The 135,154-nt window shown below is 63.5% G+C and overlaps 4 protein-coding genes and 1 long non-coding RNA gene across 15 annotated transcripts in view; 3 read left to right on the top strand and 2 right to left on the bottom strand.

Moving 5' to 3' along the window:
• Positions 1 to 15,636, top strand: part of NTRK1 (neurotrophic receptor tyrosine kinase 1) — a 17,359-nt gene extending 1,723 nt beyond the window's left edge. Inside the window, exons 2-17 of the mRNA XM_059146377.1 lie at positions 1,473 to 1,547; positions 1,789 to 1,860; positions 3,198 to 3,266; positions 3,826 to 3,971; positions 4,213 to 4,355; positions 6,447 to 6,579; positions 8,479 to 8,805; positions 9,235 to 9,252; positions 9,424 to 9,479; positions 9,707 to 9,809; positions 10,301 to 10,447; positions 10,706 to 10,836; positions 11,015 to 11,187; positions 13,368 to 13,608; positions 13,936 to 14,094; positions 15,252 to 15,636. Coding sequence (XP_059002360.1) covers positions 1,473 to 1,547; positions 1,789 to 1,860; positions 3,198 to 3,266; positions 3,826 to 3,971; positions 4,213 to 4,355; positions 6,447 to 6,579; positions 8,479 to 8,805; positions 9,235 to 9,252; positions 9,424 to 9,479; positions 9,707 to 9,809; positions 10,301 to 10,447; positions 10,706 to 10,836; positions 11,015 to 11,187; positions 13,368 to 13,608; positions 13,936 to 14,094; positions 15,252 to 15,437 — 2,179 coding nt within the window. The 3' untranslated portion in view covers positions 15,438 to 15,636. The remainder of the gene's footprint in view (positions 1 to 1,472; positions 1,548 to 1,788; positions 1,861 to 3,197; positions 3,267 to 3,825; positions 3,972 to 4,212; positions 4,356 to 6,446; positions 6,580 to 8,478; positions 8,806 to 9,234; positions 9,253 to 9,423; positions 9,480 to 9,706; positions 9,810 to 10,300; positions 10,448 to 10,705; positions 10,837 to 11,014; positions 11,188 to 13,367; positions 13,609 to 13,935; positions 14,095 to 15,251) is intronic.
• Positions 15,637 to 26,367: 10,731 nt separating this feature from the next.
• PEAR1 (platelet endothelial aggregation receptor 1) lies at positions 26,368 to 45,339 on the top strand. Of its 4 annotated transcripts, none has more exons than XM_059146085.1 (23): positions 26,368 to 26,472; positions 33,533 to 33,637; positions 34,973 to 35,116; positions 35,770 to 35,874; positions 36,200 to 36,300; positions 36,979 to 37,071; positions 37,300 to 37,543; positions 38,207 to 38,324; positions 38,484 to 38,620; positions 38,692 to 38,904; positions 39,171 to 39,345; positions 39,434 to 39,554; positions 40,231 to 40,394; positions 40,488 to 40,590; positions 40,726 to 40,872; positions 41,056 to 41,181; positions 42,006 to 42,134; positions 42,225 to 42,353; positions 42,508 to 42,720; positions 42,944 to 43,032; positions 43,178 to 43,253; positions 43,542 to 43,790; positions 44,169 to 45,339. In XM_059146085.1, exons 3-23 carry the CDS (start codon positions 35,016 to 35,018, stop codon positions 44,318 to 44,320), a joined length of 2,985 nt encoding a protein of 994 aa, XP_059002068.1. In that variant the 5' UTR covers positions 26,368 to 26,472; positions 33,533 to 33,637; positions 34,973 to 35,015; the 3' UTR covers positions 44,321 to 45,339. The 4 variants fall into 4 exon arrangements, with proteins under 4 accessions (XP_059002068.1, XP_059002066.1, XP_059002067.1 ...); XM_059146083.1 differs by having other exon boundaries at positions 43,145 to 43,253; XM_059146084.1 differs by lacking the exon at positions 26,368 to 26,472 and adding an exon at positions 26,938 to 26,959 and having other exon boundaries at positions 43,145 to 43,253.
• A 707-nt stretch (positions 45,340 to 46,046) lies between these two features.
• Positions 46,047 to 57,663, top strand: LRRC71 (leucine rich repeat containing 71). 8 transcript variants are annotated; one of them, XM_059146761.1, is made up of 15 exons: positions 46,047 to 46,428; positions 49,553 to 49,702; positions 50,018 to 50,143; positions 50,312 to 50,387; positions 50,564 to 50,641; positions 52,314 to 52,382; positions 52,578 to 52,737; positions 52,833 to 52,916; positions 53,006 to 53,095; positions 53,524 to 53,667; positions 53,790 to 53,880; positions 54,188 to 54,276; positions 55,495 to 55,609; positions 55,861 to 55,982; positions 56,314 to 57,663. In XM_059146761.1, exons 1-15 carry the CDS (start codon positions 46,269 to 46,271, stop codon positions 56,380 to 56,382), a joined length of 1,623 nt encoding a protein of 540 aa, XP_059002744.1. In that variant the 5' UTR covers positions 46,047 to 46,268; the 3' UTR covers positions 56,383 to 57,663. The 8 variants fall into 8 exon arrangements, with proteins under 8 accessions (XP_059002744.1, XP_059002746.1, XP_059002749.1 ...); XM_059146760.1 differs by lacking the exon at positions 56,314 to 57,663 and adding an exon at positions 56,076 to 56,301 and having other exon boundaries at positions 46,053 to 46,428; positions 55,498 to 55,609; XM_059146759.1 differs by lacking the exon at positions 56,314 to 57,663 and adding an exon at positions 56,076 to 56,301 and having other exon boundaries at positions 46,053 to 46,428.
• On the bottom strand, positions 46,902 to 50,113 carry LOC131815115 (uncharacterized). The gene is made up of 3 exons (XR_009347566.1): positions 49,991 to 50,113; positions 48,888 to 49,323; positions 46,902 to 48,297 (listed from the first exon to the last, which is right to left on the bottom strand). It is a non-coding gene; the product is annotated as an uncharacterized LOC131815115 (long non-coding RNA).
• A 547-nt stretch (positions 57,664 to 58,210) lies between the features above and the next one.
• ARHGEF11 (Rho guanine nucleotide exchange factor 11) lies at positions 58,211 to 132,223 on the bottom strand. The gene is made up of 42 exons (XM_059146768.1): positions 132,104 to 132,223; positions 97,187 to 97,201; positions 96,808 to 96,896; positions 95,712 to 95,810; positions 90,468 to 90,517; positions 89,830 to 89,887; positions 88,922 to 89,100; positions 88,139 to 88,210; positions 83,789 to 83,911; positions 82,261 to 82,306; positions 81,695 to 81,771; positions 81,074 to 81,211; positions 79,004 to 79,078; positions 78,701 to 78,802; positions 77,761 to 77,859; positions 76,757 to 76,799; positions 75,711 to 75,807; positions 75,463 to 75,585; positions 73,970 to 73,993; positions 73,681 to 73,825; positions 73,330 to 73,426; positions 72,624 to 72,653; positions 70,383 to 70,509; positions 67,906 to 68,085; positions 67,764 to 67,811; positions 67,429 to 67,616; positions 67,073 to 67,219; positions 66,727 to 66,806; positions 66,498 to 66,623; positions 65,986 to 66,103; positions 65,156 to 65,334; positions 64,756 to 64,831; positions 64,501 to 64,668; positions 64,017 to 64,107; positions 63,408 to 63,533; positions 63,013 to 63,068; positions 61,768 to 61,986; positions 61,262 to 61,588; positions 60,275 to 60,364; positions 59,404 to 59,612; positions 59,001 to 59,187; positions 58,211 to 58,638 (listed from the first exon to the last, which is right to left on the bottom strand). Exons 1-42 carry the CDS (start codon positions 132,133 to 132,135, stop codon positions 58,580 to 58,582), a joined length of 4,614 nt encoding a protein of 1,537 aa, XP_059002751.1. The 5' UTR covers positions 132,136 to 132,223; the 3' UTR covers positions 58,211 to 58,579.
• Between the last annotated feature and the right edge of the window lie 2,931 nt (positions 132,224 to 135,154).

Below are 135,154 nucleotides of genomic sequence, written 5' to 3'. Positions count from 1 at the left end.
CGGCTGCCGCCACCCCTCCCTGGTCCCTCCAGCTCTAGACTCGGTGAGCCGAGTTACAGGAGAGTGCTCCCTAGGACTGGGGGAAGGCTGCCTGGCTGGTGCAGCTGGGGTCCCCCCGCTGGGAAGTAGGGGGAGGGGGAGAGGTCACGCAGCTTGCATCCCCCCCCTTCCTCTGGTTCAGCCAGGGAAGGGGAGAAGCGTGAGGGGAGAGTTCTGAGAAGATACAGTGAGTCAAAGGCCCCTGGCAAGTGTGCGTGTGTACATGTCTGTGTGTGCAAGGGGTGGGGGGGTTCGCTGACGTGCCACAGCAGGGCACCCCAGTTCTCAGGAACTCCATGGCATGCCAGATCCCGAAGCTGGGCAGGCCCCAGGGTGGCGGCAGCCTCCGTCCCTGCACACCTGTCCTTCTGTCCCAGCCCCGGCCTGGCTTTCTGTGGTGCTCTGTCCTGATCTCTTTGTGTCTCTCTGTCTCCCTGTCCTTATCTGTCTGTCCCCTGGCCTGTCTCTCTCTCTCTCTGCTAGTCTCTTCCTGCTCGTTGTCTCTTTCTCCGCGTCTCTGGTTCACCACCTGTGTTTTCATGCCCCCCTCGAGCCTTCCCATCATTGTCTTGCCCTGTGAGCCGCCTGTCTGTGCCTCTTCACCACCCCTGTCCCTTCTCCAGCCGCCCAATGCCCTTGTCCCCCTTCTCAGGTCCCTCTTGGGGCAGGGAGGGGCTCAAGGGGTCCTCTGACAGCCTCCGTGCCTCTTGTTTGCTCTGCTGAAGGGTGGGGGCAGTCGGAGCTGCTGCCTGAGCGTGGGGAGGGACTGTGGCTTTGAGGGAGGGGTGTGTGCGCGCGCATGCACGCGGGCACGTGGGTTAACGAGGGAGCAAGGGTGCAGCGGTGTGGTCAGCCCAGATGGGGAGTGTGTGTTTGGGAACACACAGATTCACATGCCCACGGGGTTCCCTCTGTGCTGCGGGGCCATAGTGAGCCTCGGTCTCTGTGAAGCGGGAGTCCCAGCGTGACCCCCATTTCTGAGCACGAACAGGAGAGGCCTTGGGCAGGAAAGCAGACCCCTAAGCTGAGAATGGGGTTCTGTGTGTTTGTGAACGTGGGGCCACTGCTGTACACGAGAGACCGACGCATACCTGTGTCGGGCATGACAGTGGGAGCGTGCCGACAGGCCTGCCTCTGTGTCCATGCATGTACCAGGGCTCCTGTGGACACGCGCGAGGTGGTATGTGTGTGTGTGTGTGCCCGTGTGTGCACACACGAGGGGTGGAGTGTGTCTGCATGCTGGTGAGGACACATACACATGTGTGTCCATGTATCTGTATGTGCACGGGTCGCGTGTGACCGGTGCGTGTGTGCAGCTGTGCGTGTCTGAGTGCACGCACCTGCGTTTGCGGTGCCGAGGGAGGCAGGCAGGTGGGCGTGGGAACTTGAGGGTGGACCTGGGCCCCTGTGACCCCCACCCCCTCTCCCCACAGCCACATCGAGAACCAAGTGCATCTGCAGCGTCTGGAGGCCGTTCACCTGCGGGGCCTGGGGGAGCTTCGAGACCTGTGAGGGGCTGTTGGTGTGGGGTCCGCGTAGGGCCGGGGGACCAGTGACTCGGAGGCCGAGAGCGGAGGGACTGGAGGAGACCAGAAAGCTCAGGGGTCTCTGGGGTCCAAGGCAGCCGGGGAGCCTGTAGGGGGATGGGAGGTCCAGGGCTCACACTGGGGGTTGGGGGCTGGTGTGGGCGGAGGGGGGGGGCCCCGAGGAGCAAAGGGCCTGTGGGCTGACCCTGCTGCGTCATCTCAGCACCATCGTGAAGAGTGGACTCCGCTCCGTGGCACCCGACGCCTTCCGTTTCACTCCTCGGCTCAGTCGCCTGTGAGTGGCCAGCCCTGGGCGGTGGGGGGGACCCCAGATGGGTGACTGCTGGGATTGTGCCCCACCCCCCAGCTGCTGTGAAGTAGGCCCCGACCTGGTCAGGGACATGGCCTCACCCATTCCCCTGGGGCTTCTCCACAGCTTCAGGGATGCTGGTGATCTGGGACCCCACCCCTCTACCCTACCACCCCCCTAAACCCCAAGCCCCACTCCCACCCCCATCAGCCGCGGCGTCCGTGTCCCTTGCTCCCACACTTCATGCCACAGGGATGCGTCTCAGGGGCGTCTGCCCCGTTTTTCTTCCCGGAGTTCAGACACACCTGTCCAAAGGGCGTCAGGGGCAGGAGCGTGCCCCAAGTTCTGGCTGGGGACGCCACCTCCCACCCCCTCCTGGCCCCCGGGGGGAGCCTGGGAGCTGGGCCATCAGATCGGCCGCCAGTCACCCTACCCACCCCCGGGAGTCACAGCTGCCCCTCTCTAGGCGGCGGGCGGGGGCGGCAGCGGGCAGGGGACGGAGACTCTTGGAGTCCCTCGCAGCCCCTCTCTGGCCTCTGGGGCCAGCAGTTCAGTTCCTCCTTCTTACCATGGCAGACAGACAGACAGACAGACAGACAGCAGGGTCCTGGGGTCCTCTAAAGTCTCGGCTGTGTCTGGTGATGTTGCAACAGAGAAAAGGTGACGTTAGGCGCCTCCCTCATGACAAAGTGGGGCTTCGGTTAGGAATGTGAACCCGTGAGATGTCGCATACTCACGTCCCTGAGTCTTGGCAGCCAGCGCGGCGAGAGGGAGCAGCAGCCCATTTTACAGATGAGGGCTCTGAGACTCCCGGAGGGGACGCTGTACCGCCACACCGAGCTGTGTCTGGTGCTGGCCTGGGCATTCTGTCCGATCCCTGGGGGCCCCGGGGTCTCTGAGGCGAGGGCAGCTGCGGAAGTCCTCTGAGATCCGCGCCACCATCCCCTATTCCTCTGGCCCGTCTAGGCTCTGTGGGGAGGGGAGCACAGATGGAGGCCCTTCCCCCAGCTGGGGTCTCAGCACTTTGCCAGCTGGGGCCAGGGTAGGGGGGAGAGGAGAGCAGGCTGTTCCCTGAGACCCCCTCCCTGGGTTCTGGGGGGGTTAAGTGGAGTTAACTCTCGCGGTCCCAGCAAGAAGAAAGGGACTCCAAGAGCCTAACGTGTCCCCACCCCAGTGCCTCCTTGGCTGGTCCTAGTTGCCAGGGTTGGGGGGACTGGGGGGGTTGAGATGTCAGCTTCCCGTGGCTCCTCCCTCCCTCCCTCTCCCTGGGTCAGAGCAAGGTCGGTGGCTCAAGGCGGCCGTCTCTATCTCAACTCCCGCAGGAATCTCTCCTTCAACGCTTTGGAGTCTCTCTCCTGGAAAGCCGTGCAGGGCCTCCCCCTGCAGGAGCTGTGAGTGTGGGCCTTCTTGGGGGGCCAGAGCTGTGTGTGCGTCGTGCGCGGGCGTGCGGATCTCTGCTTGTAGGGGCGGCGGTGGGTGGGGTTGCTCTTTGGGGACTCTGTCCACGCCCGTGACCCCATCCGAGACTGTTAGGCCCACTGGAGGGGCGTCCCGCCCTGGGGGCGGCCAGGTTGTGGGGGGAGAGCTGGGTGGCCAAGGCTGAATGCGCTGGGCGAGGGGGCCGCACCATTCCCTATGCCGGGGTGTGCGGCTGCCCGTGTCGCCCGGACCCCACGCACACACCTGTCTTCCTGAGGAGCCTGCTGGGGTAAAGGAATCCATGTAGCCCCCAGCCAGCTCCTGGGCTTTCTGGATTCTATTTCTTGTAATAACGTCTTGTTCCTGGGGTGCTCGAGAGGCCCCTTGCCCCTGTCGCCCGTCCTTCACCTCCGGATCTGCCAGCCTGGGGTCTGCCCACACTCCCTCGTACCTGCTACTTCGTTCTCTGGGGCTCCATAAGCCTGACCCTGGCCCGGTCCCTGACTCTCTTGGTGTCCCCTGTACCCACAGGGTCCTGTTGGGGAACCCTCTGCACTGCACATGTGCCGTGCACTGGCTGCTGCGCTGGGAGGAGGAGGGGCTGGGTGGCGTGCGCGGACAGAAGCTGCAGTGCCCCGGGCAGGGGCCGCTGGCCCTCTTGTCCAATGCCAGCTGCGGTAGGTGCTGAGGCTGCATAAGGGGTGGGGAGGAGCCACAGGCCTGCGGAGGGAGCCCTGCACAGGAGCCTGGGGAACAGACACGGGCGAGAGCTGGGGGTGCTGAAGGTTGGGGGGCTCTGGGTGTCACCAGGAGGGGCTCAGGGCCACTGAGGCGGGTGGGGGAGGAGGCACCACCCTGGGGGAGGGCTCAGAGACCACTCCCTGATCTAACGTCCCTTGGCCATCCCCGGGCTGCCAGGCGTGCCCGTGCTGAAGGTCCAGATGCCCAACACCTCCGTGGACGTGGGGGATGATGTGTCGCTGCAGTGCCTGGTGGAGGGGCGGGACCTGGAGGGGGCCGGCTGGGTCCTGACTGAGCTGGAGGAGCTGGCCACGGTGACGGTGAGAAGCCCTTCGCTGCCCTGTCCCTCCACTCCCCCTCTCCCTGGGAGACGCTTGGACAGGACGCAGGGGACAAAGACAGGGAAAGAGAGACAGTGAGGAAGAAGCACGTAAGGGAGGGACAGATGCGCTTCGACCCACGGGGCTCAGGCTTGTTCTGTGGGGCCGGCAAACACCTGCCCTCACGATGGGCACTGGCCCAGCGGGGACCCTAGGAACATGGTGTCTGCTGCCGGAGAGACAGTCCCTGGACCCCCAGACCATCCCTCCCAATCACTGGTTTTCTAGGCAAGGGAACAGGCCTGGGGGTCTGAACGGCGCTTGTGGTCCTGCATCCAGGCCGTCCCCAGGGGTCTTCCCATCATCGTCTGGAGATGCTGGAAGCAGATCCTCTTGTGTGTGTGATGAGCTCGTTAGTAAAGAAAGTCCCGGTCCAGGTCCAGCTTTCTCACTAATGAGTTTTTGGACTGACTTTCGGAAAATCTGTCTACACTTTGGTTTTCTTACCTGTCAGCTGAGGAGGTGGACGTGATGACCTTTGATGTCTCCACTGCCTCTGGCCACGGCTGCTATCTTGGTCTTGCAGACGTGTCTTTGGCTCTTTGTGCTCAAGCGGGCGGTGGCAGCCCCGAGTAGCCCCAGCTGTCTCCGGCCTCGTTGACAAGGTCACCAGAGGCCAACAGAAGGTGACGCCCACCCAACGACCTGGCCCCCAGTGGGTGGACACACAGGGTCCGGCCCCTTGGAGGAGCCAGGCCAGGGGTTCACTTTGGGAGGGGCTGTACCCCCAGGATGGCTGGAGGCCCTCGGGACAGTATTGAAGGAAGAGGAGCCACTGGGGCCAGGGAAGCAGGCGCAGTGGTGGTGGTGGTGGGGGCAGAGCCACCGAGCAGAGCCACAAGAGTGAGTGACGGAAAGGTGACAAGGTAGAGGCAAGAGGTCGGCCGTGACCACCAGTGGGGAGACCTTAGCTCAGCTGTTTTGGGAAATTCCGGGGTTTTGCTTTTCTCTTTGGGAGTTTTCCATGTTTGCTATTACTTCTGTTTTCTAGCAACTTCCTATAGAAAAGTCACACCCAACTGGGTTGAGGGGGGGGGAGGGGCACCCGCAGGAGGCCGGAGGGTGGTGGAGCAGCTCATAGGGCTGATTCCATGGTCTGCCCAGCACCCACAGGGATTTGGGGGAGGGGGGCCCTCAGACAGAAGCTTGGAGCAGGGCCCGGCTTCCCCCTGGAGGAGGCTGGAACCGAGAGCCTGGTCAGGGTGAGGGAGCTGTTCCCCATCTTCAGCCTTCCACTCCAGGGGAGGTCCAGGGGAAACGTCTCCTCCCCCGGCACTGAGTCGAAGGGATTCCGCATTTCTGAAATTTCCAGACAAATGAGGCTGGTCCACCGCTCCATGGCCTTCCATCATTGTGATGGAAGTAGCTTTCTAACACGTGAAAGGATCATTTTGTCTACCTGCGTGGCTTATAAGGCAAGAAAGCCATGGTTCAGCAAGATTAGGAATTGTCCCGAGGTCACGTAGCTGGCACGCGTTCCCCGTTTCCTAGGAAGACAACCTGAACCTGATCCAGTGTTCCCACGGTGATTCAGAGTCCCGTCACTGCCCAGTCACTGCCTCTAGCTTCAGGCTCTGCGTTTATCTGCCAGAGAGGGTCGGGGCGCTGTGGCCACTTCTGCCTGCTGCCCTGGTCTCTCTGGGCCTGAAACTGCCAGCACCACACGCAGAGCAAGAATGACTCGTGCCTGTTGGGTCCTTGGCCTTCTGGACATCGGCCGAGCTGCTGGGACGGTGGTCCCCGTTCAGGGTAGTCCGCTCCTGTTTTGAGGCTACGGGTCATGTTCTTGATTTTTTCGGATCATTAAATCAATGTTCCAGGAGATAGTCTGCGCACGCGCTCTAAAGAAGGGCCCTTTCTCGGCTGTGTTCTGTCTTCTCCGTCCTCCCTTCCCCGTTGCCTCCACCCCTCCTCTCTTCTCCATCGGAGCCGGAGCCGCAGGGATGCCCCCAGGACAGCGGCTCTAGCCCCTGCCTCCATACCCAAGCCTGCGCCGCCCTTCCTCATTTACTCTTCTCTTTCCCGACCCAGCAATCTGGGGGCCCGCCATCCCTGGGGCTGACCCTGGCCAACGTCACCAGCGACCTCAATAGGAAGAATGTGACGTGCTGGGCAGAGAATGACATGGGCCGGGCCGAAGTCTCCGTGCAGGTCAACGTCTCCTGTGAGTCCCAGTGACCGCCCCCCCCACCCCCCCACCCCGTCTTCCCTGGAAAGAGGCTCTGAGGGTCGGGGCTGGAGGATGGGGCTGGGATAGGTATCTATCTCCCGAGCGGCTCCCGCCCAGCTGTTTCCAGATTCCCATGAAAACCCGATCCTGTGGGGGAAGTCCCGAGGACTCGTCAAGGCCAGAGGGATGGGGATAGATTTCTTTCTGGCCCCCTGCCCAAGTCCTGCTACCTGAGGCCCTCGGCTCTGGCTGCCCAGCTGTTCTCACTGCGTTGCTCCCTGCCCGACCCGTCGGAGCCATTTTGCTGTCCCTCCGAGCTTTACAAGAGCAAATTCCCCTCCTGAGCGCTCCTCTAGGCTCACTGCCTAATTTCCCTAGTCTGCCAACAAATTATTTTTTTTGAAGAGTTTATGTATTTATTTGACAGACAGAGAACACAAGTAGGCAGAGAGGCAGGCAGGGGAGGGGAGGGGGAAGCAGGCTCCCTGCTGAGCAGAGTCCGATGGGGGGCTCCATCCCAGGACCCTGGGATCATGACCTGAGCTGAAGGCAGAGGCTTAACCCACTGAGCCACCCAGATGCGCCTCAACAAATTACTTTAGATCATGTACGTTACACAACTTTTCTTCTTTAGTTGTAAAATCTAGCATAGATGTGTGAACACTGACACTTTAAACAATCATTGTTCTTTGGCTCTTTCAAACACACGCACTCCCTTTCCCCACCCTTTTTCTCTGTACCGACCTGACTTCCGGGATAGCTGTTTCCTTGCTTTTAAAAAATAATTGTACGCACGTGTGCTTCCCTGTCAGTATGGCTTAGTTTTCCCTGTTCTTATACATTATAGAGACGGACCCTCCAGCAAGTTCTGTTCTGGGCTTAGTTTCTTCTATGCAACATTGTATTTGTAAGAGTCACCCCCCCACTCCCCCCATGCTGGGAGCATCTCTTGCTCATTGGGTCCTTCCCTGCTGAGTAGGGCCCCCAGGGCAACATCTGTGTATCTATTATCAAGAAGCTTTTGCTGGGGCGCCTGGGTGGCTCAGTGGGTTAAAGCATCTGCCTTTAGCTCAGGTCATGATCCCAGGGTCCTGGGATTGAGCCCTGCATTGGGCTCTCTGCTCAGCGGGGAGCCTGCTCCCCCCCCCCCTCTCTGCCTCTCTGCCTGCTTGTGATCTCTGTCAAACAAATAAATAAAATCTTAAAAAAAAAAGAAGAAGAAGAAGCTTTTGCTTTCCCCAGGTTGGGTCTATTTCAAACCCATATTTTTTTTCCAAAAGCATTTTTTTTTCTTCAAGATTTTATTTATTTGTCAGAAAGCGAGAGAGAATGAGCAGCGGGGAGAGGCAGAGGGAGAGGGAGAAGCAGGTTTCCCACTGAGCGGGGAGCCTGATGTTTGATGCGGGGCTCGATCCCAAGACCCGGGGACCGTGACCTGAGCCGAAGGCAGGCGCTTAATGGACAGAGCCACTCAGGCGCCCCTTTTTGAAAGCGTTTTAACTACGTGTTTTTTGCTTGTTTGATGTTTCGGCCCTCTCCCCACTACTTAAGCTTAACTGCCCTTCATTTTTCTGGACCCTTATCCAAAAGACCACATGTTTCGTTTCCGTGGCCGCGACCCCGCTTGCTGGGGGCTGTCACTCCCGGCCACCTAAAAGCTCTCCAAGCCTGTGAGCTGTGTGCACCCGCTGCTCGGTTTATTTGCGATTTCCTGGCAGCTTTCCTCAGGAGCTCCCTCCCTGTGCACTTCGTCAGGCCGGTGGCCAGTTTCCCTTCGGCCGCCGCCTGATTTCTGGCTGTGCCCCGCCCCCCAACCCCCTGACTTGTCAGGTCGGCGCCAGGTCCCCTCCGGCTGCTCCCTGACCTCCGGCTGTCCCTCTCTCTGGTCCGTAGTCCCCGCCAGCGTGCAGCTGCACAGGCCGGTGGAGCTCCACCACTGGTGCATCCCCTTCTCGGTGGACGGGCAGCCGGCGCCCGCCCTGCGCTGGCTCTTCAATGGCTCCGTGCTCAACGAGACCAGCTTCATCTTCACCGAGTTCCTGGAGCCCGCGGCCAACGAGACCATGCGGCACGGGTGCCTGCGCCTCAACCAGCCCACCCACGTCAACAACGGCAACTACACGCTGCTGGCCACCAACCCGTCCGGCCAGGCGGCCGCCTCCGTCCTGGCCGCCTTCATGGACAACCCTTTCGAGTTCAACCCTGAGGACCCCATTCCCGGTGCAAGGGCCACCCCAAGCCCGGCACACGACCCTCCTCCCCGGGGCCCCTCGCTGCTGTGGTCCTGACCGCAGCTGGAGTGCCTGGTCCTGGGCGGAAAAGAGCCTGGGGTTCTGGAGTCCTGCTCTGCGCTGACCTCCCTGCCCTGCCTCCGCCGAGCCCTGGGAGCCCTGAAGCCCCGGGCTGCCCCCCCCCCCCCCCCCCCCCCCCCCGTCCCTGGGCTGGCCGAGGACAGGGCGGTGCACCAGCGCGCAGGTGCCGCGGGAGAAGGGCCCGGGGCCTCTCCTCCTTGAGGCCCGGCCGCCCCACCCCCTCCACCGCACGCCCCGTCCCAGGAAGGGATGAGTCCGGGGCGGGGGCAGTGGGAGAGGGAAGCCTCACGGCTCTCCGGCCGCCATCTGACCGCTTTCTCTCCTCCCCCTACCGCAGTCTCCTTCTCGCCAGTGGGTGAGTAGCCCGGGCAAGAGGGCAGGCAGGTTCTGTCCGGTCCCTGAAGCCGAGGCCCGGGCAGGGGGCACGGCGGACCTGAGGCCCGAGGGCTCAGCGGGGGTGGGGGTGGGAGCTGCTGCAGGAGACACCATGTGTGTTGAGCCCACTCTCCGCCCTGTGTCCCCACAGACACTAACAGCACCTCCGGAGACCCCGTGGAGAAGAAGGATGAAACCCCTTTCGGGGTAAGCGTGAGACGGGGGAGCTTGCCTCCGCCCGGGGATCGGGAGGCCGGGCTGGCGGCTCGGTGACAGTCATTTCTGGTCAGAGTCTGGCGGTCTGACCCCGAGGCCCGGGGCCCCAGGGGGGGAGGAGGCCGTTCGGGGGGCTCGGACACGGGACGGGGAGCTGTTTGCTCTGGGGGCCCTCTGAGGGAGCGGGCGGAGCTCGGCTCTGACCGCCCCGCCCGCAGGTCTCCGTGGCGGTGGGCCTGGCCGTCTTTGCCTGCCTCTTCCTCTCCACGCTCCTCCTGGTGCTCAACAGATGTGCACAGAGGAACAAGTTCGGGCTTGGCCGTGAGTAGGGGTGCGGCAGCGGGCTGTGTGCACGTCCGTCCTGCTGGCTTTGTTTGCCCCTGGCTCTCCCTGACCCCGGCCTCCGTGGGGGGGGGGGCTCGGACACGGTGGAGAGTTAGGGGGTGTGTGTCAGGGTGGACGAGGGCCGGGCCGCAGCATGTGTGGGGGTGCGCGGGCCTGTCGGGCCGCGGTGGGGAGAGCGTCAGGAGGCGGCTGCTAATTGGCGGCTGGACTGTAGTCAAACACTAAGTGGGTCTGGGAGGTCTGAGCTCGGCGGGGGTGGGGGGGAGTTCTTTGGTGGCCCCACAGGGCCTGGGGTTGGACAGGAGCCAAACAGAGAGAGTGCCTCCCCTTCCCCTGCTGGCTTCCTCTCTCCCCTGCCTCACCCCTGCAGGGTCTGGGCTGGGGTTGCCTGGTGCCCTGCACCCCGACAGCGGCCAGCGTGTGCACCTGGGGTGTGACCCCTCCATAAGGCTGTGTCGTTCCCCCAGGCGCCGCCGTTCTGGCTCCAGAGGACGGATTGGCCATGTCTCTGCACTTTATGACTTTAGGGGGCAGCTCCTTGTCCCCCACTGAGGGCAAAGGTTCAGGGCTCCAAGGACACATCATCGAGAACCCACAGTACTTCAGTGATGCCTGTGAGGAGCTCTCCTGGGTCAAGGGGGGGGGGCTGGGTGTGCGTGTGCGTATGCGTGTGCGTGTGCATGTGTGTAGAAGCCCCGTACCCTCTCCTTTGGCTGCCCCGGGCCCGAAGCAGCATCTCTCCCATCCCCCATCCCCATGTACACCACAGCACGGGACTTTGGGGAATGTACGAAGCCTTATGGTCAGCCCCTGCTGGCCCGTCCTTCTGGACGCGGCGGGGCTCCGGTCTGACCCCACACACCCCCCCGCAGGTGTTCATCACATCAAACGCCAGGACATCGTGCTCAAGTGGGAGCTGGGCGAGGGCGCCTTCGGGAAGGTCTTCCTTGCCGAGTGCCACAACCTGCTGCCAGAGCAGGACAAGATGCTGGTGGCTGTCAAGGTAAGACCCTGTCCCCGAGTTCCCACAGGCCTGAACCCCACGTCCCGGAGCATCATCGTTCCAGGGCCGGGAGCTCAGGCTGGGGCGTGGGCTGCGGGCTGCGGCCCTCGGGTGTACGCAGGGGAGGGGCACCCCCCTCCTCCGCTCCCCACACTCAGTCCTGCGGGCCGGTGTCCAGGCGCTGAAGGAGGTGTCCGAGAGCGCGAGGCAGGACTTCCAGCGGGAGGCGCAGCTGCTGACCGTGCTGCAGCACCGGCACATCGTGCGCTTCTTCGGGGTCTGCACCGAGGGCCGCCCGCTGCTCATGGTCTTTGAGTACATGCGCCACGGCGACCTCAACCGCTTCCTCCGGTAGGAGCGCCCGTCCCGAGCCCCTTCCCTACAAGGGCACCCCGGTTGTCTGTCAGGCCGAGGGGCGACCCTCGACAGAGCAGGAAAGCCCACCCCTGTCCCCGAGGAGCTCCGAGGTAGACATGTGAATGCGGGGCTGTCTGCGCACGGGATGGGGCGGTGTGGGGGTGGCACAAGCAGAAGTCAGGGCACGACAGGCCGGCAGCTTGCAGGGGTGTGTTTGCATGCACAGGGGCGGGGGGGGGGGTGCGCGGAAGCCAGGCCTGTGGGGGTGACAGCATAGAGAGCTACAGCGACAGCAACAGCCGGTCCCAGGGCTCCTGCCGCCTTCCAGGCACTCTGCTCCCACCCGGAACCGTGGCTGCGCGCACACAAGTGTATCTGGACGAGAGCGTAGATAGAGGCCTTCTTCAGAGTCTCCAAGCGTACGTGGGACTTTATACCTGCAGAAAGTCACTAAAAATTCATTTCTTTGGCTTTGGACAGAACTACTCTGATATGTTTACTCATGTGTGCCATGGTTTTAATAGCTTCAAGAAATGTGCCCATTTCACAGATGAGGTGTAAGCGGCTTGCCCAGGGCACCCAGTGGGGAGTATGGCCCCAGGTGGAGCCCTGCTCTCAGTCCCTGACTGTGATGGTCACATGTGCCCTCTGTTGAGTCCTTGGATAAACACGCTCCCTTCCCCAGGATGGCGTGCGGTGACCTGTGAGGCGGGGAGGGGGAGGGCCGGGCTTACACTCAGCTGTGACGTCCTAGCTGAGCCAAGAGCTTTCCTCCCTGGCCTCAGTTTCCCTGCCAGTCAGAGGGACAGTGGAGGGCTGTGGTTCTGGGTGAGAAAGCACTGTGTGTCTGTTCAGCTGATGGTCGTGATTTGGTTTCCAAACGCCCCCTTGGGAGTGAAGGGTCTTCCACTCCATCAGGCTTGGGGGAGACTCCAGAGCAGAAGCTTACCCTGTGGGCGAGGAGGGTGGGGAGCAGGAGGGAGGTGATGAGTGTGGAGGTGGATGGGCTCAGGAGACTGGAGTCAACGGGAGGCCGGCTAGGAGCGCCGGCTCACCAGACACCGTGTGGGCTCCGTGCAGAGTGCTGGGGACGCAGGCCAGGGACGGGCCACCATCTGGGGTCCTGGCTGTGGGAATAGTGGCTCTCAGTGCTGGGGGGAGCACAGGGAACCAAAGGAGAGAACCGTGAAGACTCCTAGATGAGTCTGGAAAACATTCCCTAGGAAGCCCGTCTGTTCTGCCTCTGGGCCTTTGTTCTTAGAGTTCGCGCTGCATGGTAAGCCAGGTCCCCCCTCCTCACTTCATCCTCCTGTGTCTCTGACCCTTTTCAATGGCTTACTCCCCTCTTTTCTTCAGGGTTTGAGTCTCAGTTTAAATGTCTCTTCCTCCAAGAAGTCTCCCCTGATTTCTTCCATCCCTGGCCTGAGTGATCAGGTGCCCCTGTTGATCTCTATCCTACTCTCCACGGTAGCTGTGGTGACGGGCACACTGGGGTGTTTAGTAAGCCCCTGCCAGACAGAAGGAAGAAACAGATGAGGAGTAAGTTGGCCTGTGGGAAGGGGCAGTCCCGACAAAGCCATTGGCTCGGGCTGGGGTCAGAAGAAGGACTATCTGGGGAATGGAGCTGAGTGACCAGGGACTGATCCTGAGTGGCGGCTGTGGGAGGTGGAAGGCGTCCTGGAGACCTTCGGCAGGAAGAAGAACCCCACAGGAGGCTGAATATTGACAGCAAAGTTGAGAGAGACTAGAGGACCCCCAGGTTTCAGGCTCGGAGCCTGAGGGGGGAAGCGTCCCTTCACAGAAGCAGGGGCAGACCTGGGGGTAGAGGGTGAGCATCTGTAGGGCCCTGTGCGAGGCGTCTGTGGGCAACAGATGCAGGCCCGTGGGCGGCTGGCTGCTGGGCTCCGAGTTCACAAGGGCTGCCTTGTGGGGGGGGGGGGGGGTGGCGTCCTGAACGTGGGAAGTGTGGGCCATGGTGGAGGCTCCGGAGGTGGGCACACCTGGTGGCCCCCCTCCCAAGCCCTCCAGACACCTGCCTCTCTGTTCCTTCTTCCATTCTCGGAGTCCTCCCCACCACCCCCCGCCCACCCCAGCTCCCCGGTTCCGGGTCCTCAGCTTCCTGAGGGCTCTCCCCGCCTCCCAGCCCGCTCCCTCTCCCTCACTCTTCTCGGCAGGTCCCACGGGCCGGACGCCAAGTTGCTGGCTGGCGGGGAGGACGTGGCTCCGGGGCCCCTGGGCCTGGGGCAGCTGCTGGCCGTGGCGAGCCAGGTCGCGGCGGGGATGGTGTACCTGGCCAGTCTGCACTTCGTGCATCGGGACCTGGCCACGCGCAACTGTCTGGTGGGCCAAGGCCTTGTGGTCAAGATCGGGGACTTCGGCATGAGCAGGGACATCTACAGCACGGACTATTACCGCGTAAGGGTCTCTGGTGTCCCCCGCCTTGGGCGCCGGCGCACCCTTCTCTTCCTGGGCGCGTGGGGGCCCAGGCTGCCTGTCTCTGGACTCAAACCCCGTCTTACCGCCTGGGCCACACAGGAGGGTGTCTCCGCGCTCCGGGGAGGCACAGAGAGGACTCCCTCGCTTAGCCTCCGACCCCCAGAGCCCCTTCCATTCATCTTTAAGGACCCACGGGCTGGGGTGGGTGGGTAGCTACCGGGGCGCTGCGCCTCGCGGGGCTGGGGAGCGGGTGCGGGGCACAGCGGGGCGCACCCAGCCCCCGTGGTGACGCAGCGCCCTCCGCAGGTGGGGGGCCGCACCATGCTGCCCATCCGCTGGATGCCGCCGGAGAGCCTGCTCTACCGCAAGTTCACCACCGAGAGTGATGTGTGGAGCTTCGGCGTGGTGCTCTGGGAGATCTTCACCTACGGCAAGCAGCCCTGGTACCAGCTCTCCAATACCGAGGTCAGCGCCGCCGCCGCCCCCGGCCCTGCCTGCCTGGTCCCCGTGCCCCCACCCTGCGGCCGCCCGCAAGCCTGGGGCCTCCTCCACACACACACACACACCCCCCCCCCGGTCCCTCTTCCCGCTCCCTAGGATTCCTGCCTCCTAGCCCGGGCCCAGCTGGCTCCTGGGGGAGCCTCAGAGCACTTTACAGATGGAGCCCAGACCCCCGTCCTCAGCTGTGTTTTATGGACGCAGCAGGCATCATCAGGGAGGAAGGGAGAGGCGTGGACGAGGGGCAGGCGCTGGAGGGCCTGACACTGCAGCAGGAAGGCTGGAGGTCAGACCGCAGGAAGGACAGGCCGCCCCCCTCCGCCCTCCGGCTGGCTGGGCCAGAGCAGGCCCCAGGTGTTCTGCCTCCCAGAGCAGCCTCCCGCCCCCCTCCTTGGCCCGCAGCTGTCAGTCTCCATTTCTCCTAATGCAGTCCGCTCCCTGGAGGCTGTTGGGGCGGGGGAGAGGGTTATAGATTTTAATTTTCTCAAGCACGGAGAGAGGGAATGGAATTAGTGCTGCCCATAACCCAAGTCCTTTAATGGGGAGGGAGGGAGGCGGGGAGAGACTCCAGGCTGCGCCACCCACCCCCCAGCCGCCATCGCTCCTTCTGTGGCGCGCTTAGCTGCTCTAACAGTCCTTCCTGGAGTCTGACTCGGGTCTTTCCTGCTGCAGTTTCTGTTCAGAAGTGCTAGGTCCCCCCCGAAGGGTACCTATAGAAGCCAAAAGGAACTGGGGTTGCCCTCTACCTTAAATGGCCCGCCAGCCAGTCCCCAGGGCCTTTGCCTGCAGGCCCGCACTCCTTACCTCTGGCTCTCGGAACTGGGAGCTCGAGCCCCTGCCCCTTCCTCACATCACCTGTCAGGTCTCCTGAGGGCCTGATTCCGGCCCGGCCTTCCCAGCCTACAAAGCCTTAACCCTTCCCGCTGCCCAGCGTCCGGGTGGAAAGGAATCTTGGGGCTCCCTGCCTCCTTTTAGATTATTCGTAGCCAGGAGTCCCAGCCGTCTGTGGGACCCTCCTGGAGAGCCTCCGGGAGGCCAGGGCCAGGGTGGGGGGCGGCTGCGCTGGCCTCTGGCCCCTGCTCCAGCGCCCGGTGCCCTGTTCTCTCTCCCTCCGGTGGCCCCAGGCAATTGAGTGCATCACGCAGGGGAGGGAGCTGGAGCGGCCCCGGGCCTGCCCCCCAGAGGTCTACGCCATTATGCGGGGCTGCTGGCAGCGGGAGCCCCAGCAGCGCCACAGCATCAAGGACGTGCACGCCCGGCTCCAAGCCTTGGCCCAGGCGCCTCCAGTCTACTTGGACGTCCTGGGCTAGGTGGCCAGCCCGGGGCCTGTGCAGCCCGAAGCCTGGGGTCTGCCCCCCGCATGACCCCTGCCACTGCCAGCAGCCCCAGGGTGACCTCGAAACTTCTAACTCACCCTCAGCATGCCAGAGGGGACAAGTGGGGTCTGGGGCGGCTGCTCCTGCTCCTCTGGGCAGGGTCTGTCATAGCAATTATATTTATTATCCCTTGGCCGCGTGTCTCTTGCCAGTTCTTGTGATGACGTCACTCTGGGGGTGGATTGAGCCTCAGGTGGGGACACTCCTCCTGCCGCTCGTTCCCCGCTGCGGTGGTCCTACTCCCGGTAGCTGTCGCCGCCAGCGGTGGCAAACCCTCCTGGGCCTGGGGCCACTGTGTCCGGGAGGTGGTGGAGTGGCCTCGGGGCGGGCTCCCCAAGCCCCCGGCCCGAATCGGCCGTGCTCAGGAAGGCTCTTGCTGGAGCGGGAGGGACAGAAGCTCGCCGTTGTGTGGACAGGAGGGAGGCATCGCTGGGGAGGGTCTTCCTCGTGTTTGTCCCCACGGAGCAGAGCAGGCGCGTGTAGACCATGATGGGAGAGAGGGAGATGGGCGTGCGCGTGTGTGACACGTGTGTGCGGGTGTGTGTGCAGGAGTGCGGCGGGGTGGGAAAGGAGCAGGGTGAAGCAACACTGAGGGAGGCAGGACACGTGTTGCTTCCCCTCGTCCCTCTTCCTGGCTCTGAGGGCTCTGAGCCCAGCACCTGGGGGCCGGCGCCTGGGCAAAGCGGCTGTTTCCTGAGGACACAGGCCTCTCCCTGTCCCATTCTGCCCAAGGAGGAGGAGGGCTCTCCCTTCCTCTCTGCCCGTTGGAACACCACTGGCCTTACCGCGTGGCCCCAGGCTTCTGTAGGCTCCGAGGCTGGCTGAGGTCCTCCCCGCCCCGCCCCCGTCTTCCTCACCAGGAGCCCGGGAGGAGCGGCCCCCCCAACTCTGGGCCCAATCATCCGCTCAGCTCCCGCAATAACCCGCGCTCCCCATGGCTCCTCGGGGCTGATGTCGCGGTGTCTCATGTCCCTGGGCGCCCAGCTCCCCGCCCCAGTGATTCAATCTGGGTCTTATCACCCCGAGGCCTAGCCCGATGGTGTCTGCCTCTTGTCCAGGCTGGTTAGTGCTAATGGAGGTCTGACCCAGGGCTGCAGGCTGATTGATGGGGTGGGGGGTCTGGTCCCTGAGGGCCAAGTTCACAGGCCCTCCGTCCTCTTCTGACCTGGGAGGGGTGAGGCGGTGCGGCCTCTCCCGGTGACGGGGGCTTGCTGCAGGTGGAGGAAGGGGGAGGGGGACAAAGCGGCGGGAGAGACAGGGTCAGGACCAGAGCCGACAGGTGGGGCCGCAAAGCCGCGGAGAGAGACGATGCAGAGACACGGGCCGGACCCACAGACGTGGAGACACGCAGAGAGACTGTGCGGGGGCTGTGGGGACAGAGGAGAGAGCATGACGGACACCGACGGACAGACGGGGGGGATGAGTGGTGGACACAGACACGGGCCTGCCGGGCAGCTGAGTCCGAGCGCGTCCCGGAGAGCCGCGCCGGAGTCCTCACCCGAGCTCCGTCTGTGGGCTCCGTCCTCCAGCCGCTCCTCAGGGCTGAGGAGGGGGCGGCAGACTGGGAGGCTCCGTGGGTGGAGGCTGGGGGGCCCCTCCCTGAGCAGGATTTGGGCCATCCCTGAAGCAGAGGGGACGCAGGTCAGGCAGTAGAAGGGAGCCGCCAGGGCAAGTGGATCCTGTCCAAGGTGGAGAGCGTCAGGGCATGAGAAGACCTCAAGCCCTCAGCCGGCGCTGTTGCTGGAGAAGCGGGGCAGGTAAGGTGAGGGCTTCTGGGAACCAAGTCCAGCCGGCGAGGGGAATGGTCTGCGACAGCGTGGGAGAGGGGACAGGAACAGGAGCTGCAGCCGGTCACTCAGACCCTTCAGGTGACCTGAGCCCAGGGCCTCGTCTCACTTGGTGAGGAGGGGGCTGGCTTGCCCCCACACGGCCAGTTTCATGGCATAAGAGCCCCCCTTCACTGGCGTGCAGGCGACCAGGTCTCACGGGCAGGCGCACGCGCTCACGTGACACGGCCCCGACCCCTCGCTGTAGCTGTCGGGCTCCGCCGCGGTTATGGTGCCCCGCTCCACCCCACCCTCCCTGCTAATTACCGCGTGGCTGTGCCAAGTCCATTAGCTGCCCCCCGCCCCACGCACACCAGGGCTCAGCCCCAGCTGACAGGGGACCCTGAGGACCCTACAGGGAGCTCGGACAGGGACAACAGCCTGAGGCTGTGGGGAGCAGACATCTGGGTCCCCTAGACCCACTGTAAGCCCCACCCTGAGAAAAACCTGCGTGGACTGGAAGACGGGCTCAGAACTGGCGGCGGGCTCTGCACACATGCTCAGTGTGGAGGGGAGCGCCCAGAACTCTCTTCTTAAGGAGGGTGTTGCCAGCTTCTCCCAGCTCCGGAGAGAGAAGCCAGTGGGACTCCCGCAGGGCCACCCCAGTGCGGAGATGGGCTCACTGAAGGACCCAGGGGTCCGAGCCCGCTGGACCCCCTCAGCCTTCGCAAGCAACCTCTGCCTCCTTCCTGCCGTGCTCCCGCAGGGGCTGGGTTCCTGACAGGAGACAGAGGAGCCGGGACTCTGTTCTGGTTTCCAGGAACAGTGTGGGCAGACGGCTGGGCAGCCTTGGCGGGGGGTGTCCTGACCTGCATTGCTATGAACCCCCAAGTTAAGGGAGACCCCAGAGAGTAGCCCAGACTCCGGAGGCCCTGGGTTGTCCGAGTCTCAGCTGGAGAGATCCTGTCTTGCCCAAGTCCTACAGGGGCCTTGGACAGGCTGCCCAGCGAAGGAGGGGACGGTGGTCCTTGGAGGAGGAAGACCCAGGAATCCTGACCTCTCAGCTGACCATCCCGGCCATGCAGCCCCCACTCCCAGAGGCTGCGAGCCTCAGCTCTGATCGAGTGTTTGGCTGCTCCAGCCCCGGGGCGGTGGGGAAAGAGCGACCTGGAGCCAGGAGGGACAGAGGCAGGAGGAGCCCATGGAGAGGCCGAGAGGGAGAGAGGGATGCGGAGTCCAGAGTCACGAAGAGAAATGCTGTGCCCCATCTGCATCGCGGGGAAGAAAAGGGACGGGGCCTGCGAGCTGGGAGCAGAGCCCAGGCGGGGTTGTGCTGGAGCCCTGTCCCCCGTCAAGCCCGTCCCCTGCGACATGGGGGCCCTTCCTCTTCCTCCAGGACCAGGCTCCCTGGAGATGAAGCTTCTAGACTCTGGAGCCAGAGTGACAGGTTCCGTGCTTGGCAGCTGTGTGATGGTGGACAAGGCCCTCAGCCTCTCTGTCGCGCCTTGTCCTTGGCTCCAGAATGGGGGGTGGGGGGGAGGAGTGGGGAGCAGTGACAGCCACTCACAGGGCCATTCGGAGGCTTCAGCAAGTCCTGTGTGTGTGTCCCTTGCAGCGGGGACTGGACGTTCCAGGCACAAGGCGGCCTCATTGCTCTGTCTCCTCCTTTGCGTGCCCTCCGTCCCGGCCTGGCCCTGGTCTTTGGGGGTGGGGCAGGACAGGCTGGCAGGAGCGGTGTGTGGGGACAGTGCTCACAGAAGAGGTGTCTTGCCTGGTCCCAACCAGCCCTCCAGCTGCAGAGCAGACTTGGCTGGTTGTGGGGCATAGGAGGCGAGGAAGGGGCTTCATCCTCCCTCTGAACCCCTGTAGCCTGCAGGGCTGGGGAGGTAAAGGCCTGAGCAACCCCCACTGACTGACCCCGTCAACTCCCGTTCCTTGATTTTCCCCAGGGAAAACTCCCTTCTCCATCACCTCCTCCAGGCAGCCCTCCGGGATTAGACAGGGATCTGGGTACCCCAGTAGGGTGCTTCTGAGGTCACGAATCCTCACACACTCAAGCCAGGCCTCCAACGTATCCATCCGGGTGGCAGGAACATACTGCAGAGGCTTCCTGTGTCTCATCCCCGTGGCCTCCCGCTCCCGAGTGTCAGGAAGTCCTCTTTGCTGTCTACCCTCTTGCTTCCCACCTGGATCTGAAGGGGTTACTTGGCTCCGGGCGTGCCCACTGCAGGTCCCAGCTGCCTAGGCCTGTGGTCAGAGCTAATGCAGGCAAGAGTCGGAGGACAAGAGGGGATAAAGTTATTAGCATCTTCGTCTTTGAGGGATATCGATTGTCAGGTCTCCAGGCTCACTTGGCCTTATAACGGGGCTCACGGGGGAGCCCCCAGCCATATCCTGAGCGGGAGCTGAGGTGCCTGCGTCTTCCCTGAGGGAGACTCGTAGAGACACAGTGTAGGACTGTGCGGAGGAGACGACTGAGGGCCAGGAGCAGACTGTGGGCGACACGGGCTTTGCTTGCCTGCAAGTGTGACGCAGAGAGAGAAAGAGCGACGGGGGGTGGCGAAGTTGAGCTGGAGAGATTCAAGGGGGCCGCCCAGAGAGCAGGAGACAGGGCCCCCTCTGAAGTTCAAGGACAGGCCAGTCGGGGTCCCATGGCGGAGGCCAGGCCCCCTCCACGAACACTGGGATGTTCCGGGACACCTTGCTGCCTGGATCCGGGCAGCCTCCCCTGCTCCTGGGAACCAGGTGCCGCTGGCGTGGTGCTGGGTGGTGCCCCACGGGGGAGCCTGTCAGCCCCGTCTCACCCCCCGTGTGTCTGGTTTGGGGTTCACGTGGGACAGTCTCTGGGAGGAGGCGTGCGTGGATTTCGTTCTCCGCACACAGCTGTGCTCGCTCCTCTTCTCCAGGTGGAATCAGGAAGGATGGGAGCGGGGGAAGCGGCTCCGGGGTCTGGCTGCCCGCCTCGCCCAGGCTTTGCCGCCCTGGGCCGGCCCCCGGGGGGTGGGCGCTGGCGCAGGGGTGAGGGCCTCAGAGAGGCAGGTGTGGTGTGCTGGGGCCAGGACGCTCGCCCTCCCTTCCTTCCTTCCTTCCTCAGGACGCCTTCCTGCCTCTCTTCCCCTTCCCTTTACCCTCGGAAGTCCGGAGGAGGGTGAGGGAGCGGCTGGTTGGGCCGGGGGTCAGACTCATTCCTTCTGCCCCAGAGGAACTGGCTTCCCCTGCGCTGGGCTGGGAGAGGAGGTAATTAATGACAGCGAGGCGGGGGGGGGGGGGAGCATTCAGGGCTAATGTTGGTATTAATCAGGAGCTGGTCCCCAGCGAGGGATAGCGTTCAGCTGGGGCAGTGTGTGTGTGTGTGTGTGTGTGTGTGTCCACACGCACACTGAGAGTGAGGGTCTGGGGGGCACCAGGAGCCCTGGACTCATGCCGTCAGCCTCTCTCCCTCTCCATAGTGCCCCTCCCTTGTCCTTGCTTAGTGGAAGTTCCTCCAGCTATCTGTCCTCCGACCTCCTGCGGGCATCCTGATGGAGGGCCAGGATCCCTCCCCAAGTCCAAGTCCACCCCCTAAGCCCTCCCGCGCCCTTACTGCCGGCCGGTGCATTAGGTGATTCCTGAGGCTGCCGGCCCTGCTAATTGCCTCTCATACCTCTCTCATCACCAGGGCGGCCCCCCACCAATTCCATTAGCCCCCCCTCTCTCCCCTGATAGCCCCTAAATCAGCCCCAATTATTCACAGGAGGGGGTCTGGGCTGAGCTGTGATTACAGCTCCAGTGGGGGGGGGGTGAGGGACGGGAACTGGAGTGGGCAGGGCTGGGAGGGGTGAGGTGGTGGGGGCCGGCAGGGCAGGGACCTGGGAGCCTGAGGCAGGGACAGGGACGCCAGGCGAGAAGGTGGGCAACCAGGCTTGTAGCTCCTTTTCCAGGGTCCCTTGCCCACACCTGAAGACCCAGGAGGGTAAGGGAGGGGCCGGGTGGGCACGAGCCCTGTGGGTGGGCTGCGCCGGCCAGCGTCTTCAGCATCGCGGCCAAGCACTGAGACAGGCTTGGGGAGCAGCAAGGAGGCTCTGACCTTCTGAGCTTTCATTTTCTTCTTTTTTTTAAGATTTTATTTTTTTATTCAACACAGAGAGAGTTCACAAGTAGGCAGAGAGGCAGGCAGAGAGAGAGGAGGAAGCAGGCTCCCCGCTGAGCAGAAAGCCTGATGCGGGGCTCGATCCCAGGACCCTGAGATCATGACCTGAGCCAAAGGCAGAGGCTTAACCCACTGAACCACCCAGATGCCCCTGGGTTTTCCCTTGAGGCTCTCTCTGCCTGCCCCTGTCCTACCTGTGCTGGCCACCACGTGGGCTGTTTGGGGCCAGGGGCCCCTCCCTCCGTCTGTCTGTGCATCTGGGCCGTGTGGGGCACCCAGCCTGCTGAGATGAGCTGTGTGCTCGGGGGGCCCAGAGCCCAGCCTGCTGCACCGCTGGCCGCCACATCAGGACCCTCTCTCTAGCCCTCTCTGACTCCCTGGACACAGCCGCCTCTAGGGCTCCTCCGCAAGGCCTTCCCCCCCCAGAGGGATGAGCACCCCCACTCTGCGTCCCCCATCGGTGCGGTGGTCTCCTCCCACTGTCCCTGCTTCCACTGTGCTCCCTACAACGCACGGTCACTCTTTTAAAGCTGGAACAGGAGTGAGCCCCGCTTCTGTCCAAAATTCCCTCGAGGCTCCCCATTTCCTAGACACTCCAGCCGCCCTAGCACAGCTGACAAGGCCCCGTGGGATCCGAGCCCTCCACTCCCCCGACACCACACGGTCCCAGTCTCCTCGCTGGTCTCTGCACCTGGCACGTGCTCTGGCCTCAGGGCCTCTGTGGCCTGGAACGCCCTCCCTGCGGAGAGCTGTGTGGTCCCTCTTCCTCTCCTCTAGGCCCTCCTCTGGAGGTTCCCTGTTCAGCGAGGGCTTCCCTGACCCCCTTTCTAAAACCAGGACCCCCAGCACTCCATGCCCCTCTCCTGCGTCGACAGCCTGTTTGTGACAGCACAGAGGTCACAGGACGCATCACGATTTTACGGATTTGTCTTCTCCCCACCAGCCCCACAGTTAGGCCGCAAGCTCCATCTTTCCCTCCACGTCCAGGCGGAGGCTTTGCTCTGCTTTGTTCACAGCCGTCGTCCCCATGCCATGCAACAGTAGCGGCTCTACAAACCTTCGGTCCACGAATGAACGAACAATCGCGTCGCAACTAGCACGTGGGCTCTTGAGAACCCGGGACTTGACTTCTCGGCTAATGCAAGGTTCTAGACGAGTGCCGGGTAGTCAGTAGGGTCTGTCCCATAAAAGCGGCCGCCGCCATCATCGTCAGCGTCGCTTCCTCTGCGTCCTGGGCCCAAGCGCAAGAGCCTGCTAGTTGAACGGAAGAATGGAGGAGGCGGGCGCTGGAGCCCGGGTTGTGGGTTCACGCCCCATGCGGGGTACAGAGACTGAAAAGAAGAAAAAGAAAAGAAAAGAAAAGAATAAAGAACGCGGGCCTTGGACCCCTTGTCCGCTCTCGGGAGGCAGGAGGACCTCCATCGGCCCGGCCGCAGGGCTGGGCCCAGAAGCTGAGGCGCAGGCGGCCCCGGGGCTTGGAGGCTCAGGAGCTCCGACCCCGCGCCGGCCCCGGATCCCGCGGGCGGTCTCGGCCCGTCCCCGTCCCCGAAACCCCCAGAGTCCCGGCGGCCAGTCGCCCGCGGGCCCTGCTCCGCGGCGAGCCCGCCTCTCCCTCTGCCTCCCCCTCCGCGGCTCCCCCTGCTCACGCTCTCGCTCAGTCGCCCCCAAATGAATGCATTTTAAAAGCTTTTGGGGGGAAAACAAAAAAGGAACACGGGCTCGATGAGGCAAGTTTAAGGTTCACACGCGCGGGTGGGGAAGGAGGGAGAGGCCGGACAGGGTCCCAGAGAGCGCGCCAGGGCGCCGAACCGAACCTGGAGGGCGGGGAAGGCGGGCTCAGGTCCGAGCGGAGCGCAGGTCCCCCCCTGGCCCCTAGGGGGCGGTGCATCGGGAGCCTTTCCAGGCCCCTCTGGCCTCAGGGAAGCTCCTCCTCTATGGTCTTGGGCCTCCGGACGGAGCCGTGCGTCGGTCTCTGCTGCCCCCTGCTGGAGCCCTCCGGTCCGCCAGCCGCAGACGCGTCCCGCGCGGCTCCTCGCGCTCCGGAGCCGCCCCCGCCCGCGAGCCCGGCCGGCGGCCCCGCGCTCCGCGCTCGCCCGTCTCGCGCGGGCAGGAGCCTCTCGGGCGGAGTCCGGGCGCCACACACGGCTTTGACCCCGGACCGGAAGCCGGGACGCCGCTCGGGTTCGTCCCGGGCAAGCCCACAGACCCCCCCACCCCCCGAAGGAGCCGCGGGGCAGGGGCGCCTGGCGGGCTCGGAGCGCGTGCCTGCCCGTCGCGGGGCCCCGGGTTCGAGCCGCACGCGGGGCCGCTCGCGGGGGACCGGGGCAGCGCGTCCGGGCGGACTCGGGCGCAGACGTTCCGAGCGGCTTCCCGCGCGGCCAGCGGGAGGCGGTGCGGCGGGCCTCGGTGACCCCCCAGGCGCCTGCGGGGAGCGAAGCCCGCCGCGAGCGAGCAGCGCACAGGCCGGCCGCGCGGACCCCGCGACCCCCGGTTCCGCGGCTGCAGGGCGGGGCGGGGCGGTCGCGCGCGGGGGGCGGGGCTGCGGCTCGACGTGCGAAGGTCACCGGGAGTTCGACGACGCGGAAAACTAATTAGATTTATTTATTGTGGGGGCGCCGGGGGCTCCGTGGTTGGGCGTCTGCCTCCGCCTCGGGCCACGATCCCGCAGTCCAGGGATCGAGCCCCGCGTCCGGCTCCCTGCTCGGCGGGGAGCCTGCTTCCCCCTCCGCCTCTCCCCTGCTTCCCCCTCCGCCTCTCCCCTGCTTCCCCCTCCGCCTCTCCCCTGCTTCCCCCTTCGCCTGTCCCCTGCTTGTGCTGCCTCTCGCTGCGTCTGTCAAATGAATAAATAAAATCTTTCTTGGGCCGCTTGCGTGGCGCGGTGGGTTGGGCGACCGCCTTTGGCTCGGGTCGTGATCCTGGAGGCCCGGGATCGAGCCCCACGGCGGGCTCCCGGCTCCGTGCGGACTCCGCTTCTCCCCTCTCATTCCCCCTCTCACTCTCTCTGTCAAATGAATACACAAATCTTGAAAATATATTTATTTTAGAGCGAGAACGCGGGGCGGGGGGTGGAGGGAGAGAGACTCCGGAGCAGACTCACGGCGGACGCGGGCTCCAGCCCCCCGCGCCGGGCCGGCCTGCGTGGAAATCAGGAGTCAGAGGCCGGGCGGAGCCACCCAGGCGCCTGGCGGGGCCGGGAGGTTTTGTGGAAATCATGGGACTGAGGCGTCCGGCCCGCTGGGTCCGTGGCGCGCGCAACCCGGCCTCGGGGTGGCGACGTGGAGCCCCGCTTCGCGGCGGAGCTTACTTTTGAAAAGCTACTCTGAAGTGGAGGATACACAGGGTCACCCACTGGTCCAAGTTCATCAAACTAAGACACCACACCAAGTGAACGCGCCGGCCAAAACCACAAACACTGGGAGTCCACTTCTGCCACCGGGAGTAGTAGAATCCATGGACACAGAAAGAGGGACAGACAGGAGTGGGGGCGGGGGCGGGGAGGAGGAGGAGGAGTGGGGCGCTGCTGTTTCATGGAGAGTTCGAGTTTGGGGTGATGGAAACGTTATGGAGATGGATGGTGGTTGCACGGGGTGGAGGTACTTATGCCACCGAACTGCGCTCTTTAAAATGGTTAAAGTCGGGGCGCCTGGGGGCTCAGGGGGTTAAGCCGCTGCCTTCGGCTCAGGTCATGATCTCAGGGTCCTGGGATCGAGCCCCGCATCGGGCTCTCTGCTCAGCGGGGAGCCTGCTTTCCTCCTCTCCCTCTGCCTGCCTCTCTGCCTACTTGTGATCTCTGTCTGTCAAATAAATAAAATCTTAAAAAAAAATAACTTGTTAAAATGGTTAAAGTGGTAAATTTTGTTACATAGATTTTTTGTTACATAGATTACATAGATTTTGGCATAATTAAAAAAGTTTTTAAAGATTGTATTTATCTGACAGAGACAGCAAGAGAGGGAGCACAAGCAGGGGGAGCGGGAGAGGGAGAAGCAGACTCTTTGCTGAGCAGAGAGCCGGAAGCGGGGCTCGATCCCAGGACCCTGAGATCCTGACCTGAGCTGAAGGCAGAGGCTTCACCCACTGAGCCCCCCAGGCGCCCCGAACAGTACATTTTTAAGTGGATACGTGTTTTATTGTCAGTCATGCCTCAGTAAAGCTGATCCGAGAAATCTCCGAGGGTGTCCGGCCTTGCTCTTTCCGAACCATGGTGGCTTTTGGGGGGCAGGCGGTGCAACCCGGGGCGGGAGCGCAGACCACGGCCCGAACGCTGCGCGGCCGCGGGCACAGCCGCCTCTTCCTGGGACGCACCGAGCTCGCGCTAAGGATTCGCGGACGCGGTCCACGCCGAGGGCTAGCGAGGGGGCGAGCGAGCCGGCCGGGTCACCAAGGTGTCCCCAGCCTTCGAAGAGGGCGGCGCGGGAGCGCGCTGTGGCCGCCAGGTGGCGCCGGCGGAGGTCGGGCCCAGGTCGCGGCGCGCCCCCCGGGCTCCTCCGGCCGGAGCGGAGGAGGCGACCCTGGGCCGCGGCCCGACTCAGGTCGCGCGGTCGCCGGGCCGCCGGGGAGGTGCCCGCTGCAGACCGGCTCTTTGGCTCCCGGCGCGGGCCCACTTTGCGGCCCGGAAGGCTGAGGCGCGGGAGGCGGAGCAAGCCGGGGCCCTGCGGCTGCTGGGGAACCACGAGGGTCCCGGTCCGGGGCCCCCCGCTCCGCTCCAGGGCAGGCCGCCACCCCAGCACCGCTCCCTCCAGCTCGCGGCGCCCCCACCGTCCCAAAGCCTCCCCCCCTCCCGCCGTCCCTAGCCCCTCCCCCGGAGCCCCCAGCGCCCCCCCCCCCAGCGCCTCCCTCCCCCGGCATCTCCCTCCCCGGGAGCCCTCAGCCCCCCTCCCGCGCTCCCCCAGCCCGGGCGCCCGCCCCGGCGCCCCCTCCACACTTCCTGCCCCGCGGGGCCCGCCCCCTTCCTGCCCCGCCCCGCCCCGCGGGCCGCGCGCCCCGCCTCCCCGCCGTCCCGCCGCCCCGCCGTCCCCTCCCGGCCGCCCGGCGGTCCCCACCCCAGGCCGGCGACAGCCCGGGTCCAAGGCAGGTGAGTGACTGTGCGCCCCCGCGCGCCCCGCGTCCCCCCTGCCCCGGGGAAGGGCTGCGGACGGCGAGTTCTCCTGCGTGAGGGTGCGGGCAGCGGAGGGGCCAAGGGCACTGGGGTGGCCCTCTGGGGGGACAGCAAGTTAGTGGCATGCAGAAAAGGCCTCTTCCCGAGCCCCCCCGGAGCGACTTGTGGGGGCGGGGGGTGGCGTGCAGCCGGAGAGCGGGGCTCCAGGTCCTCTGCTAGGCTGCGGGGAGGCGTGAGTGGCCACGCAGGAGTTCGAATCTCCACTCTGCCCCTTCCCGGGCTGTAGGTCCTCTGTGCCCCGTGGGTCTTTCTGAGAGGGGACGCCCACAGCACCGCGCCTGCCCCTGGGGTCGCTGCAGGCTCAGCCAAAGGACAGCTTGTCTCCTCGGAGCCCAGGCCTGATCAGGGCTCCTGTCACTGCTGGGGTGGGGGCGGCTGACAGGAGACTTGACCCTGCAGGAGGGTGAGCCGCTGCTGGGATGCCGCTCCCTGGCACCCTAGGCTTCGCCAGTTGGGGGCACAAGAAGTTGGCCACAGGTCTCCCGCATCTGGATGGGCAGAAAGCCTTGGGCTGGCCGGGTCATAGGAGGTGGCAAGGCTGGGGTGCGGGAGGCCCGGGGTGGGGGCTACAAGACCACCCCGCAGCCCCACCCCGTCTCCTGCCTTCAACGCGGGATCCTCACTCTCCTGTCCTGACCTCTCATCACTGGCTTCTCCCCGGGCTGGGCTATGACCCCGGTCCCTAGGGATGGGAACAGCTTGTGCCGGCCGGAGGTTCCCAGGCTCGGCCAGGCCACTGTCCCTGGAGGGATTGGGCAAGGGGTCAGCTCTCAGCCTGGCCTCAGCTGGGCCGGGCAGGGCCATGGCGTGGTAGGGGCTCTTCCCTGACCCCTGCCCACCCAGTCCACGCTCTAGTGCCCGTGTGTGTGCGTGTGTGAGGCAGCGCAGCGTGTGTGGGGTGGCTCTCCTGGCCGGTCCCCTGCAGCTCCTCTCCCGCTCCCAGAGCACCCCGAAGGGTACCGGCCTACTTGCCGCTGTGGCCGGGGGCTTGGGGCTACCTTCCCTTCGTGGAGGAGCTCAGGGGGAGGCCAGGCTCGCCTCTCTGGGCCCCTCTCTCCACCGGGAGGTGAAGCCCAGGGTTGGCCGCTGTTCCTTCCCTCCCCTACCCCATTCCTATCAGGCTTTCCCAGAAGAGGAAACTGGCTCTCTAGGCAGAGATAGAGGTCGCCGGGCTGCTGTCTGCCTGTCCCCCACCAGCTGCTGGGGAGGGTGCTAGAGTCAGGCAGGGCCTCCACCACTGCGCTTCCCAGCATCTCCTCAGAGTGGCCTGGGAAACTCTGAGAAAGAGACTCCCTGGACACTGGAGGGCCTGGCTGTCCGAGCCCCGCCGTCCTAGCTCGGCAGCGGGGAGTGTGGGCGCCATGCCTGGGCCGGGCCTAGAGACGCCAGCAGAAGGAAGGGGAGACCAAGAAGGAGAGAGGACGAAGATGGGGATGAAAGAGACGGAAACAGGAGAGCGGACAGTGACCGCGCGAACGAACGAGAGCCAGAGGCAAGAAAGGGCGGACTTAGGCAAACAGCAGAGACAGAGAGAAAGAACAGAAGGGCTGGAGGCAGAGGCGCGGGAAGAGCAGAGGGAAGGCCGCGGGAGGAGATGGGAAGGGTGAGCACAGGCTTCGGGGGCTGTCCCCAGTCCCCCTCCCAGTCCCCCTCCCGGCTTTGCCCTGGCCTGGCTGTGTGACCTGGGGCTCATGACGGCCCTTCTCTGGGGTATTTCTGAAGTGTGACAGCGCGCACTCTCCCGAGCGCGGGGGAGTGGGCAGAAACCAGCCGCAGCACACCTTCAGGGGGGCTGGGGACAGCTCTCCCGTGGGTGCCCAGACAGAGGTCTCCGGAGGGGACCAGTGCGTGCGAGGCTCTGGGACATGGGGCCTCCCCTGCCCCACATAGGGCCTCAGGGGCCGGTCCCTCTGACTGGGTGGGAGTGTGTGGATGGCCAGGGGGTGGGGCCCAGTCCCGAGGCCCGTGGCACAGGACAGGGCTCTGGCCGGTGGGCCCAGCCCCTCCTCCCCAGGTGACTCAGGGCCATGCCGGACTGTGCTCTCATCGCTTAGGAACTTGGGGGCCCGCCGAGGACGCCTGCCTGAGGTCAGGAGGGCAGGTCTGGAGCCGCCTTTCCCTGCCGAAGGGTGGAGGCTCCTTATGAGCTGTTTCCGGTTTTGAGGGCCCAGTGCCACTGCCCCGTCGGGGTGAAGGCACGTCCCAGGGGCCAGGCATCCCTGCGGGCCGTGCTGGCCAGGGCCAAGGCCAGGGCCAAGGAAGGTGGAAAAGCGCCCTAGCCCCACAGAGCCCCATTCCCACGGAGAAGGCCAACCTTAATGAAAGTGCCACAGCCATGGTGGTCGGTGGGAGTCCCCAGCTCACTTGTGGCCTCCGAGCGGCACAGACGGAGGGCGCCCCAGCCTGTGGGGGGAGGCAGAGCACGAACCTGCAGTCCCAGTGCCGGCCTCAGACCGCACAGGACACCGGGGTCCCTCCTCTGGGGGCCTGTGGACTCATGGTTTGGCCTGGGTCTGCCCCACGTGCCCCCAGAGGACTGACACGGGTGCTCAGCCTTTGGCTGGACTCGGAGGAAGTGTTGGTCCCGTCTGGTTTGGAGCCGGCCCTGGGTGGGGGGACTGGGGGGCTCGTCTGGGCCGAGGGGGCCTGCAGGCTGGTGCTCAGGCTGAGGGAGCGAGTATTTGCACCCCAGGGGGATGGCCAGCCAGCCGGTCTGGCCCCTGGGTACCCAGGAGCTGCAGAGGGCGTCAGACAGGAGCGGTGGCCAGAGAGGAGTGGTGCTTTCTGAGGGTATCTGGGGGTGCCAGGAGTGGGACGGGAGGGTCTGGAACGGGAGTCGCCCCCCCCCCGGCCTGTGTATCTGGGGGTTCCCCTCCACCCAGTGCTTTGTTCTTTGAGGCGGATTCTTTTTTTTTTTTTTTTTAAGATTTTATTTATTTATTTGACAGACAGAGATCACAGTAGGCAGAGAGGCAGGCAGAGAGAGGGGAAGGGAAGGAAGCAGGCCCCTGCCGAGCAGAGAGCCCGATGCGGGACTCGATCCCAGGACCCCGAGATCATGACCTGAGCCGAAGGCAGCGGCTTAACCCACTGAGCCACCCAGGCGCCCTTGAGGCGGATTCTAATCCTGGCATTGCTGCTGGCCCCCCCGGTGGCCCTGGGCAAGTCGCTTTCTCGAGGCCTCCCCGTGACTGAGGACAGCGGTCAGAGGGCTCCTGTAGGCCGTGGCCATGGCAGGGCCTGGCCTGGCGTTGGCACCGGCCTCTGGGAGGCACGCGATAGACGTTCGGTGAATCAGAATCCCCAGGTTTCCCTGTTTCCTGATGAGTAAACAGGTCCGGCTGAGGACCCTCTAGCTTCTGTTTCCTGAGCCACAGAGAACACAAGGCCGGCCCCTCACCCCTGCCCCCTTCCCGGCCAGCCTCTGGGAGCACACAGGCTTCCTGCCCCTCCATCCGGCAGACAAGCCTGGAGTGCTGGCGGCCTGGCTGGGTGTAGGCGGGGTTCTGCGCTTGCGCACACATGCGGATGCTGAGCCCTGAGGGGGCAGACTGGGGTCTCACTGCTGGGTGAGGAGGACTAGGTGATCCTGTCTCCATGGCCAAGACAGGCTTGGAAAAAAGCACAGAGAAACAGACGGACAAGGCAGGTCAATCCGGGGCCAGGCCCCCGTGCCTAGGCTAAGACACATGGCTTGGTGAACTAGTGCAGCACGCCTGAGGGTGGCTTCCCTTGTGCAGTGAACACACTGCACAACTGTGCTGTGCCTGGCAACCTGGAGGAAAGGAAGGAGAGGAGCCCCTGGGGGGCTCAGTCGGAAAGGAAGGAGAGAGGCAGAAAGACACAGACCAAGAAACTGATGGAGGAAGATGAAAAAGGCAGAAAGCAGAGAGGTTTGTTTTTGTTTTTTTTAAAGACTATTTATTGTTGTTTATTTGAGAGAGAAGCGGGGCACAGGAAGAGAGAGAAGGAGACCGAGGCCAACTCTGCACTGAGCATGAACCTGACGTGGGGCTCCATCTCAGGACCCTAAGATCATGACCTGAGCCCAGTCGGGTGCTCCCTGACTGAGCCTCCTAGTTGCCCCAAAGCAGGGAGACTTTTTTTTTTTTTTTCAATATTTTATTTATTTGACAGAGATCACAAGTAGGCAGAGAGCCAGGCAGAGAGAGGAGGAAGCAGGCTCCCTGCTGAGCAGAGAGCCCGATGAGGGGCTCCATCCCAGGACCCTGGGACCATGACCCGAGCCAAGTCAGAGGCTTTAACCCAGTGAGCCACCCAGGCGCCCCAGCAGGGAGACTTTGATGAGAAGCAAAATGAAAACAGAAAGAAGAGGCTGAGAGCCTAGAACCTGGGCGGGGGTGGGGTTCTTCTGTCCCTGTGCCTGCACATGTCCGCGGAGCGGCTTCTGGGCTGCGGCTCTGCTCCAGGGGACTTACCGGCACTAATGGTTCCTACCCCCATTGTACCCCGCGAGGTGTGGGCGCCGCTGTCCCATTGCACAGATGAGGGAATGGAGGCTCATGGGCCTCCATGAGGTCACACAGCTTGTAAGTGCTTACAGCCAGGCTGTAAGTACTGTGATCTCTGGACTCCGTGACGGGACAGGAGGGGGCAGAGAGACAGAGAGGGGAGGGGGCTGGGGCACCAGGGGTGGGGGTCAGGCTGGGAGCTGGGTCCGCTGTAGCCAGGCGTCCTGTCTCAGCCCTGGCCTTTGGCTTGAAGGCCTACCTGGCGGGCAGCCCATTGTTCTTCTGAGGGATCAGGTTTTGTGGGGGGCTGGGCCCCCTCCCACCCCCACTTCCCTTCTCTGTGTCAGCAGCTAAGGCCCCATTCCCGGATCATCCTGGGGGTTCTTCAGAAAAAAACAAGAAACAGCTTTTCTTGGAATTGATACCCAAATGGTATGACAGTGCCAAGGGCAGGGGAGGGGGAGGGGGATGGGGGGGGCGACGGTGTGAATCCAGCACGTGGGGGGTCTCAAAGCCCTTCATCTGTCAGTTCCCATCTTGATCTGAGGGACAGCTCTGCTGCTTTCAGCTCCTCTGGTGGGGGGGCGGAGAGCTGTGATTCAGCGCCCAGCTCACAGGCTGCTGACCTCTGTTGACCCCCTCCTGGAGAAAAGTTGGGGAGGGGAGCTGGGCAGGGGGAGGTCCTCCCGTTCTCGGCCTCCTATAGACACGGTCACTCTCCTGTCCGGCAGGAGCGCTGCCCCCCCCCCCCCAAGACCCAGACTCCTTTCCCTCCTCCCAAGGGGCTGGGGCAGCGGGAGGACAGGGGCTCCCCCCCCCCAAGGAATCCGCCTGAGCAGAAGGAGGGCTGGGGCTGGGCTGCGTGTGGGCCTGGAGGCCCGCTGGGGCATGGCTGGGGGAGGCCACGCTCGGGCCTGGGGGCGCTTGGGGCCCAGCGGTGGGGGCGGCTGCTTCGTGTCTGGAGGTGGAGGAGAGAAGCTCCGCTGGTTCCGGACTGGGAGCGCATCCCGTTCCCACGGCTCTGGTGCGTCCCGGCAGCCCCCCTCCTCCCGTCCGCCCCCGCCCCCTCGGCATCTCTCCCTCCGCATAACTGAGACTTTTACAAAGAGATGCAAAGCCCCTGGGATTCCCCTTCTGGGCTGGATTGATGGGAAGCACTGGGAGCGCCTGCCGGAGGCTGGGTTTGGATCCCACCCGCTGTGTGGCCTGGGCTGAGCACTTACTCCTGCCCATGCCCTCACCTGTGAACAGCGCGGCCTCCCATAGGGGAGACTGAGTCCCACCGCACCTGAGACGCGGGGCGGCTCCCTACCTTTCTCCACACAGTACACGAGGCCTGGGCCTCCAGGAGCCCACAGTGAGGGGGACTGGGGCGCCCTCCGTGAGGGCAGGACAGGAGCTAGCACTGTCTGATTTAAAACCCTGGAGAGGTGGCCCCGGCGCTTGTGGGTCTGGGGGTGTTGGGATGGGCCCAGACGAAGTCTCAGAGATAAGCTGCGGGGCCAGGCTGGGGCTCTGGGCTCCTCGTCTGGCCTGGGATCCCCATTTCTTTGGGCTGAGGTTGGTCAGGCCAAACACTGCCCCTGCCCCTTCCTGCTGGGATCCCCCTCCCACCTCACCCCTCTCTGCGGACCACGCACTGGTTGCACCAACCCCACTGTCAGGCCTGCTCCTGACCCACTGGGACCCTGGGGCCTTCTGGGAGCCTGAGGCCCTTTGAGAAAACAAAATCTTCCCAGGCCTCCAGCCCCCGATCAGCCATTATCAAGGTGAACCCTGGATGGGCGGGGGATGGGGGGGTCGAGCCCTCCTCATTGTCCCCTGCCCACCTTCTAAAGCCCCCAGGTGAACCATTTCCTCTCGACCTTGGATTTCGAGGTGGTGACTGGCAGGAGGGGCTACCGTGAGGGCTCCTTGCTCTGCCTCAGGTCCTTCCTGTTGTGGGGCATGTGTCCCCCCAGCTTGGCACTCCGGGGACAGGGGTCCAGGAGAGGGGTTGCTGGGTGGCGGGAAATCTGGATCCCTTCAGACCGAGCCCCAGTCCAAGGACAGCTGGGGGCCCAGGCAGAGGGTGCTGTGACAACAGGGTAGGGGAGGGAGCTGTGTGGAGGCTCAGGATCCCGCAGCGGCTCAGCCACGGGAGGCCCCACGGGGACAGTCAACTGAAAGCCGGCACCACGGATCCTGGAGGCAGGCCCTGGACCTGGGAAGGCAGCCCTTGCAGGGCAGGGGTGGAGGGGCTCGCTGGGGGCGCAGGCAGAAGCAGCCAGGTCTGTTCGGGAGGGGAGGAGGGTTTGCCCTGGGACAGACCCTCGTGTGGCCTGGCTCTCTGAGGACAGGCTGAGTCTCCCCCTCTCCCCTTCAGAGGTGGCCTGGGTGCTCAGCTCGGGAGACCAGCCCCTGGCCCAGCCCCCTACATCCCTCCCTCTGAGTTCAGGGTGTGGGGAGGAGGGAGCCCGTGACCCCGCTCCCTGCTGGAACCCGTCTCTGTTTCCTGTTTTCAGGCTCCGCATCCTGAGCGCTGGGATCCCCCAGGACACTGCCAGGTCCCCCAGGCCCTGCCCCTGCTTCTCTGAGCCTCTCAGGCCGCAGGATGCCCTAGAGAGCTGGTGAGCGCCCTGAGGCCTAAGGGTGGACGAGAAGCACCAGGAAGACCAGCAGGGGGGTGGGGGTGGGGGGACACGTGCCCTGGGGGAGCTGTGACAGGGACACCCGTCATCCTCAGTGGGGACAGCCCCTGGGCCAGCAGCTGGGAGGTGGTGGGAGACAGGGGGAGGCATCTCTGGGGCCGCCGCACAGGGGGACGTGGGGTGAGGTCTGGTGCGTCTCTGGGCTGCGGGGACCCTGGGAGTGTGTGGGTGGGGGGCGCGGGCGGGGCCAGGGAGCAGGCATTCCAGAATTCCAGAGATACTCCGGGGGTGGGGGGTGGGGAAGGGGCCAGCAACCGCGACCTTCCCGGGAAAATTGTAAGCAGATGTGGGTGCCTCGGGGAGGCAGGGAGCAGGGAGCCCGGACGAGTTTTAGGAACACGGAACACAATCTGACTCCGGCTTCGAGGGTGGGCAGGCAGGAGCTCAGCCCCTCCTGAGCGCGGGAGCCAGAGCGGACCCAGCTGAGGTCCTGACCTGCTCCCCACCCATCGGGCGAGGCCAGAGCGGAGGAGAAGAGAGGAGCCGCTTCCAGATGGCTGAGGGGGAGGCCAGAGCGACCTGGGGACCACTTCCATCTGAGGCCGGCTGGGGGGCCATAGCTGTGGGACCTGCCGGCCTATGGGGCCTCTGGCGGGGTGGGGATGGGGTTCTCCCTGGCCTGTGGTGTTTGGTGGTGTTCCTGGGGTCAGGAATCCCCCGGAGCAAGCTGGATTTCAGGCTCCTAATGTGTCCTCTGTGACCGGGCACCGTGGGCTCCCTGGAGCCCGTGGAACTGCGCCCAACACCGTGGATGGGAGTGGCCTCCTTCGAGGTCATCCGACAGGCCCTACTCCGCAGGCCCCCAGCTGCATCAGAGGGATTTGGCCCCACCTGCTGGTGTGCAGTGACAGGAAGGTCCCCTCCTGTGGCCGATTCCACGATGGGCTGCCGGGACCGGGGATTATTTCTCCAGCGGGGCCCCAGCCCCTGTGGGCTTCCCACACGACTTCCCATTGGCTCCAGCTTCCCACTCTGTACCGGAGTCCGGGTGCCCTGGGCAGGGCCTGGAGGGGCTCTGGGATCTGGGCAGGAGCCCTGCCTCTGGGGGCCCTGGGCCGGGGCTCAGTGAATGGTGCTGGGAGGACAGGTGTCACTTGGGGGAGACGGGCAGACATGAGGACTCAGGCAAAGAAAGGAGGGAGCACGGCCAGGCAGAGATGTGACCTTGGGGAGCAGAGCCCACCCCCCCGGGCAGGGGGCTCGGGGGCAAGAGGCGAGAGCCTCGTGTCTTCTCCCACCTTTTGGTCCCTGCAGATTCTCAGTTGTCCGTCGCCTGCCCCAGAGCCTGGCCTTGGCGATGTTACCACCTCTGTGCCCCCTGCAACTCCTGACCCTGGGCCTGGGGCTGGCTGGAGCCCTCAGCCCCAGTGACCCCAACACCTGCAGCTTCTGGGAAAGGTGAGGGTCCCTTGTGGCTTCCCCGGCTGCCCCCCGCCTCCGGGGTCTCCTCTCCCTCTCCTTCCCCGCCTCCCTGCCTCTCCCCAGCCCCCCCCCCCCAAGTCCTCCCTAGTCCTCCCTCCCACGCCGCCTGGTCCTGTCCCTGCTCTTTCTGCTCCCCTGCCGGGGCTACTTCTGACCTGTCCTTTCCTGTCCCCACCCCCTGGTCCCCCGGGAAGCCGGCTGCAGGACACAATGCAGGTGGGAGCCATTCCCTGTGGAGCAAATAGGGCCGCGGGTCCAGGGGGAGCAAAGGGCACAGGGTTGGGGAGCAAGGCCCAGGTCAGGGTTTGGCCAGAAGTGTTTCAGCCCATCTCCGTCCGCTGGGCCCAGGAGTCAATTCCAGCACGGGAGGAGGCGGGGGGGGGGGGGACTGGAACGCTCTGGTCCTGTAGGCTGAGGAGAGAGCAATGATGAGGGGGTCCCAGAAATACTCCGATTCTGGGAAGACCCCTTCAGGGGGAGGGGGCCAGGACAGGGGTTCCTCCTAGGCTTGGGGGAGCAAACCCACCTTCCCCAGCATGGCCAAGCCCTCACACCCCTGCTTCCTGAGGGCCCTGCGGCAGCGCGAGGCCTCCCCCGCCCTGACCCCTGACCCCACCCCTGTCCTGCAGCTTCACCACCATCACCAAGGAGTCCCACTCCCGCCCCTTCAGCCTGCTCCCCTCAGAGCCCTGTGACCGGCCCTGGGAGAGCCCCCACGCCTGCCCCCAGCCCACGTGAGTGCCCGCGGTTGCCTGCCCCCCACCCGCCGTGGGCTCAGCGCTGGCTCAGCAGCCCGGCTCTCCATACCCTCCTTCTCTTCTTGGACACTTGGGGGAGCCGAGGAAGCGTCTGGCCTCACGGCACTGAAAGGGAGCGGGGGGGGGGGGGGCTCGTGTGGGTATGTGTGCACCTGTGCGCGTGTGTGCGTGTGCGCAAGTGTGCGTGGGGGGGTCAGTGAGGGAATGCTCCTGCTCTACGGGAGCAGGGGCCTCCCAGGGTCGCACAGTGCTTGTCTAGTGTCAACGGGGAGCGCTGAGGGCCACCTTCGGGGTCCCCTAGGGTAGTCTACAGGCCGGTGTACCGCCAGGTGGTGAGGACGGAGCACCGGAAACGCCTGCGCTGTTGCCAAGGCTTCTATGAGAGCGGGGATACCTGTGTCCGTGAGTCTGTCCTTCCCGTGTGCCTCCCTGCTGCCTCCGGGCTTGTCCCCCCGCCAGCAGCGGCCACTAGCCACCTCTGTCCTAGCTGCCCCCATGTTTCTCCCTCCCCTCCTCTCCATGTGTTGGAGCATCTGTCTCTGTCTGTCTGTCTGTCTCAGGGCTGCCTGTGTCCCTCTGTCGCTCCGAGTCTGTCTCGCCCCGTTCCTGCCTCTGTTGCTGTGTGTCTTCCACTAGGCTCACCTGCCTGGCGCCACCACGCAGCCCAGAGTGGGCCGCCACACCCCACGGGCTCCCGGCGGGAGCCTGCTTTGCCTCTCTCCCCTCCATCAGTCACCGTCACCATCACTGTCACGGTCACTGTCACTGTCGACTCCTGCCCAGCCTGCCCCGCCCCCACCCACTGATGTCCACATAGCCGTCAAGTCTGGTTCCCTCCTGAGGGTCCCCTTTCTTTCCCAACCATGGTGCTTGGACAATGTCACCGAAAGGGGCTGGGGAGCCTGGACTCTGAGCTTCTGTCAAGTTCTGGCCTGACTTGCTGGCCCTGTCTTCTGTGGCCACTTCTTCCAGGCCGAGGTGCTGCTCTGGGAGGGTCAGGCCCCCAGGGTCCGGTTTCCAAGGGGGAGAGGCTGGTGGGGGCAGAGGAAGCGGTTCTCACTCCCTCGGTCTCTGCCCCAGCGCTCTGTGCCCAGGAGTGCGTCCACGGCCGCTGTGTGGCTCCCGGCCGGTGCCAGTGTGAGCAGGGCTGGCGGGGCGACGACTGCTCCAGCGGTGAGTGCTGGGGGGCTGGGGGGCTAGGGGGCTGGGGGGGAGGGCCGGCCGCACCTTCTCTACCGCTCACAGGGGTTTAGCACCCCAACACTCCAAGAGCCTCAGAGCAGCCAGCTGCCTTTTCCGAAGTGGGGCACAGGGCATGGGTTTGGGGAGTGGGCTTGGACTCATGGAGGCTAGGGAGGGGGAGACCCCTGGTGACCCCCTTCTGCCCTCCTCATCCTGCAGCCTGTGCCCCAGGCGTGTGGGGACCTCAGTGTGACGAGCCCTGCCACTGCGGGAACAGCAGCTCCTGCGACCCCAAGAGCGGAGCCTGCTTCTGCCCCTTGGGCCTGCAGCCCCCACGTTGCCTCCAGCCCTGCCCCCCCGGCCAGTACGGCCCCGCCTGCGGGTTACGCTGCAGGTGCCACGGAGCGCCCTGTGACCCCCGGACCGGAGCCTGCTTCTGCCCCCCGGAGAGGAAGGGGCCCAGGTGCACAACGGGGTGGTGGGCAGAGGACCACCTGGGCCTATATGCAGATTGAGGAGACGGGCTGGACCCCCAGTGGGACAGAATGGAGAGGCCAAGGTCCTTGTCCCAGCTCTGCCACCGACCCGTTGAGCGAGCTTGAGCCCATCGTTGAGTCTCTGTGAGCTGTTCCCTCCTTGTAAGGCGACAGCAGGGTCCTCCAGCTGGGAGGCTCTCTGTGCGGATGACAGAGCCTGCGTGTGTGAGCGGGTGTCCCCAAGTGGGGCTGACACGGTCCCAGAGAAGCCTGTCGCGAGGAGGTGCAGGCCGGGTGGGGATGCATGGGGCCTCATGGAGCAGCTCCAGCGCGGAGCCCTCTGGGGCAGAGAAACCAGGGCAGGCAGATGTGTCTGGAGGGGACTGGCAGCGCAGGCTGCTTGCCCTACCCCTTCTGGTGGTGCTGGCTGTCCCTGCCATTTCTGGTCCTGGAAACCTTTGCTTTCTGACTCCTCCGGGGTGGGGGTGGGGAAAGTGGGGGAAGGGGAGTGGGGGGCACGACACCCGCAGGCTGGCTGCCACACTGAGCTCTGAGGTCAGGATTTGCTCCCCCGGGAAGCACGGGGCAGGGGGCAAAGGGGAGGCCCGTGCTGCTTGTGCCCGCCCTGACCTCACTGCTTTGCCCAGCAGCTGTGAGATGTCCTGTCTCCCGGGCCCTGCAGGCTTCTGCCCCAGAACTCAACCTTGCCACAACGGGGGTGTCTACCAGGCCTCCCAGGGCTCCTGCAGCTGCCCACCTGGTTGGATGGTAGGAAGGGGGTGGCCTGCACGGGGAGCTTCTCCGCAGGGCGGGAGGAGGGGGTGTGTGAAGGGGGTGGGCTCTGTGACCCTGCAGGGTGTTGAGGGGTGGGGGTATCAAGGGGTCCAATGCCCATGGGGAGGGGCTGTCCATGTTCCACCTCTCCAGGGCACCATCTGCTCCCTGCCCTGCCCAGAGGGCTTCCATGGACCCAACTGCTCCCAAGAGTGCCACTGTCACAATGGTGGTCTCTGCGACCGATTCACTGGCCAGTGTCGCTGCGCCCCAGGCTACACGGGGGATCGGTGAGTGGCTTTGGTGGGGGCGGGAGAGGGGGGAGGGTGCGTGCCCTCAGACTCACTGGGCAGGCCCCCAGGTGCCGTGAGGAGTGCCCCGTGGGCCGCTTCGGCCAGGACTGTGCAGAGACGTGCGACTGCGCCCAGGGCGCGCGCTGCTTCCCGGCCAACGGTGCGTGTCTGTGCGAACACGGCTTCACTGGGGACCGCTGCACCGAGCGCCTCTGCCCCGACGGCCTCTACGGCCTCAGCTGCCAGGAGCCCTGCACCTGCGACCCAGAGCACAGCCTCAGGTGTGGCGCCGGAGCGCGCTCAGGGGCAGGACGCCAATGGGAGAGGCCCTGGGCGCTGAAGCCCGGGAGCCCGGCCCGAGGGCGGGACAGATGTCGCAGAAGGGAGAGGGAGGGGCCTCGGTAGTCGGGGCGCGCTCGGAACGGTCCCCCGGTTCGGCGAAGCCCGGCGCCCGCCGCGCCGAGGAGCCCGGGAGCCTGGGGAGCCCGGGGAGGCGCGGGAGGCGCGCGCGGACCCCGTCAGACAGCGCCGCCCGCTCCCGCCGCAGCTGCCACCCGATGAGCGGGGAGTGCTCGTGCCTGCCGGGCTGGGCCGGCCTGCACTGCAACGAGAGCTGCCCGCAGGACACGCACGGGCCCGGCTGCCAGGAGCACTGCCTCTGCCTCCACGGCGGCGTGTGCCAGCCCGACAGCGGCCAGTGCCGCTGTGCGCCCGGCTACACGGTGAGGCGTGGCGCGGGGAGGACCCGGAGGAGGGGGCAGCGGAGGGGCCGGGCCGCCCCCTCACCGGCCCCCGCGCCCCCGCTTTCAGGGCCCGCACTGCGCCAGCCTCTGCCCCCCCGACACCTATGGAGTCGACTGCAGCGCGCGCTGCTCCTGCGACAACGCCATCGCCTGCTCGCCGGTGGACGGCGCCTGCGTGTGCAAGGAGGGTGAGGGGGCCGGGTCTCCGGGGAGGGGCGGGTCGGGGGCGGGGCCACGGGCAAGAAGGCGGGCCCGAGCGCAGGGGCGGGGTCCCCGGGCCGCCGCTGGACGGTGGGAAAGTCGCCAGGCCACTTCCTTCCTGGAAAATCCACTTTGCTTTTTTTCAACCACAAAAATCCTACTTGCACTGAAAGGTCCAGGCCAGAAGGCACCTCTTGGGCGAGCATCCCTCGCCCTCAGTCATCAAGAGCCACAAGTTGGGAGGGCCTGGAAGGGCTTCTGAGATCCACCCGGGGGGCCGGTTGGCAACCTTTAGGCTGCGTTCTGACACGGCTTGAGTTGTGTTTGGGTGGCTCTCGGTGATGTGCAACCCGCCTCTGGGCTCCAGTCCCCACTCCTCCCTGTAGTCTTACAGGTGATCTGCATTACTCATTTAGGTACCTGGTGTGGGGTTTGCTGCCAAGCCCCCCTGCCCCCCATTCTGCAGGCCCCAGAAGGGATTGGTGGACCACCAGCAGCCACCCAGCGTGTTACCGGTGCACACGCTTGCCTCCCGCCTGGGCCTCGAGCACCCCCACGCCCACTCTCAGCTCCCAGCCCAGAGCGGGGCACAGCTCCTGCCTTGCGTGCTTGGTGGGGGGTGGAGCTGGATCCCCATGCCTCTCTGTGGGGCCCCTCTTCCAGGTTGGCAGCGTGGTAACTGCTCCGTGCCCTGCTCGCCTGGAACCTGGGGCTTCGGTTGCAATGCCAGCTGCCAGTGTGCCCACGAGGCAGCTTGCAGCCCCCGAACCGGAGCCTGCACCTGCACCCCTGGGTGGCACGGAGTGCACTGCCAGCTCCCCTGCCCGGTAAGTGCTCAACAGCCCGTCTGCCCGCGGGCGGGCAGGTCACAGCAAACTCCGGGCTGACTGGCCTGCCCCGCCCTCCACTCCCTCTCCAAGAAGGGGCAGTTTGGCAAAGGCTGTGCCAGCCGCTGTGACTGTGACCACTCTGATGGCTGCGACCCTGTTCATGGACACTGCCAGTGCCAGGCCGGCTGGACGGGTGAGCACTGAGGTGTCCTGGCCCCAAGTCCCCCAGAGCTGGGGGATGGAGCCCACAGGGAGTACGTCCATCAGAGCCCCTGTGGATGTGAGTGGGGGGGGCCGGCCAGGCTTGCCATACCTTTCTCTCCCACAGGGGCCCGCTGCCACCTGCCCTGCCCCGACGGCCTCTGGGGAGCCGACTGCAGTAAGAGCTGCACCTGCAAGAACGGGGGTACCTGCCTCCCGGAGAACGGCAATTGCGTGTGCGCCCCTGGATTCCGAGGGCCCTCCTGCCAGAAGTGTGAGGCTCCCGCTCCCACCCTCCCTCACCAGCAGGAGGGTGCAGGGCGATGTCTGATGCCAGAAGCCCCCCACTGCTCTCTGGGCGTCTTCCACAATGCAGAGAAGGGAGGGCGCTGGTGGGGTCCCGGGCTGACCCAGGGGTGGTCCCTGCCCCCAGTCATCACCGGCCCTTTCCCCCCAGCCTGCCAGCCTGGCCGCTATGGCAAACGCTGTGTGCCCTGCAAGTGTGCCAACCACTCCTCCTGCCACCCCTCGGACGGGACCTGCTACTGCCTGGCCGGCTGGACAGGCCCCAATTGCTCCCAGCGTAGGTGGCGGCTTGTGTGTGAGAGTGCATGTGCGTGCTGAGCACTGGGCTGAGGACTGGAGGCTTCCGGGCCCACTTGGGGTCCATGGTTTATATAAAACAGACAGACACTCTATTATGGCCCAGGTGCCCCAGGGTGCAGCTTGGGACTTCCCTCTGCAGGGTGGCCTGGGAAGGGCGCTGTTGGTCTGGGCCCAGGGGCCGGCGGTGGGTGAGGGAGCCCTGAGCTTGGTTTCACAGGTTTTTCTTTTTGCTTCTGTGTTTTTCAATTTATATCTATTTATAAGTGGCTTCTTCCCCACAAAAATGCATAAATAACATTATGGAACAGATGAGCCCAGAGCTCCAAGTACGGCAGGTGTTGGAAGGAAGTGAGAAGCGGTGACCAGAGAGGCTGAGTGCGGGCTCGGGGGCTCGGCGAGGCGACGGAGGGCGGCGTCCCCGTAGAGTTCCGGGCGGGCTGCTGTTACGTTGGTCGCTAGTGTCAGGTGCACAGAAACCGTGACTTAAAGAGTACGGACACTTACTTCCATCTTAGGCTAAAGAGAAAAAAGAATCAGAGCTGAGTGCGGGGGAGTAACAGGCCCGTCGCTTGTCCGGCCCTGGGCACCCCATTTTGAAATGGCTGTTAGAGAACCAAACACAGGTTCGAGTGGGCAGGTGGGCTCGTGATAAGCACCCATGGGTCACCCGTGGCAGCTGTGGTTCCAAACCTTGGTATCCCCAGGAGACCAAGGCCGAGCAGATTCAGTGAGGCTGGGGGCTGAGTGTCCGTCCAGGGGGGGCTGGCCCTGCCCCGGCAGACAGCCACTTGTCCCCTGCAGCATGCCCTCTAGGACACTGGGGAGCTGACTGTGCCCAGTCCTGCCAGTGTGGCCATGGGGGCACCTGCCACCCCCAGGATGGGAGCTGTTTCTGCCCCCCAGGCTGGACAGGACGCCTCTGCTTGGAAGGTACCCACGGAAGGGGAACTCGTGCCCTGCCCCCCAGCCCAGGGAGGAGACTGCCGCTTTGGCCCCTCACCACACCTGCCTCCCTACCAGGCTGCTCTCCCGGGACGTTCGGAGCCAACTGCTCCCAGCCATGCCAGTGCGGTCCAGGAGAGAGGTGCCACCCCGTCACGGGGGCCTGTGTGTGTCCCCCAGAGGACAGCGGTGCCCCCTGCAGGATTGGTGAGTTCTTCTCCAGGGCCCCCTTGTCCCCAGGGCACCAGGACCCAGACCCCTGGTGCTCCCAGCATCCCTACTGGGGCCTCTCCCGTGCACATGCCCTGCGCACCAGAGTAGACCCAAGACACCAGGCTGAGTGGCCACCCCGTGCCCCTAGGAAACCAGGAGCCCTTCACCATGATGCCTACCTCTCCCGTGGCCTACAACTCGCTGGGGGCGGTCATCGGCATCGCAGTGCTGGGCTCCCTGGTGGTGGCCCTGCTGGTGCTCTTCGTTGGCTACCGCCACTGGCAGAAGGGCAAGGAGCACCGGCACCTGGTGGTGGCCTATAGCGGGGGGCACCTGGACAGCTCCGAGTACGTCATGCCAGGTGAGCTGGCCTGGGGGCTGGGACGGGGCGGGGGGCAGGGCTCCCTTGTCCCTCCCCCCTTCCCGGACCGGAAGATGGGGAGGGCGCCATCTGCGTCAGAGGGGAGAGGAGGGGTCAGAGAGGCCGGCCGCTGACCTGCTGCCGCCCGGCCCAGCCGCTGTCCCGGGCCTGGGGCCTCTCTCGGGCCAGCCGGGTCACCACGCGCCTTTGTCTGTTTGTGCAGATGTCCCCCCGAGCTACAGCCACTACTACTCCAACCCCAGCTACCACACCCTGTCACAGTGCTCCCCAAACCCCCTGCCCCCTAACAAGGTCAGTGCTGGGGGCGTGGGGGCACTGCTGAGGGGCGGGCCCAGACCCGGGTCTCTGGAAAGCTCCATCCTGGCCTGCTAGGCTCCCTACTCCATGCCCCTCCCCGCCTTAGGTTCCGGGCAGTCAGCCGTTCACTGGTTTCCAGGGCCTGGATAACCACAGCACCCTACCCGCTGACTGGAAGCATCGCCGTGAGCCCCGGCCAGGGCCTCTGGAGCAGGGTAAGAGCCTGGAGGCTGAGGCCTCTGGTGCGGGTGGGAGAGTCAGAGCCGGGGGCTCGTGGGAGCGGTTCCAGAGGAGGGGGGTGCCTGTGTGCTCATGGACCCCACCTCTTCCTGCCCCTCCGGTATTGGCTGCCTGCACCGAAGCTCTAGCCCCAGCTCCAGCAGCTCTGGTGGCCCAGTCCTGTTCTCTGGCAAAGGCGTGGGCACAGGGGTGAGGGGGCAGGCTGAGCTGGGGGCTAGGAGCCCGGGCCCCCACGGAGCCTGACTTCCTTCCTCTCCCCTTAGGGCCCATCTCTGAAGAGGGGCTGGGGGCCAGTGTGGCTTCCCTGAGTAACGAGAACCCCTATGCCACCATCCGGGACCTGCCCAGCCTCCTAGGGAGCCCCCGGGAGAGCAGCTATGTGGAGATGAAAGGCCCTCCTGCAGGGTCCCCCCCCAGGCAGCCAGCTCAGGTCTGGGACAGCCAGCGCCGGCGGCACCCCCAGCCACAGAGAGATAGTGGCACCTATGAAGAGCCCAGCCCTCTGACCTATGGTGAGCACCCCTTTCCCCGTTGGGGCAGGGGGGCTGGTGGTGGCCAGGACGGGGGGAAGGAAGGGTTAGAGGGAGATAGCAGCGGGAACACGGCGTGGCAGCAAGAGTTTGGGCTCTGGGCTCCAACCTGGGCTCGCACCAGGCAGGAGGTTTGGGACATCAGCTGGCCTCTCAGAGCCCGTGAGCAGCGTCCCTGAGGGTTTGAAATGGTCCAACAGCACCTGACCTGAGTAGTCGGTACCCAGGAAAGAGGGGAATGAGGTTGGTGACAAAGTGTCCTCACCCTGTGAGGTCAGGGTGGTGTCCCTGGCTGGCACTAGGAGGAGAGGTGTGAGGAGGGAAAAGCTGTCCCCCATCCTGTCCCCTCTCTGTCCCCAGACCGAGACTCTGTAGGCTCCCAGCCCCCACTGCCTCCGGGCCTGCCCCCTGGCCACTACGACTCACCGAAGAACAGCCACATCCCCGGGCATTACGACTTGCCTCCAGTTCGGCACCCCCCATCACCCCCGCTCCGGCGCCAGGACCGCTGAGGAGTCGTGGCATGCAGGGACCCACATAGGGACTCCCCTGCTGAGGTTGGAGACAGAGCCTGCTGGATGTACCCTGCCAGGAGCAGGGAGAGGACCGACAGACCGGGAACTTGCCGATTGCTAGAGGAACTGAACGTGGAGAGGACAGGGCCTGGCTCCCAGCTTCTAGCCTGGGGGACCCCGGTCAGCAGAAAGCCCACATTCCCTGTTGTCCGTGCTCCAACCTGTGGCTCCCCAAGGCCCTGGGGCTCTTGTGTGTAAACAGGTGGGATCAATGTTGCTAGAAGTTTGATTTCAGACTAATGTTGAAAATGTATACGGGGTTCCTTGCCTGTGCACTCCCAGCCTGGGCTGTGTGTGTGTGTGTGTGTGTGTGTGTGTGGCTTCAGAGGGTTCTAGGCACACAGCCTGTTCTGTGACGTCGAGAGGCCAAACCCATCAACTCTAGCAACAGCCCGACGGTCCTGCCTGCATCCATCGCTGGGTACCTGCTCCAAGCAACTGCTCAGAATGCCAGGTGGTGAGGGGATCTCGGTCTGAACATCTTCATGGGTGCCCCATGGCTCTCAGACGAGTCAGAACTGTCCAAGGCCTTAGGGGCTTTGCTGGCCTGGCCGGTCTCTTCAGCCTCACCTGGAACTGTGTTCACAGTCACTCTGTTCCAGTCACCCTGGGCCCCAGGTCCTACGAGCCACACTTCTTCCTACCACAGGGACTTGGCACATGCGCCCTCGTCTCTTCCCCTCTCACCTGCTCACTGCTGCTCGTCCTTCACATACTGTCCTACCGAAGCGCCTCTCGCACTGCACGGACTACAGCTGGGCGCCTTCCCCGGCGCCTGGAGGCCTTCAGTACCAGCTCTCTCCGGGATGTGTGGTTTCTTTATGGGATCGTTGGATTCATCTCTGCCTCCCCCACCAGGCGGTGGGTTCCCTGAAGGCAGGAATCATGTATTGTGCCCAACATTGGTTCCCCTTGGCACACAGCAGACACTCAATAAATGTTCCCCCAAAGGCGGAGAGGCTGAATGAGCGGAAAGTGCCGGGATAAGCGCTCGTAGGTGCCCAGGTGCGGGCCAGCCGCGGGCCGGGAGCTCACAGGCCCGGCTCACAGGCCTGTCTGCAGGGCGGGCCGGCGCTGGGAGTGACCCTGGGGGCTGCAGGCGGGAGAGGGGCCGCTCAAATGGGGGCCCGCCGCCGTGGAACAGGCAGGGTCTACACTACCCGCGGACACCGAATCCGGATCTACTAACTGCCCACGCTTCCCAGACGCTAACTAGACGGGTCCAGCCCAGCGCCGCGCCTTTCCCGCGAGGACCCTCTCCTACAGCGCCGCGGAAGTGGATCTGTCCCCACCGACTCTTCCGCCCAGTCCCCCTCGACTGCCGCGTCCCTCACAGGCTCGCGGCCTTCCAGGGCGCCGCGGGCCGCGTGGACTCGGAGCGCCCCCGACGCCGCTCCTCCCTCGCGCTCACTCCGGGGCCCCGCCCCCGGCTGCTCCGCCCCGGCCGTGGCTCCACCCCTAGCACTCGCCCCGGGCTGTGACTCCGCCCCCGGCCGCGGCTCTGCTACGCCCCGGGCTCCCCCGCCCCGCCCCGCCTGTGGCCTCGCCCGGGCCGTGGCTCCGCGGCGCCTCCGCGCTCTCGCCCCGCCCCCGGGCCGTGGCCCCGCCCCCAGGCCCCCCGCCCCCGGCCGTGGCCCCGCCCCCGGCCGTGGCTCTGCGGCGCCCCTGGGTGGCCCCGCGCGCTCTGCGGTTGCTCCCGCCCGCCGGCCCGCCGCGCACGGTTGTCCTGGAGAGGGACGCGGAGGCGGCGCAGCCGCGGGCGGGGAGGGCGGTGGCCGCGGAGTAGAGACCCCCGGTTCGACCGTCCCCTGGGCCGGCCCCACCGAGTCCTGTCTGGCCTCCTCGCCCGCCGGGCTGTTCCAGAGTCGCCGCGGACCGCGCCGGCATGTCGGGGGAGGCGAGTGCGCCCGGGGTCTCCCCTCGGGCCCCGCGTCCCGGGACCCAGAAGTCGTCCGGTGCGGTGACCAAGAAGGGGGATCGCGCGACCAAGGAGAAGCCGGTCACTGTTCTGCAGCCGGTGGGCGAGGAGGAGCCCAAGAACCCTGGTAGGCGGGCGGCCGGGCTCCTCGCGCGCTCGGCTTTGCCAGGGCGGGTGGGCGCCGTCGTCGTGCCCGGCGCTCTGCACGGGTCGTGCGGGCCGACGCCCTGGTGCGCGCGCCAGCGGAGCCGGGGGACAGTCGTGGCGTCCCTGATGCTAAGCAGCTCTGTGCTCAGCAGGTGCACTACCCGCTCCGCGCACGTGCCGACGGCTACTGGCAGCGTGGCCTTGGGCTCTCTCCTTAGAAATCACAGCGCTTCCAGCCCTGCTCCTGGAACTCAGCTTGGCTGATGTTTGACTTGAACTCGATCCTAGAAAACCCACACTGTGGTTTGGGACTGGCAAATGCGATAAGATGTGCCAAGATGCACGAGCGAAGAGGGCCCAGGGAGGGACAAGTGGTCCCGGGGCAGGGGGTGGAAGTAGGGCAGGGCAGCCCGGGAACCCACCAGGAGGGCACTTGGAGTTTTGTTCACTCACTCATTCAACAATCACTTTTTGGGTAGGGAGAGAACAATACACACATAGTCCATTTACATTTTCTGGGGAAAAAAAAAAACCACAGGCAGCGTACAAGTAAGCATATGCTTCTGTCCCTTGGAACCCCAACCCAAACCGATGATATATGAAGGGGAATTTATGGGAAGGATTTTTTTTTTTTTTTTTTTTTTAAAGTAAGCTCCACACTCATGACCCTGAGATCAAGAGACATGCCCTGTCAGCTGAGCCAGCCAGGAGCCCCTCTTGGAAGGCCTCTGGCTTCAGATCCAACTGCTTTGAAAGGGGACAGGGGCTTGCTGTCCCTGGGCTCATGGGAAACCAACACAGGAAGAGGCTGTGATCGTCCAGGGGCCAGTCCCCCCACACCACTCTGTATGGACAATGGCACGGAGGGGGAGTATGAGGCAGGGAGGCGGAGGGAGAGAGGTTTCGGTAGTCCGGCTGGGGCACAGTGGTAGCTGGACTAGAGCAGTGAGGGAGAACAGGTTAGGCTTCCTGGTAATGAGTTCGTAGTCTTGGCTGCGGTGGGAAGAAGAGGACTCCGAGGTGCCAGTAGGTGGGCTGGAGGGCCACTCACTCAGCCAGGAAAGCCTGGAGGGGGGGCATGTGAGAGAAGACCTCGGTGGGGCTGTCAGCTGGACACGTCTGGAGCACTCAAGAGAGCGCAGGGCTGGAGGTGTGACTTTGGGAGCTGCTGAGGTCCCCTGGGCAGGAGGGAAGAACAGAGCACTCGGGATCCAGCCCAGAGCTGTTAGGGGAGTGCAGCTGGCAGGGAAGCCTGACTGGCCCAGCCAATGGCGGGGAGAGAATGCAGGTGACTACTGCCCAGGGATGCTGGACAGGAACACATGGCGGTCAGAGGGTCCCATGTGCTGCGTGGGGCGGAAGCAGGGCTCTGGGCTGGCGCCTCAGCTAGAGTGATGGCAGCGGTAGGAAGAGTTAGAGGAGACGCCATCTGCTGGCTTCTGCTTCTCCAAGGGCAAAGGTGAGGTCTGTAGTGAGAGGAAGGTGGGAGTGTGCGAGAGAGGGAGCAAGAGCAAGGCCCTGTCGGAGCGGCACTGTCCCCCAGGGAACCGCGGGCTCCAGGCAGACACAGAGCATCTCTGAGTCCTGCCAAGTTCGGCACACGTGCTGCCGAAGCGAGCACTGTCCCGCGATGTTCTGTCAGGCAGCGGGCTCCTAGGGCAGCGGCGGCGGCTCTCAGGGCGCTGTCCTGGGACCAGTAGCTTTGGCACCAGCTGCGAAGTTGTTAGAAATGCACTTTCCGGGACTCCCCTGGCCCAGCGGAGTTAAGGCCGGCCGGTGGGGCGAGGGCGGGGCAGGAAACTATTTTGATGGGTTCTCCAGGTGCTGCTCGAGTTGGAGAAGGTCTGCCCTAGAGAAAGGTGGTGTGGGTGAAGCAGGAAGGGTTGAGGGGCTCCCCCAGCAGGGGAACAGCTCCCGCAGGCAGGTGGTGCGGGGAGGACTGCTGTGCGAGGGGGTTACTCCGGGACCCTGAGCCTCCTCTCAGTGGCCCTGCCCAGGGAGCTCCTGGGGTGTCTTGTGTGTCCTGCTCTCCCCATGGCTGGGCGCGGGAGGAACGTGCCTCCTTTGCCACAAGAACCCTCTACCCTCTCTTGTCCCCATGAACGCGGAGCCCCTGTGCTCCCAAACCATCTCCTGCCTGCGGGCAGGTTTCCTGCTGTTAGCAGTCCCTGTCCCCGGGCTCGGCCTGCAACCCCCGCCCCCCGCGGCCAGGTGGGAGCGATGGTTCGCGGGGGGCTCCAGGCTGCCGGGCCCTTGGGAGAGCAGGCTGGCGCCGGGCCAACCCTTCTGCCTCCCCGTTCTCCCAAGTGCCAGGGACACCCCTTCCCGGCTCCGGGAATCACTTCTTCCTTGGATGCCCATGGGGAGGCAGGAAAGAGCAGGGGCCTCTGGGGACTGCCTCCCGTCCGCACCGCCCTCCGGAGGGGATATGCAGGGCACCTGTCCGCGCTGATGGAGCTCTGGAGTGAACCGACGTTCCCGGCGCATCTAGAAGAGTGCGGGCGGGTGTAGCGCTCTGAACGCCTCTGCGGGACAAACGCACGCCGGAGGCTCTGCGGGCGCTCGGCGGCGGGCCGGGGCGGGCGGGCTGGGGCTGCAGAGGGGCTCCTGGGCTCCTGCCTTTGCTCGCAGCGGGCTTGGGCTTCTTTCCCCGCGTGGCCCTGGGCCGTCCCAGGGAACGGAGGAGGAGGCTGTGCGGGCGACCCCGTGGGAGATGGAGGACCCCCGGCGGGCGGGCCGCGGAGGGGAAGCGGCCTTGACCCGCGGCTGGCTGGAGGTGCCGCACGGAGGCTGGGTGCCCCGGGATGTGTGTGGCCCGCGCCCTTCTGGCCCCTTCTCCGGCGTCTGGATTCCGCGCTGTTTGCGCTGCGGGTTTCTACAACGCATCTTACGTTTAGAAAATGGTTGTGAAGACGTTCTCCTGAGGAGGGGCCCCAGCTGCTCCGCGCTCCCCGACCCCCTCCTCCCCCACCCCCGGCGGGCGAGCCTGGGGACGCGGGGCGGCGCGGTCCGGGCGGGCCGGGGACCCCCAGGGCGCCCGCTGCTCTCTGCTGCCCCCCGGTGGCGACCCCGGGCCACAGCCGCCGTCCCCCGCCGCCCCGCAGAGGAGTACCAGTGCACCGGGGTCCTCGAGACGGATTTCGCTGAGCTCTGCACGCGCTCGGGCTACACCGACTTCCCCAAAGTTGTCCCCCGGCCTCGCCCGCACCCGGCCTTCGTCCCCTCGGCCTCGATGTCGGAAAAGCCCGCCTTAGGTGAGTGCCCGGGGAGCCCCGGGGGTGTCTGCCGGGGTCGCCCGGTGCAAGCCAGCCTCGCACCGCCGGGCGGGCCGAATGGCGGGGGCGCAGGGCAGTGAGTGCGGCCGTGCGGGGAGGGTCCGACGCGGCGGGGGTGCAGGTGGGTGAGTCTCCGGGCTTCCTTCCCCAAGCCCGGCCCACGCCGCTTGCGGGCCCGAGACGCTGCGCCCCAGGCCGGAGCCACCCCCACTTGAGCGGTACGTCCGTGCGCTCTACGGACCGCCGCTCCGCTTCCTCGCTCCTCACCCGGGCCCCTCGCACCCCGCCTTGCAGACGATCAGCGCCTGTCGGGGTCTTGCAGCCTCAACAGTCTGGAGAGCAAGTACGTGTTCTTCCGGCCCACGGTGCAGGTGGAGCTGGAGCCCGAGGACAAGTCGGTGAAGGAGGTCTTCATCCGCGGTGAGCCCCGCCCTGCCCCCCCCGCCCCCCGCCGCGGGCCCGGCCCCCCCCCGCCCCCCGCCGCGGGCCCGGCCCCCCCCCGCCCCCCGCCGCGGGCCCGGCCCCCCCCCCGCCCCCCGCCGCGGGCCCGGCCCCCGGCTGAGGCGCCTCCCCCTCCTCCGCCCGCAGGCTGGAAGGTCGAGGAGCGGATCTTGGGAATCTTCTCGAAATGCCTGCCTCCGCTCAGCCAGCTGCAGGCCATCAAGTGAGGGGACGCGGGGCTGCGGAGAGCAGGAGGCCAGGGTGCGGCCGCTGCCTCCGCGGCTTGGGAGAGCGAACCCCCGGGGCTGTGGGGGGAGGGGCACAAGGGAGGGCGCGGCCGGAGGGGCCTGGGGAGGCGGAAGCGAGGCTCCAGCTGGGTTTCTGTATCCCCGAGTCCAGCCTGTGGAAGGTGGGGCTGACCGATAAGACCCTGACGGCCTTCATCGCTCTCCTGCCTCTGTGCGCACCCACGCTCAGGTCTGAGAGGAGAGGGGGTGGGCGGGCCCCGGCCGGGTGGGCAGTTTGGGGAGGAGAGCGGCATCCCTGCCCAGGGCTGTGTTGATTTCTGAAGGTCCAGTCGGACCAGAAGAAGCGGGTCCCCTTTCTGCCGCACCAGGGCCTGGAGAGACTGGCCTCTGGGCTCCGTCCCTCCTCGCCCCCGCCCCCCCCCCCGGTCCACTCTCTTCCTGGAGCTTTTCCCTCCTGCCTGGGGCCTGGGGCCCACCACCGGAGTGGGGGCAGGTAAGGCGCAGTCCCCCTATTGCACGGGTGCAGAACGGGGAGACAGGAAGTCTGCCTGGAGGAGGCGGTGCTGAGCAAAGCTGTGAAGAGGAAGAGGAGCGAGTGTGAGGTGTAAGGCGGTGTAGTTCCAGGTGCCCTTGGCAAAGCTGGTTTGGGCGCCCCTTCCCGAGGCTCCCCCAGCAGGCTGGACTTACCCTGCTTCGCGGAACAAACCCCGGGGCCTCACGCTGGCTCGCCCGCCTCGCCCACCGCCACCGCCCCCCGCCCCGCCCCTACTCTTCCCTCCGTGGGGAAGGGCGTGTCTGCAGGGCAGGGATGGCGTCCTCTGCAGCTGGAGGTCCTCAACATTGCATAGAGAACACCATGGAACATCACTTGTGTCCATGTGGCAATTAGAAACAAATTAGCCAGTAGAAACAAAATGGTAGCGTCCGTTGGAAGATACAAAAATAAGATGAACATAATCAAATCACTTAAAATGACTGTAATCAGGCTTAGGTGAAAGATGAGCCGGCCCCAAAGGCTGAAAGTGATACTAAATTGTGGGAGAATTTATTTTATTTTATTTTATTTATTTGACAGACAGAGATCAGAAGCAGGCAGAGAGGCAGGCAGAGAGAGAGAGGAGGAAGCAGGCTCCCCGCTGAGCAGAGAGCCCCATGCGGGGCTCGATTCCAGGACCCTGAGATCATGACCTGAGCTGAAGGCAGAGGCTTTAACCCAGTGAACCACCCAGGCGCCCCCTGGGAGAATATTTTTAAGTAGAGAAATTTCGTGCCATTAGTTCAGCTTTTGTTGTGACTTGGGAAAGGTCCTCCGTCCCCCTCCCATCCCTGGGCACTGTGGGAAGGGGCACTGCTAGTGGTGGTCCGGTCTGGTCTGTTCCCTATTCCTGACTCACAAATCTCTCCGTGGGGGGTGGGGCGGGTAGGCGGGTGGGGGTGGCTGGAGCTGTCACTGGAGCGTGGGCTGGAGCTGCTGTCCCCTGGCTTCCCACTGGAAGCACGAGGCCTCCCTGCAGGGACAGCCCCGCGTTTTCCACGGAGCCCCTAACGTGGAGGCCACAGTCTTTTTGGAACTTGAACTTAGAAGTGACATCTCACCACTTTTGTCATATCCCATTTGGTCAGAAGTGAGTCATCAGGTCCAGCCACCCTCTGGTGGGGCACACGTGGTGGTCACAGGAATCCTCCCAGAGGCCGAGTCACCACGGGCCACTATCGCTGGGGAGTGACACTCCCCCCCCCCCCCGCGCGGCCACACTTCTGTCCCGTATAATTTTCTCTGTTGGAAGGCCATCCAGCTGTTTCCCAGCTGCGTCCCGGAGACCCACACCTCCTCTCTAACCCACCTCTCCCTCCCTGGCCCCAGGGGCGCCTCCTGGTTCTCAGACCTTCCCTGTCCTCAGGAAGGTGTCTCTGGAGGGTAACCCGCTGCCCGAGCAGTCTTATCACAAGCTCATGGCACTGGACAGCACGTGAGACTTTTTTCTCGCCCCCATCTCTGGGCCGGTTCCCCAGGCCAGGTAATCCTAGTGTCCCCTTCCCTGCCCTCCCCCACCTGCCTACGGATCCACAATTCCTGCCCCTTCACCCTCAGAGGTCAGATCCCCCAGAGAGGCGAGCCCCGACCCCATGTTCCTAGCGAATCCCCCTCCCCACCCCGCGGGCAGCATCTCCCACTTGTCCCTGCGGAACAACGACATTGACGACCACGGGGCTCAGCTGCTGGGCCAGGCTCTGTCCACACTGCACAGCTGCAACCGCTCCCTGGTCTCACTCAACCTGGGCTTCAACCACATCGGGGATGCAGGCGCTGGCTACATCGCCGATGTGCGTGTATGGCGGGACCTGGGAGCTGGGATCCGGGGACCAAGAGTGGGGCAGAGGCAGTGGTTCACACGTGCTCCTCCCCACCCCCGCCCCAGGGCCTCAGGTTGAATCGCGCCCTGCTCTGGCTGTCCCTGGCGCACAACCGTATCCAGGACCAGGGCGCCCTGAAGCTGGCCGAGGTGGGTGCGGTGGGGGGGGGGGTTTGCGGAGGAATGGGGGGGGTTGTCCCTGGGCTGGTGGCTGGCGTCTGAGTGGCCGCTTGCCTCAGGTCCTGCGCCCCTTTGAGCTGACACACACGGAGGTGGTGGAGCGCCGCCGCCTTCTGCTGGAAAAGGGGTCTCAGGAGCGCTCGCGATCGGTGAGCCCTGCGGCCCCCTGGCCCATCCTAAGCCGGCCTCTCCCGGGCCTGGCCCGTGGTCGCCCCTTGGCGCAGGCCAGGTGGGTGTCTGCGCTCTGTCTCCTACCAAGCTGCGGCCAGCGGCGTGTGGGCCAAGGGGATGGCTCCGGTCCCAGCCCCGGAGCGCGAGCTGTTTGCCCACCGGTGGGACGGCTGCTCCCTGGGCCGCGGAGAGGACTGACGCGGAGGAGGGGCAGTGGGAGTGTCCGGGTTTCCCTCCCAGCCAGCGAGTCTGGGCCCCCAGCCCAGCGTCCGCAGCAGCAATGTCCGCGTTTAGGCCCGGAGATGGGGTGGGGTGCTGTGGGTCCCGCTGCCAGCCCGGCATGGGGGGCCCCTCACCCCGCCCTGAGGAGGGGGTGCCGCTCATCCGTTCCCTTCTGTGAGCACAGCCTTCCTCCTCCCGACACGGGGACTCCAAAGGCGAGAAGAACCCCTTCACGGGGGTCAGCAATGTTGCCCTGTCGGAGAAGCCAGACAAGACGCCCGCCACGAAGACCCTGAAAGGCCTGGGGAAGAAAAAGGATAAGTCAGGGGTGGGTGTGCGGCGAGCCACGCCTTGGAGGAAGGCGCCCCGCAGCGCAGGCGGTCGCAGGGCGGAGGGCCTGGGGACAACCCCGGCAAGCCCGGCTTTCAGCTCTCTCCTTGCGCTGCACAGGACGGGGCAAAGAGAGAGGAGAAGCCGGGGTCAGGGCAGTCACCCACACAGGGGACCCTGAAGAAAGAAGACGCCAAGACCTCCAAGGGGAGTAAGTGGGGCTGCCCTGGGGCGCGGCTCCTAGCGGGGGGCGGGGCGCGGGGTCTGGTCCTCTGGGGCGCGCGGTCTCTGGGCCGGTTTCCCCCATTCTGCCCCCAACACTGCGCACCCCATGTCCCCTGCCTGGACCCCCGTCGCACTGGCCTGAGGAAAGGGACCCGCCCACCGGGTTCTCTTCCCCGTGCACCCCGTCCCAAGGTTTGAGGCGCGAACATCCTGGTCCAGCCCGTGCCCTCTGGGGCCCCCGGGCAGTATGGCACCATCTAGGCGGTGCATTCTGGCCTCTCTCCCCACTCCAGAGGTCACCATCCCGGAGCAGAAACCCAACAAGGGGAAGGGGCCCAAGATAGGAAACAAAGAGAAGCGCAGCTTCCTGCTGGAGTCCGAGGTAGGCTGCGGGGCGGGGGGCGGGGTGAGCGCTGGCGGCGGGGTGGGCGCAGGAAGTCGGGGGCATGTGGGGTGAGCTCAGGGAGCCCGGCGGGCCCCAGGGGCTGGGCGTGGGGTGGGGGGAACCGGGTGGGTGCGGGGAGGCAGGGAGGAGGGTGGGCGGGGGGGGGGGAGGGGGGAGGGTGGGCCGGGGGGGGAGCATGGTGGGCAGCAGGGACCTCCCTCAGGTGCATGTGGCCAGCCCCTCCTGGAGGGTCTCTCCGGCTTCCACTCATGTCCTACGGTCCTCGCGTGACCCCCGTCCCGGCCAGGCTGGCTGGGGGGCGGGTAGGAGGAGCTCAGGGCTCGCCTTTCCCTGTTCTGTCAACTCTCCCGGGGCCCTGGCGCGGCCAGCCGGTCCCGGCTCTCGTCGGCTGGGCTCCCTCTCCCCGGTCCTCCGCGCCCGATTCGCAGCCCCCCAGGAAGGCAGGGCGTCTTACGTCCCCCTGCGCACCCCCCCCCCGCCCCCGTGCAGGGCTCCTGCTCCTGGGGACGGGTCTGACACCTCACTCTGGAGCCTTCCCGACTGCTGCCCCCGCCCTCAGCTGCCCCAGGGTCTGTGTCCTCCCCTTCTGTCTCCCACACAGGCAGGGAAGGGCCTCTCTTGGGAGTCTTGTCTGCCATCAAGACAGGATCCTACCAGAGAGGAAGGTCAGGCGGAGAGGGGCTGGGGCTGCATTAAATTTTTTAAAAAATTAATTTCCATGCCCAACGTCGGGCTTGGACATCAGAAGCGGCGGCTCAGCTCCTGCGCTGGAGCCAGCCAGACCCCGCCCCGCCCCCCAACCTTGTCCCGCCCATCCTGACCCGCCGGCCGCTGCCCACCGCTCTGTGGGCGCCCCCTCTCTCCCAGGCGCGGCCCTCCTCGCTGCCGCGGGTGCCCAGGGAAACCCCGGTGCCACACGACGCTTTGGCTCTTGCTCTGGCCACTTCCTCTGCCTGGATGGCCTTTGTCCTCCACCTCCTCAGCTGTGGCCCTGGGGACCTGCCCCAGGCGCTGCTCTGGGCTGGGGGCCTCCTCTGGGCCCCACAGATTCTGGTGTGTGTTTGTGTGTGTGTGTGTCCGCCCTGGCTCCCGGCTCACGTTCCAGGGTTCCTTCTGGGGGTGCAGGCTTATCTCTGTACCCCCAGCACGGAGGACAGAGAGCGCGGGTCAGCTGCAGGGGTCCTCCTGCTTCAGCAGCTGGTCTCCGAGCCTTCAGAAGTGGTTAACCCTCTCCTGGAGCCCGTGGAGCACCGAGAGGGGAAAGTGTTCATGCCTGGGAACAAGGTCCTTCTGCACCTCAACCTCACCCGTGCGTGAGCGCCCCTGCTGTCCTCCCCCTGCGGCCACCTGGGCCCCATGCAGCAGGTGGGGGGGGCAGCCCTGACTCGGTGGAGCAGAGCCACCCCACACAGGGCTCGGGGGGAGAGCGGGACAGGCCCTGCTTCTGGCAGTTGGTGTCGGGGGAGAGACGGGGGTCGGGGGTCAAGGCAGGAAGGCCAGAGGGGCGTCAGAGGGTGAGGGGCAGGGGCGGGGGGCCACCTGGGTCTCTCCCCCCACCAGGAAACCGCATCACCGAGGTGGGGCTGGAGGGCTTCTTGGCCACCGTGCAGCACCAGGCCCAGTTCTCCAAGTCCAAGAGCGCGGCCAAGGGCCCCGTGGGGCTGCTGTGCCTGTCCCTGGCGGTGAGTGCCCCGTTCCTGCCCACCCCCTGCCCTGACCTGGGAAACCCAGAGAAGTGACATTATCCCCTTGTCACCTTCCTTTCCCTCCCTCAGAAAAATTACTTCTCCCCGCAATGTCCCACGTACACCATGATCCAGGAGCTGATGCTGCCCAGGGACCCCATCAGCAAGGCCAAGCCCAGAGAGGAGGAGCCCGCGGCGGCCTCCACCTAGCCCCTCCCCCATCTCCCTCTGACACCCGGGGCTGCCCAGTGCTGGTGGCCTGGCTTCCCTGGCGGAGCTCTCCAGTCATTAAACAAACTGTGATTGCTGTGCTTTCCCCCTGCTGTAGTCTGAAGACTTTGTTCCAGAACTACACGGAAGGTTTGGACTCGGCGTCTGTTCCTGTCACGTGGCCTGAAATGGCCGAAGGGCTTTGCAGCTCTCCTGGGATGAGATCGGGCCCTTAGGCTCGGGCGGCCAGGGCCACCACATTCCTGCCTCCTCGGGCCTGCATCTTGCTCTTTGCCTGTGTTCCCTGGAGGACACGGGACACACCAGGACCCGCATTCAGCCTCTGGTCTCAGAGGACGCGGTGGGGTGACCTTGGACAGGCCCGGTGAAGGGGCTCGGGGAGGGCTCGGGCTCCACCACTGCAGGCCCCTCCTCTTCTGCGTTTCCCTGTCGGCTCAGGCGCCCGGTCACTTCGGAGATAGGGACTCGGCTAGGGACCTGGAGAATTGGAAGGCTACTCCGGAGAGGGTGTTAAGTCTCTGGGCATCGACGTGGCAAAGGCCAAGCACCTCGAAGCCCACAAAGCCCAGTGCATTTGCCCGCAGGTGATGGCAGCCCGAAGCCAGGGACGCCCCAACGGGCGGGCCAGAGGAGCGAGGCGGCAGATGGAACCTGGCCTTCCCCTCAGCCCACAGAGACGCGCTCTCCCTGCCCCCACTCCTGCTCTGCGAGGCTTGGTGAGGCTCTGCAGCTCTGGGTACCTGGCCGCTGAGCTCCAGCTTGAGGGTCCCCCTCCCCTTCCCGAGCACACAGCAGGGCTCCTTGGGGGGAGTGCCAGATGTCCCCCTGGATCCCAAGCCCGTGGGGTCGGCAGGTGGCACGTGCTAGGTTTGGGAGGGAGCACGAGGCAGAGCTGGAAGGGAATCTGGCCCTCGGGTGGTCAGTGAAGGCAGAAGGGCTGGAGGTCTGGGGAAAACGTGGCTTCTGGGTCCCGTCAGAGTGCTGGGACAAAGCAGAGGCGGAGGCCAGCGAGGACTGGCCAGGCCTCGGACACTGCCTCCCCCGGCCCCCATTTTGCCTTAAGGGGGCTCGTGGAGGGGTCTCCCGACTGCACCCATTGCCTGTGTGTGTTTCGACGGTGTGGGCTCTGTCTCTCCCCGTTTCGGCCGAGGGGCCGTGGAACGTGGTCGGCCCGATGGTGGCTCAGTGAGTGCATGTCGGAAGCTCTGGGCCTGGTGTCTCCAGCCATGCTGGGGCCTGGGGCCTTGAAGCCGGGCGTGGGGGCTGCCTCCTGTGTCTTCCCCCCAATCCTAAGAACCACAGAATCTTTTATCCAAGCAGTTCCAGAAATCACACACATACCACCGCGATTGAAGAATATTTAACTTTTCTTAAAAAAAAAAAACAAAAAAAAACTTAACCATGAGAGAAAGAAAATAAAAGAGTATACATTATTTTAACAGGAAAACAGTCATTTCCATCTCTATATTTTATATATTATATATATATATTTATATATATACGTATATATACACCTAGCACAGTGTGTATATCCTACCAGGCCGTGAGGAGGGGCCGGCACGGGGACAGGGGCCGAAGCCGCCATGGCCCCGGGGATGGGCCCAGGTTAATGTGGGGACTCCAGCATTCGAACCCCCTGCCCCACCTCCTGGGTCCGGTTTTCGGGGCCGCACCTGATACACTGGTTTCCCCTAGGGAGAGCGTGGCCAACGGTGGCCAACGGTGGGGTCAGGAACTCCCCCGAAGAGGACTGTCCTGGGAGGGGAGAGAGGCTCTCGGCTCAGGCCACAGGGACTGGGCTCTCAAGCCAGGTGGGCTGGGCCGCCTTCCTGCCCACGGGGGGACCTGGTGCTCGGATCTGGCTCCCCCTTCACGCCCTGACCCCAGAGCAGGCCTGTTAGCTAGGAGATGCAAGCTGTGCCCTCTGGGCCTGCCTCCGGGCCCCCAAAACACAAACAAAATGGGTCAAAGTTATTTACAGAGCGAGATGCACATACAGTACGTACATATTTATAGGAAACCAAAGTGACAACAACAAGGGAGAGGCGGAGGGAGCCCGCCTCAGCCCTGGGGCCCTGCGGGGAGAGGGAGGGAGGGAGAAAGTGCATTCACACAGAGACCCCTCCTTTCACCTCTGTGTCTGGGGGGCCTTTCAGATGCACTCAGCATTCTCAGGAGAGGCCTTTGGAGAAGCTGGAGGGCAGGGGAGATGCTCAAACTGGACCTGGACCTGAGCAGACCAAGCGACATGCGGGACGCCCTTGGGGTCTCGGCTGGACCCATCTTCCACGGGCCCACAAGGAGGTCCTGGCTCCCACTGCCCTGTGCCCCTTTCGGGCCATCCCCCAGAGGAGTGGGGACAGCTACAGTCCTGGGGACGAGGCTGTGAGTGCTGTACCGTCTTCCAGGGGCGTGTCGGAGCCTGTGGAGGAGGTGGGGAGGACAGCTGAGGAGCTGGCCTGGTCGTGTGGGGACAACCCCCGCCCACCCCAGTGCGTCCCTCTGGAACTGCGGCCTGGAGAGGGCTGTCTGCAGCGCCGCACTCCTGTCCACCCTGAGCCCGTGGGCAGCTGTGTCCTGGCCCGCCCTGTAAGAGCAGGTTTCGGGAGGGAGACCTGCTCCCTGGTGCCTTCTCTCTCTAATCCAAAGAGGGTTTCCAGTTTTTAGGCGAGCTCCTGTGGGGGTTCCCTGCAGATCCCTTTCTGAAGCTGAGGGGATGAATTCACTGACTCAGGGAGGAGGAGGACCCTGTCCAGCCCCCACAGAGGACACTGCCTCGCTCACCATCCTCCGAGCACGGCCCTGGCTGGTGGCTGTCCCTGGAGTCGGAGGCCAGGGTTTCCCTGGCTGGAGGTGACAGGGAGCTGTCTGTCCATCCGGCCGCCTCCGTGTGGAAACTGCCCACGGGCGTGGTGCCGCCGGACTCTCCCGCGAGGGACCTGAGCAGCTCTCGGTGGGCCAGCTCCACGTCCTGGAAGGGTAGCAGGGGGCGTCGGACCTTGGTCCTGGGAGGCAGGGCCCTGGGGAAGGGGCCCGGCTGCCGCTCCCCCACCATGCCCCCGGGTGGCTCTGTGCTCCTGGGCAGCTGTGGGGAGGACCCAGGCCAGAGGACACCCCTCCCTCAAGGCGATGGGTCTTGGGACAGGGACTGAGCACCCTGCCACGCCCCCTGCCACGCTGGGCCCACCTTGAGCCTGTTGAGCTTGACGGTGAGCTGCTCGATGGTGTGGAAGATGCTGCCCACGTCCCTGAGGGCCAGGCTGGGTGCAGAGTGGCTAGGGCGCCGGCGACCTCCCCTGCTTCCCCAAGGCTGCCAGGCAGGGAGGCTGTCGGGCTGCGAGGGCTCGGTGCTGGAGTCCGGGGGTCCCGCCGGCATGCTGACATAGAAGCAGTTCCCTGTCCCCGTGGCGAGAGGAGGAGGTGAGGGGGATACGGAGGAGGTGGGAGCCACCTCCTGTGCCCCAGGGCACCCCGCACCGACCCAGGGCCGGGGATGGCGCCCTGTGACCCAGCTCAGCGCACGCTGGCCTCACAGTGCCCGCCCATCACCCCCCAAAGGCCTTCCTCCTCCAGAAAGCCCTCCCGATGGCCCCTGCGGAGGAAGGATGCTCATGGCGGCCGCTGGGGAATCGGGAGTGACCCCCGTCCTTGGAGGGTGGGAGAGGGGGGCACTGGTCGGGGACAGGAGCGCAGGAGGCTCCTTCATGCCTGCCCCATCGCAAGCTCTGCCGATGAACGTCCACGCAGCCCCCGCCCCCACCACCCTCTTCCGCGGGATCCCGCAGACCCCTTGGCCCACACGGGGCTGAGGAGAGGAGAAGGGGAGACACCAAAGACTCGGGGCTCCCGGCCCTCTAGGCCTCCCCACCATTCCGACTCCGCTCCAAGCGGTCTCCAGACTAGGGCCTGGGCTCTCCCCTGTCCCTGGGTGCTACTCCTCCCCCGTAGACGCTCTCAGGGAACACCCTGTGAATGCAGGCAGGGGTCAACCCTCAAAGCCTGGCTCTGCCCACACTCTGATCCTGGTCTGGCTCTGGGTCCAAGGGGAAGTGCGTTACCCGCAGCCTCTGCTCCGCCTTCCACGTCGGGTGGCTCAGGCCCTGACCGGCCGCTCTCGGGGAGCCTGGCCTTGCTGCCCGCCACCTCCGCTGCATCTGTGCCGCCACCAGCTGCCACCACCACCAGGGAGAGCAGAGACCAGGAGAGCGGGAGGGGGGAGGAAGAGCAGGAGAGGGAGAGCAGGGGAGGGGAGAGGGGAGCAGAAAAGTGAGGGAAGGCAGCAGAGGAGCAAGAGAGGGACAATGAAGTGAACACGGGTCACGCGTGCAAGCGCCCAGAGGGCTGCAGAGCAGCCGTCCACCAGCTCACCGAAGGGCAGAGAAGGAAAGTCAGTTCCCAGAAACCGGGGTGGGGGGCCCTGGGCAGACAGGGCCAGAAATGCAGCGGAGGCCGGACCCCTCCCTGGCCGCCGCCCCCAGTACTTCTTGCGGCTTCGCTCCATGGGCTCCTCCCCGCTCCCACAGCCGCGGGGACCTCTCCTCCCTCTGGCTCCCTGCCCTGCCCAGAGCCCACCCGAGCCCCCACCCCAGCGGCTCCGGCTCTTCCGGCTGCCCTCGCCCATGGCCTCCGTCCTCCACATCGGCTCGCCACGCATCCTCCCCTGCCGCGGGGCCCTCCGTGTGCCCCGAGCATCTGCCCAGTGTCTGCCCGGTGCCGGGGTGGGGTGGTGGGGGTGGTGGTGGTGGTGGTGCAGCGTCCCCAGGGGAGCCACAGGACTTCCTCAAACACCGAGCAGACGCTCTCCGGGACAGCTGGCTCCTGCAGCCGTCCTCAGGCTCAGTCATTTTGGGGGCTCGGCCTTGGTCTCGGGTCCCACAGACGTCAGGGGACAGGCTCTGAAACCCTCCGACCCCAAAGCTTCTGCGCAGCGGCAGCATCATCCCCGGGACCCCGCGCCGGCCTCCGCATGCTCAGCGCCACCTGCACTCGCCCTGACCCCGGCGAGCTGTGGGTCTGTCTCCACGGGGGGTGTCCCATCATTTTACCTTTTCTCACCACCTGGTAACGTCCTGTGGCCTCGGCGCTCGGAGCCTCCTCCTCGGGGTTCCTGTCCAGCTCGGGAGACTCCCAGATCCCGGAATTCCGGGCCCGCGGGGGCAGCTGCTCCAGGGAGCGGAGAGCCGCGTCCCCCTGCTCCGGCTCCTCCACCCCCAGGAGGCCGTGCCCTGGAGAGCCGGGGTCTGCGGGGTGACAGGTGCTGCTCCCGAGGGATGGTGTAGGGGTGAGGTCGTCCTCAGGCTCCCCGGCAGGCTGTGCCTCAGGGCGCTGACCCTGCAGCAGGCTCCCCAGGATGAGGTGTCGCAGGCTTTCCACTGGAGGAGAAAAAGGGAGGTGGTGTCCCCAGCACGGGGCGTGTCCTCTCCCCGACTTCCCACGGGCCGGAGCTGGCGTGGGGACACAGGGTCCCGACCGTCTGGGCCCCTTCTCTCCTCAAACACGCAGGGAGAGCCCTCGGGCCGGTGGAGGGACCAGGGGTTCACCAGGCACTCACCGTCTTCCAGGGCTGAGTCGGCCAGCCCTTCCGTGAACAGAGGGCCTGGGAGGGGCAGGAGGATGGGGTCTCTCATCCGGCCACCCCTGTGCTCTCCATCCGCAGACGTGGAGGGATGGGGCAGGGCACCCAGCTCCTCCTCCAGGCTGCCCTCCCGCTCGGAATCCTCCGGCAGGACCGGGTGCGTCCCCCTCGCCCTCTGCTGGGGCCCAGGGCCTGCTGCGGGGGGGAGGGTGGCGTGAGCCAGTGGGGGGGACGATCCGTGGGGGCTGACCCGGTGCCCAGCTCTGGATCAAGGGGAACCGGAACCCTGGCTGATTCACTCTGGGGACGTTTACTGATGCTTCCTGAGTACCAAGTACGGCCGGACACTGGCCCAGACTCTGGGCCCACAGTAGCGACAAAACACGGGTCCAGCCCATGGGGACCTTAAGTTCTAGTGGGAGACACCCACGAACCGCAGCACTCAGGGGCCTCTGTGAGAAACACGGCAGGCAGCGGTGTAGGTGTGGGGACAGCAGAGCGCAGGCCACGGCAGGGGTGGGCAGGGGCGCCGCTTACACTGCAGACCGAGAGCCGGAGAAGGCCCGTGGCCACAGACCCGCAGGAGGCATGAAGGGACCCGCGCAGACGCCCGCCTGGAGGTCTCTCTCTAAACCCAGCGCCCTACATCCTTCCCCAGAGAGTTGCTCAGTGGGACCCCGTACCCTTCCTCCCCAGCCCCAGCCCGGGAACGCTGTCGCCCCGGCATGTCATTCTCCACAGAAATGCCCAGGAGCAGGAAGCAAGGGCCCCTGGACTCCACCCAATGGCCAAACACCTGTCCCCAGAGAGCCAGGGTCAGAACCTCTGTCCAGGGCACCTGGGTGGCTCAGTGGGTTAAGCCCCTGCCTTCGGCTCAGGTCATGATCTCAGGGTCCTGGGATCGAGCCCCGCATCGGGCTCTCTGCTCAGCGGGGAGCCTGCTTCCTCCTCTCTTTCTGCCTGCCTCTCTGCCTACTTATTATGATCTCTCTGTCAAATAAATAAAATCTTAAAAAAAAAAAAAAAAAAGACTCTCTGTCCACGTGAGCTTGTCTACACTCGCACAGGTCTGTTGGACCCCCTGCTCACTTACTCCTCTGTTCTATCCAAACCTCACACTTCAGGCCCCAAGGGCCTCTCTCGTCACCTCCTGACCTGCCCTCCTAACACTGGACGGCGGAAGCGGGGGAGGGTCCTGCAGAGACAGCTCAGGGCACATACCTCCGGGCAGCTCCTCTGGTTCACTGTGGAATACTTCTGAGCCATCGAGCTGGACCCTGAGGGAAAAAGGCACCAGTGGTCACCCGCTGCGGTTCTGCCAGCCAGAAGGGGTGAGGTCTCGGATGCCTCCTGGCCTCCTGCATCAGAACAGGCAGCTGGGGGGGGGGGGTCCGAACAGGGAGGTGTAAGGCTTCGGCACCTGCCCTTGGCCGGCAACCTTGCGGGGAGGGCGGATGCTGCTGGCTTCTGCCAGTCCTGACCGTATACCCCGCACCCCCCTCCGTGTGGTCTCCAGGATAGCCAGGTAGGGGGAGAGGAGACGGGGCAGATGGCCGAGGTGGGAAGGGCTCGGAAGCAGCCAGCAGGTGGCCTGCAGCGAGGGCGCGGGCCAGCACCTGCTGGGTGTGGGGCTCTGCTGCGCCGGCGCCTGGGTGCCTGGGGGCGGCGGATGGGCCAGCGCAGGGGCACCTCCCGGGCGCCGGGTAGCGTTCCGCACGGCCTCCTCCAGAAGCTCCATCCATCTGTGGCAGGAGCAGAGAGGACTGTGGTGAGGACGAGGCCGCGGCACACCCCCTCCACCACCCGGCGGCGAGCCGCGAACAGTCAGCCTCTGCCGGGCTCTGGGCTCCGCGCTGCCCAGCGGCTCGCTCCCTCCACACGACCCGAGAGGCCAGACCCACGCTCGGAGCACGGCCCTGACACCGAGACGCCGTGGGACTCCACCAGTCTGTGCTTTGAGTCACGCCACCTCGCCAGGCCGCCGAGAGGAGAGATGGGGTGGGTGGGTGTCGGCCCAGGAGGAGGCGCCTGCCAAGGGCGCGTGGATGAAGGGAGCTTAGAGGGGCAGACACACCCCGAGGGCAGGCAGCAGGCAGAAGTGAGAAGAGCAAGGGGCGCTGGTGACACTGGACTCGGGCGAGGACAATGGCCCTGGGGCCCCCTGCACCTGCAGTGTCCCCGCTGGCCAAGGGAAAGCATCTATGCGTGGCCCCCTCAATTCTCACGTGTTCTTGTCTGACGACGTCAGTGCCACCAGCTCGTAGATCTGGGGGGGGCCCAGCTCCGAGGTGCAGATGACGAAGAAGGCCCGCTTGTCTGTGTGGGGGAGGGGAGGGTCGGTGGCGGGCGACGGAGGGGACAGCAGCCCTGGAGCCCGGACCCTCGACCACGGCATGACACGCATTGGGTCAGTGCACCCCGTGGGGCCCACGCTGGGACGGGCCCTCACAGGTCCCTTTCACAGCCATCCCCAACCTCTGCTCCTAACACGGTGGGAGCACAGGGCCTTAGTCCCTGTCCCAGCCTGTGAGCCCCAGAGGCACGGCAGGCGTTGTCCCGGGGCTCCTTCCTGACTGTCTGCCTGTCTGACTGACATGAGACCCGCCCCCCCATGCCCTCCGGCCCCATTCCGGCCCCATCCTCTGGCTCAGGGGGTCCGCAGGGGAGGCAGGGAGCTTGACCCTGGGCTGCCCCCACCCCTGTGGGTACCGGTGGCCACGGAGCGGACGAGCACGGCGTTGAGCTTGAGCACGGGGCTGAAGGTCTGCTTGCTGTCCGACGAGCCCGCCGCCGTCTTGCTGTGGCATTTGAGCAGCAGCTTCTCGTCCTGCCTCTGCAGCAGCACCAGGAGGTCCTCCAGCAGCAGCACGTGCAGGTCTGCGGTGGGGAGGGCTGCCGTCAGGGGCCGGCTGCTCCGTCCCCACCCCCGGGGGAGCCGCGCGGCCCCCGTGCCCAGACACCTACCCAAGCTCTTGTCCTTGCTGATCCTCCAGCTCAGGGGCCCCTCGTGGACCATCCTTCTGGCTGTGAGGTCCAGGCTCTGGAGGGAGAAGCCACTCACTTGCTCGCTCATCGAGCTCATGCAAGAATCACCCAGGCGCCAGACGCCCCGCGGAGGAGCTGGGGGCCAGCGGCAGGAAGGAGGCCTTCTCTGCTCGGAAGCCCCCGTGGGGCATGGGTAGGACCAAGGCCCCTCCCTGCCCCGACCCTGTCTCATTCCCTCTCCATCGCCCTAGGTTCCAGCATCTGGTCCCGCCACTGGGGCTGTCTGCCTGGGTGTGCGTGGGGTCCCGTTGGGGCACCCCTTCCCAGACTGGCCATGCCACCCGCCCCGAGTCCCTCCAGGCCCCGGCTCTGCTCCCACCTTGAACTCTGCGGCCAGCGGGTTGCTGGCCCTCTCCAGCGACGTGGTGTCCAGCCGCTTCTGGTAGCCCTCCAGCCGGTGCCGATTCTCTGTTTGCTTCACTGCTTCGTTCACGTACTTGAGGATCTCCCGGCACTGGTCCCGTGCCCGGCAGAGCTTCTCGTATTCAGGGGTGCCACCTGCGGCGGGGCAGAGGTGGCAGTCAGGGGCTCCTGCCTGGGAAGCCCGTCAAAGCCTGATGCACCTGGCGAGCTGGCAGGCATGGGCACGGGGTGCTGCCTTTGCCTAACTGAGGCCCTCAAACGTAGGGGTCTCTGCCACGGAGGGGCCCCGGTTTCAGACCGCCCCTCTCTGAACACACCAGCAGCTCGTGGGAATCGCCGCCTGGCCTGCAACCAGCTCTGGGGATGTGGGTGGGGCAGGGCCGGGGACCAGCTGGGGGCAGGAACAGCCTCCGGGGGGCCACTCCATACCCAGACTCCAACACCCCAAGTCCAAGGGCACGGAGGCATCCAACAGGGGGATAGGCGGGGTGGGTGCCGACTGTGCCTTGGCCAAGGGTTGGGACCACGGTCATGGGGGAGTTCATGTGCCAACCCTGCAGGCATCCAGATGCTTCCTCAGACCCCACGCAGGCTGCAGGACCCCCCTCCCTCCTCTCGACTCTGAACACCTGATCTTCCCTAGGGCACAGCTGTGATCGCTTTCTTGGACGGACCCTAATGAGGCCAGGAAGCAGACCCTGAAGACCGGGAAGGTCTCGCGCAAGGTCACAAAGCAGGGCTGCGCTCGGAGGAGGTCTGCGTGGGGCCACACGCCCGGCGCCCTACCCTCCGTGTGCTTGAGGACGCTCTCCAGCAGCAGGGGGTACTTCGTAAGCCGCTGCATCTCTGAGATGATGAGGTCCCTGAGCTGCAGCCGTCGGCACTGGGGGTGGCTCTCAGCCTCCTGGAAGGATGGGGACGCGGACGGAGACGTCAGCCCAGTCAGGAGCCGGCCCATGGGCTCAGGCCCCAGATGGGTGTGAAAATTCCAAGTGGGTCCTGATCCGGGAGAGCGACTCCTTAAGTATTTAGGGGAAGGTGGGTGGCGCCAGGCAGGGAACCCAGGGAAGGGGGTGGCCGGACAGGCGCCCCTGTGCGACTGCCATGCCCACTTTATGGACGAGGACCTGGGTACTGCCTCCGTGCCCATGGGCCCTGGGAGTGAACGGGGCCTCCTGACGGCAGATCAGGTCCTTTTTGGGGAGCAGCGGTCTGTCCTGAGAGCGGGCACCAGGCCATGTTTCTGAGCGTGGATGGGCGGGGGAGGCCCGGGGCTCCCCTGCTGGCCGTGGGCGCACCTGCATGAACAGCTGGAACCGGCTCTCCTTGCGCTGCTTGGCCTTGATGAGCCCCAGGGCGGCGGTCTGGCAGGAGCAGAACTGGGCGGCCACCTGCTGGAGCTCCTCCCGGGCAGGGCCGTCGAACTGCGGCACGAGGGACACCGTCTGGGCGTCACATGCCTGCCCCATACCCTCCTCCGCCACTTGTGCAGCCGTGGGAAAGGGGACCCGTCTCCTCTGGGCGTACCCGAGCCAGCATGAGGTCACCGATGTCCTTGACAATGGGACCCTCCTCCCGGAGCTTCCTCATGGCTTCGCACCAGGAATCTGGGACGGACAGAAGGGACACAGGGGCCTGGGGCAAAGCTATGTGGCCGGACCCGGCGCCACCCTCAGAGGGGACCCGTGGCACCAGTGCTGGGCAGGAAAGGGTCCAGGGAAAGGGGAAGGCTGGTTTCCAGGCCAGGGAGCACTGGCGAGGGGCGCTGCTCCAGGGGGCCCTGGTGTGTGGTGGAGAAGGGACAGAGACCTAGAGGCCAGCTGGAACAGGCATGTGTGTGGGGGGGCAGCAGGTGGGGAGGAGGGCCCCTCACTGTGGATCTCGATGAGCTCGGGCAGGTTGGGGAAGAGCCGGGCCAGCTCCTCTCGGGGCATCAGGTTCTCCTTCTTCATCCGCTGGTAGAAGATCAGGTCGAGGACCCGGAGCGTGCGCAGATGGGACGCTTCCGTCACAAACAGCTCTGAGCGGGGCGTCGCGGGACGGAGGAAGGCAGAGCGGGAGATGTCAGCAAGCATCCGCAGGGACGGCTGTCACCCCCAACCACCTCACTGCTGAGGCATTCGGGCGCTGGCGTCCCAGGGGCTACTTCCGCTGCCCCCGGGGAAGGCACGCGACGCGGAGCCGGTCGCGTCCCCTGGGCGCTGCCCGAGTGCCGGCGCACACCCTCACCGTTGATGACCTCCTGACGGTCAATCTCCCTCTGGTTTAGCCCGGCCACCACGTCCTTGCCCACCGTGTGCTGCCAGTTCTGGGCGTCTGGCTCCGGCTCCAGGTCTGACAGCTGGCCCAGATCGTCCTCTAGCAGGTGCGGGAGGAGGGCGTCTGTGCAGAACCCCAGGCTGGGGGACTCAATGCTCCTGAGGGGAGAGGGCCGGCTCCGCGAGGAGGAAGGGCGCCCCCAACAGCCAGTCCGACCCGCTTGCCCCACGCCCGGGGGGACCCTCCAGCTGTGCAGACGGATGCGTACACCCAACCAGCCGCTCGGGGCCGGGCGCCTCACTCACCTGCGGCCCATTTTGGGGGTGAAGGGAGGGGTCGGGTTCTCCAGAGACCTGTGGAGGAAGTCAGCCCTCAGCACCCGCTGCCCCGAGAGAGCACCCCTGCCCCCCACCACCCCTGCCACCAAGCTGCCCAAACCCTGCTCACCTGGTGGAGAGGCTGGAGGCAGAGGAGGAGGCTGACTGGTGGAGGCGGGCTGCTTCCGCGGCCGCGTCCATGTCCACGTCGCTGCGAGAGCGCGGCACGTTCTCCGCCTTCCGCGACCGCTTCATCTCTTCCCGGCCCTTCAGGCTCTCAGAGCGGCCCAGGCGGATCTCTGAGCGGGAGCTGGGGAGCAGGGCAAGACACCCAGGGTCTGACAGCCTGGACGGCTTACACCTGTGACCCTGACTCAGGGGCCCTCTACCCCCAACCCACAGGGCCTGAACTTCCCAGTGACAACTGCTGCTGCTCTAAGTCTCCATCCAGAGGACAAGGGACATCCGGGACCAACAGACCAGACTTGTGCTGTGTACAGCTACCGAGACCGGAGCTGCCAAGACAGCTATGGGCACTGGAGGTCCGGATCCCGGGCTGTGTGGTGGCCAGTGTCCCTTGCCTTTGGCTCTGGAGCAGGTCAGCCCCTACCTCGGACTCTGCGGGAGGCAGAGCTCTCCCTCTCTGGGATTTCCTACCAGGGGGACAGATGCTACCCTCTCACACGCAGGCCAGCCTCCTCACTGGCAGGCCTGGCACAAGGTCTACCCGCTGCTGGCCTCTTGCCCTAGCCGTGGCGCAGGGTTTCCTGTCCCTGTCTTGTGCTCGCTTCCCAGCTTCTGCTTCCCCTCCTGGGGGCGGGCCGGCTCGCGGGGCGGGGGGGGGGGGGGAGCAGGGGGTTGGCTTCTGATGGCAGGAAGCTGTGCCCTGGCAGCCACGTTTGGCCACAGAGTGTCTCTGGGACGTGAGAGGCCGACCGACGGCCGGGACTGCTCTCCTCTGCGTCCTGCACTGCAGGCCCACAGTGGCAGCCGGCACCGCGGACCCCTGACTGCCCCGGGGTGGGGCCTTCCCTGCCAGGCCCTGCTGCTTGTCACTCATCTCCACCCACGTGGGGAGCAGGCTGCCGCAGAGAAAAGAACCAAGTAGCTTGGTCCCCGTTTATCACGTCTGTCCGAACCACCAAGGACCCAAACGGAGCTTCCCTGCCCTTGGGGTCCTGAGGGTTAGGAACCACCGCCAGCCCATCGCCTCTGAACACCCCCCGCCCCCCGGGGTCAGCGAGAGCGTCTGCAACCGAGCCTGCCACCAGCACTCTCACCAGCGCCCCACAGTGGCCGCCTGAGCCCAGTGAGCGCCGCCCGGCCTCCTCCTGGGCACCGCGGGTGAGTGAACTCCTCCCCAGGAGCAGGGCACAACCACCTCCGGCGCCCCGTCCCTAGAAGGAAGGCTGCCTTCTGGAACTGGGGCTCCTCTCACTTGCAGAGCCCGGCCCCACTGTGCCGCAGAGAGAGCCAGGCCAAGGGCTCCACCGACCGTGGAGTCAGGAGCCTAGTGAGGGCCTCAGGGCACAGTTCGCTCCCCGGCAGCCTCAAGAACACAGGTTTGCAGAAGGCCTCGCCTTATTCCCAAAACGTGACGTCTACAGAACCATTTGTCTGATGTACTTGCTGATACCAGCACTCAATCCCTCCACCCGGGACAAGCGTAACCTCCCTCTTCCCCGACTCTCCGTTGGCCTCGCTACGGCAGTCGTCCCAGCGCACGAGGCTCACAGACAGGGCCTGCAAACGAGCAGCCTCGGGTGCGAGCGGGAACGGCAGACTTGGTGCGGTTATGGTTTCGGAGGGAAGACGGTCTGGCCCCCCGGGCCGCTCCCTGGGGACTGCGTGCGTGCCCGCTCAGAGGCTCAGGCTCGAGTCACACATGTGTTCTTTCTGCACACGCAGGACCACGGGGACTACAGCTTGAGAGTGACTGAGGGAATGTGAGAGTGACTGTGCTCGGAGCTTTCCGACCAGCGTTTTCACTGAAGTGCTGGCTGGAGAGTCCGAGACAGGACATGGCTGCTATCACACCACAGTCCAGGGCGCGCCCAGGCCGGAGCAGGGCTCTCCTGAGGACCCAGAGACCACGCTGCAGACCCTGCGCGTCTTGAGAGGGAAGAGCGCTGTGCTGGGAGGCGGGGGAGCCCCATCTACGCACTCTTCCTCACGGGCGCCCACAACCGTCTCTGTGGGACCTCGCTATTTCCCAGGACCGCCTCCCGCCACCCTGCCCCACGGTCTTCTCTCGCCTTGACACCCGTGGCGACCCGATCAGCAGCTCTATTTCAGCCTCTAGCCCATTCCCGGGACAGACGCTGCTCAGCAGCCCCGGATGAACCCAGAGCAGACGCTGAGGGTGAGCAGCCCCAGGCTGGGCAGTCAGGGGCCCGGCTCTGTCCTCCACGGGCCTCACTGCCAGCACGGAGCACATCCTTTCCCAACGGTCCTCAGGCAGGGAGGCAGAGGGAGCGCTTGCGAGCCCTGCAGCGGGCGCCTTACAGGCTAAGGGAGTGGGCGAGGCAGGGGGGTCGATGCTGGCTGCAGTCGCTGCCCGGGCTCCCCTCCTTGGGGAGGCGGCCAGCACCATGTGGCCCCCCTCACCTGTCACTCTCCAGCAGGTCCTCGGGGAAGCTGCCGGTGGACAGCCGCTGTGTCCCGGGCTCCGGGGCATCATATGGCTGGTTGTTCTCAAAGTGCTGAATGATGTTCCTCACGTTGCCTGGCTTGACTGGAAGCAGAGACACAAGGGAGCGCACTCGGTTTCCTGTCCGGGGACGGCGCCCCAAGACCCTCGCTCCCGCCTGGCCCCAAAGACAGAGCTATGAGCAAGCAGGAGGACAGCAGCACTGGGTTAAGAGCCGGGAGACACGGTGCTCTTCCTCTGGATTCGTCCCTGGGACCAGAGCCCTGGACCAGACCCGTCCCAGGGACCACACCTGTCCCTGGGACCAGACCCGTCCCTGGTCTAGCTCCAGGTCCTCTCCCACTAGTGTGCAGAGCAGCACGGTGGTCTCTCTCTCACGTTTCTTATTCAAAGAAACAGGACAGGTAAGAAACTCAAAAGGCTCGTGTGATGCCCGAGAGGGGCTCTCGTCCTCAAAGACAGTGAGTTCAGCTCCAGGGACCTCAGAACAGGAGCTGGGGAAGCCCTGATCCTACCTACACGACCTGGGTCCCGCCTGTGGAAACATCCACATCTCCCTAAAGAGCCAATGTTGGGCTCTGCAAGAACGCGCCCGGGCCAGAGGAAGCGGAACTCAGGACCCTCTGGGCAGCAGCTGGGGAAGTTTCCCAGACCCACTGCGAGGGGCTGTGAGGACGTGTTTGGACGAGGGACTGCTATGTCACCCTTACTCTGGGGGCCGCGGCCACCTCCACCTGTCCCGGGCTCAGCGATGCAGCTCACACCCTGAGCAGCACCGCTGGGAGATGGCGTGGGGCCCGGGAACACCCTGGGGTACGCAGCCACTGGCGGAGTCCCTGCTCCCCTCCTGCGGGCCACGCGTCCTCGGCAAGTAGCCGCATGCCATGACGAGGGACAGTGTGGTCTGGGAGCCGGCATGACCGAGTAAGCCAGGGTAACGGTGAAAAACAGGCAGGAAGGAACACAGTTTGTTAAAACGAGCCCATTTTTCACTGGTGTCCCCCGTTCTCTCTCGTCCATCCTCTGGGTGACAGTGAAACGAGACAGAAGTCGAGTCCACGTTACTAACAACCAGACACACTCCCTGCTAGTCAGGGGTGACCCCAAGCGGTCCAAAGCTTGGTGGTGGGGTGTCTGCCGCAGGGAGGGCGGGCCGGTCCTCAGACGTGGATCCAGACTTTCCTGATGTCCCGGGAATTTGAGAACAGCAAACCCAATCGCTAAATCACTGGGACCGCCAGGCCCCTCCCCCTCCTGGGGGCCCTGGGTGGCAGATCGGTGGGGCTGGTCTCTCTCGGACAGGACAGACGGGACCGGGTGTGCGAAGAACAAAGGGCCTGGGACGTAAGGCCGTTCTTTTATTTTTCTACCATTTTTATAGACCTTGTGTCAGAATTTTAAACTTTTTCTTCTTTAAAGTAGCATAAAGGATCTAGGAATTTTAAACCTTGAAATAATTTTGAATATCACTATTTTTAACTGTCACTTTACAGAAAATGACTTCTAGTGCCCAGATGTTTCCTGACTGCATCCCACGGCTCTCTCCATAGAGACCCACCGCAGAGCCAGAGGATCCCCGGCATGTGACGGTGCTGGTGCGGGGGCCGGGGAGGGGGGGCGAATCCACAGCACCTGGGCTCCCCCCACCTGGAGGCGCTCAGCCTCTCGGGATTGATGTGAGGATGTGATTTTTCCGTGCGCGGGGGCTTAGCCACACGAGGCTCCCGCGCAGAGTGGGACGTTCCCTCTAACTGCCGCACTTACACGGCGCCGTCCACCGCATTCAGAGTCAGGGTCAGGGAGGGGCCGCGCCGGAGGGTTGAAGCAGAGGCGCGGACAGACAGTAAAAGCCCCAGAGAACCGGTGGAGACCTGCTGTCTACTGAAGAAAGCCCGCACAACCCTCCAGAATGAGGAATTTTGTCATTTCAAGGGAAACAAAAATCCGAGGAGACTGCGTGGGATGTGGCCTCCCACGTGCACACAGAGCCCCGGCACTTCTGGAGCCCGATCCCCAAGACGGGAGGGGGCTGGAGAGCAGCGCCCGGAGCGGGCTGCGTCACAGGGACGGACAAACAGAGGAAAGGGACGGACGGACGGACGGAGGAGGGGCCCACAGAGAGAGAAGGAGACACAGACTTGAGAGATGGAAACTCAAAGCTAAAGCAAAGAAAAACCCACAGAAAATGGTCCTTTTACCTTCCACAGGGGACAAGGGAATATGAAATGCTAAAAAAAAAAAACAAACAGAAACAAAAGTAAACCATGAAAAGTCAAACCAATGCTTCAAGACTCAAAACAAAACTTACACTGAGCTGGAAAGTGGAAAGGTAGTGGGGCAAACCTCTGGTCTCATCCAGAAGAGACCCCCCCATCCCCAAGAGCCATTTCCGAAAAGGCTGCTGGCCCACCCCAGGGCCCTTCCCAGACTCCTGAGACTACCGGTGGTGGCTGAAGATGCTGCCCGGGGGGCCGGCGGCAAGTTCCGGAGCCATGACAGAGACGGGAGCCCGCGAATGGCCCACCCGAGTTCCAGGTGCGCAGTGGCATCGGGGGGCCTCTCGGCCCCAAACCTGCCCCATCTGTCTAGCTCTGCTGCATGGTCACTTGGACGTCCCCTCGAGGGCCCCCATGTGCCGCCCGCACGACGCCGGGGCCTGGACAAAGCCGACTGGAGAAGGTGGATGGGGCAGTTACTGCCGCTGGCAGGGGGCGGGGGTGTTCCTCCGCGGCCATACGGGCTCTGAGTTTCTAGACTCAGGCCCAGGGACCAACATGGCCTTCTGGTCCCTGTCCCTGGAAAAGCCTGCAGGCACCGGCAAGGGGAGACTGAGCAGCAGGGACAGGAAGTGGCGTGTGGGCCCGTGGCTGCACCCTGCCCAGGCCGCCGACCCCCTAGACTCACTGCTCTGTGACGAGCTTTTAGGCTTCCCGATGTACTTGAGGATAGGGTTTCGCCTCTTGTCCTCCAACGCGTCCTTGTCTTTTTTGGAATTGCTGCTCTGCTGAGACAAGAGACACCTGGTTTGGAGAAGGTCCCAATCCCCAGACATGGCCTTTGGCCCCAAGGTGCGCCCCGAACTGGGAAGCAGACTCCCACAGGTTCCTGAGCTGGCGTGGTACTGAGCTCATCTGTGGGTCCTCACGGACAGTGGGATCAAGGGCAGGGATGCGGTGGGGGGACTTTCCCAGCATGTCCCCTCCCTGCCCCCGCAAAGAACCGCACCAGAAGATACTTTCTAGATAGCTCTGTCACCTTCTTGGTCTTTGGGAAGAAGGGCAGCCACTTGTCCTTGTCGGGAGCTGCCTGGGCCTTTTCAGCTGCACTGGAAGGCCGTGCCTCTCGGAGACGGAGCCCGGCATGGCTCATGTAGGCATTGAGGGCGAAGTCCATGGGGGCGCTGCGACGGTGGGGGGGAGGGGGTGCGGGCAGAGTGCTTGTACTGTCCCTGCCACCCAGGCGGTGGTCCCAGAACAGCAGCGGCCTGGACCCCACGCCCCGCTGTGACCCCCGAGGCCAGGGGCCCCCATAACATCACACTTACCTCCTGTCCTCCTCGTACTTGGACCTGGAATCAAAGAAAGGACAGGTGACTCGCACCACGGGGCACAGCTGTGTCCACCTGCAGCCGTGTCCACCGCGCGGACATGGAAGATGGGGGCCGTGGGGGCCTCGACTCTTGGGCTCTGCTCGGAGCTGGCGTGGGGCCCAGGCAGGGACAGCTCTCCCTCCCCTGGAGGCCTCCGCACAGCCCCAGCAAGTATTCTGGAGAAAGGGGCTCTGCCGCGCCCACTGAGGGAAGACAGAAGGTCGTACCCTGAGACCGGATCTAAGGGAACCCGTTGACCAGGCAAATGGTACCGGCAACAAACACTGGAGGGTCTGCTAGGGGCCAGGTGCTGCCTGACACGTGTGAACTTGACACACGTTAACGCACAGGATTCTCAGAAGGGCACGTGAGCCAGCAGCAGGTCTCTGGGATCAAGACCGAGGCTTCCCTGCTTGGCCTCATCACAAGCAGGGCGCTCACGCGCCGGCGACACTGATTGCGTACAGGCTGGTGCCGCGCTCACCCCTGGGCGGACTCTGGCCGTCAGACCGCTAGGGCAGTGGGCCCGGGAGGTCCGAGGCGTGGCTGAAAGCTCAGCGGCTGCCCCTTCCGGCCCCGGACGTCAGCCCAGACCTTCTCCACGAGCCCCAGCCATGCCGTTCTCCGCAGCCCCCAGACGCCAAGCGCCCCCCCGCCCCGCCTCCCTCTGCCTGGGATGCTCTGCTCCCAGGTGCCGTGAGGAGGAGCGGCCCACGTCCCGCAGGTGCCCCGTGCTGCTCTCCGGGTGTGGCTTGCCCTGAACCTATTTGAAATGGCCTCGCGCTAGTTCCAGACCCCTTCCTCGGAGCTGCTGCCTCCCTCTCCTCGTTCCGAACGCGCTACAGAACGTGCGCGTCAAATGTGGCCTCCTCCTGCTACCACGTCCGCGTCACGGGAACTGCTCTTTTGCCCACGAACACATCCCAGGAGCCCGGAAGAGACCCCATCAATCTCACTGCTCCGAACGGCCTCGGGAACAAACTACGAAGACCTCCTTGTCCCCCTTTTGTCAGTGTGTAGCTGAGACTGAGGTCACGCAGGCCTGAGCCTGACGTGTGCCCACAAAGTCATGCGGGGGACGATGTCAAGATGGGCCGGAGAGGCACGGCCGCTGTGCTGCGAGCTCCTTCCTCGCGCTAGGCCCGTCACCTGTCCTCCAGCTCATCTGCCTCCTGAAGGCAGCCCCCCTGCAGACACGCGGCGTGGGCCTCCCACTGGGGTCCACGGAACGTGCGGGCAGGAGGAGGCTTGCAAGGCAGCAGACGGCTCCCATGGGCAGCCCCAGGCCCCGCACCCGCCGCCGAGTGCCACCACCCTCGCCTGAGAAAGGCAGCGGGAGAGCCAGTGGGGAAGGAGCGTGGCGTAGACGTGCAGGGGAGACGCTGGGGCACAGACCCACAAATGCTCGCGTGTGTTCGTGCAGGGGTGAGCATGGAGAGCGCACTCACAGAATGTCCGCCAGGGCGGCCAGTTGCTTCTCGGCCACTTGGCGTTCTCGGACAGGGTCCCCGTCCAGGCCCAGCAGGTCGTTCTCCCCGTAGAGACTGCCTAGCCCCAGGGTGCGCTTCGCCCTGAGTCAGAGAGAGACACGGACACAGATGCCGACAGAGACCCAGCAGGGGCGAGCGCGTGCACACGGGACGCACTCGGCACAGGGACAGTGGGTGCTGAGGCGGAGGGAGCGGCGGGCCGGCACCTGTAATCCTGTATCTGCTCCTGGATCTCGGGCATGGCCGCCTCCTGAGCTTCACGGAGCGCGATGCGGGCGTCCTCGCCGGCGCGCAGACGCAAGTCTGGTGGGAACCAGGGAGGACAGACACGGGGCTTCAGAAGAGGGGCCGCACCTGGGGAGCCCCCAGTAGCCCAGCTTTCCGCCCTCCTGTGAGCCAAGGGAGGCGGAGGCCTGGATCCAGCCGCTTACTCCTGAATCTAGGACTGGAGCCCTGATGTCCGGGTCCCAAGGTGAGGACACGACCTCTGGGTGCTCCAAACCACAAGACATGGAAGGACCTTAGAGCCCTGCCTGCCGTCAGACGTGCCCCAGGGGCTGCCCGGCCAGTGCACGAGCCTGAGGAGGCAAGGCCCTCGCGGGACCTGGGCTGAGTGTCCTGTCCCTGTGGCAGCATCACAAGGGCAAGGGCCAGTCCCTACCCAGCTCTGTTCACCCTCGACCGTGGGAAACCTATCGTCTAGAAAGCTCCCTGGGACCCCCTCCTTGGGCTGCTGCCCTCTAGGCCACCTTCCCTTAGCTCTTCTACTCACGAGCTGAGTGTGAGAAGGGAGTGGAGCGACCACCTGGCCGGCCAGGTCCTCTCTGGGCCGCTGCTCTCAGCATCAGTGAGGAACTTACAGAACCAGAAATGCCGACCTTGAGGTGGGCTGGAGGAAGCCCCGGTTTCTGGACTTTGTAGAACTCCCCAAGGGATTCTGATGCTCGACCAGGCTTAGGAACCCCTCAAGTCCCACCTCCCCTTGGTACAGATGACCCCGCTGCGTCCAGGCGGATGGAGGGCAGAACTGAGCGCGTGTTTGAGGGGGTCATGTCTTCCCTCCCTGGGACGAGCTCCCCAGGCAGGGCCTGTCCCCTGGTGCTTGTCCTCCAGCTACCGCAAGGTGCTCTGGAGGAATGGCCCCCACCTCCCCTTCCTAGAGGAGGGGTGCCCAAGGATGGGCTCTGCGCCCTCTGTGCTCTGGAGCCCCCAGGACCCAGGACGACACTAAGGGGCCTATGAGCTGACTTACCAATTTCAGCCTGTAACGCCTCTGGGACTTTGACTCTCAGCGGCTGCAAGAGGGGATAGTAGGGGTGAGTGGTGAGACCCCCGGCCCAGGGCACACGGGAGACGTCACCCTGAGGCAAGGAGAGCCTCCCACCCTCCCCGTCTGCTTCCCTGACACCCGCCGCGCGCCCCCTTACTCCCCTGGGAGCCTGCACGTGAGGCTAGGGCGTTTGAGAAATGGAACCTGAAGCCACAGGGCCAGCTGGCCACCTTCGGGGCCGGCCCCGTGGGTCCGCCAGTTCCCTCCTGTTGCCGACTGAGCAGCAACAGGGAAACCTCGCTGGGCCCTCTCGTCTGCTCCTCCCATGGCCGAGCGCCCAGCGGAGCATGGAGCACGGGGACCTGGCCGCGGGGACAGGCTGGCGGCTGCCACCCTCCTCCAGACCCACGCAAGGAGATGGGCCCGCGAGTCCTGAACACAGCTCCCTCCCCAACCTCATTAATCCCGCAAGCTCACACTGGAACTGGAAGACTAAAGTCACTGGTCAGACTAGGCCCACGGTGCCGTGTGGGGCACCATCGTGGCCCTGTCCGCTTACATGGCGCTCCTATGCCCATACCCTGGGCTTCTTCCTTGCAAACCCTGCTTTGGGCGGTATCCCCAAGGGCTCCGTCAGAACCCCTGTCATGGCTCACTGATCTCGACTGCCATTGCAGGGGTGGGGTTGGGAGGTGTCTCTGTGTCTTTGCTGCTCTGTCCACTGATGGGCAGGCAAGGAGGGTTGGGGGGAAGCAGCTGTGGCCCAGGGGACAGGCGATGTGGCTCGACTGTGCACACAGGAATGAAGGGGCCAGGAAGGAGCTCAGGGTTGAGAGCAGGGCGTGAACACAACCCAGGAACCCCCAGACCCGACTTCTCTTCAAGAACCTGTCTCCACCCAGCCTGAAAATGTGGCTTCATTTTCCTTCTGCTCCTGAGTGGCCCCAAGAGTCCAGTAAAATTAACTCAATCCGTGACTACCTTACCGCATTTTTCTCTAGAAAAATGTTCCAGATGTCTTTTCCTAAGGTTCGAGAATCCTTGGGGTGTGTCTGCTGATAAACTTCTGTGCACAGGTAAAAAAGCTAGGAGGGGCGAGAAAACGGGTTGGAGCAGTGGTTCTGGAGTGGGATTCCAGCCCCAGGGGAGGGCGGGCAGGGCCTGGAGACCTCTGTGACCCTTCCCGGGAGAGGTGCTGGGACGCCGGGTGGGCGCAGGCTCGTGACGCGGCTGAGAAGGGAAGATGCGTCAGACAGGCCCAGTGAGCAACCTACAGCTCAACGTGGCCACATGGAGGCTGAGAAGTCCTGGCTTCGTGTTCAAACCTTCTGGCAAGTCCACGCCAGCCCCGGCCCACAGCCTCCAGCAGGGGACTCTGTGCCCCGCCCCCCTCCTGAGGGTCCGTGGTTTGCTTCTGTCATGCGGCCGGTGTCCGGTGCTCAGGGCACACCTGCGGGGCCCGTCACGTTGACCCAGGCTCCCGCGGCTGTCAGCCCCGCAGGAAGTCAGCGGTCCAGGGCTTGCGAGGGACACAGGTCCTCCTCTCTCTTCCGTCCTTCTCCGAGCACGGAGCAGCATGAGAAAAGCTGCTGAGGCTGCTGGCCCTGAGCCCTGGTCCCAGGCACCCTGTCCCGTGTGCCGTCGTCACCTGTGTCCCCTCGCCCACGTGAGCGCTGCGGATCTGCCATCCCCGGTGTTGCCCGGGAGGAACCGTGTCCTCCGACCAGACTGAGAAGGGGGCGGGGGTCCCGCCTCGCTCCCCCCGCACCGCCCCAGGCTACAGGAAGCCCTCCGGACTTGCACCTTCTGGGCCCAGTGACTGGCCCTGAGCAACCTGCCGCAGCCCGCGGATCCGACCCCTCTCGAGGGCGGAGGCGGGAGGGAGGGCGCCCACAGGCCCCGGTCCGGAGGCTGCTCCCGACTCACCAGCGGACTGGGGTCAGCCTGAGAGAAGATGTAGCGCAGGAAAACGGCCAGGTGAGCGGGCCGAGCCTTCAGCTTCTCCAGGTCCTGGAAGACGCTGTCGCTCTGCAACGCAGGAGCACGGGGGCGGCTGGACGCGGGGCACAGCAGCTGGGCCTCCCGCAGCTGGGCCCCCATGGCCCCTGCCGCCCCCAGCCGACAAGCGGCAGGGCCCGCCCTGCCCCCCCCACGGCCGTGGCGGCTCTCTGTGCCTCCAGCAACGGCAGCTGGCGGGACCATGACGAAAGGAGACCAGGAAACCGTTACCTCGTTGTTGAAATAACCCGGGTCATAATCTTCCTCTGGGCCAATAATTAAAGGCTTCGGGCTCTGGTCTGTGCCCTGGGGAGAGAAGCCAGTGGCAGGGAGCAGAGGTTAGGGGACGGGAGTCAACAGTGCGGCACTGGCAAGGAACGCGGCACGGTCTGGCGAACGTGGCGTCTCCCCACCTCCCCAAAATCTCAGAGGACAGGACGACAATTTCCACTTGCAGAAGTCAAGAGCTTCTGGGCAGGGCTGCCAGGGCACGTGTGCGTGGGCACGGGAAGCGAGAGTGGGGGTGCTCTTCCTGTTTGCGAAAGCCCCGGGGGGCAGTGCCAGCTCTGGCGGTGGTGGGCTAAGGCTCCGCTGTCCCCTCGGCAGCCACACCTGCGCCCATCACAGCCCACACCCGTGCCTGCAGCCACCGGCCGCTCTGTCACACGACAGCTCCCCACCCCTACCTCCTGGAGCAGAAGGGCGCAGAGCTGACCTCTGCCCCCTGCGGCCTGCCCGAGGCGATGACGGGTCTCAAATCCAGGTTTCTCAGTGTGACTTGCTTCTCTGCACCAATTTTACTAAAACTGAGCCCTAACTGGTGAGCCGACGTTAGGAACGAGGAGAGAGTTCATCCAGCGCAGGCCTTCGGATGGTTCCTTGGCCTCGCAGAGGCCCGTCCCAGCCGTGCTCTCCACTCAACGCAACCTTCCTCATTTCCACGGGCTCCCCAGGTCACTCAAATCCACCCTCTCCCTGGCCGCAGACGCCTCCCGCCCCTCCACTCCAGCGGCCTCCCCTGATGGCGCCTCCCGGGTGTCCCTCACTCATCCTGTTCTCCTGGACGTTTGTGGACCTGACGCTCAGCACGGGAGTCAGAGAACCTGAGGCCCAGAAGGTAGGTCAGTGACCAGAGCCTGGCACCCGCGGACACAGGAGGGAGCGAGGCCCAGAGACACCGAATGAGAGGTAGCCTGCGTTCCGGCCTCCTCTCGGCATCTGTGGCACCGTGGGGTCCGGGATCCCCAGGGGACGCTGGATGGCCACCTGTGGCTCTACCTGGCTCTCGGGTGACGCGTGAAAACACCAGGTTTTTGCGTGTTGTGGAGAGAGGGGAGGGTATTTTAAAAGTCTTTACAAATGTGCAGTTTTTCTGATTATGAAGGCAGAAGATGCTCATTATTAAAAAAAAAAAAATCAGACGTTATCCAGGTACACGAGCGAACACAGGAGTTCCCGATGGTTCCATGTGCTGCTGCCGCGCGCGATGGTCCCCCCAGCCCGCCCTCACCCGCACAGAGTACGATTCGGAGACAGGGGCCGTTCTGTAGCCGCTCCTGTCGTTCAAAGAGAACAACTCCCATGGTTTTCCGGGAAAGGGAGAAAGGGCTCCGTGCTAGGGTCTCCACATTGGCTTCTGTCAGCCGCCCGAGGGAGCCCCCACTCCAGAGAAGCACGAGCCCGGGGCATGACCCCACAGTGCCCCTGAGAGGGCAGGGGGTGGGTGGACGCTGGGAAACGCTGTTACACAAAACCAGGAGGTCCTGCCATGCTGCTCCCATGCAGGGACCCAGCTTCTGCCTCCAAAACGTCAGAAAAGCCCCACAACAGCTCGGAGTCCCTGCACTGAGCCCACGATGCTCCTCCTGCTGTCCCCCTGCACCCAGTCTACCCCTGCAGGCAGTAGCGGCCACACCAGGTTTTCAGGGCCATGGGGGCACAGAGAAGTGCCCCCGGCGGGCAGACGTGCCTGGGGCAGGTCCCCAGGTAGCTGACGTCTGTTAGGCTCCTACGTTAGCGTGCTGAACAGTAAGATCTGGTGTAAGACCGAGCATTTTCCTAAAGAAGGACGTGCACGAGAGTATCCCAGAGACACAGAACAAGGCTCTGTGCATTTCATACAGACGCCACCTGCTCTTCCCTGTCCTGCCCTCCCTGCGTCCTCACAAGCAGCGGCTCACTCTCGTTCTCTAGGCAAAGTCTCCCTTCAAGGGGGTTTAGCTGGAGTATTCCTGGCCAGACCCTGGGTAAGCTGGTTCTGGAGGCGGGAGGGAGAACCACAAGGGGCTCTGGACCCCTCACCTGGTCGCTGGCGCCGGGCACTGGCGTGTCCGAGGCCTGCCGCCGGTGGTGCTGGGCCAGCCGGGCCATGACCACAGGGGAGGTGCGGGGACTGTCCAGCCCAGGGTCCGACAGTGCCGAGTTCCGACTCAATAGCGCCTGGAGGAACAGAAAGCCCATCCAGAAGGTCCCCCTTGGCTGGTCTGGAGATGCCCCTGTCCGGGGTGCACACGCCCAGCGGCACACGGAGCCTTCGGTCACAGGGTGCCCGGCTCGGCGCCCACGACGGCGCTCTGCGGCAGACCCCGAGGCTCCTCCCACTCGGCTGGCTCCGCGCATGCGTCCAAGATGGCGTGGCCACAGCCGGGAAGGACCCACGCGTGCGGCCCTGGCTGTGGCTGATTCCTCACGCCCAGAGGCTCGCCACTGTACATGCGCCTCTCCCTGCCCGACTCCTCACAGAACAGACGCCAAGTCTGACGGTCCTGCACGCAGGCACGTGTGAAACCCCTTCTGCACGCAGAGCAGAGTGGCTAAAAGTCTGGGAGCTGGGAACGTGGTGGAGGCACAGACGTGGTGGGTCGGAGGCCACAGCACAACCTGCCACAGTTTGAGACAGGGCTGGCGCCCGCGGGCACTCACCTCATTGAGGGACGGGAAGCGTTCTGTCCCCGAGTCCAGACCACTGTCCCCCTCCTGGGAATCCAGGGAGAGTTGCCCTGGGGAGGAAAGAGCGTGCATGGGAGGTGGTGCCGTGGCCTGGGGGCCTGCGTGGGCTCAGGCAGGTGAAGCGGACACCTTCCCTCCTTTCCCGGTTTCCCTCAGGTCAGATGCTCCACACCCCACTTCCGGCTCCCTGTGGGCCAGTGCCTGGTCCTATCACCTCCTGGAGCGAGCGTCCAAGGCTCTGTCACCGCAAGACTCGCCCTCAACCCACCACATTCCTCTCTGGCTCGACTCGCCTCCTATCACGGGAGCGGCTCCCAGGCTCCCGAGCACCAGGCTCGTGGGCAAGCTGGGGTCTAGACCCCCATCAGCCCAGGAGCACCCTGGCATGCACCCTCAGTGGGAAGCTCCCGCCCCCGCGGCCCCCGTCCCTGTGCACGAACGCCGCCTTCTCTCCCTCTCCTCCTGCCCGGAGCGCCGGGCCACAGCCAGTCCTTCTGGGGTCGGCCTGCTGGGGCGGGGAGCAGGGGTGAGGACCTCACCTTCTGATGCTCTCTGGCTGGCGTCACCACATGGGAGGGGCGCGTCCTGCAAAAGGAAGGGCAGAGCGTGGGCACGATTCGTGAGCCTCTCCGGGACTCGGGCCTTCCTATGGGGTGTCCCCCCACCCCTCGGTCTCAGCACCCGCGGCAAGCAGGGGCCCTTCCTGCTCTGTCGCCGCAGCAACGCCCGGGCCGGGAGCTGCTGCGTCCCTGGCAGAGTGTGAGGAGGGCACGGGCCCTAACGTGCAGATGGGGCTACGCCCTCACCGGAAGCTTTCGGGCTCACGGATGTGCTGCCCCGACCCCTCAGCACCCACTGCCTTGGTCAGCGGGACCCGGGGGAGCATCCCAGCAAGGACCCGAGGAGCTCCAGTGCAGGGCTGCGTAGAGGTGGGCCAGCCCTGAAGGACCGAACCGCGGTGACGGTGCGCCACGCTCGCGAAGCATGCTTCTCTGGGCCTCACTTAGGCTGCTGGCAACGCTGCCGCCCGTGTGACCAGGGAGCAAATGGAGCCCAGACCATGCGTGACTTGCCCACCCAAGGCGCGCAGCAGAAGGACCAACACTGGGGTTGGAGCTCAGCCCTGCAGGCCTCGGCTGGATGTACTGGCCGCTCCAGCCCGGGGAGCCCGCGAGCACAGCTGCAGGGCAGACGCACACGGCCCGTGACAGGGGCTCGCTTTGACTCTGACCATCAGCGCCCCCGCAGGCCCTGCTGGGCTCTCTAGCTCACAGACGAGGACACCGGGGCTCCCGGGGTCAAGCAGCTGGCCCGAGGGGCCGAGAGCTGGTGAGCTCAGAACCCAAGCGCCTATCGGCCACGTGACACGGACGTGCCCTTCAGGAAACAGAGCAGCTTGAATTTGATCAGCCTGTGGCTCCCAGACAGTCTGATCTGGGTGCTCTTGAAAACAAAGGAGGTGACCCTCAAATCCTTCACTGGCTTTGCAAATACTGCTCTTGGAGACCTTCGTTTCTGGAGAGTTCCTTCTTAATCAGCCCGCAGGACTCAGGCCTGACTGAGACGGTGCAGGAGGAGAGGCATGGATCCCTGATTGGCGCGGGTCATGGCATCTCCTCCCTGGGGCTTCCCTACAGACGTGGCTGCATGGTGGGCTGACATGGGGGGCCCTGCGGTATGGGAAGAGACCCACCGTCTGCGGTGCACGTGGCCCGAGAGGCTGCCATGGGTGCGCTGGGTAAAACCAGTGTGGGAACGGCCACACTCCCGGGAGGGAGTGGACAAGGAGGCTCAAGCCAGTGGTCCGGCCGAGCTCACAGGTACTTCTTTGCACCGCGATGGCAGGCTCCTGGAGGGCGACAAACGGTCCCCCGCCTGCCGGGTGGCTCCCCACCCCATGCCTCCAAAGCAAGAATCGCTGCCCCTTGTCTCTGTGAGGCACTAACTGCCCACTGGTCGGTCCAGGCTCCGGCACGACTCAGGAGGCCTCTGCCCAGGCTGACCTCCCAGTTCTGCCTGCGGCTCCCCGCACGGCGTCCCTCCCTGGGGCCCGGCCGTGGCACTCACCACGCCGCCGCTGCCCATCTCCTGCTGGATCTTCAGCTGCAACTGTGTGACGCGCCTCCGGGCCCCTTCGATCTGCTCTTCCAGTGGGCTGGCGGGGTTCCGGCTGTACACCTCACAGATGCGCTGGGGATGGCGAGGACGACAGGGGAAGGCACGAGGTGGTTAGTGGGGAGCGCGACCCCCCGGGGGGGACAGCGGGCCGTGACCCCTGAACCGAGAGAGGACATGGCATGCTCTGCCTGCAGAGATGCGTGTGAGCTCGTGGTCGCTCGGGAGGAGAGAAAGGAGCAGAGGCGACGGGAAACGCCACAGAGGCCAACCGGAGGCCAACCGGAGCGAGATGACAGCACACAAGGGCCGTCCCCTCTGAACCACGGCTTGAGGCCGGGCGTATGCCTCACGCTAACAAGGTCTGCCTGGGCTCCGGTTCGGGCACCAGATGCTCAGTGTCCGTACGCAACAGTCGGCACGGAGCTCCCGCGCAGCCGAGTCCCAGGTGCCCCGTCTGGCCACAGGTGCAGCCGGGAGCCACTCGGACGCTCTTCTGTGCGTACCTGGTACGCATGGAGAGCACACGGAGCCTCAGCCTTGACGTCGGGGAGGCCTCCCTCTAAACCCTGTCCCCCATGCTCACTAGCTGTGTCAACCTGCGAAGCTTTCCCACATCCTCCTGGGTAACGCGGGGATGATGGTCCTTGCCCACCGGACGGCAGTGAGGCCCGGATGAGCCCTGGCCTGTGACGCCTTCCCCGAGCGCAGGTGCTGTGGCACTGCAGAAGGAAGCGCTCGCAAGGCCGGCCCATCACGCAAGCGCATAAAGCCGTGAGCTCAGCCGGGCCCCCTGCTGCCCCACGGCGCTCCAGGCCCGAGGCCCCCAGCCCCACTAGGCGCCGTCCCCCAGCGGGCCTCCCGGCTGCACTGCCGACATCTGCGACCTCTCCGGCCCCACATAGCAGCTCTGCTCCTGCCGTGGGGGCTCTCTGGGGACCCTGTCTGCACCCTCAGTCCCCCACCCCACGGTTCCTTCCCTCGCTCCGCAGGAACGCTCCTCTCGGTTCTTTTTCTTTCTTTTTTAATTTTTTAAAAAATTTATTTGACAGACAGAGATTACAAGCAGGCAGAGAGGCAGGCAGAGAGAGAGGAGGAAGCAGGCTCCCCGCTGAGCAGAGAGCCCGATGCGGGGCTCGATCCCAGGACCCCAGGATCATGACCTGAGCCGAAGGCAGAGGCTTAACCCACTGAGTCCCCCAGGCGCCCCTCCTTTCTGTTCTTAAAACGAAAACCCGCCACCACCACGAGGCCCTTCCCTTGACTCTGATGATCTTTAAGCCGCTGCCTTGGCCCTTCCTCCCTCCTTCCACAGACACGTCCCCAGACAAGGCTCGACCCTTGGGGCCCAAGGTGTGAGGCCTGCACACGGTCTCCCTCCTCAGAAGCCGTCCCGGTGGCCCCCACCCTCCCTCACAGCCTGTCCGCAGCTCCGGTGGGTCCCTGTGCCCCGAAATTCGCGTGGGCCTGTGCTGCTGACAGGAAACACAGGCAGAGACGTGGTCCCGGCCGGGACGCTACTTAGTCCCACAGGCAGAAGGGCCAACAGCGGAACAGCCGACGTAACAGGGAGGCGACGGTGGGTGCGGTGTGCCGCAGAAGCCCACTTCCGAGATCCCACGGCACACGCTCTCCTTCTCTCTGCACGGGCCCCCGGGGGACCCCACTCAGTCCCCAGTTCCGACGACCACCTTCACGCTGAGGACCCCTGAACCTGTCTCAACCCTGCCCTTTCCGTCCAGGCTCAGCTCCCTCACCTCCACGTGGCTGTGGATGGTCATTTTCTCAACGTCCCCTGAACACGCAGAGCTGACCTTCCCGTCTCCCCACAAACCCTGCTCTGCTGCCTCCCTTCACCGCCAGCACTGCCGTCCCGGCGCCCAGACTCGGTTCTCCTGCTCTTTCTGCCCTGCTACCTGCCCCCGCAGGCCGTGTGTTCAGCCACATGACCTCGACGATGTCCCCTGTGGCCCCGCGTCTCCCATGCCGATTCCTACCCCTCCGGCTTGGTCTCCTGTAGCGGCCGCAGGATGTCTCCGGGGAACACTGGTTTGGGGATGGGACCAGTCCCTGCTCAAAGTCCTCCGACCCGTCCCATGGTCTTCAGAATGAACTCCAAGCTCAGGAGGGGTTCAAGGCCCAACACACCTTCCAGAGAGGAACGGGCAGAACCCAAACTCAAGAACCACCTTGGGAAGTCGTCCGCGATGGCTGTGGGTCCATCCTCCTCTGGGGCTTCTGTGCACCAGCACCTCAGAAACGGCTGACGCGGAATTCACTAAGATAAACCTCGGCACATGTGAGCGTACAGCTGAGGGGCCTGCGCACACCGGCAGGGTTCATGACGACAGCCCCACTACGCAGCTCTGGAACACGGCAGGGTAGCGTCCCGGACACCTCCTCCCCCGCCACCCCTGCAACCACTGATCTACTTGGCGTCCTCATGGACGTATGTGTTCTGGACTTCCCCTTAAATGGGCTCACATGACCCATCGTCTTCTGCACCTGGCTCCCCCGAGCCTCATGTGTTCTTGGTACTTCCTGCCCAGGGCGGGGCGGGGGGGTGAGTCCGTCCCGCAGTCCGGACAGACCACCCTGGGCTGCTGCAGGTCATGTGGCGCCCTCTCTGGGGCTATGCTGTCATGAACGCTGTCGTGAACGTCCGCGGACAGGTACGCGTCTGGCCGTGTTCCCAGTTCTCCGGGGTCAGACCCGGGAGTGGGGCTAACAGAGTGTCTCTGCGCGTCGCTGCGCTGACTGTTCTCAGGAGCCACTGAACCGTGTCCATGGTGGCCGTGTGACTCCGCGTCCTCCCCGGCAATGGTGGGGATCCATCAGGGTAATGGGCACACGGAGGGTGCGTACACCAGCATTTCCGCAACTTCTCCCCTCCCCCCTCACTCGCGCAGCCTTGGCTCTGGCCATCCGGGCGGGTATGCAGTGCGGTGGTGACCAGCACTGACCTGACGACCAGTCGCGGCGAGCTCACCAGGCATCCGTGCACGTCTCTGCTGTACGGCCCACTGGCTCACGCGTCGTCTTATTACGTTTACGGAGTCCCTAACGTATCTGGCGCCAGACCCCGATCGGACAGATGAGCTGCAAGTATTTCCTCCCATCCGGGGGATGGTCTTTTCACTTTTTTGATTGTGTCCTTTGATGCACAAAGACTTTTAATTTGGACGAAGTACAAATTGTTTACTTTTCGGTTGCGTCTACTTTTGCTGTCACGTGTAGGCAAACGTGGCCTGATCCAAGCTCATGAAGATTTCCACCTGTGTTTTCTTCGGAGCGTTCTGTGGTTTTCGAGAACAGTTTCAGTCCTTACATCTGTCCTTGAGAGATCTGGGATAAGATTCAGCTCACACCGTGAAGTACGGACCACGTTCGTCCTCGGCACGTGGACAGCCGGCTGGTCCGGCACCACTGCTGGAAGACGGTTTTCTCCGCCTTTGTTAAAACCCAACCGACCCTCTACGTGTGCTTTGACTTCTGGACTCTGAGCTGTCCCACGGACCGACAGGCCTGCCCCGATTGTCCACGCTGCTCGCTAAGACACTGCGATGCAGTTTGCCTGCATTTCCATCCAGCCACAGATACCCCACTGGTTCGCACACCCCAGAAAGAAAGCCCCCTCCCCCGCAGCAGCAGCTCAGTCCTGCCAAGCATGGGAGCATGGTTCCACATGTCCGTGCCCTTGGCCTGTGCTATGCACTCACCGGTGCACCCTCCCCATCTGTCTGCGAAGGCCCACCCAAGGCCCCGCTGAGAGACAACTCTCCCCTGAAGTCCCCGTGTGCCCCTGTGGTGCAGGGACTGCTGCCTGCTTCGTCCCCTCCCTGACTCTTACTGTGCTGGGAGGTTTCTCTGCCCCCTCAGAGCCGTGCCGAGGGCAGGACTGTGTAATCTCTCCACATCTGTGCACCACCCGACCTAGAACAATGCTTTATATGCAGCTTCCAAAAAAGGGATGAATGGAAATGAGGGGCCCCTGCACCCCACCCCCACCAACGGGGTGCCGCTGCCAGCAGCCTGCCCACCCAGCCTGCCCACCCCGCCTCCCGGAGACCTCCCTCGGCCCACTGTCTTCTCCCCACCGTCTCCTGCTGGCACTGGGCTGCACATCCACGTCGACCCGTGACCCCGGACCTCCAGTCCCTATTTACTGCCTCATCCGAGTTCTGCTGTGATGCGTCCCACGGTCACAGCTGTTAGCGGGCCTCGGGTTTTGGGTGCTGGGGTTTGGCGGTGACGGGGCCCCGAGAGCCAGGCCGCGGCCAGCCGCCCTCGGCAGGGCCTCACCTGTAATTCTCTCTCCTCCTGCCTCAGCATACTGCGAAGGATCTGGGCGGCGTGTTTTTGGAATTCGGGATCCTGGAAACAGAAAGGACCGGTGAGGGAGGGGCACCCGCGCGGCTGTTCTCCTGTCTGCCTGTTCTCAGGCTGAAAAACCCAGAGAGGCTGTTGGGGTCGCCTGCACGTCTGAGTGACCCTCAGCCACTCACCCGACTTCAGGCACCTCCCGAATTCCCAGAGGCCTTGGCGGCAACCACCCTGGTACCGAACCGCTCCAAGGCTGCCTGCCCCTGCTCGCTTGCTCTTCTGTCCGACCACAGACCCCGGCCCTGTTCCTCACTGCACCTCGTCTCTCGGCTGCCCCGGCCCGGGTCTGTCCCTGCTGCTGCCCATGCGTTCCCGATCCCCTCCCCTTCTCTCCCTTTCCTCCCTCAAGCAGCTTTTCCCCTAAGGCTCCGTGTGTCCCATACTCTGTGACAAGGGCTGGTCGTAATCTTTAACAGTCACCTCTGTCCATGCCTGGAGGGGTGCACTCTCCCTGCTGGTGGGCAGCACCCCCAAGGGCCTCCTTAGGGTCCCCTCTGTTTAGGAAGCACAGTGCCCTCCGCTGTCCGGGGAGACAGGACGCATTCACATGGAAGGTGGACACGAAAGGCGGAGTGGCCCCTCCACGCGGCTAGCCCTCCCCCTGTCCTGCCGACGCTCTTCACGCGTCTCCGGCCCGCCTCTGCTCACCAGCACACCTCGCTACACCTGCTTCCCCCCTTGGTGACGAGCGGGGACCATCACCTGCAGCGGTCTGGGCCCTGTGATGCGCTGCGGGGGCGGCAGAGGCGGCGGTGGAGGAGGTGGTGGGACCACAGGAGTGGCTCGGGGGGCTCCGGTGGGGGCGGGGTCCTGCTGCAGCCCAGAGACACCGACGGGTGAGGGGGAGGAGCCCAGGAGCGTCAGGGCGACGTAGGCGCCAGCTGGAGGCAGACAGACAAGGACCAGCCAGATCAGGGCGTGTGGTCCCGGAAGGCGGACACTCAGGCTACAAACTGGGTCATGCGAGGGGCGGGTGATGGTGGGGGGACAGAGTCTTCTCCTCCTCCTTCCATGAAACTTAAAATTCTGCGGATAAAACTGCACCGGAGTGCCCGGCCGTCTCCTAGCTCCAGCCACCGGCCCCGCGTCCATGCCAGTGCCCCTTCCTCCCTCTTCTTTACGCAGGATGCTCCAAATCCCACCCACGCGTGCGGCTGCCTGGCCCTCGAGCCCGTCGCCACACTCAAGTCTGTCAAGCCCCCGGCGGACGCAAGGCGCTCAGGCCCTGGCCACCCGCGCTCCTGGGACCATCTGCCGGGAGCGCTTTCCTCAGCGTCTCCTGCTTCCGTTGGGTCACCTGGGCAGCCCCGAGGGCTGGGTCTTCCCGGCTGCGGACAGAATGTTTGTGCTACCCCCGCCCCCCAGATAGGCCACCACCGAGGAAGGCTGTCTGTGGAGGGGACAGAGGAGCGAAAGGCCTGGAGGGAGCTGGGGGCAGCAGGATATGGTCTCCACGGGCCGTGACCGCAGGGGACGGGGCAGGCCCAGTGGACGAAGATGAGACACGCAGCCCTGGCTGCATGTCTCACCACAAAGGAGGCCCCGGGTCAAAGGGCCTGCTGCGCCCAGCCCACCTGCCCCCACTTTCGTGCACCCAGTTTCCGACTCACATTTGATAAGCTTCACCACCTCCAAGTGTGAGCTGTTGGTCACCATGGTGCCGTTCACCTGTGGCAGGACAAACGCTGGAGTGACCAGGATGGACGTGGGGTCCTTCCGAGGCTCAGATGCCTTCACAAAGCCAGTTTCCGGTGCCCCGAGACCCGCCTGTTGTTGTGAATCTGCTCCGGTTCACATGGCTGTACGTTCTGTCTTCGCGGCTGGCCCGCGCCCCTGCCCAGCGGGCCTCCTCCCCACTGGAGGGCTAAGGCGTTGCCTCGCCTAGGAATCCCTTAGTGCCTCCAGGACTGTGTGGCCCCAGAGGCCGGGCAGGTCCCAGCAGGTGGCAGGTGGCAAGGCCCTCAGGTCAGCCCCGTGTGGCGACAGAGTCTGAAGGCCCTGGGCCCCCTGCTGGTCTCAGCACCCCCCCCATCTTAGATGTATTTTGATTGTGTGTTAAATGGGAAAATAAAACCCACTGCAGAAGCTTGGTTAGTTAGAGTCCAGAAAGGCCGAGGAGGGGGCTCCTGGGGGCAGGTCTCCACATTCCTGGGGCCCTCTTGTGGCACTGCCCCCAACCCAGTGGCCAACCATCCTGCGGGCAGGGCAGGAGGGTGCAGGGAGCCAGCCAGAAAGGGGGGGCACTCACTTTGATGATCCGGTCGCCCTCTTTGACACCAGCTCTCATGGCTGCCCCTCCTGTAGGGAGAAGATTTGGTCAGGAGAGCCCAGCCCCTCGCTCCTGAGGTCAGTGACCCCGCCCTGCAGTCCCTCAGCGCTCTGTGCCAGGACCTCAGAAGCTGGGCATCCTCCCGTCTTGCCCTGGGGATGGAGGCCCGTGTGCTGCAGCGGGCGTTCTCGCTGGGCAGCTCGGAGGCCAGGCTGCTGGGAGCCAGGCCACGGGGCCAGAGGGACAGGCCTGCTCCAGGCCCAGATGTGTGCTTTCTTGGAACATGTCTCTGTGGTTCCCACAATCCAGCTGGACGAGTAAGTTTACTGCACGAAATGTAACCGCTGACCTAACAGTAACTATTAAGAGGAGTAGGGAACAATGGGTGAAAACAAGAGTTTTCAAACTGTACTTCTGGAGCTGGGACAAGCCCCTTCTGGAGTTCACGCTGCCGAAGGCGAGGTCACTGCTTTAGCGTTAAAATCCGCTTTAGAGCCTCTGCGATCTGTCCCTCCACTTACTGAAAGATCTCACCTATTTGGGAGAAAGAGAGGCACAGCACACGCCGGGGGGGGGGCAAGACTCCCCACTGAGCAGGGAGCCTGACACAGGGCTCGGTCTCAGGACCCTGGGATCATGACCGGAGCCGAAGGCAGACGCATCCCTGAGCCCCCCAGGCAGCCCAGTTTCTCCCTTTAAAAGAGGCAGGACCCAAAACCCCTGCTGTGGCTGGTGGCTGTCCCTCGGATGGAGGCTGCAGCAGCGGCCGCTGCTGTGCGGTTTCTAACGACTCCGTCATCCAGGAAGCAAGAAGCATGGGAGCCGAGGCAGGCTAACGAGCGGCCCACAGACTGTGTTTCTGTGCATCTGCCCCAGACGATCCCTGAATCCGTCAGCTGCCTTCATCGGATCAAAACAGAACTCCCACGAAGCACACGGAGATGCTTCTGGTCTAAAAGGAGCTTCTCCGGCAGAGCTGTATTCCAAGTCGGGTTTCCGTCGGGACTCAGGATCACACCCTTGTCGGCAGCCTGCTAGTCACAGAGGAGCTTGCAACGCTCCAGGCCGTGTCTGGAAACCAAAGCTGGGAATGAGCTGCCTCGCCTGCAAGTCTGAGACACACGTGGCGAGATCTCAAGAAGAAAGCAAAGTCTCCGCAGGAACAGAACCAGAGAAGTTCCCCAAAGTCAGTGAGCGCGACGATTGCTGGGGGTTTTGTTCAAAGGCTCATCCGCTGGCCCCCTTGCCGGAGAGAGACTCAGCCCTTCCGGGCGTGGGCCTGGGGCGAGGACGGCAGCCTCGTCCACCGGGGGTCGTGCGGCTCTCGAGGCGGCACGGACCACACTCTGAGAAACGGTGAGCTGGAGAAGCCTCGTGCCGTGGAAAGACGGTACCAACCGCTACTCCTGCCATGTCCGCGCCGACACAGGTGTCTCCTCCCCCAACACACACACACGCACGCATGCATGCATGCGCGTGTGCACGCACGCGCACACACACACACTCACACCCCTTCCAGAACTCAGGTTCCACCAGCAAGCCACCCGTCTCTGCCGTTCCGTCTCTGGGTCTGACTGTATCCAGGCCTCTGGGCCACGTGAGCTGCTCCGAGGCGGCCGCAGAGGCGAAGGAAGCGTGGCGGTCCTCCCCGCAGCGCTGTCCCCGTCCGACCAGGGAGAACGAGGAAGCGGGGAACAGACGCGCCTCGTCGCAGCTCGCCTCCGGCAGGAAGCCAAGCCAGACGCGCTCCCGCGCGAACGAGCAAACAAGCTCGGCCAGTTACGTCCTGTGCGACCCCCACACCCCGTTCTGGTCCTGAGTTCGAGAGACCCCTTTCACCTGCCCCATAAACGAGGCCCAGGTATTTCTCCGGGACTACGTAAAGCACTTTTTCCTCCCATTTTGCCACACAGAATGTGAAACACCAGCCTGCACCCGACCTTCCTCGCGCAGACCTCGCCTCGCGGTGCTGGCCGCGGGGCGCGCGGCCGCTATTGGGTTTTCACAAATGGAAGGTTCTGGGCCCCCGTGTGTCGGCGCCCGTGTTCCGACAGCAGCTGCTCTTCCTGTCTCTGTCACGCTCCTGTGACTCTCACAGGATCTAAAATCGTTCATTGTTTGATTTTCGTGGGGATCTGTGCCGAGCGGTCGTGGATGGCACCGGCGTCCCTGGGGCCCCGCAGGCTGCCCCCACGCGCTGGCAGACCTACGGCCGCGCGTGGGACGGCTCCGCCCACGGCCGTTCCTCCATCTCCCTCCCCGCGGGCCTCCCTCGTCCCAGAGACGCCGTGGTGTGGACACGAGGCCAGTTCATAACCTGACGACGGCCTCGACGTGCTCGGACGAAAGGAAGAGTTGCGCGTCCGACGCTGGAAGTCAGAAGTGAGCAGGGGTGAAGCTCGGCGAGGCAGGCGTGTCCAGACCCGACACCCCAAGAGCCTGGGCCTCGGGCGCCAGGGGTCAGCCGAGCTGTGAACGCGAAGGAGAAGCCGTTGGAGGGAACGGCGCGTGCGGTTCCAGTGAGCGCCCGGGGCGAGGAGAAAGCTGGCTGGACGTCGCTGGTGCGGGGAACGTCGGAGCGGTCCGGGCTGAGTGTTCCTGTGGCCACTGCGTCCCCATCGGCCGAAGTCCAGGTCAGGATCGGAGGGGTCTGGGCCAAGCGTCCCAGCGGCCACCGTGTCCCCTTTAGTTCAAGTGTGGTCTGGGGTCGGAGCCGTCTGAGCCGAGTGTCCTGCCAGTCACTGCGTCCCTTTTAGCTGGAATCCAGCCCAGGGTCAGAGGGGTCTAGGTTGAGTGTCCCAGCAGTCACCACGTCCCTTTTGGACAAAGTCTGGTCTGGAGCAGGCATGGGGGGGTTCAGCACGGTGTCGGGAAAGAAGCCATGTCCCTGACCCAGAAGTGGCTGGTGAAGCAGCAGGTGCTCCGGAAGGCGGAGCTCAGAGAGTTCCTGAAGGTGCCACACTGTCCAACAGATTTTCCGTGGGGACGAAGCAGCCTTCCCCGGAAAGGGGGAGCAGCCAGGACTCCCGCAGCTGGAGGAGAGGGCAGGGCCTGGCTGCGGGCTCCAGAGGACAGGGTTCCTGTGTTGCTAGGGGCAGTGAGCGGAAGCCGACGCTTGGGGGCCGCTCCCGGAATCCCAGGGCCCTGCGGGATGACGCGGACTCCACACCGCTGGGGCTTGAGAAATGGCCCCGCAGAGCCCCGAGGGCCACACACCTGTCCCCAGCAGGGTGGACAGAATGTCTGAGCTCCACCGCTGAGACCTGCTCGGAACACAGATCCCTTTCAAAACGCCCCTGACAGGACCCCGGCTGCTCAGTTGGTAGGGCATGCGACTTCTGATCTCCGTGTCGGGAGTTCCAGCCCCACGCTGGGCTTGGGGCCCATTTTACAATAAAATGCACGTGGCCACCCCCAAGCTCTGACGGAGATGGACGAGGGAGGGGTGCGCTGCCTTCGTGCCCACCGAGGACACCTACTCTGCAGCTCATGGGATCAACAAGTTGTTTCGCCTTTCAAGTCTTTTCTTGTTTGTTTTTTTTAAAGACTTTATTTTTTTGTCAGAGAAAGAGCACGAGCAGAGGGACCAGCAGGCAGAGGGACAAACAGACTTGCCACTGAGCAGGGAGCCCGATGTGGGACTCGAGCCCAGAACTCTGGGCTCACGCCTTGAGCTGAAGGCAGACGCTTCACCGAGTCCCCCAGGTGCCCCAACTTTCAAGTCTTATTATTTGACAAATACATTTTGTGAGGCCGTGGCTGCCACAGATGATTCTGCTGAGGGACCTGGTCAAAGTCATCAGAAAACCTCATGGAAAGGATTTGTCATTCTTGATGCCGTCAAGAACGGTTCGTGGGAAGACGTCCAATACCAATGTTCCGCGGGGTTTGGGGGCCGATTGCAGTCCTCATAGAGGACCGTGAGGGACTCTGAACTCCGCTGGAGAAGTGTCCGCAGACGTGCAAACAGCAGCAGAACCAGAACTGGACCCGGGAGAGGGGTGTGAAGCCGGAAGGGCTGCAGTGTCCCTGTGAGATCGGAACGTGCGAGGAGCTCTCCTCACAGAGGCCCTGAGCACAAGCTCTCCCCCAGAGAAGCTCCTCCCGGAGGGGATGCTGTGCGGGCCGCCGCGACCACCAAGGGTCTTGGTAAACCCAGAGGAGTGCGCCGCGGCGTGCGGGACAGGACCGACCCCACGTCAGGGAAGCGCTCCCGGGTCTGCGGTGCTCTCGAGCTGCACGCACAGGGGACTGCGTTGCAGGGACATCGCTCACGGAAGCGGGGGGGGGGGGGGGCGTCTGTTGAAGCCGCAAACTTCATCGTGTGACTCTAGGAAACGGCCACGGCCCTGCGGCCTTTAGCGGCCACCAGGAGGGAGCTTAAGACCGGCGGACGAGCGAGAAGGTGCTTTTCGTGAGGACGTGAACACCGTGCTTCTACACCTAGCGCAACCGCACACGGCATAGCAGTGTAACGTACACGTGCTTCACCTGCTGGGAGCCCGAGACACGCGTGTGACACACTTGACGGCACCATCTGCTCTACTGCGGCCGTCCAACGGGGACCGAGCCAGCCTCGCCTCTGCTGGGGGCTGTATTCTGGAGCCTGTACGCTCTCCATGTCAGCGGCCCGGCCCATCTGCCAGTGCTGGTCACTCCTTCCAGGACACGGGCTTCACAGGCTTCCGCGCTCCTTCCTGGGTCGGCGTCAGCCGGTCACCGGCCAGCTCAGTCCTGCGGCCCGGCGGCTCTTCCCCAGGTGCGCAGTGGCCGGACTGACCCGTGTGCGGCTCCCACTCCGCTCCCCTACCACTCGCTGCCTATCCCTGCAGCAAACACCCCCTTCCAGAAAGGCTTCAGGCGCGCACGGCCCACACACAGATCTCCCAACACCGCCCCTCCCTGCTGTCCCACACTCGTCACTCCTCCTGCGGTCACGTTTAAGGTTGCTGCACCCGCCAACGCGGGTGACCGCAGGGACTGGCACGTCCCATCCTGCACCGTGAGGTGCCGCAGCAGCCCCTGACCGAGCGCGGGCCCTGCCATCCTGAGGGCCGCCGGCTGTTCCCACCCTTCCCAGCAGCGACGCGAGCACGCAGTGCGACCCCAGAAATCCCGTGCAGGTGCGTGGCGCTCTGACGACGCCCCCGGGCGCCCCCGGGGACCAGGCCCAGCGCAGGCATTCACGTCCAGAACTCGCCACGCCGTGGAGGCAGCACTCACCAGGCCGCACGGACTGCACCAGGACGATACGGTCCCCGCTGACCGTGAAGCCGAAGCCATGCTGGTCCTTCTGGATGATGACGCAGCGCTGGACAAGACCTGACAAGAGACGACAGAGGACAAGGGGTTACGGAGGCACAGCCGCGGGAAGGCTGGTGCACACAGTCAAGACAAGCCCAGGAAGGCTGCAGCGCTGCCTCCTCCAAACAGCCTTCCCAGACTGACTGATTCCCCAGACTCCTCCTGTCCAAACACCAAACACTACACTCGGCGAGTGACAGCAGCCTGTCCCCGACTCTGCGTTACACCCGAGGAGCGACCCTCCTCTGCGCACGGGGCTGACTCTCTGGGTCTGGCTGAGGACGGGCACGACAGAAAAGCAGCCCTGTGACAGGCCCAAGGGAGACTGCGGTTTTCCATCAAATGAAGCCCCATGGGCATGGCGTGCTACACCAGCTTGCTGACGGGGGTGACCCGGGGGGACCCTGCCAAATCCAGGGAAGGGTGCGTGGAAAGAGAAAACCCCTTCTTTTCACACGTACGTCTGTGCACAGAATGTGGAGGACAAGAAAGCTGGAACCGCAGGCCAGCCAGGTCCCCGTGGGCGTGGACGGACTCACACGCGCCTGCCGGCGTGTGACCGTCTCCTGTGATGGACGGAGCGTGAGCTCCAGAGTGGGAACCCGATGGGCCTCACGTCCCTGTGGGCGTGGACGGACTCACACGCGCCTGCCGGCGTGTGACCGTCTCCTGTGATGGACGGAGCGTGAGCTCCAGAGTGGGAACCCGAGGGGCTTACGTCCCTGTGGGTGTGGACGGACTCACACGCGCCTGCCGGTGTGTGACCGTCTCCTGTGATGGACGGAGTGTGAGCTCCAGAGTGGGAACCCGAGGAGCTTACGTCCCTGTGGGCGTGGACGAGCTCACACGCGCCTGCCGTGTAAAACTCGGTAACATCTCCTTTCCAGAGTCGACAAGAGGACGACGGAAGCAGTTCACATATAGAACGTGTAACGTCACACCGCACACACGCTGCGAGCGCAGATCTGTCTGTTTCGGCGCTCGTGTCGGTGTCGGTGTCAGCGCCCAAGCTCACCTGCTGTCTCAGAGGCGTCGGACGGCTGCCGGCGGTGGGAAGGGGACCTGCGTTCAGGTGCCGGGTCCCCCAGAGACAGGCTGCTTAACCTGGAGGGTGAGGAAAACATACTGGTGAGCTGCGCGGGGAGGGACCAGCGTTAGGTTCTGGTAAAAGGGGCCCCGAGTCTTGGGTAAAGAGAGGCCAATCCTCTCACCCCAGAACCCGCTAAACCTGGTGGGAGATGAACCAGGTCTACACCATTGGCAACACCACCTATTTGGCAGCCTGGGCTGGCAGGGCTAGCACGGTTGGATACCCAGAGAGGCGTGAAGGGCGAGAGCCCGCCCCGGGGTCGCGAGGACGGGATGTGCACAGACGCACGCTTGTTGGGTCTTACCAGGCTGCAGTGGGGCTGATGGGACAGAAGGAAGCAGCAGAGAAATGGATGCAAGAAAAAGACAGGAAAAAAGAAAACGCTCGTTAGTTTTAGGCGGTGATTTGCAAAGGAAAGGGAGACTGGAGAGCGAGACCGCGGAGGGTGGAGCCACACGGAGACCCCCGTGCACCCGGCAGAGGGTGGCGGATGGCCTCCCCGACTCGCGTTTCATCTTGCTTCCTCCCCGCAACCGGCATCTCCAGGAGGCTCACTGGGCGTCTGATACTAAGCTGTCGGGGAACCAGCACACGCCTCTCTAGAAAGGAGACCAGCGATGGCCCGAGCCTCTGAACACGCGCCTATCTGTGGGCTACGGAAGGAGCCTGGCCTGTCCGGTGGCCATATTCCAACCCACCCCGCCGGCAGCCGGCCTGGGATACCTCACTCAGCAACTGTTAAGACCCTAAAACCTCAAGGTTACCGAACCAGATTTACCCCCGAGCTTGTGTTGAACGGGTCCCCTTTACGGTACGGTGAACTCCATCACTGCCATGCCTCTCCCTCCTGGAAGAGTGCACCTGCCGCCCCTCCGACGGGGTTCCGCAGTTGCACCTCCAGCAAGGGACCAGGCAGGCACCGTGGGCAGAGGCACAGCACGGACTCGTGGGACGGCTTCTGCGGGTGGCTGGGCCAGTATACCGCGGTATGACCGGGGTGGGGGGCGCTCAGCCGTGTGTGGGGGGCGACGGAGTGAACCCAGTGGCCTCCGGGAAGTCTGGTGGGGTGAAGGGAGCAGGGGCAGAACGGTGCGCACAGAACAGGTGGGCACGAGAGCGGGGAAGGGAACCACGTGCTTCTGCGTTTACAGACTCGTTCACATGTGCACAGATGCCGGAAGCACCTCTGGGAGGACCCGAGAGAAACCCCCGCCCAGGCCGCCCGAGGCCGGAGGCTGCGTGTCCGGGGCGCAGGGCGGGAGCCGCGAGCTTGAGTGCACCCGCTACGCTGTCAGTCCCGTGAAGGTCGCTTCCGGTCATCCACACAACCCAGCGTGAACAGATCCCTCTGACACTTCAAAGAGGTCCCCTCACCCTGGTGCCCCTCCTACCCGGACAGGTGAGGCTGCTTTCTCCTGGTTGGTCTTTGGATCAGAGACAGAAGGACACCAGGGAAGCGGAGTGCGCGGGGCGCAGGAGAGAGCGACGCAGGAAAGGAGGAAGAGAAACAAAGAACCAGACCAGACACTGGAGCGGCTCGTTCAGAAAAAGCCGCAAGTGGGCCCAGAAGAGCCTGGGAATGGAAACCAGCCACAGAGCAGCAGTCACCTCGCGCAAGTGCAAACCCGCCTGCGTCCCCTCGCTGCTCAGGACCTCACAGAGCTTCCTAGGGTCCTCGGGAAAGCTGGGCCGCGGCGTGGAACAGGGAGTCCTGCCAGCCCCCACACGGCCTGGACCCCCGCGCCGCACCAGCATGTGCACGGTGGGGCTGCCCCCTCCCTCGACTGCTGGGTGGCCTGGGGCAGCTGCGGGCCCAGGGCGGCGCTCCTTCTCACTGTGGGTCTACGGTCCCGTCACCTGCTCTGGTTTCTGGCTCCTGCCTAGGCCTGTGCTGGGCCCTGCTCCCCGATGTCCTTCCACTCCATGGCCCAGTACGGCATCTGGAAGCAAGACACGAGGGTGCACGGCCGGCAGCTCCGACTCCAGCTGTGTTCCAAGGACCTGACTCCGTGGGTTCCTGCCCACCTGACCCCTCCACCCACGGCGGGGTGAACTCAACTCCGCTGAGTTCAGCATCCAGTGTTCTAGAAGGTGCGGGAGGGAGCGGCACTCACCCCCGCGACCATTCTGTGTGACATGCGTCCTGCCGTCATCGCGCTGCAGCCCGCGTGTCACTCACGGCGCCGTAAAACTGAACGGCGTCCCAGCACCCAGACCCGTGCTAAAAGCCGCCAGCCACAAGGAGCTACACAAATTTACACTTGAAATAAAATTTAAGACTCCGTTTCAAAGCTGCACGAGCCACATTTCAAGGTCTCCACAGCGATGTGAAGCTCGTGGCGACCACACTCCAGCCACACACACCACCACAGAATGTTCTACCAGACGGCGCTGCTCCAGACGCGGCGTGAGGTATGGGGCGCAAACCTGGGACGCGGTCACCGCGGCGAGTGGAGGAGGGTACCGCAGAGCTTCCGCAGACACGGGGTAAGCGCTCTGTCCCGGCCCTGCCGAGAGGGTTCTCAGAACGGATCTCTGTGGAAAGGCTCATCCCAGCCGCTCCTGTGCTGTCTTGGGTTGGATCCACGCCCCCCACCACTGGGTGTCCCCACACAGCTGTGAACGGCTCCTTGCCAGCTCAGGAGAAGGCCCCTTTCGTCCTGGGGCAGCTCAGGCCCCCTCGTGGCCTCTGATGGACTCTGTGGCGCTGGGAACACGCCTGTCCCGAAGCCCGAAGAGATGGGGACTCTCAGCCTGCTCCGCTCTGCCCCTAAGCTGGGCCAAGTGCTGTGGCGCGTGATCGAAGGTCCCCCAGGCTGTGGAGGGAGTCTGGAGCATCGAGAATCCTTCCAGCAACAGAGGTGGACATTTTTTTTCTCCTTGAGAGCTTCACGGAGGAAAACCCACCCCAGAACCAGAGGAGGGAGACTCGCCAGCTGCAGCAAGCTCGGCTGGACACAAACGACCCTTGGGCTGCTGGGTCCCTGGGCGTGGAGCCTAGCAGAAGGTTTAACTGCGGGAAGGTTAAAGGCTGAGGCAGGGGAGGACGGAGCAGAGGAGGAGGGCACTTCGGCATGAAAGAGGCCATCAGACGGGAGGAGGGCTTCCACGCGGGCCCCCCTTCCTGACGCGCCCACGGAAATGTGGCAGCAGACACGGGATTCCAAAGGACCGACACCTGACGGCTGTGGGGAAGGCCTGGGAGAGTGCGGACTCTCCCCCCCAATCTGGGGCTTGCTAAACGGCCGCCGCAAGACAGCTGCTAGCCGGCCTGGCTTCTCAGTGAGCCCCGCGCCCCGGAGCCCCCGACAGATGTGGCCAAGCCCGTGCCTTGTGCCACCATGGCCCACTGGGGCTTCCAGCCGCTCGCCTGGACGACTGCAGGAGCCCCGTGTCGGCTCCCCTGCTGCGGACCAGCCCTCCCAGCCTGGCTTTCTCTGGGTCCCTCATCGGGACCAGCTGGTCATTGCCGCATCGCTCTCCAATGCCCTGCTGTACACGCCATTCCCCCAGCACCGAGCACCGAGGCCTCTCTCCAGGCGGCTCCAACACCGTGCTGGCTCCGTGGTCCCTGCCACCACGGGACCCCGTGCTCACTCTGCAGCTGCGGGTGACGGCCCCACCACGCTCCCCGGGCCGCGGCAGCCTGCACTTCCTCCACCCCAAGATTTTATGCTGAAAAATCTCAAACCCACGTTAACGCTGCGGGAGTAGCATGGTGAACACGACGGAGCCTGAGGCTAGATTCACCTGTTAACGTTTCACACTTGCTTTATTTGTCTGTGGTTATTATTTTTTTTCCCTTTCAAAGCCAGAAGACTGCACGGTACTTCATCCCTAAGTACATCGGCATCAATCCCCCAGGCTCTCTCGGCTTCTACACAGCCACAGTGATGTTGGGACAGCCAGGAGTTCACCTCTGACCCAGTGAGGTGACCTCAGAAGTGTTCCCGCTCCACCCCCACTGTCTATCGCTCCTCTACGCCGCTGGGCTCCCACGGCCTCGGCCGCGGTCCCGGCGTGGAGCGCGGATCGCATTTCCTCGTTCTCCGTGGTGTTCGTTTGATCCAGAACGCCGCCCACGCTGGTTGTCCTCGAGCACGGCCAGCAGAGGACTTGTCTCCACAGCACGGATTCACATGCAGCCTTCTGAGACAGTGACACGCAAGCGGTGCTCGTCTCTTGTTCCACTCGGCTCCGTCACTCCTGGGAGCCGGCGACAGTACAGCAGATCTCCCGTCCGAGGGAGCAGTCGATGGGCTGATGCTCGAGCTGGAGGTGCACCGTTCTCCGAGGGCCCCGCGCCCAGCCGCTGCCCCGTCCACGGACGTCCGTGCCTGACCCGCTCGATGCACTGAGGGCTGCGGACGGGCCGCTGCCAACTCGGTCTCTCCTCCCACGTTGACCGGCTTGCAGCGCCGAGCAGAGAACACCGTCTTCACCCTCCCCTGCAATGGGGCTGAGAACGTGTGAATTTTCTCTCCGATGCGATACGTTATTGTCCATTATCATCATGACTTTTCTTTTTTAATGTGTTTTCTTCATTAAAAAAAAAAATCTCCACATCCAATACGGGGCTTGAACTCAAGACTGCGAGTGAAGAGCGGCGCACCCCACTGACGGAGCAGGCCAGGCGTGCGGCGTCATCACTTTGTTTAAAAAAGATTTTTGTTTATTTATTTGACAGACAAAGATCCCAAGTAGGCAGAGAGGCAGGCAGAGAGAAAGGAGGAAGCAGGCTCCCCGCTGAGCAGAGCCTGACGCAGGGCTCGATCCCAGAGCCCGAGACCATGAACGAGCCAAATGCAGAGGTTTAACCCACGGAGCCACGCAGGAGCCCCAAAGACACGTTTTCACTGGTCTTCGTCTTCCCATCTGGGCTTGCTCTGGGAGGTTAAGCAACGGGCGGGAGTGTTCTTCTCCCCCTCCGCTTACACAAGCAGCAGTACCTCACCGGCTCACACTTCATCTTTCCCACTTAACCAATCCTCGGAGGGACTCCAGGTCAGTCCGCAGAAATCAGCCATCTCCTTGTCCTTCCACTGGGCCCGCACCTACACAGGCGTCCCCCCCCAAGCCCCCTCCCCGCTCCCTGGCACCTGCTAGAGGGCAAAGGTCGCAGCGTGTACTTCCTGGGAGCCCTCCAGCAGCACCAGGCACGGGAGAGAGCCCCTCCTCCCCCCCTCGTGGGAGCCTGCAAGACACGCGAGAAAGCATGGAGACGTCTGGCGACCTTCCAGAGAGTAAAGTCGAAACTGCCCACATGTCCCTTCTGTTGGCTTATGGGTGGGTGTGTATGTATTTTTAAAAATTAGTTAAAAATTGAAGATCGGGCAATTTCACGTTAACAAGACACAGCTGTCTGGTGTCCGGGAACCGGGGGGAGTTCGGACACCACCGTGCCCCGGTCTCGCTCGGCGACTGTCGGCCGCCCTCCCCGTCCCCACTCCATCCCCCTGGCCACGGGGGCCTGACGGACAGCCTAGCATGTCCCTGTTCCATGGTGCCGGTTTCTAGGTGCTTCCCACCTTCCAGACAGGGGCTGACACGCAGCGAACATGGGGGTGAAGTGGAGTTAGGACACACCTGACTTCAAGGTCTGGGCCCCTAAAGCCTGAGTCATCTGACCTGTGGCCCTAGGAAGAGCGAACCAACTGTGTTCACCGGACCTTTCCTCCTCTTCTCTTCCACACACGTGCACACATGGGCACAGAACACACGCACACGGGGCAACACACACCTCACACGCAATACACACAGGACATAACACACACCGGCTCATGGGATGCAGACGTAGCACACACACGTCCTACGTGTCTGGAAAGATAACACGAGAGATAGAGACGAAATCGCATACCATACGTAAGCTGACTGAGGTCTCCTGCGTCTGGGGAAGTCACATTCCCAGGCCCCTCCCCAAAGCCAGGAGCAGCCGTAAACCAAGAAAGAGCTACCTGACCAGGACCTCCGTTCCAGATAAGTCCACACTTGCTGAACCCTGCCCTGGTCTTACTGGACTGGTTTTTTCCTTATCTTCCAGGGTGGAGGAGCTCGAAGCAGCCTCCCAGGGCCCTCACAGCCCCAGGATTCCGTGTCTGGGTGGCCCTCTAGGTCAAGGTCACAAAGGGTGCCCGTGCCGCACACACCCCTCCTTGCAGAGCTGGTGTGGGTCACAGGGGCCTCGTCTGTCAGCTTCCCCAACGGTGCAAATGCTCTTGAGGTCCACACCGGATGGCCAACAGTGTGCTAGCGGCAAGGGCCACAGACCAGTGAGTGGACGAGGGACAGAACAGTGAGCACGAGCCCGGTGTGCCCAGTCTCCCCTGCTCCCACGCAGCTCTCGGAGGGCCGTGTCTCCCCGGCTCACAGCCACATGTGCGGGGAGGCTGAGCTTCCACACCAGTGTTTTACACGTGGCCCCCGTGGGACCGTTCGGAAAGCACACTTTCGGGCACAGTGAAATACGGGCTCAAGCCCAGCCTTCTCCTGGATGTCACCCCACCGGAAGCCCCAGTTTCTCAATGACAAATGTGGAAAATACAGCTTTCCTCCAAGGGCGACCGGGAGCGCGGAATCACGGTCAGCAAGACCTCGGAGCCAACCTGTCTGATCGGAAATCCAGCCCCCAGCCCGAGCCCAGCCCAGCCCGAGCCCAGCCCAGCTCCTGAGCAAATGTGTCCTCCCAAGGTGAACACTGGGGCCCGACAGTCATCTCTGACAGCCCTGCAAACTGAGTCACCCCCGAGTCCTCTGGCTAGTGCCCTCCCCTAGGTCTGGACCCACCTGCCTCTGCCCCTCCTGCCCCTCCCGGCTGTGCAGTATCCCCTCCCCGGAGTGCATCCGTTGTCTACAATCAGCGATCTTGTAAAAAGATAAATCACAATGTCACCCAGGAAAGCTTTCCCACCATCTAAATCCCAGCGCAGTCTATGGGTCCCCCAGCGGGCAACCCCCACCATGCTTCTCCCCCAAGTCTCCCCTGTAGCGCCCACTCAGAGCTGACCGGCCCTTTGGTGCCTTCTGGGGTCGGTTCAGATCGACTTCCCCAGTTTGCCGACCGGCTTTGCCGTCTCCCGCTCTAGAACACTTGGATCCAGGACGGGGCGCACAGCGGACAGCCAACAAGCAGAAGGTTAGAGACAGAATCAGACCCGTCTCGCCAAGGAGTTTCTCCGCCCGCACCCTGACAGTCCGCCTGCCTGCTCCACCTGTCCCGGGAGCGGCCGTGGGAATTACACAAGGGGACGTCAGGAGGCTCGGGAAACGCTGAGGCACAGGGCAACGACCGAGGGGAAGCTGGGGCCAGGCAGCTGCTGAAGGCTTCCTGGGGCTCATGGGATCCGAGCAAGCCTTGAGAAGTGCGGGTCTGACGGCGGAAGCCGGAGGCCAGAGTCCCAGAGAGCCTGCGGGACAGAGCCGGCGTGCACCTGAGTGCGAGCACTGCTGTGGGGAAACCCGGGAAGGGCCAGTGGGAGAGGCCCAGGGGGGGCGCAGCATGACCGCCCCCTCGCTGTCCACGGGGACCGCTGCAGGGCACCGCCAACATGCTGACTGGAGGTGAGAGAGTCCGTGTCCACACCTGTGAGGCTGCAGACTTAGTACAAACCATGGAGAAACGGTCGGGAGCAGCACTTGCGACGCTGCACGTCAAGACGGCAACCCTTGCGCAGACGGAGCCGATGAAACGTGACACTGATGTTCACTTCTCCCACCCCCCCTCCGGTTCTGATTTTTATCATTAAGTAATCTCCACACCCAACGTGGGGGCCTCGAATCACAGCCCCGAGAGGGAGTCGCACCTCCCCTGACTGAGCCAGCCAGGTGCTCCCTCCTTACTACTTTAATGTGGCTACTAGAATGTTCCCAGTGCCACGTGTGGCCTGCGTTCTGCCCCACTGGGCAAACGGGCGCTGACCTCTCTCTCCTGTTCTTGTCCGTTGGGCTGTGAGCTCTGGACAGGCTCCCCTTGGCGGCCCTGGGAAGGAACGAGGTCGGGGCTCTGAGGGTTGGCCCACTCCAGCCCGTGGCAGAGAACAGGCTGCTGGCGGGCACACGACCTTCACCCAGGACCAGCACCTGCCACCTCCCCGCTCACCAGCACGGGCACAGATTCACATCTGACTCACGGAGCCGCTCACCCGGTCCTCAGAAGCAGCCCCAGGCTGGGGCTGCCCCCAGGGAGTCAAGGGGGTATCCGGATGGGCAGGCAGCTGTGGAGCTGGACAGGGCTCGTGGGCGTTGTGGCTCTGACCACCTGTGGGGCTCAGGAGACATCGCTCCCTGGCCATGACCCTTGGTGTCCTCACCCCACAATGGGAAGGCTAGCCACCTGCCACCCGTCCTGCGGGACGTGCTGAGCTGGGGTAAGTCTCTGGCGTAGCGTCTGCACACGGCTGAGCTCAAAAAACGGTCGCCGTTCCCGCCCCGAGGCCTCGGTCCCACAGCAGGAGCGAGCAGCCCGAGCAAAGGAGAGATGACCGCGGGGCGCTCGCAGGTCCATGTGACCGCGTCCAGGCCTTCGCGGGGGCAGACACCCCTCCGCGGGCTCTTCTCCCCGGGGCTTAGCCCCACACTCCCGGCTCCGCGTCTGCAGATGTCAGGGCCGAAGCTGCCCCCGATGGATATGAGTGCGGGTCGCGAGACCATGGTGTTTCCCCAGACCCAGCCAGGCGTGTGGGTCGGAGGCGGGGCGGCCGGCACACACGACGGAAGCCGCGGAGGCTGCCATGGTCCAGGGAGGGGGCGGCCCGGGCCGTCTAGACGTGTGGTTCTAGACCAACTCTGCCCCCGTCTCCTCGTACGTCCTCGGAAAAGCATAAGAAAATTACAAGGAATAAGCACGTGATGGGACACAGGCCTTCATTTAATCCTTGCGTCAACCTGACGAGGCAGACGCTGTTATTTTCCCTGACAGGTGAGGAAAACCCGAGTCCGAGGAGCCGCGAAGCTGCTCAGAGGACACAAGCTTCTGAGCGGTGCAGCCGGACGCGGGCGCCAAGCTTCTCCTCCGGGCGCAGCGGCTTAACCCTGACGCTGCAGGGCTGGGCCAGGCGCCGCTCCTCCCCCCCCCCCCCCCCCCCGATCTCATCACACCCCTCCCTCCGCCCCTCCCAGGGTGTCCCAGACACATCGGTCTGCGCACCCCGGGGAACCCACGCAGAAGTGCAGGTATTCAACGGACAGGAAACCGCCGGACGCCGTCCCCAGCAGTGACCCAGAAGCACGTCAGCGTCTGTGCTGGGGACGTGGCCAGGAAGAGGTTTTTACTCGGTTTCCCAGTTTTCACAAGGGCCAAGAAGAGCAGAGCTCAGAACCCACAAGCACAGACCGAGCCGGTGTCCCAGGGCCTGACGGTGGAGGGCCGTGGTCTGGGGCCTGACGTGGCCTCGCCTGCGCAGTGCCTGTGGCGTGACCGGGGGTGAGCCAGGTCCCAGCTTCCGTGGCAGCACCATGGGAAGACGGAGTCTTGTCCCTCGCACGGGGCCCTGCAACGGTGCCATTATTTGGAAACCCTGAATCCCTCTGCAGGCGCACGCTGTCTCTCCCCGGGTTTTCCTGAGACGCTGACTACACGTTCTCAACGAATCCTCCGGAAGTGGGGATGGGACATGAGGCGTGGCTCACTGGGGACTTGTGTCCACAGAGCTGTGCTCTGACAACCCCACAAATAAAGGACGAACCATAAAACAATCCCAAATAATAACCAATCCAAGAAATCTCCATCCCTCTTTAAAGTCTGTCATCTGGCTCAAAATTCACTTTCCTAATTTACTTTGGGTGGATACGCCTGGGTGGCTCAGTCTGTTGGGCGCCTGCCTTTGGCTCAGGTCGTGATCCCAGAGTCCTGGGATCGAGTCCTGCGTTGGGCTCCCTGCTCGGTGGGGAGCCTGCTTCTCCCTCTCCCTCTGCCTGCCTCTCCCTCTGCTTGTGCGCCCTCTCTCTTTCTCTCTCTCTGGCAAATTAAAAAATCTTTAAAAAAATTTGTTTTCATTCCAAGTTCGTATCAAAATTGAGGGGGAATACTGGTGGGAGGGGACAGTTGGCCCCTGATTTTAAAACAGATGACTTTAAGCCACAGAACGACCGGGGAGGCACCTGCAGAAATGGGGTCACAGCGCAGGAGCTTCCAGTGGTACTGGGGAGCCCCCAAGTCAGGCAGAAACAAAGGTGGGCGGTGCGAGAGGCCCTCTGAATTCCTCCTTTCACCCTTCCCAAGACTGCCCGGAAACTCCCTGCCTTCCGGAAGCTTCCTTCAGCTGACTCCCGGTGATGGCCACTCCTGTTGTCTGCACCGCCCAGCCCTTGGGCTGACTTGTGCTATAAGGACGCATCCTCGCCCCCAGGTTACTTTAGAAGGGAACCAGTAATAAAGCGCCTGCCTGGAAGGTGGGACTTCTGACCTCTATTGCGTGCTCCTTCGGCTCCCCGACCGGGGCCCCCAGCCAAGAGCCCGAGCTCCACACCAGACGCTTCCCAGACACAGCTGGTTAGGATGCCAATGGAAGGCCAGCCAGAATGCTGGGACCGCTCTGAGCCGTGCACCCCCAGGGGACCCCGGTGCTGGTGGGACTGGCCCTGCCGCGGCTCTCTCCAAGTCTGACGCGCAGAGGCCGTGTTGTGGGAGGACAAGCAGGGCTCCCACCACTTCAGCAAGGGTGGCCTCGTGCCCTTTCCTACTAATCCCATCTTCCAAGTGCAGGCGCGTCAGGAAGATGGAGTCACCGGAGCTGGGAGACAGGAGACGGGACACGGCTGCCCCGTGTCGGGAAACAGGTGGAAGCGTCTTTCTGTGCGGCTACATTTCAGGGCCCTCGGTGCGCCTCAAATGTTACCATCGGGCCGTGCGTGTGGTCTCTGCGCGGCCTCCTGGCAATCTGGTTCTCGGGGCAGAACCTCAGCGGCGGGTCTTGGCTTCTCCACAGCCGAGTGCGGCGCGTGCGCACACCTGTGCGGGGCGGTGACGGAGCCGCGTGAGCCAGAGGGTCCTAGACACACACACACTCACTCCTCCAGGCCCAAACCACATCACGAGGGCCCCCACCCCCGGCAGGGTGAGAACGGTATCTCAAGTCGGAACCTGCCCATCTGCGGGATAACATCTTGAAGGAACAAACCCGGACGGACCGGGAGAGGGTCCCTGGCACCTGGGATGCTACGCAGATTCTCCCCATCAGGCCAGACACACACGCATCTCCGTGAACATGCACTGAATGATGGAAGACGCACTTGTGGCCGGCGCACAGACGGGCTCCAGCCAGGCCGCGACACGCACGTCTCGAGCACCTCCTGCGACACCGCGTGGCTGGTGCGCGGTGTGGGCCTCGGGGCTCCCCCGGAGGAGAGGGCCGTGCCTGCGGCCCTGAGCGCTCCCCGTCCCGCCTGCTTGCCCTCTCCTGGGCTGCTCTGAGGACCGGACTGTCTGCACACGAGACGGGAAAATGCTCGGGCTGGGGCATGCACGGTCAGAACTCAGAACTCCAAGCTCTTGTTTAGGTGACTCATTCTCCACGATGCCCCTGGGGGGCAGAGGTATTGGTGTCCTGACTTCACAGTGGAGGAAGCCAGGCTGCAGAAATGCCGGCCGCCAGGCTGAACTTCCCGCACGCAGTGAGCGAGGTAGCACAGCTCCATGAGCCCCGCCAGCCCCGGCGGCCCAAGAGCGTCCTCACCACCCATGCCCCCTGCTCAGACCCGTCCTCTCCTTCCCCCTCCATCCCGAGGCCCAGAGGGCAGAGCCGGCCACTCGTCTCCCCTTCCACTGGCGTGTGCCGAGCACCTGCTGGGTGGCAGGGGCAGAGCTCGGAGCGCCTCGTCGGGCCCTCGGGGCGGCTCCGCACATGCCCACCTCACAGACAAGGAACCGCAGTCGGAAACGACACAGGCCTCCCCAAGGTCCCAGGGTCAGAGGTGGTCTGGGCCAGGGCTGGAACTTAGACCCCTGAGCCCCAAGCTCGATGGCAGCCCCATGAAGCCGGGCCGGCTCTGGGTGTTCCCTGGCCGTGCGCACACACCCCGTGGACTGCAGTCTATGTGTCTGCAGGCCAAATGCTCCGGCTTCGTGATCCCTGGGTTGGATATCCATCCTGCTGCCGATGCAGGCCCCGGGACCTCAGGCACCCTCACCTGTTGCAGAGGCCACGGCTGCTTCACGAGATCGTCTTGAGATTTAACGGTGCTGTTCCTTCCGCGCTGGGCATCCGACAAGCACTCAGAGCAGCTTCTGCTCTTACTACCGCCGCGGGGAAGGGACTGGGGCTGTTGCCCCGTCTGAGGTCAGCACTTCCCGACCCATGATGACGGATGTCCAAGTCAAGGACAGGGGGAAACCAAGGCACAGAGACGGGGTCCTCCCCTGAGGGCAGGGCCGATCGGCTCTCCCAGGCCCTGCTGCCTCCCTGAGCTCTTCCGAACTGTCCGGGGTTTCAGAGTACACAATCTTGCACCCAGAGGAAGGCCTTGCCGCCCTACGCCTCTCCTAACTGCCCCGTCAGAGCTTTACGGGCTCACCCTGCCCCCCAACTGAAAATGGGGGCTGGGAACCCTGTTCCAAGTGGAAAATCCAAGCCCATCCCAGACGGAAACCCCAAGTCTCTGCTGCTCCAGCAGATTTCCAGCATGCGCTGGCTCCCAGAAACCACAATTACAGGCAAGCTCGGGGCCAAGGAGTAATTAGGCCCATACTGTGGGCTCAGCAGTCTCGGCCTCTCCCACCCCCGCGGCCAAGCCTACGGCAGCCACTGCATGGCTGACCAACATGTTGGGGGATCTCCACTCCTTCTCTCTTCCAGGAAACTGAGGCAGGGTGCGTGAGGAGGAAAGAAGCCCCTCACGGGGGTAACTTCGGCGGAACGGCAGCAGAAGGCGAAAGCAGCTTCCGCAGAAAGCAGGCTCCCCTCATTCCGCCGCTTTCCACAAAGATGACCGTGGGAAGTAGTTCCCAGCGTGAGACCCCCACGTGACAATGAAAGGGATGCTGGGGAACAGGAACAGTGTCCCGTCAGTGTCCTCAGACAGGGAGCACTGCAGGCCACAGACAGGATGGGGGAGCACAGCGTCCGGCGGCCAGAGGAGTCCGGGCCGCTGACTCTTCCTCCAGTATCCTGGAGGGACGGGGTCCTGAGTAAATACCCAGCCCAGGGCCCTTCCTAATCCTGGTGGCAGGGAGGTCTGACAGGCTTGCCCTGTGTTGCTGCACGGACGACTCGACGCACCATCAATAACAAAATGCTGTCCCCGCTGTCCCCACTCCTACCCTCTTTATGTTGGGGCTTTCGGTGGGGTTAAGAGCCTGGGCTCATCCACAGGGACCCCTGCAGAGGCGCAGTGGGTGCCGGACAGTGCAGAGGACAGGAACAGGGACATCCCGAATAGGGCATGGACCTCAAACCCTAAAGGGCCCTGAAGCAGTTATGGTGGGACAGGAGGCTGTCCGGGGGTCTCTCGAGGCCAGTCCAGAGGCCCCAGAATCATGGCTGACAGAGCAGACTGGCACAGGCACGTCCACCCACGGAATCCGGCTTCCGACAGTAAAGTCCCTAGAAGCTTTGCTTGATGAGGTCTCTCCTGGCCAGTCTCCCCTGGGCCCAGGCACGCAGCACCCCTGCCCGCACAAACTCACCCGCGTCCCTGGTTCCACACAGCAAACGCAGCAAGGACACACAAGCGCTTCACCCATGCATCCCGAGCTGCACCTGCCATCCTGCTGTGACGGGAGAGAGGAGTCCGTCCCCGAATCTCTCTCCAAAGACCTGATTTGTGGATTAAATGACACTTGTGTTGACAGTCTTAATCAGCTTCTATGTCTCTGGTGCCCCAGCTAAGCTAAACCATACACGGCTTGAAAGGAGGGCATGTGTCTTGCACTCCTGGGGCATCTCTGCATCCCTCCTCCCCACAGGCCAGCTGGACAGCCTGGGTGTCCTGGCACAGGCACGGATGTGTATGCACACCCACAGCACCCACGGACAGGTGCACGCACACTCGTACACACACACGCACAGCACCCACGGACAGGTACACGCACGCATACATACCCACGGACAGGTGCACGCGCACTGGTACACACACACGCACAGCACCCACGGACAGGTACACACACGCGCACGCATACATACCCACAGACAGGTGCACGCACACTCATACACACACACGCAGAGCACCCACTATAAGCTTTGGGACTCTGTGCACAGAGCGCTGCTCCATCCACCTCTTGGGCAGACCAGCAGATAAGCAGCCACTGGCACACATCCAAGGGACCAGAAGCCAAAGAGAAACAAGACACTGAAGACGGAGCCACAGCCACGCCGGCTGAGACTCACAGCCGGATTCCATGCGGTCCCCAGGCTGGTCCCGATCGGCAGACAGAGGGGACTGAGCCGGTGCCAGGAGCAAGGACACATCCCATCAAAGGTGCTGGAATCCTCGGATGCAAGAGGCAGAATCTAGTTTCTCTGGGACTCTTTCCAGTTCTTAGAGGACTCCTGGGGCGCCTGGGTGGCTCCAGGGGTTAAGCCTCTGCCTCCGGCTCAGGTCATGATCTCAGGGTCCTGGGATCAAGCCCCGCCTTGGGCTCTCTTGGGCTCTCTGCTCAGCAGGGAGCCTGCTCCTCCCTCTCCCTCCACCCCTTCCCCGGCCTCTGCTCTCTCTTGCTTTCTCTCTCAATAAATAAATGAAACAAATCTTTAAAAAAAAGGGAAGAAGGAAACCAGTCCTCTTGGATCCTGTTTGCCCTCGGGTGCAGACAGCTGGTGGGAAACGGGCCTCGAGGTGACACCAGGCGGTCAGGTGGCCCGCCCTCCTGGGCCCTCGCGCAGGCCTCAGGTCGGAGACGGGGATGACCAATGAAGGTTTCTGCCAACGGCCGGACCCTTCCCCGGAGCAGGCTGAACCTTCAATGATTTGACTGACGGGGAACACCATCCCCATAATCACGGGCTGCAAAAGTGCCAGGGGCCTGAGCCAGAGGACGAAGGACCCAACGAGGCAGCCCCAGGTCTGCAGTCTGAGTCCCACGGCAAGGCCAGTGAGGCCAGGGCTCCTGCTGGGCTAGAGGGCCCAGAGCAGCAGCCGTTCAGGTCCTAAACAACTGGGGTCAGTGCACGCAGCGGGGCGTGACCCAGTGTAGGGCACCGGAGAGCCCCGCCCCCACAAGGAAAGGGGAGGGAGAGAGCAGGCCCGAGAGAAAAGCAAGGACGGAGCACTTCCCAGAAGGATGTGGAGAAAGGGGTGAGCCAGGGCCACAGAGGGCAGGTGGCCGGGGAGGAGGGGCTTAGGGGCACTTCCAGAGACACCTGAAGACCTCAGGAGCAGGTCCATAGCCTCCCCAGACTGGCGGCTGGGGCGAGCTGGAACTCCTCATTAGCGGCTTTGGGTGGAGATTTTTTTAAAAAGGCTGTGAAATCATTAGTTAGCGCAGAGCGTCTGGCACAGAAGTGGGTGATGGGGGATGGGGAGCAGGGCTACGGGAGGAGACGGGGCAGTCTGGGGCAGTCTGGGGCAGTCTGCGAGCAGGCGGCAGGCGTGCTGCGGGGTGCTGGGCGAAGGCACCGGCCTGGCCTTGGGGGGGGGGGGGCTCTCAGCTTCCCACCTGGCCGCGTAGAATTAGACACAGGCTCCACCCCTCGACTCAAACAGCACCTTCCTGGAAACGCCAACCCCACCTTCCTGACATTGTCTCCTTGGCACAGTTACCTAGGACACTATACTTTAATTTCTCATTTTTTACACAGACTTTATTTATTAGAGAGAGAGAGCAGCGGCGGGGCAGGAGGAGAGGCGGCTCCCCGCTGAGCGCAGAGCCCAAAGTGGGGCTCAAACTCACCACCCTGAGCTGAGATCAAGAGTTGGACGCTTAGCAACCTGAGCCACCCAGGTGCCCCGATTTTATTTTTTATTTAATTTGCCTCAAATAGGAGCTCCAGGAAGGCAAAGCATTCTGCTCTGTTCCGAGCTCACAGCACCAGATGCTCAGAAACACCCAGGGAACGAAGGAACGCATCCAGCTCCCGTAACGGCAAACGGTTCGGTTCTGCGCGGAGAGAATGTAGTCGGAGCCTCTCGCAGGACCCAGAACAGAAAACAGCGCCCGCACACGGCCTGCGCCGTCATCCTCAGGAGGGCGGGAGCGTCGCGACACCCCCAATCTCGTGTCGCAGACGAGGAGACGGAGGATCACGCGAGCCTTTGTTGCGGGCTGCACCTGTGTCCCTACACAGCACTGGGCTGCGGCCCTGACCCCCAGTGAGTGGAACCCAGGCCTCTGGGAGAAGAGTGTGGAATGAGGTCACGGAGGGCCCTCCTGACACAGGACAGCAGGATCCCCCAGTGTGTACACGCCAAGGATAGGCGGTGGGTGTGCACAAGTAGCACGCGGCCATCTGCAAGCCAGAACATGGCTCTCCAGGACCCAGACACAGGCCTGACCTCCGACTTCCAGCCCCCAGCACTAGGAGAAAATCATCACCCGGTCTGTGGTATTTATTATGGTAGCCTGAGCACAGCAAGGCAGTCTTTGTGGACATTTCTGGGGTCCCTGGTGTCAGAACTGGAACCCAGGGCCCCGGGCTCAGGCACAGGGTGTGTGTGCACACCAGCGTTAGTGTGCTGGCCGTTCTGGAAAAAACCTCCTTCGGAGAAGCCGCAAAGACGGGCTCGGCGTCTCTCCCTCTGTCCAACCCTGCAGAGCTTCCTGCAGCTCTGGGAGGCCCGCAGGGGACTCCTTCACAAGGTGGGGAGAGGTCAAGAGCCAGCCCTGGCTCTGCTTTTGTGCCCCCCCACCCCCGCTGGGTCGCGAGGCTGCACAACACGTGGCACTTGGTGCAGATCAAGTCCACGGGAAGTGAGATGTCGGATGGCCTGAACTTAAACTCTAGAGGCAGCTTAGAGTAACTCCCCACACGTCTGTAAAACCCAAGACTACGAAACTTAAATAAAACCCGGACTTTCAAGTAAACTCCTTCTTCTCTGCCAAAAGTCTGCTGACCAAGGACAAAATGGATTTACACTTAATGTACTTCCCCAGTGACTTAGACACCCGTGCATTTACCATCACAGTGCTTGCCAGTCCCGGAGGACCACCCATCGGTCCACGGAGGTGAGTTAGAGGCCCAGGCACACAGCGGCGCAAGCAGGACCCTCGTCCTTGGGAGATTCGCCGGCTTGAGGCATCAGGGGCACAGCGTGCAAGGTGCTAGTGCGGGAGCGGAGCGGGAATCCACAGCCGGCCGTCTACAGACAGCACTGAGTCGCAAGTGCTGGGGGCAGAAACCGGGGCTGTCTGGCGATGCCAGGGGCAGTGGACTGCGCTGAGCTCTTAAAGGGGCAGAGAGTGCGGGTGCTCCGTCTGATCTGCTGAGCTTCTCACCCCGTCTGAACCACAAACCGACCCAAACGCTGGAAGACTCCTCAGCACGGACTCATTCGCTGGTCGAAGCTGGTGGACGATTCCACCAAGATGCCGCCAGGCTGCCTGACTGCGAGACTGAGAACACACGGGGCCCAGGACCGGTCATGTTGCGCCGAGCCGTGTCGTCGTTCACCATAAAAGCACATGCCGCACCGCCAGGCTCAGCAACCCCTTGCCTTCTCCCAACGCGCCCTGTGCCTGGGGCACCCTGCCGTTTCCTCTCACTCCTCCCCAAACAAATAAAACCCACGGCATCAAACTTCCATCCTCCAATTAAAGGACGACATCAAGAAAGTGAAGAAGCCACATGCACAATGGAAGACAGATGTGCGCGCCGCGTGTCCGGGAAGGGACGCTAACCAGAACACATACAGAACTCTCAGAAAACAATAAAAAAGGTTTTTTTTTTTTTTTTTTTTTTTTTTTTTTTTTTTTTTTAAGATTTTATGTATTTATTTGAGAGAGAGACAGTGAGAGAGAACATGAGCGAGGAGAAGGTCAGAGAGAGAAGCAGACTCCCCGTGGAGCTGGGAGACCGATGTGGGACTCGATCCCGGGACTCCGGGATCATGACCTGAGCCGAAGGCAGTCGTCCAACCAACTGAGCCACCCAGGCGTCCCTAAAAAAGGTTTTTTTAAAACGGAAAAAGATCTAAATAGACCATTCTCTAAAGAAGACACACAAATGGCCATAAACACATGAAAAAATGTGCAACATCAGTCTTCCGGGAAGCGCAAATCAAAACCACAATGAGACGCCCCCTCACCCCACTAGGATGGCTAAAACCAAAATAATGGGAAACAGCAAGTGTGGGGACATGGAGAACTGGGGACCTTTTCTGCCGGGGAGGACGCGGAGTCACACGGCCGCCGCGGACACGGTTCGGCGGCTCCTGAGAACGGTCAGCGCAGCGACGCGCAGAGACGCTCCGTCAGCCCCACTCCCGGGTCTGACCCCGGAGAACTGGGAACACGGCCAGACGCGCACCTGTCTGCGGACGTTCACGACAGCGTTCGTGACAGCGTAGCCCCAGAGAGGACGCCACGCGACCTGCAGCAGCCCAGGGTGGTCTGTCCGGACTGCGGGATGGACTCACCGCCCCCCGCCCCACCCCGCCGCGGGCAGGAAGCACCCAGAACGCGTGAGGCTCAGGGGGAGCCGGGTGCAAGGACCGCACGTTACGGGGTTTCGGTTACACGTGCTGTGTTCAGAAGAACCATGTTCCTGGACACAGGAAGGGCAGCAGGGGTGCTCTGGGGCTGGGGTGAGGGGGCAGGACAGGGGAATGACTGCTGATGAGCACACGCTGCTTCCCAGGAAACTGGAAAATTCTAAATGAGACAGGGGTGATGGCCTCCCAACTCTGTGACTGTCCCCAGACCGCCTAACGGTTCACTCTCACGGGTGAATTTTATGCTCTGGGACCACAGCTCAATAAAGCTGTAAAATACCCACGGCTTCTCTGGTTTTACCCAGTGGAGAAGAGGGGCGCCCGGATGCTGACGGACACCTAACCCTCCATCCATCCCAAGGAAGGAGTTTCTCTCAGGGCTAGTTCAGGGTTTGGGTCAAATCCCCTCTGCTGAAGCCAGAAAGCACCACTTCACCGGCCGGTTCAAGCACCAGGCGGCATGTGGGGCCGCGGCTGGTTGGGATCAGTGACCCGCTAGACCCCCTGCATGCCCGTCCCTCCCTGGCCCGGGCGTCGCCTCTGTCACCGGCCTGAGAGCGGGAGGTCCACCCCCTCCACCCGGTGTGGGGCGCACGGGCTCCCGTCTGTGGCAATCCTGCCACGTCCCCGGCCTCGCCAGCTGGCACCTCTCTCCAGCCACGGCCGCCAGGCGTGTGTGCAAGGCCACCCTCCAGCCCGAGGCGGTCTCACCTCCCGCCTCACTGAGGAGCGAGAGCCTCTTCAGTTGCCCGCCGGACGCTTCTCAGAACACGCTGGGTCGCCTCCTCACACCTGCCCCAATCCGGGCCCGGCCCCGGCCCCACTCCCCTCTGCTCCTTCGGTTCCTCCTAAACCCTCACCGTCCTCCAGTTCCACAGTTCGAGCCTCCAGCCTAAACGGACCCAAATCCCTCTCGGCCTTTGGAGAACGGCTTCCCGGAGGCAGGAAGCTCCTCCAGCCCCACGCGTGGCCCCGGCCCCCTCGCCCACCTGGGCTGCTGGGAAGGGTCGTCTGTCCTGCTGGCTCGTCCTTCCCTCCTATGCCTCTTTAGCCCACTGCGGTCTGGCCTCTGCCCCCAGAACTGACCGTTCCCAGTGAGATCACTGACCCCCAGCCTGGCGTGTCTCGCAGCCGGCAGGCCTTCTGCACATCTAACCGGGCCCCTCTCCGTCGGACCGCGTGGGCCACTAGCCCTGCCCTATGCCCCCTTTGTAGGGACGCTGCCTGCTCTGGTGCCTTCAGCCGCCTCTAGAACACGGAGGATCCCACATCTACTTGCCCTCAGTCTCCTCAGGTTCCCGACTCCCATCTGTAACTTGCAGGGGCGACACTCACCCCGCAGACACTCAGTCGAGGCCCTGGAGACTCCAGGCTCTCCCCCAAGGGCAGACACTCCTGGGGTGCCTGGGGTCGTCCTCTCTACCCGCCGGCCCATTGAACCATGGATGCTGTCAATTCCGAACTAAGGTCTCTTCCTCCCACAGCAGACAGGGCAGTAGAGAAGACCTCCAGCCTCATGGCCTGGGCTTGGGTCCTCCTTCCCGACTTCCCAGCCGTGCGATCCCGGCTCCCCTGTGGCTGGGACGCGGGGACGCTGCTGGCACAGGGCCATCGGCAGGCGGGCTGAGGGAGTTCTCAGCAGCAACAGCTCCCGCTGGCTCCGCGATCTCCGCGCTGGGCCCGAACTCTGCACAGCCCAGCACCTGCCTGTGTGGCTGACACTGGGATGGGGAACCTCGGGCTTGTTTGAGAAGTATGCTGAGCCCCGCAGGGACGCCGTAAGGCGCCCGGGTGGCTCAGCCAGTCGGGTTTTGGCTCAGCTCCAGATCAGGGTCCTGGGATCCGGTCCAGGCAGTCACCTGCCCCCCCTCAGCCCAGGTCAGGGTCTGTGCTCAGTGGGGAGGCTGCTTGGATTCTGCCTCTCCCTCTGCCCTGCACGCGCACACACACGGGCTCTCTCTCTCAAATAAATAAATGAATCTTAAAACCCTCCCAAAGATCTCAAGAATTGCTACGAGGACACGTGCTGCCGTGGGTTTAAACAAAACAGAGCCTCGCAGAAGTGGGGCAGCAGGACCCAGCTCACAGGGTCCTCCGAGGACGAGGCATCAGTCGGGACCAAGAATGATGCTCACGCTGCCCTTGGCCTCGGGTCAGGGAGGTTTCGGGCCAGAAGCACACCACCGAGACTGTTAAGAGAGAAAGGAAACAGGACGAAGAGGAAGAAGTACAGAGAGATAAATTCTTTCCAGAATCTTGGAAATGAACCGAACCACCAGTGCGGACTGGGAGGTTTCTCTATTTCCCCGTCGACCATCTGTGAGTGTTCAGTCCTGTGTCAGCCATGCCACCCGGGGCAGCAGGCCGGCGGCACCATCTCCCTGTCCCCGGCTCTGAACAGTCCTGCCTCCAAGTGCCCGACACGCTTGGGTCACAGCACGGTGGTCCAGTCTCTGCTCGCCGGCTCCCAAGTCTGCGTCCTCCGTCACCAGGGAGTCTGACACATACACACGTCTGATCCTGCTGGAGAGAAGGACTTAATGATCTTCTTACTTACTTGTTTTTACAGATTTCCTGGGGAGGGAGAACCCAACATCTACTCCACAGGTCTAGCAGGAAGTAGAAAAGTTCCGACTTTCTCCAAAACTCAAAAACACCCAGATTGGAAACGACAAGGTAAACTGATTTAGAACCAGACGCATGGATTCTAGAATCCTGGGGATAACAAAACATGTGTAAGACCTAAAAAGTGAGTCCCGCAAGGCTACAAGATCCAAGCTCAACATACAACAATCAGTCGTGTCTACACATACTGAAATAATGAAAAAGAGGTTCGTAAAAATCGCCCTTTAAAATATGAACCACGGGGGGGCCTGGGGGGCTCAGTGGGTTAAAGCCGCTGCCTTTGGCTCAGGTCATGATCCCAGAGTTCTGGGATAGAGCCCCATATCGGGTTCTTTGCTCGGCAGGGAGCCTGCTTCCTTCTGTCTCTGCCTACTTGTGATCTCTGTCAAATACATAAATAAAATCTTTAAAAATAAATAAATAAATAAATAAAATATGAACCCCGGATGGGAGTGGGGGGTGGCGGCGGGAGGCCTGGGTGGTGCCATTGGGTTAGTGACTCTTGGTTTCTGCTCAGGTCATCTCAGGCCCTGGAACTGAGCCCCCGCTTGGGCTCCACACGCGGTGGGAGGTGTGCTTGGGGTTCTCGCTCTCTCTGCCCCTCCCCTGCTCACGCACACTTTCTCTCTAAAATCAGTAAACAAATAAATAAAATAGGGCCAAATGTGACAAAAGATGGAGAAAGACCAGCACATCAGAAAGCACGAAACAGCACTGAGAGAAACAAAGGACCTCCGTGCGGGGAAACCCGCACACGCTCGTCTGTACAAGGCGGGGTGGCCTCAAACGGTGCCGAGTCAAAGAGGGCAGACCGGGAAAGGGTCACCGCGTGTGACACAGAATTACACAAAACATGAGCCAATCTACCGTGAAAGAAAGCCAATCTGTGCCAGAAAGTTCCGGGTGGGGGATGAGAGAGAGACTACAGGAGCATCTGGAGCTGACGAGAACGCTTGTGGCCTTGGTGGGGCGACAGCATCAGACGCGCATCTGTCAAACTGCATCGGGGCACGTACTCTGTGTGCACTTTGACTGCACATCAAATATACCCCAATAAAGCTATCGAAATGGTAAAAATGCAGCTTTATGGGAAACAGGTCCTCCGGGCCCACAGCAGAAGCCAAACGCTGCCCTTCTCTGTTGTAGAGATGGAAGCAGACGCTTCTTCCCGGTAATTCAAGCCTCTGCCCCAAGACATTCTGTTCCTGACCCAGGTCGCAGTGCTGCTAGATCATAAAATGAGGCAATGGCTTTGTATTTAAAACAGGGAAAATCGCCACATATACACACTCCTATGCGTTCTATCTGTTCGTACATACAAATGGTTCTATTTCATCAGTTAGCGCACTGGCCAGTCCCAAACATCCCCACTGGACGGGTGGCACAAATACTCAGCGAAAACAGACAATCCCAAAAGCAATTACATTTGCCTTTGTAATTTAATACACAGTCTGGTTTTGCAGAAAACACGTTCTTGGGGACGTCAGGCCCCGAGTACCACGAACCGAGCCGTCACCCCACCTCACATCTCACACGAGGGGGGAGCTAAGGCGGTCACTGAGCAGGGCGGCCGGCACCGGGAAGGTGCTGAGCTGCACGTCGGCAGTGAGCGTGCAGAAGCCTCCGTGCGCATCTGCCATGTCACACGCCCACAGGTGACTGTACAGGTGCCATCGGCTCCCCCGCCTGAGCGCCCCACAGCCGTTCTGGGTCTCCCTGCTTGTGCACCTCAACATGGCCTGCATTTCTGTCTGCTGATGCTCACATCAGAAAAGAGAGAAAAAGCCAAAGATTTAATGCTGAGATTCTGTCCGTAAATTCTCAGCGACTACAGTCTGATGAACCAGTCACTCTGCGGGAAGACTACAAGTTGACAGGGCACATGATCCAGGCAGAGGACGCTGCCAGGTGGGCACTCGACCAGCCGGGGACACTAGGGACATGTCAGGGGAGCTTTCAGGAGGGCGCTCCGTGCACCCCTCCTCTCCCACGGCCTTTAGTAAGGCTTTTTTTTTTTTTTTTTTTTTTTTAAAGATTTTATTTATTTATTTGACACAGAGAGGCAGGCATGGAGGGGGAAGCAGGCTCCCTGCTGAGCAGGGAGCCCAACTCGGGGCTCGATCCCAGGATCCTGGGATCACGACCTGAGCCAAAGGCAGAGGCTTTAACCCACTGAGCCACCCAGGTGCCCCTTTAGTAAGGCTTTATAAGTTATTTTTTAGGGCATGGGAAATGCTGAGCCCTCAAGGAAGCGGCATCACACCTACGCCCTTGTTCGTGACGCTCCTGACTCCACAAAGGGACAAGGACACGTTCACAATCGAATCGATGTAATCGATGACCCTCAAGGATACAAACTTCATCATCATCCAAAACAGACCCAGTGTCGAGTCCTAACTGGCACGGGGGGGGGGGGCACGTGACAAGAGCATTCCTGAGGCCACACCCTCTGGGAATGCTCAATCTACGGGGGTAACAGAGAAGTTTCAGACAAGGACAGGCCCCAGTAAAGGAGATCAGCTGCTGGTCGTCTGCACCAAGAAGAGGGCCAAGGGGAAGCACGTTCGAAAGTCTGCATTCCCGGTAGGCTCTGCCGCTGCGCAGTCCCAGGCATGCCGCCTAGCTTGTTTGACCTCTCCATGAGGACCCTGACCTCAGAGCGTTGGCACCACCATTAAACAAGACTCCGCGCACAGAAATTCTTCCGAGTGCGAGCGAATCCGAGCCACCAGCGAGGAAAAAGGACGAGGCGTCCTGAGCGGGTGGGGTCCGTGCCAGGAATGCAAGGTCGGTTCGACACAGACATTTCTCTCAAGAAGGTATGCAAGGGGGTGACAGGCACACGAAAAGCTGCTCAATGTCATTAGTCATTAAGGAGATGCAAGGTCAGGGAGCCTCCCCCCAAGGCACCTGGAAGACACGCAAAGGCTAGGAGCGGACGCGGACGGAGGGATGCCAGCCAAAGTGAGACGGGCTGGAAGTCCGCCGGCAGGAACAGAACCTCGGGTTCCTGTGGCATCTGGGCTGCCGGTGGCTGTCTTGTCCTTCCCCCTCACCCCGTCTCCTGAACGCTTCCCTGAAACCGTGGGCCCCTGGCCCCGGAGCCGGCCATCTTTCCGCCCTAGCCAATTGATTCTCCAATCCTGTAGCTTTTGTAGAAAAGGCTCTCCACACAACGACGGGGACAGATGGGGCAGCCAGACGAGCAGGTCCTCCAGGAAGGGACGGTCCCCCATCCGCGGGAAGACAGAGGAGCAGTGTTGTCTCAGAAGGGGGACAATTCCAATACAGAGAAGAGCTGTCAAGGCAGTGTGCCCCGAGGCCACCAGGCCCAAGGAGGGAGAGGGGGAAGGGAAACCAGATCAGCCTCCTGTTCCACCGCGCACTCTCCGCAAGCCCACGGTGAAGTTAAACTCCAGGACAGGTGCAGACGGCTGTGCCGAGGGGAAGCGCCGCATTGGTGCTCGGGGCCAAGGGTTGCCACGTTACGGGGGTTCTCAGTCTCTGCCTGAAGCCGGCTCCTGCCGCAGCACCTGACAGCCTGTTGGCTTGCTTAGCAAGGCAGGAAACGCCATGCAGCAGGGCCAACCACCCAGCACAGGTCTGCAGGCCGCGCGGATCGCCAGCAGGTCGGACGCACACAGACCGTCTGCCCTGCACCTGCCAGGACTCTTCTCATCGACGGAAGAACTTCACGGTTACCGCCTCCCTCTCCTCTACCCTCCAGCCTCCTTCCAGCCCTCCTGCTCCTTGTGCTTCCCACCCTTCAACCACCATTCCTCCGGCCGGTCTGGAACGGGCACACGTGCACGCATGCACACTCACGCACGCGCACACTCTATCTCGTGCTGGAGCACACTTTTTCAAACTAACTGAGCTCACGGGGCTCCCAAGCAGGTCAGTCTCTGGTGTAACTGGCCTGGCAGCGGCAGGACCCAGGGGCGAAAACAGAGCTCAGAGCCCCAGGTCAGCACGACGACGGCTCCAGACCACGTGGGGACACACATCGCAGACAAACATCGCAGACATCACTTTACGGTGAAAGGGAGGCCTGGCGAGGTTGAGCGATTTGGCTTAAAACTGTACGCACAGGGTTGTTTCTCTTCGGGCTGAGAATGTTCCACAATTAGCAAGTGAACTGCTGAGCAACACTGCACGGCACACTCTAACGTGGCCAATTCTACGCGCGGGATTTCTCCCTATGAAGCCGCAAGCGAAGACGCCGTCGGGGCGCCTGGCCCCGCTGGTGCAGCGGGGGCCTCTCGAGCTCGGGCGTGTCCGTCCGAGTCCCACGCTGGGTGCAGAGATAATGTAAAAGTAAAATCTTTAGAAAAAATCGCAAACGTTCACTTGAGAACTCCACAAGCGACCCCCGCGACACAGCCCTGGCGCCATAGACAGAGAAGCTCCGGAGCTGCTGGGAAGTGTCCCATGCGTGGTCGCACGCCCGGTGGCCTACGAAGGCAGAGGGCTCTTCCCGTCACCCAACCCGCCCGGCCTGGACCAGGCAGGAGGCAGGAGGAGGGAGGAGTCCTCTGCCTTGGGGACAGTCCCCAGTGGCCCAGCACACCTGCTGGGAAGAGGCCTGCTGGGTGAGGGACGCTGTGCTGGGCTCTAATCTCCGCGTCCAGACTCTGCGGAGTGGCCTGAGCCCCTCTGGGCCTCCCCGCCTGTGACAAGCACCAAGCCCTGCCTGACGGCCGCCGCAACACAAGAGAGAAAACGCACCACCGACAGCACGTCACCGCCCACACCCCAGGAACACCACTGGGGCCCTCTCTCCTGGGTCCTGAACTTTCCAGCCCTCTGTCACCCGCATACTCCCTGCTTGGAACGTGGACCCTCTCGACTCTGACCTTCCCTTGTGCACAGTTCTGAACCCAGCTTTTACCAAAGTCACGTACGTCTGCATCATAAACAAGCTTCCTTGTTGTCTGTCGTCCCCAACGGCCTCTAGTCCTGGTGCGTCCCCAGCGCTGAGAACACGGCCTCCTGTTCATACGCGTCGGATGAGTATGTTGAATATGTAAAAAAATCCCCGCCTCCCGGACCAAGGGCTGTGCAGAGGGATCTGACAGGGGAGGGGTCTCTGCCCCCAAACCCCGAGCAGGCGTCTTTCTCACCCTCTCGGGCTCCGGGTTCAGAGCCAGAGAGGGACCAGAGCCGAAGCAGAAGAGCCACCAGGCCCGGCGCACATCCTGCCGGAGAACCAGGATCTCCTCTGGGTTTCTGCCAAGATGATCCAGAGGCTTGGAGCAGGGTGAGGAGGCTCACAGCGGCTGCCGGGCCTCAGCCCACACCAACCGCGGTCCGCTGAGCCCTGCAGACACCTGCGCAGATGTCACCCCGGAGGCCGTCAGAGATGCAAACGCTCGGGCCCAGACCCAACCCAGAGTTACGGAGTCAGACATGGCGGGGTGCAGCCCTGCCCTGCGGAAGGGAACGCGTCTCTGGCCCACACTGCGGCGTGCCTCCCAGCCTGAGTGCACCTCAGGCGGCCAGGCCTGCCTTGGAAAAGTGAACTCGAGGTCCTACCGACAGGGACGAGGAGCTATGTCTTCCCTCCGCTTCCTCCTGAGCAAACTTCAGAAACGACTGGATGAGCCTCTCACCATTTCTTTTTCTTTTAAAAGATATTATTTATTTATTTGACAGACAAACACAGCGAGAGAGGGAACACAAGTGGGGGGGGTTGGGAGAGGGGGAAGCAGGCTCCCCGCTGAGCAGAGAGCCCGATGCGGGGCTCGATCCCAGGACCCCGGGATCATGACCTGAGCCCTTGTCTGTGCCCCCTCCTCCCCTGGTGGGAGCGTCTGACACTGCCGGCCTTCCGTTTCTCTGCCGCTCCCCGCCCCAGCCTCTTCTGGGGGACCCCGCTGTCTGCCTCCCCTGCATGTGTGAGCATGGCACACGCCTGAGCAGCGCACGTGTGCTTCTCCACTCCGGCCTGCCAGGCCCAGGGGCCGGCTCGCACTCAGCAGCTGCCCTTGGCTCTGTCCGGAGGGCTGTGGCTCACCCCGAGGCTCCGTCCCTCCAGAACTCTGCCGTGCGAGGGGACTCCCAGCCCACACCCACGCCGAGAACAGGTGCGCTGCCCTCCCCCACACAGCCACCTGCTCAGTCTCCCCCGGGTCCTTCCCCACCTGCGGGGACGGCTCCCTGCCCCACTGCCCTTCTCCGCTGAAGCTGCAGGGACGCGGTTTCCCAGCAGCACATCTGCCCCCGTCGCTCCCCATGTAAGTCTGGCGACGGTGCTCCGTGGCCCTCGGGAGAGAGTCCAAATGCCCTGACCCAGGCTTCCACGGTCCCCAAGACCCGGCTCCTTCCCGTTGTCCAGATTCACGGATCTGTCGTTCTGCGGTCCCATGACAGAGCTCGGCGACCCTCCAGCCCACCGCAGCACGTATGGCCCCTCTGCCTGAACCCTCGAGCCCTCTCAAGCCCTCTCGAGCCTGGCTCTCAGTTTTAGGTCTCCATTAAAGTCCCTTCCTCCAGGAAACCCTCCTCGGAGTCCCTCCCATATGCTCCAGGCGGACTCACAGAAGAGTGTGCTGTCACACACCCCCCTGCGTCCTGTCTGCTGGCCCCCGGCCACGGGCACCTGGACGGCACAGCGTGCAGCTCACTCACGCTGAACCCCAGGGCCTGAAGATCGGAGAAGCTGACCAATGCTCTCACCTGAGGGATGGTGCGGACCCTCCCAAACCTCGGCCTGCTGCCGACCCTGGAAGCCGAGTGGTTCCTGTCCCCAACCCTGGGGCCGGAGGAGAAAGAGTCCCATTCACGAAGCTACTTACTCCACTCTCTCCACCACCTCCCCTAGAACAACAGTGGCCTTTCTCTGCGGGGCAGGCTGCTCTGGGAAATGAATGGGGCCAGCCCGGGGCAGGCGGGACAATGGCAGGGTGGGCCCCGGTGCCGTCAGACCCCTGTGGGGAAAGGCAGCCCGGAAACCGGGCCGCCGAGGGGGAAATCCCCCAAGCTTCGCGAGGCCAGCAACCCCAACAAGGGTGCTCTGTCCCTACAAGAAGTACCAAGTGCCCCAGACCTCGCACCACCAAGAACAAGTCTCGGTTCCCGGCAGCCGTGCTCAGAGCTGCTTTCCCGAAAACCCTGGCTGGGCAGGCGGGGGACGCGGAAGGTCCCGAAGCAGTGGCAGGTGAAGGTGGCTCGCAGCGGGCAGGCATGCGCTCCGCAAACCGACGGGGCATCGGGAAGCCGTCCAGAAGGACCAGCAGACACTGCAACCCCGGGCAGCAGAAGACACGATGGCCAACACAGGCACGGAGAGAACCAAAGATCGCCAGCCGGCTCACCGCGGTGGACAGCGGGCAGCGAATTCTGCGCGAACCTCTCCATGAGGTATTCTACACACACGCAAGTAAGACAGACCAGAGTCCAAGCGCTCTGAGTGTGCGAAAGGAACGCTGAATGACAAAAACGTCCCGGTGCGCGGTGTGAGCCTGCCAGGTCCCCCTGCAGCGGGGGGCGGGGGGACAACGCCCGTGGACAGGGGCGCAGGGAGGCGCGGGGGCCCGGGAAGCCGGTGGGGGGCCCGGGAACAAGACCTGCGGCAGTCAGAGGGGGCGGAACGGAAGGGAAGAGCCGCTGGCCACGCGGGGGCCAGCGAGGAACGCCGTCAGGGTGAGATCCCACACCCTGCGTTCGTGCAGGGTCCCCAGAGCCATGTCTGCTGGTCCCTCGTGTAGGGCGAGCACAGGCCGGAGCCCCTGGCCCCAGGTCGTCCGTGGCAGCTGAGCAGAGCTCAGGCCAGGGGGGTCTTTGCCCAAGCAACCGCCTTCCCAACGCCCTGGCTCGCGCCACAGAAGCCACTCAACTAGTTAATGGCCGGTGGGGGGTGGGAGACTCCCACAGAGACCCTCTCGCTCAAGGTCCTGGACTCTGGAACGCTGGCCCCAGCACCCTGGGGCTGCGTGTGATCAGTTCAGGGCGCTCCGTCAGACCCTGCCCGCTTCCGCAGATCAGGACGTCTCCTAAGCCATCTCTGGCCCCGGCTTCCCTCGCTGCTCCCCTCAGGGGGGTTCCCTGCTGAACGACTGCCTGGGGGAGGCCCCACCGGAGGGCGGCACTGGCGGGGGTTGGGTCGTCTCACCGGCTGTGCCTTGGCAGCCCACTGCCGGGCGTCCACGGGAGGCAGGAGGACTTCTGCGCAGTCCTCTCTCGTGGCAGCCTGACCCTTCTCCCAGCCAGCCAGCCTCAAAACCATAGGAATCTAATTTGATTCAGCCTTAACAGGCCCTGTTGTTTTTCTTTCCAAAACGTCTTTTAGATCCTGCCCCTCTTCCCTGCTCAACGTTCTCTCTCACCACGACCGCTGCAACACCTCCCAGGGCCCTCCTAGGCCCAGGCCCTCTCCCGCGACCGATTCAATGTCAGTACTGTCTCTGCAGTTTTTCTGACCTTGTAACACGCGACCCTCCCCGGCGCCCAACACCTTCATCCCCCATCCTGCCCACCTCCACGACCTGCCCTCTCTCTGATGCACGAAGACCAACAGCCCCGCCGCCCCAACCCACCGCTCGCTTGGCCCCGCCTGCGATGGCTGCCCAGGCTGCTCCCTTGTCTGACGGATCCGCTCTTCTCTTCCCGATCTCTAACCACCCGTCCCAGCTGCTACCCTCGGCACCAACCTTCTGCTCATCTCTGTACTTCCCGGTACCTGACGAGATGCGGCAGTTACGAACTATGCCTTCGCAGTTTCCTGCTGCTTCCCCGATAACCTTTCGCACCAGGAACGTGAGCTCCCTGGGCTTGCACGTCACTTGCCACAACAGCGAGAACCCAGCGAGGCGCGGCTCTGGGACAAATACTTGTGGTGCCGCAAACTGACTGCAGGTCGGGTGGGTCATGGGGCTGCGTGCCCTGGGTAGTCGTTGGAGCCATCACATCCCCCTGACCAGAGCCAGGCCATGACTGGTGACTGGAGGTCCCATCAGAGCACTTTAGAGTAGTAGCACTTAGTGCTGGAGAAAGTGCTAGAAATCACAACTTGGAAAACACTTGCTCTGACTTTTCAAAGCTCCTCCCTGGTTCGTGCGAGTCTTGGTTTACTGTTCTTTAGAACGAGAGGGGAAATCCCGAAGAAGTCAGTAAAGATGACGGAGGAACACTTATGATTTTAGGGACTGTGCTGAGATCAGAATTAAAAGACAATGAAATGAGCTTAAACTATAGCAGAGGCAAATCTGAGACCCTAAAGGAGGCTCAGGCGGGTACTGCGTGGTACTTCCTCCCACGATGGAACACGGGACCCAGGACAGACCCCCACCTGCTGCGACTAGCTCCAAGGGAGTCCTCTTGGAGCCAAGAAGAAGTGGCAAGGTGACCCCTTCTGACTTGGGACGCATGTGATTTTCGGGTCACGCCTCCAGGTGCTTCTCCAGGCGGGAGAGTGCCCCCCGGGTCCCACGAGGGCCGTGGGTCTGCAGGCCTTCCTGCCTCCCTCATGGTCCTTCCATGCTCCTCCCTCGTGTCGGCGCCCAGCGACTCCCTGGTCTCTCCAAGCTTTCATTTTCACCGATTCCAGGAAGGCCAGACAAGATTCCTGGAGAAATGCCCCAGCTCTGGTGTTCTCAAGCGGCCAGCACGCTCGCCTGGAGCTCGGAAGGTCCCCTCTTCTGGTGGATCCGGCGTGACTGTGAAGAGGGGAACGATTCCTTCTTTCTTCCGAGACAGAACCCGCACCTTCTTTAGTGCTACTCCCCCCACAGGGCACAGGAGGGACCCGGGAGGCCAGAGCCATTGGGGTGTGGGTCCTTCCGCACACGACTGGGTGAAAAGGAAGTGTGCATGGTTCCCGGGGCACGGGGCTGGCAGGCCACAGATAAACCCTGGAATCAAGCTGTTAAAATAACAAACCAATAAAGTGGAGTTTTAAAAGTAGCAAGTGCCGCTGTGAAGACCTAAAGCAGGTTCGGCCAACACAGATGAAAACGACGCCTCCTCCCTCGTGTCCTCCGGGACTGCACACCGAGCAAAGCCCTTCCTGCATCGGAATAGCAGACCTTCAGAGGGCGGGCTGCAGAGCGCCCCTCAAAGCTTCCAAAGACAGTCCTGTGCAGGTGAGGGGCTTCCAGGACTCCCCTGTCTTTATGCTAACTTGGGAGCTGGCTATCACCCTTCATGAAATCTTTTTCATTTTTGATGAAATCATACTGTCATGTAACTTTTCCTATTTTCTAACGCACTCTCACATGGATGACAGGGACTCTGGCCACGATCTGAAAGTTAAAAAAAAAAAAAAAAGGCTAAAAAATTTGTTAATCAGAGGGTGCTCTTTCAGAGATGTTTCTGCGTGTCTGAAGTCAACTCAGCCTGCTCCTGCCCGTCACGGTGATCACCCACCAAAATCCACACAAATCTGTGGCCACCACTTGTCTCACCCCAGACAGCACGGGGGTAGGTTCTGGAGAGGACTCAGCACTGCAGGGCTTCGTATCTGCAGCTCTGAATGCAACACCAACCACCTCAACTCCGCTGAACTCGGATTCTAGGGCCCAGGGCTTGATAAGAACCTGAGGCCAAGGTGGGAAGCCACCTTGCTCTGGGAGCCACCCCTTTCCTTTCGAGATAAGCTCAATCTGGGCAACCAGCATCTCCTCTCTAAGACCTTCCCTGAGGCCCAAGGCCCTCTCCCAGCACCTGCGACCAGCCTCCCTCCTATGCCTCCTCCTCACCGAACATTGTGCCGCTCCGAGAAGGGGGAAAGGTACCTTCAACCTTAGATCCCTGATAAGGACGGTTGCTGGGTCGGATTCATTCTGAACTGGGAATGGCCAGAGACTGTTAAACACGACCTTTCTATTCCGGCCTAAGGGAGCCAAGGTAGCTGTAGCCTCTCCCATTCAGCAGAATTCTTGGGAAGGCACCGGGGACCATCACCCAACGCTCTCCTCCAGTCCCCGGCGCCTCCACACACCAAGCCTGCTCACTCTGGCCACATGCTTCAGAACAACGCGACGCTCCCTTGGCTGCTCAAAGGGTTTGGGGCTCATTTGGAAGGTGGTGTGTGAAGTTAAACCAAACTCAGAAGTCTGTGGCCTGAAATGTACAGTTTTACAGCTTAGAAAGCGATACGACATATATGATCGTGTTTGCTTCGCTCCTCCCAACAGTCCCACGAGATGCAATAAATGTTAGAATCCCCAAACGACGCAGGGCGTGAAAGTGCTTGTGAACCGGAAGGCCTTTCATGCACGTGAACGCTCGCAACGCCCAGGAGGAAATGAGAGGAGGTACGTGGCGTGTCCACGCGCACAGAGTTGAGCGAAATGCCAGGGCTCAAACCAGGCCCTCTTGGTGTGAAGCTAGCGCTTCCCTGTCTGCGCTGGCCCACAGGACTATGGGACTCGGCACAGAGCACAGCGGTTTTACAGAAGCAGATGTCTAACCCGCCAGCTGGGAAACACCTGCCATGGGAGACGGGGCCTAGAGACGGCTCAGCAAAGCTCATCATCGCCCCCACAGAAGTAACTCGGCGTCCTCATCTCTGCTTGCAGCATCAAACACGCTTTGAGAAATCTTGAGAAGATGCGTCCACAGGCCACAAGCCGTCCGCCGACAGAAGGACAGGGGCTGAGCAGCTGCACGAGCCCGCGTGTCAGTGCGGAAAGATCAAGAGTCGTCACAGACACTTCTCCACTCTACGGACCCAGGTGTCAGCCCCCAACAGGGAGTTAAAGACGCTTCTGAAGAAATATTCCAGAGGCTCCTTAGGGCCACACATCTTCTCCACACATCTTCCGGCACGTGGCTCCTCCCTAGGAAATACACACCAGCGAGGGGCCGTCTCGGACCTGGCTCCATGTGGGCAACCAAGCCAGGAGTGCTGGAACACTCTGAGGGGGAGGAATGTACACTTGCTGACAGGCTCGCTCACGCCAGCATTCTGCCCCTACGGATGGAATGCTCACCACAGGCCCACCGCGGAGCGAAGGGGATGTAGTCCCTGCCTTTCTGGGGCTTACTGTTGAGTGTCAACAGTTCCTCGGTCTTCGTCGGGAGCCCTATCCTTCCCCTGCTCCGCACCGGGACTGCGCACCCACTGTGACGCCCATCGGGCACCTCCACTAGGCTCTATGCGGCACACCGTGGGTAAGATATCTAGATGGCAACCCGAGCCTCTGACCAAGCAAAGGTGACGAACACTCTGTCTGCAAAGCTGTGGCACCCCAGAGGAGAAATGGGTGCTTTCCTAGAGAAATGACGGCACCGTTCCCAAGACCGTTGAAAAGACCCGTGCAAAGGGAACACCAGACAGGGTCATACGCTACCGTCCAAAGGAGATACGGAAAGCCCATTCCGCAGGACCAGTACAGAAATCCACTGAGCCAGCACGGGGCAAGCAGAAGAGCCTGCAGGGATTAGGAGACCCGCATTTGGGCTCAGATTCTGTCACTAGTCCAGCAAGATGGCACACGGCAAGCCAGGTGTCCTCCCAGAGCCTCAAGGACCCCCCACTGGATAGCGGGAGTAACGCGGTCCACCTTCAGACCCGTTCGACGAAAGCACGTGGGGAGAAACGTCCCATGCCCTACCTCACCAGATGGTGTGGGGATACGAGCTCCCCCAGGAGCCCTCCTGGCCTCCTTCCTGTACCCCCAAACCTGGTTTCCATCTGCTCACATCCCTGATTTCAGAGAAATCACTCACCAACCACATCTCACAAAAGGCAGATGCACTAAAGCCTGAAACGAGAAAGCGGCCCCGTGACCACGTCACATCCCTGCCCGGACGCACCTCGCCTCCCTTTACCAGACGCGAGCGACAGGGAGGCCAAGGACAAGGGGAAGGGACGCCAGTTTTATGCCCTTTGTGGCTGGCTGCCTTCAGCCCACTGACAACTCCGGGCCCAGGTGGGGGCTGTGGAGCCGATCAAGCAGGACTCGGAGGCGATCCACATATTAGTGTCCGGGAGGGATTGTGTTTACACCCCATTCCACGGCCAGAAAGAAACTACTACTAGCACGGATCATCGCAGGTTAACTGGCACGAAGAGACCTCGGCTCCCCGCTGTTCCTGCGTCTCCAGCAACTCGGTGTCCAGGCCAGGGCTTCCATCGGCTTGCTCCGTCCTCTAACCTCTACCCATCCAGTCAGGCTACGTACAGAAGCTAAGATTTTTAAGGAGAAAGGGATGGGGCTGGGAAAACAGACACCTCACAAAGTTGTAAACAGCAGGGGTACCGCTGCTGCCCAGGCTGGTAAGGGGGCTGGACCCTGGGTCCGGGCTCCAAGGACCTCCAAGGACCTTTGCCCATCAGGCCTCAGAGTCCAAAACAACTCATTCAGGCTCTAGGCGGAGGGAAGGCCCACCCTGCAGAGTCAAGCTTATTAAGGCTGGCCTGGAAGATTACACCTTAGAGCATGCCCTGGTCGGCAGGTCTCAAGTTAAACCCTAAGCTTGGAGAGGAAGAAATTCAAATGTGCCCTGGGCATTTGGGGGCCATTATTATCAGTCACTGGCAGAAATCCAGTGGGTGCAAAGGGTGCTTCTGTCCCATCAGTCAGGCCTGGAACACCCTCCCCCTGGAAATGGAATCACGCCCCCCCCTCCGCGCCCCAACAAGCCCCCCCATTCGGTAGCAAGCAGCCCGCCGAGGCCCACGCCCCTGCCGCGGCCCTTCCCCCAGCAGCTCAACACCTAGAGCCAGTCCCAGTCCACCCTGAGCACTCACGTGACCAGGCCCGGCGGCCTCCCGCCCCCTACACAGGCAAGTTAGGGGCTCAAATTCAGCCCGTAGCAGGGCAAAAGTCAGAGACCGAGGGAAGCACTTCCCCACCGTGTCCTCTCCCGGCGTCACGGTTTCTCGCTCGTTTTTAAAAAGCTCTGAATCCGGACACAGCCACACCGAGGGGACACAGACACACACGGCCGTACCGTCCCCAGAGACCCGCGCTCCCACCCCAACGCCTCCTTCGCAACCTTTTCCCCAAAGGCACCCCCCTCGCCCCCAGGGTCCGGTTAGAAAGTGCGGGAAAGCCCCTTCCAGCGCGCCTACCTGTCTATGCTCTGGGGCAGCCTCACACTCATGGTTTCTCAGGGTCTCGGCGCGGCCAGGATCTGCAGTTCTGACGTCCTGATCGCGGCCGGGTCGGCTGCAGTTTCCAGGGGAGGCGCGGGCGGGGCGCCCCGACCTCGCGGCCGCGCAGTCGGACGCTCGGACGCGCTCCGCGGCCTCAGGACCCCGGGAACCGAGGCTCCCCTGTCGTCGGACCCGCCGGCATGCTGTCCGTCCTCGGCCCCCCGCCCCTCCCCCGTCGCAGGAAAAACCGAAAGAAAAAGAGGAAAAACTGTGACCTTCTCCGAAACCAAAAACCCAACCACAAATCTGTTCAAGGCCGGCGCCGGGGCCGCCACGGGTCACAGAGGAATCCGCCCTCCAAGCGGCCGTCCTCGCTGCAAGACCCAGGCGGAGCCCATGCTCGGGCCGCCGGCCTGCCGCCGCCGGGGGGCCGTGCGGGGTCGCCCCGCGCTCCGCACGACGGGCCGCGCCGGGGCAAGGGCGGCGAAGCGAGCGCAGACGCCGGGCCGCCGCGGCCGCACGGCTCAGGACCCGGCCGGGCCCGCGCGGAGGCGGCGCCTTCACGACAACAACAGAAACAGCCTCGGCGCCGCGGCTCGGGGGTCCCTTCCCGGCGGCCGCGGCCCGAGCACCCGCGCGGCGCCCCCCGCCTCACGCCCGCCGCGGCCCCGGCCTCTCCGCGCGCCGCGCCCCGCGCCCGCCGCCCGCCGCCCCGGCCGCCATCAACCGCGGGCGCCGCTCGCGTGCCCGCGCCGCCCGCCCCGCGGCCTCTGCTCCGCGCCGGCCCGCGGGCGCCCGGCCCCGGCTGCCCTCCGCCCCGCGCGGCCCGCTCGCCCGCCGCCGCCTCGGCTCCGGCCCCGCGCGCGGAAGGCGGCTCGGCGGCTCCTTCCGGGCCCTTCCCCCTCGGCGCGCCGCTCCTCGGGGCGCAGGCCCGGCCGGCCGCCCGTGCCCGCGCCGCCCCCTCCGGCCCCGCTCCGCCGGCGCGGCCCGCAGGCCCCGCCCCCGGCCCGCCCCGGCCCGGCCCTCCCCCACCTCGGATCCGCCCCCTCCCCTCCCCCCCCCGGGCCCGCCCCCCTCTGCCTTTCCTCCCGGCCCGCCCCCTCGCCCGACACGCCCCTCCCCCTGGCCCGGCCCTCCCCCGGCCCTTCCCCCCTCCGGCCCCTCCCCCCGCGCCCCTCCCCCTCCCCCTCCCCCTCCCCCCGCGGCCCGCCGCCCCCCGCGCCGCGCCCTCCCTCGGTGCGGCCTAGCCGGCCCCGGCTGCGGCGGGATCCCCGGCCTGGCCCGGCCCGGCCCGCCGGCCGCCCCGGCCCCGGCCCCGGCTCGCCGAGGCAGCCCGCGCCGCCCCCGCCGCTGCCCCTTCCTCGGCCCCGGGCCTCCTCCGCACGCTGCGCCCCTTCCCGGGTCCCCGGGGCCGCGGCGCCCGGCCCCCTCCCCGCGGCGCCCTCTGTCCCGCGCCCGCGCCCGCGCGGCTCACCCGCTGTCCGCGTCCGTCCTCATCTCCGTGACCTCATCCGCGGCCTCCGTCCTGGGGGCCGGAGCTCCGGAAGCCCCGGCGTCGAGGGCCCCGCGCGGTCGCCGCGCACCCGCCGTGCGGGCAGAGGGCCGTGGCCGCGGCCGGCTGCGCTCCCGGGCACCGCGCTGCCCCCGACGGGCTGCTTTTGAGCCCGGGGGAAGAGCCTCTCGGCGCCGATTCTAGTTTCAGAGACTCCCAGACCCGAATGTTTGCAGGTAACGCGCTCGTCCGAAGGTCCCTGTTGCTGTCGTTAAAAATAATTAAGATGACAAGGGAAGTTTACAGGACGACTTGGGAGCGGACCCGGTTCCTGCCCAGGTAAATGCGATTGTAACCCCCGCCCCCCGCAGGCAGGGCCGGCGGCGGTGTCCTCCCCCTCCCTCTCCGGCCGGACTCTTCCTGGGGGAGATGCAGGCACCGTCGCCTGGGCCCAGACCCGCACACGTCCTGGAGCTCGGGTGGAGGGAGCCGGGGACCCCAGCACTGTTGGGGGCGCTTGCAAATTGCAAGAGGGCAGGAGACTAATAAGCATGGGTTGACCGTTGGAAGAATCCAGGAGCTTCCCTCAATTATACACCTGAAGGAAGGACCCACTGCCGGCGCCCATCTCCACCAGCTCCTAGGTCAGAACTTCCAAAGACGCGGGGTCTGGGGGCGTGCGAGGCACCGCAGCCCGGATTGCTCCTGTCCCATTGTCTAGTTCCTTCCCACGCACCTGCCAACAGGGTGCTCCCGGGTGTGGGCGCTCGCTCCGGGTAGACCAACCAGTGGTCACCAGACACATAGCGGGCTTTCTCAAGAGATGCAGTATTTTAAAATAATTACATACACCTGCTTTATAAAACGTGTCCTAGGATAGGAATAGGAACAGGAACAAATCGAGATAAAGATGAAGTACATTTTTAAATTCCTACTCTTCAGTGAATGTTCCTGGCTGTCATAATTGGAAGAGATCCTCGTCCAAGGCGGATAAAGACAGAAGTGTGTCCTTGATGGCTTTTATTAAATCATGACATTCATTTTCCAGTCCCTTCACCACGAGGCAGAGGTTTTCTTTGAAATTCATCTAGTAAATTAACATTTTAAGTCAATTACTCCTTGAATGGTTAGAAGGTATTGCATTTTACAATTTTTTTGAAAAGACTTTATTTATTTGACAGAGAGACAGAGAGAGAGCACAGGGCTCTGGGATCATGACCTGAGCTGAAGGCAGACGCTTAACCGACTGCCTTAGCCAGGTGCCCTACATTTTATAATTTTAACAGATGGGATCAAACCTAAAAAATTCCATTTAGTTTTTTTTTTTTAATGTTATGTTATTTATTTATTTTTCTAAAAATATTTTATTTATTCATTTGACAGAGAGAGAGATCACAAGTAGGCAGAGAGGCAGGCAGAGAGAGAGGGGGAAGCAGACTCCCCGCTGAGCAGAGAGCATGATGTGGGGCTCAATCCCAGGACCCCAAGATCATGACCTGAGCTGAAGGCAGAGGCTTAACCCACTGAGCCACCCA

This window comes from Mustela lutreola, chromosome 14 (assembly GCF_030435805.1).
Source record: "Mustela lutreola isolate mMusLut2 chromosome 14, mMusLut2.pri, whole genome shotgun sequence".
Classification (NCBI taxonomy): domain Eukaryota; kingdom Metazoa; phylum Chordata; class Mammalia; order Carnivora; family Mustelidae; genus Mustela; species Mustela lutreola.
This window is presented reverse-complemented; position numbering and strand designations above follow the sequence as displayed.

Excerpts from the sequence above, each read along its gene's own strand:
- PEAR1 (XM_059146083.1), top strand. The coding sequence starts at position 35,016 with ATGTTACCACCTCTGTGCCCCCTGCAACTCCTGACCCTGGGCCTGGGG. Across the intron at positions 40,395-40,487 it reads ACTGCCAGCTCCCCTGCCCG|AAGGGGCAGTTTGGCAAAGG; the intron begins GTAAGTGCTCAA and ends TCCCTCTCCAAG. Across the intron at positions 43,791-44,168 it reads GCCCAGCCCTCTGACCTATG|ACCGAGACTCTGTAGGCTCC; the intron begins GTGAGCACCCCT and ends CTCTGTCCCCAG.
- LRRC71 (XM_059146759.1), top strand. The coding sequence starts at position 46,269 with ATGTCGGGGGAGGCGAGTGCGCCCGGGGTCTCCCCTCGGGCCCCGCGT. Across the intron at positions 46,429-49,552 it reads GGAGGAGCCCAAGAACCCTG|AGGAGTACCAGTGCACCGGG; the intron begins GTAGGCGGGCGG and ends GCCGCCCCGCAG. Across the intron at positions 52,917-53,005 it reads GCGCCCTGAAGCTGGCCGAG|GTCCTGCGCCCCTTTGAGCT; the intron begins GTGGGTGCGGTG and ends CGCTTGCCTCAG.
- ARHGEF11 (XM_059146768.1), bottom strand. The coding sequence starts at position 132,135 with ATGAGTGTGAGGCTGCCCCAGAGCATAGACAG. Across the intron at positions 68,086-70,382 it reads GACCTGCTGGAGAGTGACAG|CTCCCGCTCAGAGATCCGCC; the intron begins GTGAGGGGGGCC and ends CCTGCTCCCCAG. Across the intron at positions 61,987-63,012 it reads ACCAGAGGAGCTGCCCGGAG|CAGGCCCTGGGCCCCAGCAG; the intron begins GTATGTGCCCTG and ends TCCCCCCCGCAG.